Below are 144,179 nucleotides of genomic sequence, written 5' to 3' on the forward strand. Positions count from 1 at the left end.
TGCATTTTAGATTGTTTTCAGTTGGTTAGACCTCTATTTTCATGAAAATTTTGAAGTTTTTGGATTTTTTTTGCCCCTTGATTTTTCAGACCAATTTTGAAGAGGAGGGGGGGGGGTGTGGCCCATATTCATACCTACAACTTTGCCCAAGACACCAAATCGATCAAAAAATTCCTTCAAAAGATACAGATATTTTGAGTTCAGGTCTCGGTTCAGGTACTACAACCACAAAAATGGTTATACAAGAGAGAATACTTTTTGGTTATACACTCAAACCCCGATGGTTTGACACCAACTTTTACAAGGAGTTTACACACACTACCAAAGGTTTGTTTTGATAGTGTGCGTGAGCGCCGTGTACAAAGTGACAGTTCGTCACTTTTTAGTTTGACTTTGTCCAACCAACGGGGTACGAACTAAAAAAGGTGTCAAACGAAAAAGTTACCCAACCACCGGGGGTTGAGTGTAGTTCTCGAACTAGTTTTCAAAAGGATGTAAGAGCTATTGGTAAATAAAGCCTTTTTTTGCTTCGGTATTCGATCTTCTTACGAAAAACCATATTCAAATATGCTTGAGATTGTTCATCCATCATCCATGGAGTTTTTTTTGAAAAGGTCCAATAAACCAAATTTCCGGTTTTTGCTTTTTGGGTGTTTTTGAAACCGCCTTGAGTCAGGGGTATTGAAAAACAGCCAAAAAGCAAAATCTGAAAATTTGGTTTAAACTCCAGATCTACAATGTCCTTCAAGTGCCCTTTAACTAAAAACAAATGGAACATTTTTCAATTTGAAGAAAAATAAAACTTAGTGTCGGAGAGCAAGGTGGCTCTTACGGATTTTTGAAAACTCACCACAGAGTTGTTTAAAAATTATGATAAAAAAAATCTACGCTACAAAAAAATTAAGATTTTCAACATTCGCCATTACCAAACATTCCGCGAGCGATTTCCCCCAGAAACTGCAGTACCAGAATCTCTTCCCTTCAACCTTCCTACCCCCCTTGGTGCTGCCAAATCAACACCGCACGAAACCAGGTGGAAACGTCAAAACCGCGATAGGTAGCATCAGCAAAACGAAGAAAAACTCTCATCGTCCGTTTTTGATTACGCGTCGCGCGCGTGTTATTTTCCCTTAAAAGTGCGTAAATTTCGTCGGAAACCGCTCGAAAAGTGTGCGAAAGTGAAGTTCGCGATCGCGATTGTAGAAAAATATTCGAGTTTGGTGGAAATTCGCGCGAAATGACGCGGAAAAGTTGATTTGAAAAAAGTTATCACGGGGCTTCGATTTTTCTTGCTTGGGTGAGGGAGAAGAAGAAGAACAACGATTTTGAGTGGGTGAGAGTGTGGGTGCGTGTGTGTTTTGGTGGGTTGTTTTGACAGAATAATAAAAACAAACCTCGTTGAGGGAAGGTAACTTTTTGAGATTTTTGTTGAGATTTTTTTTGTTAAAACGATTTTTTCTCGCAGATGTCGGAGCGTTACACGCACCAGCTGCTGAAGGTGGTGGTGGCGCAGGTGTGCCAGACCATCGGGTGGCACTCGATCCAGTCGACGCCGCTGGAGCTGTTGATTGACATTCTGGACCAGTACCTGCGGGACATAACGCGGTTGACGCATCGCTACTCGGAGTTGTACAACCGAACGGATCCGAACCTGGACGATGTGGCGCTGGCGTTCCGCGAGATCGGGATGAATTTGGGGGAGCTGCAGGAGTACCTGCAGTTTGTGGACCCGATCGAGCGGCCGTTTGAGGTGCCGCGGTATCCGCTGCCGAAGGAGAGTCATTTGAATTTTTTGAAGCCGGGGAGTAAGGAGGTGCTGACGCGGCCGGTTCACATCCCGGAGCACATGCCGCCGATGCTGGTGGACTCGGAGGAGGAGCAGGAGGAGGCGCGGCGGAGGTTGTTGCGGTTGAGGAGTGAAGTGCGGGGGGAGGTGGAGGATGGTGGGGAGGTGCAGGAGGAGGCGGACTTTGGCGGGATGGTGGTGGAGAAGATGGAGGAGGTTGGGGCGGAGGAGGTGGCGCTGATGGAGACGAGTCAGAGCGAGGAGGTTGTTACGTTTAAGCGGCCACCGGAGGTGGTGGTGAAGAACGAGGAGGGGAGACCGACGCGGGAGATTAGCAGCGTGATTATGACGACGTCGGGGTTTATATCGCCGGCGCGTGAGGGGAAGCTGCCGGACTCGAAGATTCCGGAGATTCCGGAGGAGAAGCCGAAGTTGCCTCCGCCGCCACCGCCGGCGCCGGCGCTGCCGGTGGCCAAAATGGACGAAAAGTTCGGCGGGAAGAAGGGCAAGAAGCGACCGGCTGAGAAGGAGAAGAAAAAGGACAAGAAAGGGGACAAGAAGAAGGAAGGGGGTGGCGAGTCGAGACCGGCGAGCCGGCCGGCTACGCCGAGCAGCGTCACGGAGGACATTAAACCGCTGGTGGAGGCGGTGCCGGAGGAGATACCGCAAGAAGTGGCTCCGGTTCTGGATGTGAAACCTCCGCCGGAGACTTTGGTGCCGCCGGCACCGGAGGTGCCACCTCCGGTGATTCCACCGCCACTTCCCGAAACACCAAGCAAGATTAAAAAGGAGAAGCCTAAGCGGAAGAAGCCGCCGTTGAAGTCCCCTCAACCACCCCCGCACATGATGATGAACAGTCCGTTGATGGACGTGGGACTGTTCCCGCCGCAGATGCCGTTCCAGCAGTCTGCGCCACCCCCGCTGATTCCTCCGATGGCCCTCATGAACCAGATTACGCCGCCGAAACCGCCCAAGCCGAAGCGACCCAAGTTCACCAAGAAGCAGTTGATGCAGCAGCAACAGCAGCAGTTCCAACCGCCGCTCAACGCGCAAAACATCCTGGACATCATGACCGGCAACTCCGGCGCCAAAATGCCCCCGAATCTGTTCTCCCCGACGGCGCAACCGCCGTCCCTCTTCCCCCCACAGCAGCAGCAGCAGCAATCCCAACTCAACGCGGCCCAAACCCAGCTGGACATCCTCCAAAAGTTACACCCCAGCCTGGAGATCACTCCGGCCCCAGGCCCACCCTCCCCCGAGAAACACAAACTCAACGTGTTCAAAAAGGTCGCCAAAACAAAAACAAGCCCCAACCCGCCGCCGCCGCTGACCAGCTCCGGCCCGATCATCGTCATCGACGACGACAAGAGTCCGCCCCACCAGCCCCAATTCCCCGTCACGCCGATGGCCAAGAAGCGCACCAACACCAAGAACACCCCCTCGACGGGGGGCTTCCAGTTCCAGGACGCGCTCTCCTCCCCGGACTTTGGCCTCAACCCGGAGCAGCACGGGCCGACTTCATCCTCGTCCTTCCGCGAGTTCTCCCCGCCCAAGACGCCCTCAAACATGCCCAAAACGCCGGACATCAAGCTGCAGTCCAGCTCCAGCTCGTCCACCTCCTGGATGAGCGACTCCGGCAAGCTGGGCGGCGGCCCAGGCCCACTCTTCGGCGACTTCCCGCCCAACTTCGGCCTCGGCGGAATGCCCGTCCCGAAGGAGGAAAAGAAGAAAAAACCACGTCAACGCCCCGTCAAGGACGTCGCGTCCAAAAAGTCCAAAAGCGCCCAACTCATGGACGACATGCTGCAGCAGTTCCAGCAACAGCAGCAACAACACCCCCTCCCCCCGGTTCTCCCCGGCCTGGACAAGAAGCAACTCTCCGAGTACAGCAAACTCCTCAACCAAGCCATGCCCCCCGGCGCGGCCGCCCTCTTCAACAACCCCGCCGTCCGCAACCCCATGTTCGGCATGTTCCCCCTCCCCTCCGGCCCCGGCCTCATCCCCGACAACCCCCTCTTCGGAACCTTCCCCGGCCAACCCTCGTTCCTCCCGTCCGGCCCCTTCGGCCTCCCCACCATCCCACCCCGCTTCGACCTCAACATGCTCCGCTACCCCCGACCCCCCAAACCAACCCCCCCAGAGTCCTTCGACAACCTCGACCCGGAAACCAAACTCGCCCACACCCCGCTCGACCTCCAGAAAAGCACCTGCAACGTCGCCCCCCTCGTCCCGCCCTCCCTCCAAATCGACCAACCTCCCCCCCAAGAGCAATCCCTAAATCTCTCCACCAAACCCTCGGTCATCACCCCGAACCCAACCCACGAACCAGTTCAGCCGGTTCAGCAACAGCAGCTGGCAGCCCCCGCCCCGAACGTGCCCCCGATCGCGCCCGGCGAAACGATCGTCATCGGGTCCGACTCGGACACCAACTCGCAGTCGGAGCAGATTCCGATGGGGGGTGGCGGCACCGGCGGCGATGGTGGGTTGGATGAGCAAGGGGAAGGAACGATGGCGGGTTCTGCCGGCGGGAAGAAGGACAAGTCCGAGAAGCGGAAGAACAAGGAGCACAAAAAGGATCGGAAGCTGAAGGAGGGCAAGATTAAGAAGAAGAAGGACAAAAAGGATAAGAACCGGAGCAAGGAGCGCGACCGGGAGAGGCCAAAGTGAGTAGGGGTTTTGGGTTTTTGTTGTTATGTTTTTTTTAATAAACTTTTCTACATCTAAGGGCATCTGCAGCGCTGGGGTGCAAATCAAATTTGCACCCGGCTTATGAATACCGAGATCAAATTTGCCACCTTGAAAAAAATCCGTCATCCCCATCGCTGGGTTTTTATCATATTTTTTTGCTCTCGTTTACCTTCAAAATCAATAATTATGTGTTGATTCATGCCTAGAAATGTTAAATGTTTATTAAACTTTTTAATCCTATTGAAAATTTCAAGGAATTTCATTTTTCGAAAATGTCGAAAGTTAAACGCGCGTAGGAAAACAGGTATCAAATTTGAAGAAAAATATGTGGCGGTACCTGTCGGGTACTCATTTTCAGGGTTGCTACGGACGGCGCGGATCGCGCGGATCTGGCGCGGATTTGCTGGCTAATTGTGTTCAGGCGCGGATTTCGCGCGGATAGCAATTTTCATAAATAAAATAATTGAGAACGATAGAATTTCTTCAAGTTACAAAGGAAAATATTATAAGCAATTAAATAAATTCAATCTTTTTCTTTGAGTGCAAAAACATCAATTTCTAAGAAGTTGTCAATGAAGAAAATTTTCTTCTGAAAATTATTCATTGTTTTTTTCTTAATACGAATCTTCAAAATAATCGTCAAGGAGCGTTTATTTTTCAAAATGTATTGAGATTTCTTATATAAATTTTACATAACATTACAACTCATATTTTTTGTTAGCTTACCTGGTTTAAATATTTTTTTTATAATTATTCACATGATACATTTAAATTTTATCTTCTGACTCATATTTTAAACTTTTTCCAAAGATTTAGACATAAGGATGTACATAAATGATTGAGGTTTGGTTGAGCTTTTTAGCAGAATGCATTACTGTGAATACAAAGAGACGAGTTGTTCCTTTTAATTCCGCTATATATTTTTAATATCTTGACAGATACGTATTTCGTCTACTACTTGCAGACTTCATCAGTGTTCTGTTCTCGACTAAATGATTCTTAGGGTATGTTCCGGATGGGATTTAACCCTTAGATTATTTTTTTTATCGATACAGGGTTCCAAAGTTTCCTAGGCATTTTTTAATATAGCATACAATAAATATTGAGCGTATTTTATATTATATTTCTATTTTATATTAATATGCTAATAACAATTTCAAAATTACAAAATTCGAAAAATTACAGAATTTCAAAAAGCTTTAGATCTTTTTAAATTTTTTAAGTTTTTTCAATCTGAAATTTAAATTTTGAAATTTGTGGTATATTAAAAATTGAAAGATTTTGTTGCCACTCTGATTTGGGTAGAATTGGTTCTACTCCCAATTATCAAAACATGACGAAATCCACTTAGCAATCTGCTAAAATCTCCGTCTAAAATTGAAAATTTCAGAATTTACATATTCAATTAAACAAAAAAAATTACCATGGATTTTTTTAGTTCTTATTTTTTTAATTTTTTAAGAAAGTTCTTATTAAATTATTAAATGATTCAATTATTAAATTATTTAAATTATTAAATTATTAAATTATTAAATTATTAAATTATTAAATTATTAAATTATTAAATTATTAAATTATTAAATTATTAAATTATTAAATTATTAAATTATTAAATCATTAAATTATTAAATTATTAAATTATTATATTATTAAATTATTAAATTATTAAATTATTAAATTATTAAATTATTAAATTATTAAATTATTAAATTATTAAATTATTAAATTATTAAATTAATTATTTAATTATTTAATTATTCAATCATTGAATTATTTAATTATTTGGTTATTTAATTATTTTATTATTTGATCATTAAATTATTAAATAATTGTTTTTTTGCCATTTTCTTAGTTCGAATCATTTTCGGAGTCATATTTAAGTTTAGAGAAAGTTAGAGAAGAAAATTTGGTGAAAATTATCAAGCCCCTAGATTTTATAATTTGGTAATTTATTTTAGGGTTTTAATTTTTTTAAATGTTTGAATTTATTTTTTTTCCTAAATTTGTTTTTAAAGCAACGATATTTAAAGTGTTACAAAAAATGCTAATATTGTTTCAGAAATGGCAGAAAAGGTTCCACTTGGTGCAGGTGGGATATGAATCCACAACTGATCAACGGATCAGTAATGCTTTCTGTATTATTCTTTTTTCGTTTAAAATTTTATTCATTATGTTACTCTCTTCTATGTTTGTCGCGATTTTTTTTTATATGGCGCGGATTTCGCGCGGTTTGGGTTTTGGGGTCGGCGCGGATCTGGCGCGGATTTTTTTTCGACTTTTTCGTAACAACCCTGTTTTCTAATACCCTACAAGTACCGACAAACCGGGGGCAAAATTCAAAAATTTCAAAATTCAAAAACTTAAAAATTCAAAAAAATCAAAATTTCAAAAATTCCATAATTTAAATATTCAAAAATTAAAAAAATAAAAAAATTAAAAATTCAAAAATTCAAAAACTCTAAAATTTAAACATTTAAAAATTCCAAGAATTCAAAAATTCTAAAATTCCAAAAATCCTAAAATTCAAAACTTCAAAAATTCTAACATTCTAAAATTCAAAACATCAAAAATTCTGAAATTCTAAAATTCTAAAATTCTAAAATTAAAAAAATTAAAAAAATCAAACATTACGAAATTCGAAAATTTTTGAATTCTAAAATTCTAGAATCATGAAATTCCAAAATTCTAAAATTCTAACATTCCAAAATTCTAAAATTTAAAAAATTAAAAATTTTAAAATTCAAAAAATCCAAAATTCAAAAACTCGAAAATTTAAAATTCAAACATTTAAAAATTCTCAAATTCTAAAATTCAAAAATCCTAAAATTTTAAAATTCTAACATTATAGAATTCTAAAATTCAACAAAATAAAAATTCAAACATTAAAAAATTCAAAAGTTTTAGAATTCTAAAATTCTAGAATTCAAAAATTCCAAAATTTTAAAATTCTAAAATTTCAAAATTCAAAACTTCAAAAATTCTAAAATTCTGAAATTCTAAAATTTTAAAATTCTAACACTCTAAAATTCAAATATTCAAACATTTAAACATTTCAAAATTCTAAAATTCTAAAATTTTAAAATTTTTAGATTTGAAAATTATAAAATTTTAAACTTCTAAAATTCTAAAATTCTAAAATTCTAAAATTCTAAAATTCTAAAATTCTGAAATTCTAAAACAACTGGACAGGAAAAAAACTTAAAATTCTAAAATTCTAAAATCCTAAAATCTTAAAATTGCAAAGTTGCAAAATTCAAAAATACAAAAATTGAAAAATTAAATAAAAAAACTAAAATTTAAAAAAAAAATTAGTTTCAAAATTCTTAAATAAAAAAATACAAAAAATCCAAAATTTAAAAATACAAAAATTTATAAACAAAAAATGGGTTTAAAACTTATTTTTTTGATTTTCTTTTTTTTATTATTTTTGATTTTTTTTTTTTATTTTTTTGTAATAAAAAAAAATGTATTTTTTCGATTATTTTATTTTTTTTTATTTTTTCCATTAAATTCTTTTTTATTTATTTTTATTTTTTTCAATTTTTCAATAAAAAAAATGATTTTTAATTTGTTTTTGTTTTAAGGCCGTTGCAAATATTTTTTGAAGTTTATGTCCCTTCACTTTGATTAAAGCCGAGGGGGTCAAAAAATAAAAAAAGCTAAAAAATGAAATTACAGGCCATGGTGCCAATATTTGAATGAAAAAAGTGTTTTAAAATACATCATACACCTGTCCAGTTGTTTTGCAATCATTGATTTCCATAATTTCTAAATACTGACGAAAATTTTATTTTTGCGAGAAAAAAAAGTTTTTGCGGTGCTGTTCATTGAAATTTCATAAAAATTCAAAATATTTTTAAACGAGTCCAAATATGTTAAATATGATTATCAATGCAAAAAAAGAAATTTAAAATTGTTCTCAGTTTGCAACGGCCTAAGTTAAAAAAAAAACAATTATTTTAGTTTTTTTATTTTTTTTTATTTTTCTTTATTTTTTTAAAATTTTTGAAATTTCATTTCATGTTTTTCTTTTTTTAATGTTTAGAGTTAAAAAAAAAAATAAAATATTTTAAATTTCATTTTTGATTTTTTTTTAATTTTTTTACATATTTTACAATTTAAAAAATGTTTAATAAAAATGATGGCCAAATCCATCATGCGACCCATCGTTGGATGGGTAATCAGGAGACCTTTCCAACAAACCCAATTTTTTGAAGATCTGACAACTCTATCAATAGTTCTAAGCACTCGAGTGATATTTTAGACTTTTTTGAGGCCGTGTGTTCACTTTATGAATGTGAGGAAGGCACCATCCATCTGAAGGTGGATTAAGTAACGTATTTTTGCAATTTGAAGTAAAAAAGAAATTCAAAGTTTAAAAAAACTCCAAAGAATTACAATTTTTTTTAAATAAATTTGAATGATAAAATTGAGAAATTGATCCGGATGAAATTGCACATGTTTTGATTTAATAAAACTCAATTTATTTTTTATTTTTTGCTTTTTTTTAGTGGTATAAATCTCAACTTACCCTTATTTTCAAACTACCCAGATTACGTTAAAGCTGAAACTACTCAGTAATGAGTAATTGGAATAACTGTAAGATTCTGGTTTATCACTTTATTTTAAATTATGAGTAACATTCACTCAAATCTGCCATCAGCCTCATTTACTCATTTTTGAGTAAGATCGATCAAGAATTTAAGATTTTTTCAAGAGTTTCAAAACCTTATGATGAATATTTTTTGATAAATTAAAGAAATGAGAATTTGAAGATTTAAGAACTTTATGAATTTTAAGGATTTTAAGAATTTAAAGTACTAAAACTTATTTAAAATTTTGAGGCATTTAGAAATTTAGCGTTGTTTTTTTAGTTTGCAAATATTTTAAATTAAAAAATAACTTTCAAATATTAAAATAGGTATTACATTTGAGATTATTCAAATCCTGATATAAAGTTTAGAACTTGGCACAAAACAAAAACATAAAAGCTGTCAAAAATCCAAAATTTTATAAAAAGTTGAGTAATACTAATTATTTTATTGTTATCGTCAGGACGATATTTTTCTATCGGCGATAATGTTATCGCCGATAATGGACGATAACTCTTTTTTTAAATCTTTCTAAAATCGACCAAACCATGTGATGTTAAATTTTCAATGCTCAATACGATATTTTGTGAAAATTTTAGCTTTAAAAAAACTACTAAAGTGAAAGAGCATGCAAAATTTCGCTTCGTTTGATATTTTGAAAATTTGAGTATTTTCGAAAAAAATACGGTATTTTGTGAAAATGTTAGTATTTTTCAAAAAAAAAAAATCTAATAAAGTAAAAAGCATACCAAATTTCGCTTCGTTCGATACCCATATTTCAAATTTTGAAAATTTGAGTACTTTCGAAAAAATACTGTATTTTGTGAAAACTTTAGCTTTCAACAAAAAAACCCTAATAAAGTTTAAAAGCATGCAAAATGTAGCTAAGCTTGATACCCATATTGCAAATTTTGAAAATGTGAGTATTTTCGAAAAAATACCGTATTTTTGAAAATTTCAGTATTTTCCAAAACAACATTCATAGGGTGAAAAATCATGCAAAAACTCGCTTCATTTGCAAAAAATACCGTATTTTTTAGAAAGTACTCAAATTTGTGAAATTTGTGTAGTTGTTTGATACCCATGATGCAAATTTTGATAATTTGAGTATTTTCGAAAAAAGTACGGTATTTTGTGAAAATTTTAGTTTTAAACAAAAAAAAAACTTTTTAAAACAAAATAGCATACACAATTTCGCTTCGTTTGATAAGGCTGGTACAAATTTTATTTATAGTTTTTGTCTCATTCTTCTGCGTGTAGAAACATTTTTAGCTTGGCTGGGTTGATTTAAAAATATTTTGAAATGTTCGATGTTTACTATCGCAATTATTATTTTTTTTGCAAAAAAAAAAAATGTTTTCGTCAAATTTTACTTTTTTTGAAAACTGATGATTGCAAAACATCTGAACTATGGCTTGTTATTTTAATATTTATATTTTTTTCACGTATTTTGAATTTTACTTAATTGAATTAAGTCGATAATAAAACAAATTTTAAATGTTTAAAAAGTTTTAATTTACACAAAAGCGAACAAACTTAAAATGTTTAATCAGTGATTAACATTTTTTTGTATTAGTTTTTTGTTTACATTTTTTAAAAGTATTTTTTAATTTCTCATTTTTTTCATGATCTAGAAGTTTAAAATTTGCTTGATTTTTTTCAAATTTGTTGATGTAGACTTTTAAAATGTATTTAATTTGGTTGAATTTAAAATTTTATATTCAATATTTCGAATCACGAATCTTGTTTCAAACATCAAATTCTAGTCGATTGCCTATGAGATATCCTAAAAGGCCTTTTTTCAACATTTCGTCCCCGCCATATTGGCCGCCATCTTGGATTTAAAAATGCAAAATCACTTTATTGTAGTTTAGCTCAACAATAAAAAAAAGACAGCGAAAAAAATTTTTTGACGAAGAACTTCGTCTTAGGGCTCTATACAGGGTAGCAATCCAAAATTTCGCGAAGTGAAATGAAACCGAAAAATGAAACGCCTTCCCCAAGCAGAGGGGAAAATCACAGAAGCAGCGCGGCCGACGGTTTTGATATAAATATAAACGCCACCCCCTCCACAGCATTAGTTTAGTCGGTGGTCTACCACCGAAGCGAGAGGAGCTCAGCTCTTCTCGCGAGCGCCAGCCTTCTCTCTTCCCTACAAAACCACGGGAAATTTGAAGGCTGGCTTCAGTCGGTGGTCTACCACCGAAGCGAGAGGAGCTCAGCTCCTCTCGCAAGCGCTTGGCAGTAGTGGCCACCACCTGGAGGCCCCGGGAATGTTCCGATAAGGGGACATTTGCGGAACCATAAGAGTTGGGGCAATATGGGTATCAAACTTAAGGGATTTTGATACTGGACATGAAATTTGACATTTTGGCAGTAGTGGCCACCACCTGGAGTGGCCGTAGGCCCCGGGGATGTTCCGATAAGGGGACATTTGCGGAACCATAAAAGTTGGGGCAATATAAGTATCAAACTTCAGGGTTTTTGATACTGGACATGAAATTTGAAATTGGCGGAACCATAAGAGTTGGGGCAATAAAGGTATCAAAATGTAGCTGCTCCTCTGTGATGTTGCTGCACGGTTACGCAAAACGGAAATGAAATTAAATCCAGCCTCGGAATAGAGTTATCTACGTGCGTATGTATTGCGTGTACGTACACGAAAAAGATTGAGGTTAAATTTTGTACAGTCCAGCAAAACAAATGGCGTGCTAGTGTGCGTGAGAGCGGGCTTAGATAACTCTATCAGAATCACCTCGAAATTTACGAGCGATTACATATGTGTGTGTGTGAGTGTAAGCGCGTGCAGTCCAAAAATCTCAGCCTGCTGCGCCCCACTTCAGCTCATAATTTTTGGATCGTCGTCGAGGCCACATCAGCTGCAGCAGAAGAGGGCGCAGAAGGCGAAAATTTCCCTAGGCAGCCCAACGGACAAACAACGAAGAACAACCACTGCACCGCAGGAGAAGCAAACCACAGGCCAAGGTTCCGAAGGAGAGAGGAAACCGGCCAAGCCCGCGGCCCGTCCGCTGGTTGACGAAACGAATCTGGTCGCCATCACCCCGAAGGATCGGAACTTCGGAACGAATCGCCACTGCAGACCATCGGGAAAGAAGAAGAGCAGCTCCTCCACCATCGCAAGTGTAACGGACAACGGTTGACCCAGACCAAAGCCATGGACATCTTCCTCAACGTTGACCGGAGAAGCGGCTCGAATGAAGCACTACACCTCGCGGAAGATTTGATAAACAAACGGCCCTTTTCAGGGCCACCAAATATCTCACGAAAGAGTTGTTCCTTCAAAATTTCCCTCTAAGAATGTTCCCTAAAAATTTAAAAAAAGATCGAATAAAAATCATTTCACCTTTCCTCATTTGCTGACGCGTCGTCCCTTCCTCGTTGAAAGTCGAGAGTGAAATGATTGCGAAAATGACAAATCGACCTATATTTATAGATTTTTGTTTTGGCATATCGCGGAACGATCAAATCTTGGTGGCGAATGCAGTAGGAAGGCAGAGAGAATGCAGTAGGAACGGCAAAATGAGGAAAAAATCTTGCGTGCTTGTGAAAAGAGGGGAAGTAATAGCGAAGTAGAAGTATAAAAATGCGTTCTACCCTTTCCACTCCACTTAGTTGCCACCGAGATGCTGAACAAGTCGGGTCGGCTCATAATATCTGAGCCGCAGACGGGTGAAGCAGCAGCAGCAGGGAGAGAGAGAGCCCCAAATTCTCTCTTCCGGAGAAGGATTTCTTCTGAAAAATTACCTTTATTTTCTAGAGAGAGAGAGAGAGAATCGGAGAGCAGCACCGAAGAGGGCAAATTGTGTGCGAATGCCGTAGAATGACACACCATACATACACACTCCCGTTTCATGGTACACGCTGATTGGGTTCGATGCGTCGAGTTTCCCTTCCACGGATGTTCGATTGATGTATCTAAATTCGTCACCTGAAAAGGCCATCAAAGACTGCGACCAACTACAGATACACCCGGGGACGAGCAAAACCGCCAGCGGAGGCAACTTTTAGGCAGTGGAGTAAAATCGTTTAACCTAGTAGACTGTGTGAAAATTGTTGTAGCCCTGTTGTATGGGTTAGTACAACGAATCTACTACGAGCTCGTGTAATTAGTCACGGCCCCGGGATGCACAGCCGGGTCAGCCAGGAAGCTTCCCCCAATTCGTTCAAAGATTTTGTTTACGCCAGTGGTGGCCAAAACCTGGAGTGGCCGGTGCCCTCAAAGAAGGTTCCCCCGGGGCCTGGGGGGACATTTACAGAACCATACGAGTTTTGGCAATATGGGTATCAAAATTTATGGTTTTTGATACTGAACATAATAATGGCCATTTCGGCAGTGGTGGCTAAAACCTGGAGTGGCCGGTGCCCTCAAAGAAGGTTCCCCCGGGGCCCGGAGGGCCTTTTACAGAACCATACGAGTTTTGGCAATATGGGTATCAAAATTCATGGTTTTTGATACTGAACATGGAAATGGCCATTTCGGCAGTAGTGGCCACAACCTGTACTTGCTGGTGCCCTCGAAGCAGGTTCTCCCGGGGCCCGGGGGACATTTACAGAACCATATGAGTTGTGGCAATATGGGTATCAAAATTCATGGTTTTTGATACTGAACTAAAATTGACATTTCGACAGTAGTGGCCACAACCTTAACCGAAACATACGGGTTGTTGCAATATGGGTATCAAAATTCGTTGTTTTGATATTGAACCTGCAAATGGCCATTTCGACAGTAGTGGCCACAACCTGGAGTTGCCGGTGCCCTCATGGAAAGTTCACCTTGGGGGAACATTTAGGACAATTTTGCCGACAAATCTATGAAACAAAATACAATAATCTTATCCCAGATTTCACTAGCAATCCAAAAACTCATTCAAAATGTTTGGTCCTATGTCTTTCGGTTATGTCTCTGACATACCATCTTGAACTTTTTGGCAATATGAGTAATAAATCGCTGGGGGTAATAAATCGATAATTGCGAAATTATTGAAATTGAGAATAACTCTTTCGTAATCAATTTGAGCCCTAAAAAGGGCTTTTTAATGCTTGCTGTTGAAATTTACTTGGCTGTCGCCGATGGCTGGCAAGAGCCTTGCCAAAACATTTCCCCATCGCGAACAACATTGAACCCTTCCAGGTTCGGTCTGCCCCTTCGCCGCGATGCTTCTCCGCCTTCAGCTATCTTTGTTGCCGCTGTGTCGTCCTTTCCTCGTAGACTGTCGAGAGTGATTTGAGTACGCAAATGAAATAGATTTTCGTTTTGGGATTTCGTGGAACGAAGAAATCTAGGTGGCGAATGCCGTAGGAAGGCAGAGAGAACGCCGTAGAAACGTCAAAACGAGAAAAAAGTCTTGTAATGTGTGGGAACAAATCGTTTAATGTGATTCAAATTTGTTGTGACGCAAAGAAAATCTTTAACACATGGTTCAGACTGGCTCTCTGTAATGAATTGGAGTCCTGATAATGGCTTTTTATTATTTCAAAATATTTCTAAAAAATTGTTCAATGCCAAAAGTTTAATTGATGAAATGATTTCAAATCAACTGGCACGAAAATCTTGACATTACGATTAGCTGTGAAGCGTTTCAAAACTTTAGACGTTATCCAACGTCAAAATACCATAAGATCTTAGAGCAGAAATAAATAGATCTTAAGAAATAACCGTTTCGTGATTGATTTTGTGGCCAAGAAACGCAAATAATAAAACTATAAAAAAAATCATTAACTTTTGTGTCCGAAGTTCTTCGTCATGATGGTTATGCCTGTTGCATTACCACTGCACCTTTTTTTTGTTACACGATTATCCGAAGTGAAATTTTTCCGGGGCCTTCGGGTAATCGAGTCTTTTGTTTATTTTTTTTTTTCGATGTTTGGATTAAAAAAAAAATTCCTAGCAATCTTATCCAGATTTTTAAGCGAAGATGGCGTTCGAATTGTGAACGCCCGAAATGTCAAAAACATGCAGTGGTACCAACATTACGAAAAAAGTGTGCCACGGCATGACAGCCACATTTTTTTTCTAATGTTGGTGCTACTGAGCGATTTTGACATTTCGGACGTTCACAATTCGAACGCCATCTTCGCTTAAAAACCTGGATACAAGGGACCATTAGGGTGACAAGAAAAAGGGAAAATTTAGGAAAATCTTTAGAGAAACTGTGCCAATTTTGAGCGAGGAGAAGAATTTTTTTTCGAAATGTGTCGTTAAATGTGTCGGATTATTTTCAACTGTGAGATCCTATAGTATTTTTTTTGAAAAAAAACTTTGTCGAAGACCGCAAAACGATCCGATTGAACCCTGAAGAGTTATTAGCTACGTTTTTGTATGTCACATTCTTGGTCATTCGCTGTAGTCTATAAATATTAATTGAAAGGTCATATTTTGAGGCAGGGTCAGATCTTCAAACTTTTAGACACGTTGGGATTACGAAAACTTTCTAAAAATATATGGCCAAATACGGTTAAATCTAAATTTAAATTTCTCTTTCTTTCCAGATCCTCCCACTCGTTCCACCTGGACACCCCTGGAAATGTTTCCGATTTCGGCGTTGCCGGTCCCAGCATCGGCACAACCGGCGCCTCCAGCAGCTTCACCTCCCCGGACCATCACTCCCCCCCACCCTCCGCCACCGTCATCCCGGCCGGCTTCCTCATCGATCCGAACGCGACCGGACTTCCGGTCAATCCAACCCCACCGGTGGTCCAACCACCCCCTCCGCCGGCACCCGCGGACCAACCGGACGTGGCCACGCTGGAGGCGATCCGCCGCAAGGAGAAGAAGGAGAAAAAGAAGGAAAAAATGAAGAAGGAGAAGCGCAAGGAGAAGGAACGGGCTGCGGCCGCGGCCGCCGAGTTGGGTGGAATGCTGGGGTCTCCGGTGGTGGTTCCGGTTGGTTCCAGCGGGGGCTCCGACTACACAGACGGATCGCAACCTTCGGCGGTTCCCAAGTTGATGCTGAAGCTTGGGCCGGGTTCGCGCGCTGGAACGCCGGAAGTGCACCAGCAGCATCAGCATCAGGAAGTTGGTGGGGAATCGAAGCGGGAAGCTTCACCGGAACTGGCCCGGATATCGGCGCTGGTGACGCGGCCACCCAAGCTGAAGACGCCGGGCAGCGGCAAGAGTGGCGGGGGCAAGTCGAAGGAGGACGAACCGAAGGTCGGATCGAAATCCGGACTCGAGAGTAAGGCCGCTGGCAAGTTGGACTTTTCCGGAGATGCGGCCAAGCCGCGACCTCGCGGCATCCAGGCGCTCCCGGACACGATCGATCTGTTCTCGGTGACGCCGAGCGTCGCGACCCCCTCCAAGATTTCCCCGCTGGCACCGACCACCATCGTTCCGGGACTTGCACTTCCCACTTCCGGCACCGACCTTACGCCACATTCCTCCAAGAAACCGCCGAAGGAGCCAAAATCGTCCTCGAAATCCGCACCGTCATCCTCGGTGGTCCCGAGTTTGGGGGTGACCATTCCGGCCCCGCTCAGCACCCCAATCACGCAGCTCAAGGATGCCGACGGGAACGTGGTTTGGATTTGTCCGGCGTGTGGTCGCGTCGACGATGGGACGCCCATGATCGGGTGCGACGGGTGTGACGCGTGGTACCATTGGGTTTGCGTCGGCATTCAGGTGCCGCCGGATTCGAACGAGGACTGGTACTGTCGGGTTTGTATCGGGCGGAAGCAGCACGGTGGGGATGTTGAGAGGCAGAAGAAGAGGAAGAAGAAGGATAAGAGGAATCCGAAGGATTAGGCGTTTAGGCATTGATTTGCTGGGTAATAATCACACTTTCATAAAATATTAATTGTTGTAAGAAATTGTGCAGAAGATTTTGAATGTACAGCATTTTCAAACATAAGCATGAAATAAATTAAACGTAATAAAAAACTAAACTTTCGTTTGAGACCATTTTATCACTTATCACTGCCAAAGGTAAGTAGCAAAAAAGGAGTACCATCGACAAATCTTCATTTTTCTTAATTATCTAAAAACTACAATCGAAATTTTACCATCGAGAAATCTAGACAACACTAACATTCGCATTCGTATGGAGATGGTGATTTTAGCGGGTTGCAGACTGGATTTTGTCATGTACGTAGGCTGATACCAAATATAGTGGATATGAAGCTTGGAAGGAACTCTACACTTCATTTTAAAAAACGTTACTTAATCTACCGTAAACCACATGATGCCTTTTGCATGTGGATTATGTTTATATGTGAAGGTGGGTCTAGAGGAGGTCGAATTAAGAGGTTACATACATTTAAAAAATTATAAAATTTCATATTACAGAAAATTCACTAATGAGCAATGCTCTACCAAAACCGGAAATGGATTTTATTTGTATTTTTTGATTTGGCTCAAACTTTGTGGGGGCCTTCCCTATGACCAAATAAGCTATTTTGTGTCATTGGTTCACCCATACAAGTCTCTATACAATTTTAGCAGCTGTCCATACAAAAATGGTATGTAAATATTCAAACAGCTGTAACTTTTGAGTGAATTTTCTGATCAATTTGGTGTCTTCGGCAAAGTTGTAGGTATTGTTGAGGACTTTTGAGAAAAAAATAGGTACACGGAAAATTTTTTTTGCAGATTTTTCAATCAACTTTTTTTTCACTAAAACTCAATTTCCCAAAATACGTATTTTTTGATTTTTTGATATGTTTTAGGGGACAAAAATCCGCAACTTTTGAGCTATAGAGAAACATGGTCAAAAAATCTGCCGCCGAGTTATGAAATTTTAAAAAATAGTGATTTTTGGAAAAAAAATGAAGTTTCATGCAAAAACAAGTTTGACATTACTTTTTAATGCAAAATTAAATTTGCAATCGAAAAGTACTTTACAGATTTTTTGATAAAGGGCTCCGTTTTCAAGATATAGCCACCGAAAGTTTAATTTTAGCGAAATATTTGCAGTTTTTCAATTTTTAAAAATAGTGACCGTGAGTGACCATTTCTAAAAATATCTTTTTTGAAAAGTTCAGAAAATTTGGTATAAAATTGTCTAAGAGACATTGAAGATTGGACCTCTGGTTGCTGAAATACAGCGGCTTAAAGAAAAAGAAACACAAAAATTGAAGTTTTCTAAGTCTCACCCAATCAGCCCACCATTTTCTAATGACGATATCTCAGCAATTAATGGTCCGATTTTTAATGTTAATACATGAAACATTCGTGAAATTTTCCGATCTTTTCGAAAAAAATATTTTGAAATTTTTTAAATCAAGACTAGCATTTTAAATGGGTGTAATATTCAATATTTGGCCCTTTTAAAATGTTAGTCTTGATTTAAAAATTTTCAAAATATTTTTTCCGAAAAGAACGGAAAATTTCACGAATGTTTCATTTATTAACATTGAAAATCGGACCATTATAATTATACTTGCTGAGATATCGTCATTAGAAAAAGGTGGGTTGTTTTGGTGAGATTTAGAAAACTTAAATTTTCGTGTTTCTTTTTCTTAAAGCGGCTCTATCTCAGCAACCCGAGGTCCAATCTTAGACAATTTTATAGGAAATTTTCTGAACCTTTAAAAAAAAAAAATTTAGAAATGGACACTATTTTTAAAAATTGAAAAACTGCTAATATTTCGCTAAAATCAAACTTTCGGTGGCTATATCTTGAAAACGGAGCCCTTTATCAAAAAATCTGTAAAGTACTTTTCGATTGCAAATTTAATTTTGCATTAAAAAGTAATGTCAAACTTGTTTTTGCATGAAACTTAATTTTTTTCCAAAAATCACTATTTTTTCAAAACTTCATAACTCGGCGGCAGATTTTTTGACCATGTTTCTCTATGGCTCAAAAGTTGCGGATTTTTGTCCCCTAAAACATATCAAAAAATCTCGAAAATAAAAAAAATACGTATTTTGGGAAATTGAGTTTTAGTAAAAAAAAGTTGATTAAAAAATCTGCAAAAAAAAATTCCGTGTACCTATTTTTTTCTCAAAAGTCCTCAACAATACCTACAACTTTGCCGAAGACACCAAATTGATCAGAAAATTCACTCAAAAGTTACAGCTGTTTGAATAGTTACATACCATTTTTGTATGGACAGCAGCCAAAATTGCTATGGAGACTTGTATGGGTGAACCAACGACGCAAAATAGCTTATTTGGTCATAGGGAAGGCCCCAACAAAGTTTGAGTCAAATAAAAAAATACAAAAAATAAAATGGTCGAAAAGTTTCATGAAGATATTTCGTGACTAAATTAAGTAAGAGACGATTTAAGTTCACAATGTTGCCATGCGCAAAGCGAACATTCAAACTTGGTAAACGTTTTTCTCTAAACACTGAGTTGATTTACGGGTGCCACGATATCTCGAAATGGAACCAAATTGACTGAAATTTGAGGTGAAGACTCTCAAGACAAAACCCGATTTTGACATTTGAATTTAAAAAAAAATACAAAAATCAAAACCTGACGATTTTTTATTTGAAAAATATAAAAATATTTTTATCTTTTTTTTAAATTATGTTTTTGAAAATCGGTCTTCGTCATGCACACAGGGCCGGTTTAACGAGTCTTCACCAAAATTTTGAGCCGATTTTGTCAAAGCAGTGTTGAGATATCGTGGCATCAGTTTTTTTTTCAAACTGCTAACTTTATTTAGCTAAATCTCGGCAATTATACAACGAAATATCTTCAAATTTGTTTGATAAATTGATAATAATGTATATTTAAAAAAGATTTTTAAAAAAGTTTTGATGTGTTCTCATACCAACCTCTGACATTTTTGACGGTTTACATGTATGTAACCCCATAAGAAGTTTATTTTTCGAGTGATTTTATAGCTTTTCCTCAGCATGGTGAGGAAGGCAAAAAAGCGCTCAAGAAAGAGTCACGAAAAGATTTTCTTGAGCAGCTGAAAACCATTAAATTGTCTGGCAAAGTATAAATCAAATTAAAAAATTGCAGCAAAAATTCAGAGTTTTAGAATTTTTTTTATCATTTTTAAATTTCAATTCATAATTGAGAAATGAAAAAAAAAAAACATTTAAAAATAAAAAAACACACAAAAATAAAATTCAAGGTTTGGAAAAAAACAAAAAAATAAAAAAATAATGTTCTAAAAAAAATAATGTTCTTAAAAAATCTATAATTAAAGATTCAAAAAAAAATGAAAAAATCAAAAATTTAAAATTAAAAAATTAAAAAATTTAAAAGTTTTGAACATCTAAATTTAACATATATAATAATGTTACAACTGAAAAATTCTTAGAAATTATACTTTCAAAAACTAAAACTAAAATATTAAAATTCTTAAATCATGGAATATGTTCCTAACCTTTAATGTGAGTCCAAAAATGTCAGATTTTTTTTACGGCATTAAGAATTTAACAAAAAAATCAACTTTCAAAAATATTTCAAATAGTAGCTAACATGTCAAAATAGCTAGTATAACATGTCAAAATCCGACCGAAAAATCAAATTTTCAATGGAACTGAAATCAATAAAAAAATGTTTGTATGGGACTTTGGATAATCAAATCACTTATTCTTTTTCTTGTTTTAAACACCAAATTCGAGTTCTGTGACATGTTAGTCAAATTTGAATAGTTGATTGCTAATAGAATAATAAAATGCATTTATTCAATATTTCGTCACCGCCATATTGGCCGCCATCTTGAATATAAAAAATCTAACTCACTCTAGCGTAGTTTGGGAGTCATACTTAAGCTCAACAATAAAAAAAATTGAGGCCTTCGAATAATCGAGTCTGAACTCGATTTTTTTCGCAAAAAAAATTGTTCAATCTTTTTTTTGGAAACTGATGATTGCATATTAGGGTGAAAATAAAAAAAAAATACCTCAGGGATACCCTCTGATTTGATTCCTTATAAGGCCTATAGGCGAAAATAAGTAAGTGAGAAATTTTGAGCGAAATCGGTAAAAAAATTACTTACAAAAACGTCTTCTTTTAATCGCTATTGTTTGTCGGTCTTCGACAAAGTTGTTTGTAGAAAAAAAAATACTTGAGAATCACTTGACAATGATCCGACCTATCGTCCAGCCATAAAGTAAAACCTATACCTTTCTTTAGTAAGAAAGGCAAAAATGAATTTTTTAAATTTAAAATGCACACATAAATTCAAATTTAACTAAAATTGGGTCGCAGAACTCGTTTTTTTATGTTACAAATGAAGAAATGAAAAAAATACGATTTTTTATTTGGCTCGATTATCCCAAGTTCCATACAAACCTTCGGATAATCGAGTCTGGACTGTACTTGACTGAACTACATAATTTCAACAAAATGTGTAGTGCAATCAGCTGAAAATAATTTAAAATGCATTCCCCTGCATTTATAATCCGTTTTAACATGTTTAAGTTTGTTGCAATGTATGTTCAACTTATGTGAACCCGCTTGTCGTGATCGGGGACTTTCTTTTATAATAAAAACACAGATATTTTGCAATTAACAAACAACACGTCTTATTCCACACAAATTGACCACGTAACTGATTTGACAATCTTCATTCTCTCTTTCGCCGGCCGCGCGCGCATCTCGTTGTTTTCTTGCTCGTTGTTCTCGCTCGCAGCTCGCTAGCGCGCTCTCGCACTTAATCCGCAATCAGCTAACAAGGCAATATTCATGAAGGTGCGCTCTTTTTGTTGCGCTCTAAACTCTTATTTATGAATTATATCAATCTTATAAAAAATACTCATTTAATAATTTATTACATATTCAATCCTGCAACCCATAATCCCTACACCGCTAAAGTAATTTTTTTGCTAAAATAAAAAAAATCGTCTAAACTTAGATTTTTTTTTTAAACTAGTGATTCCAAATTAACTTTAATAGTGTAAAATGCATTTTCAACATTTTTTTCGCTGAAATGTTGAAATTCTGTTATGTTGATTAAAATTCATGTGAATATTATTCGAATCCAATCAGTTAAAATTATAATGCAGTAAGTATGGTTGAGCATGAGCGTGTAGGATGAAATTTTCCAATTTCAAGAAATTTTATTTTGACGTGTTGTTTTGGAAAGCCAGGTCAGCTGTCAAAGTTCGTCCTTTGATAGTTTGATTACAGCGGTACGTGCTCCTTTCTCCACTCGAACAGCTTCAAGTCATGTCATTTTCCGTTTGTTTCGTTCACCTAGAATAAGTTAAAAGTGCTTTTCCTCTCAAAATCATTTAAAAAAAAAATGGACAACGACGCGCACGACTCCCTGCTCCAGTTCGTGTGGGACCGGGTGGCGGCCGTGTTCGAAGAGTGCGAACGCACGCACGGCCTGCTGGAGGCACTTCCGGCCCGCACACCGGACCGGCTGCGCTTCGTGGCCTCCGTCGTGGAACGGGTCGGTGCGATGGGCCGGCTGGCGGAGCGCGTTCCCGGCGGGAAGGACTGCTTCCGGGCGGCCGAAATGAGAATGGAAGGTAAAGTACACGGTGGTTGGGAAAGAATGAGTTTTGAGTTGGTTTGAGGTTTGTCATTTTATTTTCACTGGGTTAGGCAACAAATTTATGCGCCCGTCTGGTCCTCGCAACCTGCTGGCCGCGGCCGAAGCGTACAATCGTGCGCTGGCGTACGCTCCGGAGGACAGCGGTGAGCTGCGCAAGGCGTACAGCAACCGGTCGGCCGTTTGTTACGCGCTGCGCGAGTATCGGCTCTGTCTGGACAACATCGAGGCTGCGTTGCGGATTAAGGCGCCTGCGCCGGATCCGGCGCTGGAGGAGAAACTGCGCACCAAGCAGCTGGCCTGTCGGAAGTTGCTTGCCGACGAGAGGGTTTGTCATCAGTTTGAGCAGTTTTGCTACGCAAAGTTGAGTTACGGGCCGAACGTGACGAACTCGAGGGTGGTTGATGGGGTTGTGGGTTCTGGGGGGCAGTTGGTGGCCAGGAAGGATTTTGTTGTCGGGGACGTGCTGATGATTGACGAGCCGTACGTGACGGTTATTGACAGGAAAGATCGTTACACGCGTTGCCATCACTGTCTGCGGGATCGATTCCTGGAGTTGCGACCCTGTCCGGACTGCGTGGTGGCCATGTTCTGTTCGAAGCAGTGTGCCCAGCAAGCCCACCAGCGTTATCATCGCTTCGAGTGTCCCGTGCTGCACCGGCTGTTTGAGATTTACCACATTGCGACGCTTGTTCCGTTGCGAATCGTCTGCACCGCGATCGACACGTTCGGTGATGACCTGGACCGTCTTGAAGAGCACATCCAGAAGATCGACCCCGACTTCAACCCCTTTCAGCTAAACTGGAACAAAGTAACCCGTGAACAACTGTACGACGCCATGCATGTTCTGCCCACCAACGAGTCCCAACGCGCCCCAATGTTGAACCTCTTCCTCGCCACGGAATCGATCGTAGTTACGGAAATCATGTTCCGGCACTCGCCGCAACTTCGCCAGCTGGCCAACACCGAAGCCAAGCAGGATCTGATCCGCCAGCTTGTCTACCACCACACGATGACCTCGGCCTTCTCGGCACGCCACATCAACCAGGACAACGGACTGGGCAGCTACCCCCTTCTGGCCGCGGCCAACCACAGCTGCATCCCCAACACCATACGGATCGTGCTACCCGGCGGGAAGAACGCCCTCGTAACCTACAGACCCATCCAGGCCGGCGACCAAATCTTGATCAGCAAGGGGGTCCTCTTCTCCAAAGACCCCAAACAGTTCCGCCAGGACCGCCTCAACTCGCTCTTCCAAATCCAGTGCCGCTGTGAGGCTTGCACCCACGACTACCCGACGGTTTGGCTCGATCACTCCGACTGTCCCCTCGAACCCTCCGACCAGACCCAACTCAACCAGATCGAGCGACTCCTCGATCGCGCCAAACCCCCGGCGGTCAGCTGCCACGCCGTTCGGACCGCCCTCGAAGCCGTCGTGCTGTTGATGCGCAAGTACGTGCCGCTGGTGCCGACGCGCAATCTGCGCCAGCTGACGGAGCTGTTCAGCCGGTGCCACGTGGCGTTGTTTCACGGGGTGCCGGCGAGGCAGCGGTACGCGCAGCAGGGGCTTTGTTGAGAGTGAGAGTTGATTTTATTTCTTGATTGGGGTTTGTTTTGTTATGTTTTTTTGTATGAAATAAAAGTTGGAATTTTTAAAGAACAAACTAGTTCAACTTGTTTATTTTCATTTTTTTTTTAATTTTTCAATTAGTGTTTATTCTAATCTAATCTAATCGAACACAAGCGCAGCCAGTCCGAAGAAAGCATCCTGGAAGAACTTTTGGTTAGATTACGCCCCAAGTCCTTTCTTGTAAATATTAATGATTGCATTACATCCGAGTAACCCCGAACATGTATTGCAAAAATTAAAGCGGCCAGGCCTACTGCGTTGCATTAACCGCAGAGACAGATTCTGAGAACGGATCACATTTCACAGAATCATCAGGGGAGGAAGGATGCGTGGACATACCGTACCAAACGCTCCGAATGAGTTGTGGTTGGGTGTGTAAGTGTTAATTTGGCAAGTAATTATTATTATTTTAGGAGGGGGAAGAGGGGGGTGTGGAATTTGGATTAAGGACATGGAGGATGGGGTGGGGTAGGAAGGATGTTTCATTTGATAAATAGAATATAATATGAATTATCTAGAAAAAAAACGTATGGAAAATCTCACCAAGGTTCTCCAATGCATTCGACAAACCGAATATACATCGAATACGATGCTGTTGCTTCACTTGAGATGCTGTTGCTTCACTAGAACATCATCGAATCCAGGCATCCACGGGTTGTGAACAACTTCTGGCCTTGCCGGAACGGCTGGAACTAAACGGAAATCCTTTCCGTTACGCCACACAAAAAAAATCTCGCAGAGCTTCACTTTTGTCTTCAGCATGTAGATTCACTTACAACACAAACAAACTTTCTTGGAATTTCCCAATGAAAAAAAAAAAATCTAAACCGAAGAAAAACGTCAAATTTTCGGCACCGAACAAATTTCACGTCCGAACTCGCGCATGGCTATTGTTTATTGGAATTTAACAGTTCTGCTCCAGGATGTTACATTTGCAATTCAGAGATTTGGAGAACCTTTCAACTGAGACCAATTCATAAGCCTTTACAGGGAGGGTACATGTTTCTAAGTTTAGATGTTGCTAGCTGCGTGCTCTTTTAGGGAAAATAAATTTTGAGAAAAACCCCTAGATCTATGTTTGGCTTAAGACTAATATCACAGTTGTTGACGGAGGAGTGCTTCGATGAGCGGATTCGTTGACATCCCACAGGAAGTCCTGAAGGTTCTCGTTGCCTATTCGATGCTTGCGTCGATGGTGTCGACGTCGGCCAGCTCGTGTAGATCGTCGGTCGGGTACCACGGGTCCAAGTTGTGCATCATCTTAATTTCTGAGGTTATTTCAGTAAGAAAATAGATAGGGGAAATAAACCCATTTTAAGCCTAATAAGCGGTCTTGTTTGAATGATGCTGGATAATCTGGAGTTTTCCTTGAAATTCAGTAAAACCAAGTACACCAACGAGTAGAGCAACTTTTGTGAACATTTCTGTTTATTTTCACTTTTATTAAAAGTTATGCTATTCCTTTTACAAGCATTTTAAAAAAATATTTCAAAAACGCATTCTAATCAGTCGTGTGCATTGGGCCACGCCCATTTTTCTATTTTCAGCTTAGTTCTTTTTTTCTTCCAACGCTCGTTTGGGTCTGCTTAGTGCTGCCAAAATTGATGAAATTTTGAGCGAACACTCACGAAAAGTGCTGGTGGTGTTGGTGGCCACCCTTTGTTCTTGATTTGCCTTCGCTTCTCGCTCGGTTTTCTTCAGCCTTCGATTAGAATGGATGGTCAAAATTGAAACGTCAAAAGACTTAGCGCGTTTGTTTTTTTGATGGCGCTTGCTAATTATTTACATGTTTCGGGATTATTTTTCAAGTGAGTGACTAAGTAACGGTCAAAAGAACATGTTGCCGGTAGTTGGAAGCAATTTTATATCTTATGCGCTTTGAAATCGTTAGCGCAAGTGAAAAGATATTGATGGCGACTTTCGTTAAGCAGTTAACCTCTGATCTTGCGTGTGGATGTGTGTGCCACCAAAATGATGAGAAATGGTCTAGCAAAATAGAAATTATGATCAAAAGTGCATTAAATTTGATCTTTTTGGCCAGTAAGTGGCATACATTTGCGTGTTTACTCGAGGCGGTGCTGTTGCTGGTAAGTTTACAGCCTAAATAGTATTTTTGGAGCTTTAATCGAGCATCAAACTCTCCATATGACGAAGATAGGTGTTTGATTAGAAAGGGTATATTTCCCCTATTTGTATGATTATTATCAAGTTTATTTTCACTCTGGTTTACTTCATTTTGGTCCCGCCAATGTAGATCAATCGACAATGGACTCATAGTAGGTTGGTACTTTCTAGCAATAGTTGGCGAAATGTGGACCGACAGCTATGAAGACAACTTCTTTCTTTTTACTCCATTTCGACCAAAACACTATAGCACTAAATCTGTCCATTTAATTTCAAAATTCAGCATTTTGAGATGCGGCGGGGATTTTCAATATTATTATAGAGCAATTCTCTACAAATTCGGTCTTTCTTTTGAATTTTTGTATTTTTTATATTATTTTTAAATGATGTATTTTTTTTTGATTGAATTTTTTGATCGATTTGGTGCCTTGTTGTAGTTGTAGGTTTGGATATGGACTACACCTCGGACTACACTGAAAAAAATGAATCACGGTAAAAAAAAAAATTGGTAATTTTTAAATTAACCTTTTGTCACTAAAACTTGGACTGGTCTGTTTGTCTGTGTAAGGAAGAAGTTCGTCGTTCGGCCGGTCCTCGATAATTTTCATTTTCGGCGTGTTTTCAGTGGATTTATTAGTTTCCGTTGTGACGAAACTATTAAAACTGACTTACAGAAGAGAAATTCAATGAAATCTAGTGCAAATTTTAGAGGATTTTTAAGATTTTCATCAATTTAATGCAATTTTTTCTTCTTCCTGTTTGTTTTGTTATTGTGCTTCGTGTAGTTTTTTTTGGCATATTTCGTTTAAACGTCAGTTTTGCTGCGTGGGCAAGTCTGGGCTCTCACGACACTCACCTCTCTCTCGGAAATATGAGTGCTTGTTTTGATTGTGGTACAGTAGAATTAGAATTTTGTCAACGGTTTTCTGGGAACTAAGGCAGTTTTATCTAGATTTATTTAATTTTTCTCTTGTTTTGACAAGGTTTAAATTATCGTCCGCGTTGTATTCGGGAGTTTTCGGGAAATTTAAGATTGCGCTTCCTAGCAAAAGTGAACATATTTCGGTCGTTTCGCGTCGTAGTCGTCGTAGCTTAATAAGCTGTTTCGTTATATGATGGCATATTGTAAATTTGCGTCGCGTACGGAAAATTACGCTGTCGAGCATTACATCTAGGCGAAGGAACGACGCTGGAATTACATTTTTTAATTGGACCTGGACATCATCACCATAGGAGAAAAGGAGAAGGAAAGAAAATAGTGGCAGCTGCTTCGAAAATTTGGTGAGATCAGTCCATATCGGACATTTTGAAAACTGATATATTTTTACTTGCCACTTATTAAATACGCGCTGATCCCTGTTTTGCCTGATGGGATTGGAAGTTTAAAGATAGATCGAGGACCCGTCTGGTTCTTGCTTTATCTTTAGGCGGGGCCAGACAATGCCCAGTGACCTCGGAATTGGACCGCAAGGAGCTCTGTCATTCTGAAATGGGTCACTGGAAGCAGCGCGAGGGCTAACACCACCTAATACCCGGGACTGAGATAAGCTGTATCAGCATAACCAAGTCTGATACAAACTATGCTTTCCCATAATTTCGCTGCCGGCCAGCGGGTATTGGATTGGACCACACACACACACAACCTTTTGTCACTAAAACTTGATTTGCAAAAAAAAACACTATTTTTATTATTTTTAATTTTTTTATATGTTTTAGGGGACATCGAATGCCAACTTTTCAGAAATTTCCAGGCTGTGCAAAAAATCTTTGACCAAGTTATTATCCGCGCACCACTAAACCGAAGTGCGCAACACTTCTGTTGCGCAAAAAAAATCTGTTGCGCCGAACAAAAATGTAGTGGTTTGTCGTTAGCGTGTACATCAGCCTGTGGCGCAACAGCTTTGACTAGGGACCTACATAGGGAAATGAAATGTTCTGGGAGAAATTTCAAACACTCAAAGTCATTCAAATTTAAGGTTGGAAAACTTGTAGTTTTTCTTTGGTGCTGGCACTTTTCTGGTACCGAACAAGCACAAACATAACAAAAACTATCAGATTATTATCAACAACGGTTTTACAATACTTTTGATTGTTATAAGTCACGTTTTTTTGCCAAAATGATTTTAAATTGATTCCCACCTTGTTCTTACATGACCTTGTTGCTCGATTGGAACCCCGATTTGACAGTTCGATTGGAACCCTGAGAGTGACATTTCGCCTCTCCATATAGGCTCTCTAGCTTTGACAGGTTGCGTTCGTATTTTGATTTTTGTCTGCTTTCACAATATGCATTTTTGAATCAAAACTGATTTTTTCAAAAAATCGAAATATTGGTCGCAAAAAAATTTCAACTTCATTTTTTGATGTAAAATCAAATTTGCAATCAAAAAGTACTTTAGAGAAATTTTGATAAAGTGCACCGTTTTCAAGTTAAAGCCAGTTTTAGGAAACTTTTTTGAAAATAGTTGCAGTTTTTAATATTTTTAAATTAGTGCACATGTTTTGCCTTTTTGAACTTTGTTGATATGACTCTTAGTTGCTGAGATATTGCCATGCAAAGGTTTAAAAACAGGAAAATTGATGTTTTCTAAGTTTTACCCAGAAAAAAACCCACCATTTTCTAAAGTCGATATCTCTGCAACTAATGGTCCGATTTACAATGTTAAAATTTGAAACATTCGTGAAATTTTCCGATCTTTTCGAAAACTATATTTTCAAAAAATTTAAATCGAGACTAACATTTCAAAAGAGCGTTATATTGAATGTTTAATCCCTTTCCTTTGGCGTTTTTTGTATGGAGTTTTGCGTTTCTTCCGATCTGCGTATCGCCTTCACTGCCGTTCTACGCATAATTGTCCCATGTCATTTTTGTTCAAAATGTGACTTTTTGTCATTTTTAAGTTCAATTTCACTTATACTTTTTGAAAAACACATAAAATGTAGTACTTTGTTCGGAAACTCATTAAAAACAACACCAAGTCTGTTTGTCCCATCGTTGAACTTCTACGCATAATTGTCCCACCAAATATTTTCTCTCACGAAATCACTAGTTTTACGAAGTTTTATGTATTGTTTACCTGTTGTATAGCAAGAGGATTACTATTAAGAGTGATAAACTACTAGCTGGGATGACTAGGGACGTCTAAGGTGAATTGGGACCCACGGGACAATTATGCGTCAAAACACAAAAAACGGTCGAAAAATTTCAATCGCGTTTTTCTCAGTTGCACTTTTTTGAACATGAGACAATTATGCGTAGAACGGCAGTTTATTGAAAAAATAATTTGAGAAGAAACCCAAGATCTATGATTATTTTCATTTACAAAATCATTTTTTCAAGAAACATCGACCATATCAAGCATCCACCTTGCTACATCAATAGTAAACAGGAGAGCGCCCCCGGTCACCGGCGAGAAATCCACACGAAACGTGCCTCAACGGCAACCGCCCTTCCGGTGCCATTGTGGCACTGTCACAGCAAATCACGAGCAGCTCGCCCGGTCTGCAACTTTCGGTGATGCGTCCTTTTTTTCGCTTCAAGCAGTCGCAGACGACGAGGACATTGAGCTTTTTCAAGTGTTGGCAGATTCCACGGTAAACGGCCTCGCCGGCGGGTCGATACTCTAGGTAAAGTTCCGTCAGGTTCGGGTACAGTTTCATCATGGCTATTAGTGCGTTTTCGGGAAGCTTGTTTTCAACCAGCAAGGAGCGCAGCGCAGTGGATCCATACAAGTCAAAGGTGATTTCCTCTGGTTCGGTGGCGTTTTTCAATAGCGGCTTCAGTTCCAAATCTTTCAGCGTGTTCGACTGGTTGATGGTTCGTAGAATGTCGATCAAATTTTCGAACCAACAATCCAACTGGGCGCTCCTAATATTGGGACAGTGTCGGAAAAAATCGGAAAGAGCTTGGTTCGGCCAGGTGCAATTGACGATTTGAAGACGTTTCAGCTTGGGGAGATCAAATCCGCGCACGGTAGAGTCCTCGAATGCATCGTACACTAGCTGGAGGTTTTCGAGTTTTCGTAGCATGGCTGGTGGAAAGTCGACCACGTGCTTCATCTTGAGACTTCTGAGTTTAGGTAGTAGCTTGTTCATTGTGAGCAAGTCCTGTAAGTAATTAAATTTTGTGACGATCTGTGAAACTCAGAAAGACATTCGTTCACTTACTGCCATTTGAAAGATTTCATTTCTCAACAAATAAAGATGTTCAATACCAGGTTGCGACCGGAGGAACTGTACAATTTCGAAGCTGCAAACGTGTTCGGCATCAAGAGTAAGCTTATCTAGTTTAAGTTCGTCAATCGTTGCCAGCCGCTTCAGGGCATTTTTCGTCGGTATGAATTGCAGCTCCCGTAGCGAGTGTCGTACTTGATTGGCAATGGAAACTGCGGTGTCGCTGAAGTGTTCACTAATATCGTAGGAGCCAAAGTCCGACACAATGTTCAATGTCCTCACCCGAGGGCAGAGCTTGCCTATAAAGTGAAGCACTTCAACACTCGAGTTTCTGCAACAGGAGTGAATGCTAACCTCTTCCAACATGTTGAGACGAAAATCCGTGCAGGCTTCCAGCATCAGCACGTGGTAAGTGTTGGTACAAACCGATCCATAATCGTCATCTTCGTAATACACGAGACACTTCAAATTGGGCGTCCTTCGCAGCAACTCGACCACATCGAAAAATGAAATATAATACTCAAAAATGGTGAGGGCGGTAAGTCCTTCGCCAAAAACGCGCCAGCCTTCCCAGAATTCAGAATAAATCTTCATTTCCAAGAACACGATAGTAGCACGTCTAAATCCGCTGCCGGCTGTGAGCAGTGACTGGAGTTCCGATCGGCCTTCGTTGGAATCAATGACTAATTCTATACAGAACTTGTCCATCAGAGCGCGCGAGTTGGAGACAATGTCGCGCCACGTGGTGCAGGTAAGGCGAACGCGACTCAAACAGAACGGCCCCAGCTGCCGGAAGATTAGCGTCCACAGCTCTGGCGGAAGCCGCGGGAGTTCTGCCGCGTTGGACCGAGCGCCCAACTGATTCTGGAAGAATTTTGCTTTGAATTTTTTGATGTACGTGGTATTTGACTTCGTATACCTGGTGGGATGACTCAAAGGCTCCAGCAGGTTCCGTTAACGGTGAAACAGGATTCATGTTCCGCTTGAGGTCTGTCTTTGAAGTTTGAAGTCTGTTGTTGAATTTAACCAACTGCTGTCAGCTTAGCAAATGGTTGCTGTGTTGGAAACTGCGCGCCAAAAAGTTTGTTTGCTGCGGTTCGACGCCGTGTTGCCATTTACACGGAAAGCCGGGATTAGGCATTAAAGCCTTTTTTAATTCTTTTCCCTGTCAATTGGGTACTATGTAAATTTTTATGATTTTTATGTACAACGGTATAAATCACGGTCAAAAACCATTTCTGATCACTTTTTTTTCCATTTAAGGCCGTTGCAAATATTTTTCTAAGTTTATGTCGACCCCCCCCCCCCCCCCTTCAAAATTGGTCCAAATAAACAGGGGGCAAAAATTAAATTTAAAAAAACTTCAAAATTTTAATGAAAATAAAAGCCAAATCAACTGAAATCAATCTAAAACGCATTTTTCTGCAATATTTTGAATTTTTATGAAATTCCAATGTACAGCACCGCAAAAACTTTATTTTTCTAATCTAATCTAATCAGACCCTAGCGCAGCCAATCTTTCGAAGGGATCCTGGAGAGTGCCTTAGGTTAGATGACGCCTAGCACTCTTCTTGTCATTTATTAACATTTGTAGTGCGCCATTGCATCGGAATGCATTGAAACATCACAAGCGTTAAAGCGGCCAGGCCTACTGCGTAAAGCCGTATCGCAGAGATGACTCGTAATTGGGTTGAGTTTGAGCACTGAGTGTTCGAACAACAACACAATTCTGAATCGACAGGGGAGGAAGAAGCGTGGGGACACACCACCATACGCTCCAAGATTTTTTGGTTGTATTCGTTGGGAGCACCATGCTAAGAAGGTTTGGTACTCCGGGACCCTCTAAGATGGGACATTGTATTTCCACGAATGCCCTGGACACTATTTGCCGTGGTTATAGCGCCACAACTCGCTCTCTGTAACAGTATTCCTAATTCCAGTCCACACTCACCAAGTCGTCATGGCGTAGTGGTTAGCATTTTTGCTTACCAATCCAAAGGACGGGGGATCGAACCCCACCTCGAGCGACTTTGAATTTTCGTTCATATTCATCATTTCAGATTTCTATGTTCTTAACTTTCTCGTTGGGAGCAGATGGGTATCGAACCCAGAACCATTCGCTTATAAAGCGAACACCGTAACCAGTCAGCCACGGCCGCTCCTACACCGCAAAAACTTTATTTTTGGCAAAAAAAATAAGTTTTGTCAAAACTTAGGTACCGTCAGTGGGGGTGACTATGGGTCAAACAACGATACACCTCTCGTATTTTCTTAGTAAAAAAAAAATTAAATAACAGCGAAAATCATTTAACGTAGATTTGTTCTTAGATAGTTTACTAACATTTTCCCAAAATATGGTGGATTTTGATGAACACTACCTTAAATGCCAATAGTTTGAAAATTGACCCAATCTCACCCCTTAGAGGGGGTGACATTGGGTCAAATGAAACTAAAATGATGTTCAAATACAACGATATGGTAAAAACAAGTCATCCAACAGCGTTTCTTGTTCGAGGGAATCGTATTAACACGCTACAATGTTTGAAGTGGAGATTTTCAAACATTTGGGTAGTTTTCGAGCAATTCTAACAAAAATATTAGAAAAATGATTTTTCGAGAGGTCATTTTTGGCCAAAAACGTACCCCAACTTTAGACATCTGCCAGAATAACAGGATTTGTTCTAGGAACGAGATTTTTTCAGCGAAGTCATCTTAAGATGTCCCCTACACAACCCCTTAAACAGAATTCAGTTTCATTGAGAATAACCTGAGAAATAGTAAAATCCGTAAAAAATCACTTTGACCCAATCTCACCCCCCAGACCCAATGTCACCCCCACTGACGGTATTTTGGAAACTAATGATTGCAAAACAACTGGACAGGTGTATAATGCATTTTTAAACACTTTTTTCATTCAAATGTTAAAACCGTGGCTCGTGAATTCAATTTTTATTTTTTTCATTTTAGGACCGAATTCTAAAATTCTATTATTATACAATTTAAAAAAATCGAGATTATAATCTGAGCAAGCCCCATGAAAGTTTTGAATTTCAAATTTTATATTCCATAATTCTAAAATTCTACTAAATTACATAAAATCTATAAAAAAAACGAAGTTGACTTTATAGCTGTCGGCCACCATTGCTAGTGCCAACCACTAGTGTCTTCCTTTTAATCTACAAGGACTTCGCCGCCCTGGGCTCCTAAGTATATGGAAGTATGGCACGGAGCGACGGCGCCGAATACCCATATTTACACAAAGAATTTTAAAGCGCCCGCCGCGGGATTCGAACCGGCGACCTCTGGATTGCCTGGTCGGAAATGGCGGACGCATTTCTGGCGTTCGTCTGGGGGCTTGCGCCAGCCATCTGGCAGAATTTCCCCCAGATTTGCCCCTGATTTCTGCCAAGATTTCTGGCGAATATGACACAAACCGGTCGTGCACGGTTCAACCGATTGAACCGGTTGATTTTGCTGCCAGACAGCTGGCTGAAATTTTGCCCGATTTTCGTCAGATTCATCTGGCGTTACGCAAAACTTGGCTAGAATAAGTGTGCCAAGTGTGTCTGAACTGCACGACAAACGTCCGCCTGCGCCAGACACTCAAATTTACCAGATTATTTTCCGAGTGGGTGTGAGTCCAGTGCGCGGTCCGATTGATCCACACGGGCGGGACAAACATAAAATCAATAATTCTGAAAATAACCAGAATTCTTAAACTTTAAATTTCTTAAAGATACAAAATTTTGAAATTCTAAAATTCTAGAAAAATTTAATCCTTAGATTCTTTTTTTTTTAATCCTTAGATTCTGAAACTCTTAAAAAAAATCTTATTTCTAAATTTCTTAAAGTTAAAAAAAAATCAGAAGTTAAAAAATTTTCTACCTCTTCTATTTTTTTATTTTTAAAATTCTTAAAATTTAAAAATCTGAAATACTGGGAATATAAAATTCTAAATTTCTAAAAATTCATAATTCTAAAATCCTATGTTTATAAAACTCTAAGATTTCGAAATTATAATTTGCGAAATAGGGTTCCAAAGCATTTGGAAAATTTTAAAATTCACAAATTTAAAATTTAAATATTCAAGAATTCTACTTTTATTATAAAAGATCTAAAATTCTGAAAACACTAGAATTCTGAAACTTAAAATTTCTTAAAGATAAAAATACTAAAATTCTAAAATTTTATAATCCTAAAATGTTGTTTTTCCAAATCCTCAGACCCTAAAATTCTATGATTTCAAAATTCTGCATTCAAAAATAAAGTTCTAAAGCCCAAAGTAAATAAAAAATACACAAATTCTGAAATTCTAATATTCTTAAATTTTACAAATTCCAAAATTTTCTAATAATGATATGCAATAAAATTTAAAAAAATCTGAATTCTAAGATTTTGAAATTAAAATTGATAGTAAAATACTGGGTGCTGAATAGTGGTTCGCAAAACAGCCTCAATTTTGAACTGTCAAAGTGGAACCAATTTACTTTTCGCCAAAAGTAGAGAGTATTGCTATCGATCATTAACATTTTTTTTTTGCTGGAATGAGAAATGTGTGTTTTGAGGACCTAGAGTTGAAGTCAAAAAATCCTAAGAAAGTTGAAGGCGAGATCATAATTTTTCATAATTATGAATGGAAGTTGTTTATGGAGTCGATGCGGTTGTATCCATCCAGAAGTTGTCTTTATTGTTTGATTCTGTTTGAAAACCTGGTTTAGTGAAAATCTCTGTTTGTCGTATCAGCTTCGCTAGAATTAGCAATGTTTTTTTTCGCTGGACCAGGAAGAGCTGCATGATTCCAAAATCAGTCAGGGAATATATCTACGATATCGCAGAATTACAATCTCGCCGCAGTTCTTGCTCAACCGTAAAAAAGAAAATCTCTTCTAACCGACCGAAAAGCGACCATTTTCCAGCAAAAAATGTCAAAAATTAGACAAATAAAACACATACTACCGTAATCTGGGGTGAATCGGGACTACAGTCTGAATAGGGACAGCAGTTTTTAGAGCACTTAAAGCTTTTAAATTTGGAAATGGATGTACACATTTTGTTGGCCTGAGTCTGCTCTAACCGAAACCAACCAGAAAAATCAAAATATTGTGCTCTAACATGGTAAAAACTGCTGTCCCAATTCGCCCCATGTGTCCCGATTGACCCCAGTTTACGGTACTGATTATAAAACAGCTCATTTACCAGTAAGGAAAAAGTCATGCTTGTGCTTGAACAGCCTCCTACTTTGTAGATGTAAACAAAGTGGGACCATTCGAAAATCACGTTACGCATTCTCTCTATTCATCACCCAGGTAAAATAGTAAAGTAAAGAAAATAAATTGAGAAATAGGGTTCTAAAGACCCATGAAAAATTTAAAAATTGCGAATTCTAAAATTTAATATTCAAGGATTCTAAAATTCTACCAATTCCAAAATTTAAAAAAAAAACTAAAATTCTTAAATTTAAAAATTCTGAAATTTTGGAAACCGTTTTGGAGCATAATGTCCTTAGCAGATACACGATATAAATATCAGGTTTTTTTTTTATCTTAGTTCCCTAAGTTGCAAAAAAACAGTTGCCGTCTTAAGCGGTGTATGCACATCGGAAGGAACCGGTCAAGAAAAATTTCAAATGGGCAGTAGCGGCAGCGAAAGCAAGCCAGAGAGGGTGAAGAAAAGCCCCAAGAAAATGCTCCCTCTCCTTTGTTCTGCTGTTCGTAAAGCTGTTTCTTGACCCCTTTCCTTCCGATCTCCATACTAGCCTTTACCCCCAAGAGGAGAAAGGATTGAAATCAAAGTTATTTTAAATTAATAAAAAATACCTAAAGACAAGTAAATTTTAAAGATACCAAGTGCTATCATCTGTATGAAGAAGTACTTAAACTAGGATCTGTACTAGGTTGGAGGTTAAAATAATGATTTATTTTGATTTTACATGAGTTTTTACCTTAGAGTGGCCGTCTTACCCCATATCAACATATCTAGAGTTTTTCAAAAAGTCCTATAAGCTATTGTGTTTCCTATGTTTATGGGACCTTAAAAAACTGTAGATATTTTTGATAAAACCAAATTTCCAAGGACATGTCATCATTAAGCAGCAATGTCATAATCTAGATTTTTAACTTTATTTTCAACACAACGCAACAATGATTAAGTGGGATCGGAAACACTGTTGTTTACACTTGTTTTTTTTCCTGTCAAACTGCGCTTGGTTTGAGATTTTAACCTTGCGCACCTAAAACAGGGGGAGGGAGAGGTTTGCTTTTACTCGTAGTCTCTAGAGTGGAGGTTCCGTCCAGTTCTCGTATCTTTTCTCTTCGTCGGTTTGGTTTTTCATTTCGGAAAATAATAAATAGTTTTAAAATGTACAAAATAAATTAATATAAAATCCTACACAGTTTTTGAGTTACAGCTTTAACACTATGCAGTGAGGTTAAACCGGGATTGAACAGAAAGCCTGGTTAAGGTGAAACAATAGTCAACAATTAAAATTTTGGTCACAATCTTAGCTTCTCGTTACTCCCCGACACTCGCGCTCTCGCTTTTATATAAATATTAGTTTTGCTTTGCTCATTTGTTGTTCAATAAATAGGAAAATAAATATTACAAATCTAGTGTTTTTTTTTTCTCTGTGTGTGTTTCGTGTCGTCGCACTTGTGTTAACCATTTTGTTTATCTCGTTTTTAAAGCCACCTCGAGAACCTCTTGCTCTCTCGTTCTCTTAATTAGTCTAGTTTTTTTAATTGTTAATGTTGTTTCTGTCTGTGTTAATTGTTTTGTTTGTTTCTTTCTCTCTCGTAATTTGTTTTGTCTCAATTCAATTCGCATCATTCATAAGTTTCTTTTTCGTCTTCTTAATTTGTGTTTCTTTTGGTGTTTACGCTCGCTCGTAGAATAACACGTAGGCACTAGATGTCACCAGACTGCGTTCGGAAGTTTCGCTAACGCTAAAAGGGGAACAAAATTGCAGGTTATTAATAAAAACTGTCACAAATCAGAACCATTTTGGTTTGCGTACAAGTTATCGTTGAATTCGTTCCATTCCTTGCTGATCGGATGCTTGCAAACAGCGATGTAGTGACCACCGGCGGTAGATCCTTTGAAAAATTGGGCAGAAATTTAATTTTTGAGTACATTTTTACACCAAACTGAGCAATCTTCAGCGAGAGTGTATTTGTTTACGTTGAACTGTCAGTTTTTTTTACAGCGGTACCAACCCATTCGTTAAGGTAATTTCACACCAATCCGGACCCATTTCAGAAAACACTTACCCATATGGTTCGAAATCCCGTACAGCGAGTAATTGACCGGTCCCTGGTGGTCCTCGGACGCGTACTGTTGCAGGTTCAGCTCCCGCTCACCCGTGGGGAACTCGATGACGTTGGTCAGTTTGCTCCACCGCGTTTCCGAGAAGCGTTTCAGGTCTAAGGTGACAATCAAAATATTTTCTTTCTTTCTCAAGAAATCAAGCAAATTATGATGGACTCACGTATCACCAGGTATTTGGGGAACCGCTCGATCGCCATGCTCTTGGTGCACCGCCGGCGGGCCTTGCACTTGGAGCAGTACACCTGGTCCAGCCCGTCCATGACCTCCTCGCGCACGAACTCGTCCATGCAGTCGAGCAGTTTGCCGCGCGAATTCGTCGACGGAAGGGGTAGACTGAGAATTATTCGATAGGTGAGTCTCGAAGAATTTGATAACAATCTGTTGAGGGCCCTAAGTTACCTCAGATCCCAGAACGGATCGAACGTGACGCTGGCGTTGTTACAGGCCGAGCACCGCAGCGTACTGCGCAGCATTCCCACAAACAGGTCCTTAATCATGGAGTTCTCCACCCTGGGCGGTATTGGAAGAGAAATATTAAAATTGTAGTCTTCGGTTTTTTCTAACTGGAATCTTTTAAAACTTCGAAGATTCATAATTTTGCATTTTTTTCTATTCATAAAAAAACTTATTCTTGCAAGCCTTTAAAAGTCTTGTATTTTAAAGAGGCCTTATTCATGTAAAAATCACATCTGAAATACTGAAAGACTATCGAGTCTCAAAATCTTAAAGATCTTCAAATCTTGCAAGTCTCCAAATTTGGAAAGTCTCTAAATCTTATTAATTGAAGACTCAAATCAAATGTTAACATACTTCGTTTTGCAAGTCTCCAAATTTTTAAATTTTAAATCTTGCAAGTCTCCAATTTAGGCGTGTTTGCAAAACTTACAAGCTTACCAGCATTAAAACTATAGAATATTCAATCCTATTCAAGTCTCTAAATCTAGCGAATATTAAAATTTTAGAAATTGTTCAAGTCTAATAAATGGAACCTGAACAGTCTTCATCTTGCCAGTCCCAAAATGATACCAATATTTAAATCTTGCAAGTCTCCCAATATAGAAACCGAATCCGAATTTTGCAAGTCTCCAAATCATGTGTTTCTTCTAATTTAGCATGTTTACAAATCACAAACAAGTCATGAAATCTTCCAAGTTTTAAAAATGGATCAATTTTTGGAAGTCTCCAAATCCCACAAACCTCCAAAAATAGTTGAAGTCTAAATTTGAAAAATAAATCAAATCTCCATTGATTTCTATCCTATTTTCCTAATCATACAAGTTTCCACAATTTGTAAAAGCCCAATCAAATCCTACAGGGTTCAAGTCTCCAATCCTTGCGAACTTTTTGAATCCATGTTTCCAGATCTTGCATATATCAAGTTTCCAATTCCAACAAGTCTCAACATCTTTCAAGAATTAATATGAAACTATTTTTAGAACTCTCCAAATCCTACAAACCTCCAAAAATTGTTGAAGTCTAAATTTGAAAAATTAATCAAATCTGAATAGTCTTTATCATGCTAGTCTCCAAACATCCAAATCTTTAAGTTTTGCAAGTCTCCATTCATTTCTAATCTAATCATGCAAGTCTCCAAACTTGTAAGGGCTCATTCAAATTTGAAAAGCTAAATTAGCATTTTTCCTTGCGAATTTTAGTTCATGTTTCCAGATCCTATAAAAGCCTCCAAAATCTTGCAACTAATGGAATCTTGAAAAATTTAAAAGTCTCCAAATTTAGCATGTTTCCAAAGCTTGCCTGTCTTAAAATCATAAAATATATATAAATTATATCATAGGATATTCAAAGCTAGCAAGCCGCCAAATTAAAATAAAATCGAATCTTAATAGTCTTCATCTTCATCTTTTTCAGGTAACTAAATTAAGTAAATTTGAAAACCTGTGAGAATTCAAACATTGAAAGTTTTAAAAGTATCTAAATTTAGTATGTTTTCAAATCCTACAACCTTGTATAGAGGGTGACGAATCTCGAGATTTTCAATTTCCCGGGAATCGAGAGTTGAATTTGGCAATTTCCCGGGAATTCCCGGGACCCGGTTGTTTTTTTTACTATGCCAATAGTGGCAAAATTTAAAAAGAAAAGTATTAAATTCGTTATTTATTCGTTAAATTAAGTATCCTCATAATTTTGAGGAACTATATAGTTTACTATAATTGTTTTAAAATGTTTACGAATCATAATTCGCAATGAGTGACTTTTCAAATGTTTCACAAACTTGTTCCATGAACTTCTTATTATTCAATTTTTGTGAAGTAAAAACATAACTAATATATAATTTCCCAGTATCGAGATTTTTGCAATATGATAAATAACGACTCAAAACAACAATTTAATTTTTTTCATCCTTTTTAAGGTCAACTGTAAATTTTAATTGAAGATGTATTCACAGTTATCAGGAAAACTGGAGTATTCACAATTGGCGAACCTTAACATTGCAAAGATTACCGCTCCAGAGTTTAATATTGAGGTTGACGTGAAACATAAAATGACATCGCTTTGACATCAAAAAAAGAAATTACCTTGAAAATTAACTTAGGTACTTAGAATTAAAAAAAAATGGATTGCTATGCTCGAGAGAAGATTGGAACTTATCTTGAAAAAGCTTTTACCTCTTAAAAATAAAAAATAAAAATAATATTTCTAGAGTTTTTTTCACAACGCCCTATAAACACTCTGGATTTATAAAAAGAAAACATTAAATTTCATTTCTAGGGTGTAACTGCAGAGTATGTTTTAAGGTAAATTTTGGGGTCCACATTTTTTTGGCTTCTCTCGATTATAGTTATTGGAATTTTTGACAAGTTAAAATTAAAAAAAAAATATGAATAGGAAGATTAGAGAAGCATTGGTTTATTTGAATTTGAACATCGAATATTAGACATCCAATGTTCCAAACAATTTTGAATTTTTCAAATAATTCTTGATTATTTGATATAATTTTGCTTCAATATTTATAAGTTTAAAATTTCCCGGGAGTCTCGACCGAATTTCCCGGGAATCGAGAGGTCTAAAAATGGTCGATTTCCCGGGAAATTTTTCCCGGGAATTCCCGCTCGTCACCCTCTACGTAGAACCGTTAGTACAAGTCTCCAAAAATTGAGTCTCCAAGTCTTGCAAAATTTAAAAGATTGAATCTTGCAAAAACCAATTGTGATAAGTCTTGAATCTTGCGAGTCTACAATTTTAAGAATTCTTCAAATCTTGCTTTAAAAAATGCAAGGTTAAAAATCTTATTATTTGTCATTTGAATTCGTTAGTACTCAATTTGTGAAAACTCCAGAATTCACAGATTTGCTGACATCCCTTCGAGTCCGGATGTTCGTATATCAAAAAATTCAAACCTTCAAGACCGCCAACCTTGATTTAAACAAAAATGTCTCCAAATCGTGAAAAGTTCTGAATCTCCAAAGTCTTTGAATCTTTTGAGTTTTTGTCAGTCTCCAATTAATATAAGTCTCCAAATCTTACAAGTCTCCAAGTTTTACTTGCAAGTCTCCACATCATGAAATCATGAAACTCGATACCTACCGTGAGTACCAGTCCCACATCATGGCCGATTTGACGCGATTCCTAAAAAAAAGTGAAAAAAAAAACACATTTCAGCACAACTCTACACAAAATACCGCCCTCGCTCATCCTCACGGCATATCGTCGTCCTCGATTTCCTTCGAGATGGGTTCCCGCTTGACGGACACGTTCAGCCCGCCGTGCAGCGAGTCGATGAAGAAGCGCAGAAACTCCTGCGCGTCCTGCTGGGCCGACCCCGAGTACATGCGGTGCTTGCTCGAGAACGCGTTCTTCATCTCGGACGGGTTGACGCTGCGCGTCGTGCCGCTCCACATGTCTTTGATCAGCTTGGTGTACTCTGGAAGAATGGAGTTGTGAAAAAATATCAACCTAGAAGAAACTTCGACGAAGACTCACCGGCCAGAATCTTGTGGTCCTTGCTGGTGCCTCGCTCCGTCGTCGGCTGGTTCCGCAGGTAGTTGGTCAACTCCCGGGTGTGACTCAGGCACTGTATCACAGAGTTCATAAAGCACGTGTTACCAATGTTCCACAAGCCGCACAGTCCTGCGAAGGAGAGAAATGAGCATAAGTCTCCATATGATGAAAACATTCCAATTTGAAGTCTCCAAACTTTATTGAAAAAAACCTTTAGTTTTGCAAATCCCAAAATCTTTAAAAATCTAAATTTTAAAAGTCTACACTACTCTACAAACTGACAAACGTCACTCACCCTCCTTCCGGCTGCCGCCGCTCCTCGGTGAGTCCTCCTCCTGGCCATAGCCGGACTTGAGGCCGGACCGGTATCCGCTGCTGCTGGTGCCGTTGTTGCTGGAACTGGTGGAGGTGATGCCAGAGTCCCAGTCGCGCCCGCTGCGATATCCGACCGGGCTGGTCGAGTGGATGCTCTTGGAGGCGGTTCCGGTCCGGAGCTGTATCGAGGGAAGGGAGGGCGAACGGATGAACGGATGAACGAATGAAGGTGATTGAAGGTGTGGAGAGGTTTGTTTGCCTTTTGCGGACTTGAGAGGGTTTAGACAAGGGGAACTAACTATTGAAAAGGGGAACGGGTGCGGGTGATTGTGTACCATTTCCGGGAAGAATATTTTACATAATTAATCGATTTTGAAAGTAGGATTTATTTCGAGACTGAACGATCTGTCAAACTGGCAGCGCTGCCAAGGTGATTTGCTTACAGCGGTACGAGTGTGATTTTGCGGTTCCAACTAAACCGAAATGTCAAACATAAGTTGTCAAATTTCTAGCAAATGTTTTTGCAATCAATTTGCAGTAACAAACTCATCTAAAACAACCAGTTTTGAAGAATTTTACAAAAGCAACACTGTAATTTGATAATTTTGGTAAGTTTTCCTAAGCAAAGATTAGTTGTGTCAGCATGTCCAGGTCTAAATTAGAAGTTTACTAATTTAGACTTAGCAAGGAACTGGACGCTGAAAAGAGTGACGGTGTGGATTTGTCGTGAGCAAAAGGATCGCTACACCGCCATTCCTGTCAAAAATGATAAATATTATGATCGAATTACTAGACGAAAAAAAAAATCTTGAAAGTTTAATATTATGCGAGAACTTTTGAAAGAACTGCCAAACTAGCAGCGCTGCCAAGGTGATTTGCTTACAGCGGTACGAATGTGATTTTGCGGTTTCAACTGAACCGAAATGTCAAAAAATTGTTGATCGGCGCGTGTTTTTTTTGGTAAGTAGATAAAGAAATCGTCTAAAATGACCTAGTTTTGAAGAATTTAACAAACATTTGCGGAATTTGGCAAGTTTCCCGCGACCGGAACAAGTAAACGAAAGAGTCAACACGCAAAGATCGCTCCAGCCGTGCAAGTCGCCCAGTCACCAAGTCTTACCGCGATCGCTTTCGACGACGCCAACAAGTTAATCCGTACCGCTGTAGGAAACACCCCCGGGATCACGCTCATCCCGGCGCGTAATGGTACACAATCGGTGCAGTTGACCTGTGCAGCAGCCCAAGCAGGTGTTGGTGGCGGCAACAAGCGCTCAGGTTATACGTTACGAGTGCACATGATACACACATACAGTACAGAAATAGAGGGTGCAAGACGCACTTAAAGGAATTCGCCCGACACCCAAGCCAAGAAGGATCGATTAAGTAATACGGACGACGAGCGGGGTGGTTGTTGTTGTTGCGGGTTACGAAAGCCGATTATCTCGATCGAACAAATCTACAGGTCTACACGGGGAAGGAGCTTGGTTAATGCAATTAGTCGCGACGAAGACGACGGGCAGGGGCTCATTGTTCGAGCGGGTGTGCGTGCGTGTGTGTGTCTTGGGGGTAGGGGAGAGAAAACTTGCAGAAATAGCTAGCGAGCGCGCGCGAAGGTCATTACCGCAGAAGAAGGCTGAGTTGTTGTGTGAAGCTATACTTACGTAAGAACCTTTCTCTTCGTCGGCGGCCGCAGGCTGCCGCTTCGAATCTTTGTCTACCTCTTGCTTATCATCGTCGGCATCGTCCGACTCCGACTGCCCTCCATCATCCTCGTTATTGTTATTGTTGCCATTGCTTTTGGCACCGTTTCCGTTCCGGTAGCGTGCGTCTTGCTCGTCACTACTACTGTTTCCGCTGCTGCTGCTAGTTCCACCAGCGTCGATTCCGTTGTTATTGTTATTGCTACTACTACTTGTGCTGTTGTGCTGACTTATGCTAGGCTTTGGTTTGAGTCGGATCGTGGCCGTTACGTGCAGATCTTCTGCGGGGGCGGCCGCCGGCGTGGCCGTCGCTATGAACTTGGCCGTCGTGGACGTGCCACCACCGTTCGTGAGCGCCGCCGTTCCGTTCAGCGACGGGCGCAGCTTGATCGTGGCCTGCGTGATGGATTCCTCCAGTTCGGAGGTGATGTGCAGCGATTTCATGGCGGCGACGGAACGAGAATTGGTTGGAGTTGGATAAGTACAAGATTCGGTACGGGTTGATGCTGAACTTGGTGGCTGATAGGAAGCGATTGTTGATGTTAGCGACTCTGAAGCCATTGTAGTCGGTTTTGTAGTTGTAGTCGGTGTTGTTGTAGTTGTAGTTGTTGTTGTCGAGCATGAGGTTGATGGTTTGAAAAGAAAGGTATCATTTTTTTGAGTAACAGGTTCGAAACAGTTCGCTGATGCAGAAGAAGAAGTAGAAGCGCACGCCGGTTGTCTATTGTCTATTGGTTTTAGTTCGGCTGCGGCGTTGTTTTGTACAGCGGCACCGGTGGCGGTGGACGGCAACGGCGATGGAGTTTGGTGTGGAATGCTTGTGGTGGCCGTCAACTGGTGGCCATTGTAGTGGTGGTGGTGTGGTTTGGGGTGAGAATGGTGATGCGATTGCTGCTTGTCATCATCCTCATGATCTTTGGGCTGCGGCAGCCGTACCGGCGGTAGGAACTGCTTGACCTTGGGCGGCAGCGGTGCCGCTGTAACCGACGAAGTCGTCGTCGTCGTCTTCCGGAATGCAAGTTCTGTGGCACTTTTGCTCAGTTCGCGCTTGACCAGGTCGCACTCGTGCTTGAGAAAGTTCTGGTTGCGGTACGTGGACAGTTTGGGCGGTACGGCCGGCGGTCGTAGCAGCTTGGCCAGCGGCTGGAATGTGGCGGCGGTCCGTCGGACCCGTCCTGCGGTGGAGTCGTGCAGCGCCGAAGATGATGACGATGATGACAGTGGTGTTGTGGTTGTAGTGGTGGTAGTGGTAGTGTGAGTTATTGTATTGCAACTGCTAGCGGCACAAGTCTCGGAGCGGACACTGCTGAAGCATGCTGCCGTCGATGCGCTAGCCGGTTTGACGCCGGGTTTGCTACTGCTGACGCTGCCAGCCGCAGACGGACTACTGTTAGTAGCGTCTAGTAATGGATTAACAACACTGCTGCTAGTGTTTGTGAGAGTATTGGTGCCATTGCTGGTGTTAGTAGGGTTATTGTTCTGGGCGCTGACGTTGATGCAGTTACTATTTCTATCTTTAGCGGGAATGGTCTTTACCTTGGAGCTGTCCAACGCCGCGGAAGCTGACGCAATGCTCACAACCGGCTGCGGCTTCTCCACCGGTCGCGAAGCCGCTATCCGCTCGTAGATGCTCGGCCGGCTGCTAAACGTAGACACGCTGTACTTCTGGTAGATGTCGGCACCGCTCAGCGCCGTATTCCTCAAACTAGACGCGTAGCTGGACGACGATCCCGCCCCTCCAACGGCACAATAACAGTTGTTTTCACGATCCTTCAGCGACGACCTCCCACCGTCAGACGACCTCGAACTAATCCGGCTCCCGTAGGTTCCGTACGCCGACGAGTACCGGCTTGGTCTCGACGCTTCCTTGCTTCCGTTACTCGTGGAGCTTCCAACTTCGGACGCACTAGATGTCGCTAGCGTCGACAACGAGTTTGACAGTTCAGTGTCAGCGGCACGATCACTCGCTGCGGTACTGCGGTACGACGACGACGACGATGAGTAGGCCGACGACGAGGACGGCAGATCATAGCGGTACGAACTCCGCCGGTAGAAGCTGCTGCCTGTGGTGCCGCTGCTGCTTGTGATGCTTGTCGCGTAACTCCGCCGGTCGGACAGGCTCGACTTGTAGCGGTACGACGACGGAGAGATGTAACTACTGCTGCTCGAGTACGCTGATATTACCGGCATATTCGCCTAGTTCCGGTCAACGTGGGCTGGGAGGATTCTGGAAAAAAAAACAAGAAAAAACCCAAATCAGTCCCAAGAGAGCAAACTAAGACGCAATAGCGTACTTCTTCCTATCAATCTGAGTTATGTTATGATTGCAAAACGCGAGCAATCGGGGCTTTTTTTGTTGGTCGTGGCGAAATTATTGATTCAACATAAAATCAAAGTGACGACTCGGGTTTGGAAGGGGGGGCAAACAGCTGTGTGTGCCAACCGAGGAGGACGACGTCACTGAATACGGCGAAGAACGACCGACCAACCGACCACGCTGCTGGTTCGGCGATACTAAACTGGCTGACGGGCTGATGGTAAAGAGTAAGGAGAGGCCTTGGTTGTTGTTGTGGGGCTGATGCGACTGGATATACAAAATACAAAATAACAACGACGGAGCGGAGTTTAGGGGTGATTGGTGTAGGAGAAGGATAATTGGGTACTAAAGCCCTATGTAAATTTTTATGTACAACGGTAAAAAACACGATTAAAAACCATTTCTGATCACTTTTTTTCATTTAAATGCAAAAAAAAAATGACAAGACAACATTTTTTCGATGGACAAACTATGGTCCCCTTGGAACGAGCTGTCAAGTAGGAGCTTTTCTGTCAAGAAGGACCGCGAGGATAATTTTTCAAAATTTATTTAAAAATCCATTTTAAACTCTTTGTGGTCGTACAAAAGGGTCATTGTACTCAGAAAAATCAGCTTTATCGCTGTAAACAATAACATCAGCAATCTAAGCTTCATTTTAGGACCCAATTGGGGAAGTTTTTGAACAGAAAGGATTTTACAATGAAAATTTAAGTATCTCAATAATAGCATGAACAGTTAAAACATAGAAAGAACTCCGAAAAAGATAAAGAAGCACAAATTTGACAAAGAAGACGCGTTTTCAGACATCTGCGAATGATGAATTAGTTTCTAAAGAGAGAATGACGTCTATAGATAGCATTGACGAGCAGACAGAAGATATGAGGTATCACGAGGCAACTCGTACAATACAATACCATATTTCAGTTGATTTTTTTTGTTTACTGTTACAGTAGAGGAGAATATTGAAAATTGAAATACTTTTCATGATTATAAAATGTATAATTCAATAAGAAAAAGACAGGCTATCAAGCTATTCAGAATAATAGACATTAAAGAATTGAAATATTCTCTTGCCAGCCACAAAAACGTTCAAAGGGTCATTCTTATGCAAAATTTGCTGAACATTCAGACAAAAAACTACCTGTAAAAGCACACGAATGAGTTCTTTATATGTAGAGAAAAGAACTTTCCGGGTTGTAGCAGATTCAAAAAGTCAAAATTTGTCATAAAATCACATGTCTCTTGATTTTCGACAGTTGAGTAACGGGAAATTAACAGCGTTTTAAAAACAATTTTTTATTTTTTATTCCATAAAAAGCATACGTTTTTCGACATTTTTAGTACACAGAAAAAAATGGTGCTAACATTCATCAGGGAATTGTGACAGATTTTGTATCAAGAAAAAGTGTAATAATACATCAGGAATTGATGAATTTTCATCAGGGTTACACAAAAGATAATATTCAAACCAATATTTCAACCTTCCAATAAATAATAAAACTTTTTTTTCTGTGTACGCCATCAAATCGGGAGTCCAATTTTACACAAAAGTCCTTTTGACAACAAATTAAAAAAAAAAAAAAAAAACAAAAAACTCAAAAAATATGAAATTCATGAAATTAATAAAATTAAAGAATTTCAACAAATTCTACACTTTCAAAAAATTTACAAATTTAAGAATTTTATGAAATTTTAAATATGTAAGAGATTAAACATTAAAAAAAGATCAAGAAATGCTAAGAATTAAAGAAAATCAGAAATTTCAATAAAATCAAGTGACTTAAAAAATAAAACAATCAAGAAATTCCAGATATTCAAGAATTTATATTTGAACAAAATTAAGAAAATGGTACATTGAAGAAAATCAAGAAATTAAAGAAATTCAGGTACAGTTTAGATTCAATTACACGATGGTTTGTTTGAAACTTCAAATAATCGATTCAAGAAAAAAACTTTTTTTTATTTTCTTCTGCGATCCAAAAAAAATAACAAAACGTGATTTTTCAACTTTTCATCGAAATTCAAGAAGTTCCAAAAAATATAAAGTTCAACAAATTCAATAAATTTTGGTAATAAATTAAATTCAAGAAAAATTTACCTTTTTTGTAAATAAAAAAAAAATACTATTCAAGATGATTAAGAAATTCAAGAAATGCAAGTAATTAAAGAAAAATAAGATAATCAAGTATTTTAAAGAAATCAAGAAACTATTTTTTTTAAACTGGAAATTCGTTCAATTTACAATTTCAAGAAATTCAAGTTATTCAAGTTATTTAAGGAAGTTAAAAAAATCAAGAAATTTGAAGAAATTTAAGAAATTCAAAAAAATTAAAGAAATTTAAGAAATTCAAAAAATTTAAGAAATTCAAGAAATTTAAGAAATTTAGGAAATTCAAGAAATTCAAGAAATTTAAGAAATTCAAGAAATTAAAAAAAATAAGAAATTCAAGAAATTTAAGAAATTCAAGAAATTCAAGAAATTCAAGAAATTCACGAAATTCACGAAATTCAAGAAATTCAAGAAATTCATGAGATTCAACAGATTCAAGAAATTCAAAAAATTCAAGAAATTTAAGAAATTTAAGAAATTCAGGAAATTCAAAATTAAAAAAAAAACTCTGCAAATTCTAGAAATTTTTAGAAATATTTGAATCTTAAAAATTCTAGAAATTACATTACAATTTATTTGCAATTAAGGAAATTTAAAAATAAGAAACTTTTGAAATATAACAAATTTAACATATTTAAAAATTTCTAGAAATTCATGAATTTTAAGATTCAAAGAGTTAAAAAACATTAAGAAATTTAATGAATTTAAAAAATTTAAGTAACTCTAAAATAAAAAATTAAAAACCATAAAATTGAAGAATTTTATAAATTTCAAGAAATTCCAGAAATTGAAGAAATTATAAAAAATCAAAATGTTTAAGAAATTCAAGAAAATTAAAGTAAATAAAATCAAGAAAAACAAGAATTTCAAATTATTTTAGAAACTTCACAAACAAGAAATTCAAGAAATTTTGAGAAATTCAATAATTTAATTTCAGCAAATTTTACAATTTCCAGAAATTCAAATATTAAAAAAAGTGAGAAAATTAAAAAAATATTTATAAAAAAAGGAAATTGAAGGATTTAAGGAATTTGTGAAATTTAAGGAACACAATAAAATTGAAATATTCAAGCAATTCAATAATTTTAAGAAATTAAAAAAAATTAGAAATTCAAGAAATTACACAAGTTTAAGAAAGTTATGAAACAAAAAAAAAACACAGTTCAAGAACACAGAAAAAAATGATGGTAATATTCATCAGGAAATGGTGACAGATTGTGCGTAAAAATTGTAATAATGGTGAATTTGCATCAGTTTCTGATAAATTTTCATGAGGTTAATATTTTTACACATTTTTAAAGGTAAAATTACTCAAAAAGAGGTAATATTCAACCAACCAACCTTTCAAAATTCAACTTTTTTTCTGTGAAAATAAAGAATTTTAAGAAACTCAACAAAAAAAATCAAGGAAATCAAGAAATTTATAATATTTATATAGATATTAAAGAAATTTTAGATTAAAGAAATATTTTTTTTAGAAAAACAAAGCAAAAGAAAGTCGAATAAGGAATATAAAAATAAAATAAAATAAGTATTCCTGAAAAAAAAATCAGGAAATTCAAGAAACACAAAAAAATAAAACCAAAAAATTCTAAAAATTATAAGAATTAGAAAAAAAAAGAAATTTAAGACATTTGAAAAAGTTTAAGAATCATAAAATTACAAAAAAAAATCAAGAAAAAAAACTAAATATTCGGGAAATAAAAAAAAACAAAAAAAAAACAAAAAAAACTTCGGCAATATCCAGGGTTTGGCCAGTTACCTAAATAATGTCCATCTTCAATGTTTAGGTGTAGAACAATAAATAGTCCATCATTTATATAAAAAAAATCATCTGATCTGATTTTGATTGAGAAAGACATTAATAGGCGCTTCTTGTTCATTTGAGAAGGGTACCAGTAAAACGAAAAAGTTCCGATTTTCGCCTCAAGTGTTCTAATTTATACGTTAAATTACACCAAATCTCGATCGATTCTCCGCCAACTCCCCGTAATTTTCCAACTTCCACACACTGACTGCGGTGCGGCTCCACGTCAGACAAACAACATAACCAGCGGATGGAAGATAGATATATCGCACTTGTCGCTGCTGGGTGCAATTGCGTCATTCAGGTGTCAACAATCGGGAATGGTTGCCATCTATCTACTATTTGTACACGATATTCGCACGTTTCTCGTTATATTTTTTTTCTTTTTGATTTGGTGTAAATATAAGTATGATCGCTTTTTTCGCAGCGATTTTTTTTTTGCGAAATTGTTGGAATTTGGTTCCCTCCGTGTCTGATAATTTTGTCGAGCAGCGGTCGCGAGAATTTCGGACGATTTATCTCACAACACACTGTGGCTGGCTGGCTGGCTGGCTAATCGAGACACGGTTATTGCTGCTAAATTGCTCACGGCCATGAACGCGAATGAAATGAAGCGAATAGAAAAGAAAATAGGGGAAATATACCCTTTCTAATCAAACACCTATCTTCGTCATATGGAGAGTTTGATGCTCGATTAAAGCTCCAAAAATACTATTTAGGCTGTAAACTTACCAGCAACAGCACCGCCTCGAGTAAGCACGCAAATGTATGCCACTTACTGGCCAAAAAGATCAAATTTAATGCACTTTTGATCATAATTTCTATTTTGCGAGACCATTTCTCATCATTTTGGTGGCACACACATCCACACGCAAGATCAGAGGTTAACTGCTTAACGAAAGTCGCCATCAATATCCTTTCACTTGCGCTAACGATTTCAAAGCGCTTAAGATATAAAATTGCTTCCAACTACCGGCAACATGTTCTTTTGACCGTTACTTAGTCACTCACTTGAAAAATAATCCCGAAACATGTAAATAATTAGCAAGCGCCATCAAAAAAACAAACCCGCCAAGTCTTTTGACGTTTCAATCTTGATGACCCATTCCAAGCGAAGCCTGAAGAAAACCGAGTGAGAGGCAAAGGCAAATAAAGAACAAAGGGTGGCCACCAACACCACCAGCAGCGCTTGTGGTGTTGCCAGGAAACTTTCTCTATAAATGCTACTTTTCGTGAGTGTTCGCTCAAAATTTCATCAATTTTGGCAGCACGAAGCAGACCCAAACGAACGTTGGAAGAAAAAAAGAACTAAGCTGAAAATAGAAAAATGGGCGTGGCCCAATGCACACGACTGATTAGAATGCGTTTTTGAAATATTTTTTTAAAATGCTTGTAAAAAAAATAGCATAACTTTTAATAAAAGTGAAAATAAACAGAAATGTTCACAAAAAGTTGCTCTACTCGTTGGTGTACTTGGTTTTACTGAATTTCAAGGAACACTCCAGATTATCCAACATCATTCACACAAGACCGCTTATTAGGCTTAAAATGGGTTTATTTCCCCTAATGAAAAGGGAAAGAAAAGGAACAAAAAAAAAAGATAGTAGTAAAACACAGTCACAGTCACTAAGCACCACACCAGCGTAGTAGACTGTGAGAAAACGAAAGAAGATTTAGAGAGAGAGAGTTTTTAGTAGTAGGCTTAGTAGTGGTAGTGGCAGTAGTCAGTAACATAGATATTATCCTGCCTTGACTCGTCTCTGTTTTTCTTATTTCGACTGGCCTGCTATTTATAGTCGGTTGACGGTTTTTTATTGAACCGATTTGAATGAGAGTTAGCGAGGTTATAATTGTCCTAGGGTAAAAATAACAACAAAGGGTGAAGTAAACAAGACTAGAAAGAAATCGTTTTAAAGAAAACCATAATTTTTAAATTTTATGAACAACCTAAATCGAAAATAGATCACTCAACCCTTAGCTCATGGAAGAACAAAACATCCCCCCGAAAAACACCCAAAACACAAAAAAAAAGAAAACATTCAAAACAACACACGGTCAAAATCACACTCACAACTAAACACCCCAAAATAAAATAAAAACGAGGTTCGAAGAAGAGCAAGGGCGAACGAGGGAATTCCCTTTTGCCCTTGGACGAGAATCGATTTTTTTGGGGGGAGCTAAGGGTGTTGGTGGAAAAGTGGGTCTTTACGATGATCGCAGCGCCGTTTTTCGGGTGAATTATTTTATCAGCATTTGTCGTCGTCGTCATCGACGAAACCTTGCATTCGTGCCACATAAGAGAAACATTCTCGTAATCAATGTCACGAGGAATGCTTTGGTGGAAAAAGTTAGGTCGAGGAAAGGTTGGATCGGGGTAGAGTTTTCAAACGTTTTTGTTTTGTTATGTTGTTGATAATAATTATTACTAAACTTTCCCAAAAAAGCAGTATTTTGACGTTTAGAAACACCATCTAAAAAGCACTTTCAACAGAAATTGAATTGTAAATGGCTCAGTAAGAAGTATATCAAGTAATCTAGGAAATCTTCAACATTTCCATAACTAGCCTATAATTTTCGTATTGCCAAAAGAATCATTTTCTAATCATTAACTAACAAAATATTTTTTTGTAAATTCAATCCTGAAAACACATACAAATTTCCCGATTTAAAGACATAAAATCTTATCTCATTGTTTAAACCTCGGCACTGTAATTTACGTATTTAAAGCATTTTAACCCTTTGCTGGCCACCATTTTTTTTTTTTTTTTTTTTTTTTTTTTTTTTTTTTTTTTTTTTTTTTTTTTTACTTAGGGTGACTTGTGAATTGTGGACCGGTTCGGATGCCGGCGGATTTTCCGACGACGTAATTCCGGGTTGGTACGAAATTCCAAAGAAAAATTTATTTTATCGATACAACTACCCCCAAAACGTCGTCCCACTCCAAAATGTTTATTTAGCAATTCTATGGTAATATATTGACATTTAGTTGAATTAAAAGTTTGCAAAATTAAGTTAAGATAAGTTTTATATAGAATTTCCAGGGTTATATAAACTTTTATACTAAGTAATTAGTAGACTTTATATTCAATACACATTATTTTTTCAATCAGTCAAGGATGCCTGTTTGGAGTTCAGAGACTGGATTAATGGTGATTTGTTAACAAAAAACTTTATTTATGTTAATTTTTCGAAAGGTGTACAAACTTTTTTGCACCTATTTCGATTTTTGAAATAGTATTTGTTATATAACTTTTTATAGAAATCATCTTTTCATGAGCTTTTTGTAGCAAAATATTCGGTATGAGTTTCTAAACAAAACGTTTTACTAGGTTTCTGTCAAACTTTAAATTGTTTACATGTTTTATCACAAAATGTGCTTAGTGCCCAAGGGGTGTAAATACTTTTTTTTACCTACTGTACGTTACAATCTTTTAAAAATATATAAAATCACATATGAAATATTTAAAGCGCTTTTTAAACAGTTTTCCCTAATAAATAATGCTGATTTATGCCGAATACAATTTATAATGCTTTAAAATTGTTATCGATTATGAGGTATTTAACTTTTCATCTATTTCCACAACCAAATCCGAATTTCCAGACCAAAATTTGTTTTTTTTTAAATTTCGGGAATTCCCGGGACAAATTATAAAATTCTCGGGATTCGGGAATTCCCGGTTTTGGAAAAATCCCGGGAATTTTGTCCCGGGAATTCCGGGGATGGACGCACTAGCCTCTACGCATTTTTTTACAATTCAAATGATAGTGGTGCCATTCTATAGCAGAAAATGTGAAAAACAAGCAACAAATTTAAAATGTGACCTTAGAACGTGAACAAATTAGATAGGCAAAATGTAATTATATTAGGTTGTAGAATAGGCCAAATTATACCAAAAACAAACATAAACTTAACAAGATAAATGCAAATTAAAATACTTGAAATAAAACAAGAAAAACATAAAACAAGAGAGGTGTAGTTTTTTTTGTAGAACAAAAGTTGCTCAAAATAACCTCCTGAACACGGGAAAAATAAAAATAAAACGAAAAAAAATTGGGCAGTAGAGGGTTAACTATAATAATAGAAAAAAATGATACATTGGATGATTTCAATACTTTCAAAGTGTCATGTTTTTAAGTAAAAAAAACTTTATGAAAGCATCAATTCAATGTTTTGATTAGCCGATTATAGAAATGGGCTGAGAACACATAATCACATAAAAAGAAGGAAATATTAGATCAAACACGGGCAACTTTTCCCTCACCTCTTTTAAAAGTCACCTGAAACGATTAAAATCAACAAACTCAAGATTTCCTAAAAATTCAAAGTTATCCTTACAAATGCAAATTTTAAGTATTTTAATTTAGTTTTTTTTTGTATTTTTGTCTCTTGTATTGATGTATTTTTACATTTTTTATAATTTTGCGTTGCTGAAATTTATAATATGTACTTTCGAATTCAAGTTTTTTTTTAATAATATATATTTTTTAATTTAATTTTGGATTTCAGTTTTTTTTTTGTATTATTGTATTGCTGTATTTCTATATTTTAGCATCTATTATGTTTTTGTAATATCGCATTTTTTTGCATATTTTATTAAAATGTTTGTCTGTTTTTGTATTTCTGCATTTTTTATGTTTTGTTAACCCACCAGGAATCGCGTATGTGTACTTTGTACTCACTTTGTAAGCACAGTTGTAATCACGGTTACCAGGTCTAATAAAAAAAAAATCTGACAAAAAAATCTGGGAAATTCTGGCAAGCCACACATTTTTTTCAAATTGTACTTAAATAATTCTGACATTGCCAGATTTATCTAGTAACCTGGCAACCCTGCTTGTAAGAGGCGCAAAAAAAACGGAACTGCTGTTGGGTAAAAACTGAAAAAACTGTTGAAACAGTTGAAAAACGAGTTGGACAAACCAAATAAACGGCCAAAAATTGCAAAGCCAAACGGATGGGTAAAAATGACCGGCTTTCAAAACTGACAGCATTTTCCAGCCTAAAAATAAGAAGAATCAACAAACCTTTTAGCTAGATTTTCCAGATTTAGGAACTGGTTCGAAATGTCAACTTCAAAATTGTAGGTTGGAAAAATAACTAGTTTTATCATACCTTCAAAATCACATTGTAAATCATGAATATAATATATGGTCGTATCGAATTAATGTATTTTGTTTAATATTCTGGAGCAACATTTGAAAAGGGCGCATAAGCATTTTGACAGCTGGAACTATTTTGCAAATTCGGGGCGAAAAAGTGACTATTCAACAAAACTGCAGTGCTAACAATTAGCTGGGAAGACCAGCTTTTGTTTCACATGTCGAGTTTGAGAACAAGTTACCTGATGGCTCGGAATTTGCAAAATAGTTCAAGCTGTCAAAATGCCTATCCACCCTTTTCTCGTGTTGCTCCAGTATTTATCTTTTTAAAATGTAACATTTTTATTGAACGACCAAAGCTATTTTACACAGAAAAAAAAGTGATATTACATTTGAGAATGTCGACCGATTTTGTGTCCAAAAAAAGTGTAATTTTGCATCAGGAACTGGTAAAATTTTCATCAGTTTCTGTCAGCGATGGAAGAATCATCATCAAAAGAAAATCTTTGAACGTTCATCAAGAGAAATAATCCAAAGAGAACATGGCTCTCCTCTTTCGCGCACGAATGACTGGTAAAAAAAATCAAAAAAAATCACCATCTAGATTATTCGGCGGAACATCTTTTTTACTACTACACTTGCAGGTTTAACGTCAAACGTCGAAAAATGACCTGTCACTATTTGTAGATGGGCAATGTGTGTAAACAAAGCGAAATAAATAATTTTAAGTAGTGCTGACAAGGAAATTCACATAATATCTTCAACAGATTGATTTTCATGGAAAAGTTCGGGAGCGATTTTCTTTTGCGTGATTTGCCATCTCTCTCTTTCGCGGGTGAAGAAAGCTCGCAAACGATTTTTTTTGCGGTTTTTTGTTAAATTTAAATTACAGTGGACTCTACGTTGAGGACTGTCGAGAGCGGGAGGTATCAAATCATCAAGGGACTGGACTGACAGCTGGAGCAATATTGATATCGAGAAGATCGACAGCCAGAGAGTCAACTGTATTAAACTTTTTTTTAGGTAGAATTACTCAAAAAAGAGGTTATATTCAACCAACCAAAATTTCAACAATTTAAAATTCAATATCCTCCCTAAAACTTAAGGAAATTAAGAATATCAAATTTATTTGGTTGGTGCCAAAAACGAAAAGAAAATGTTGACAAAACCGGAATGGCAGTCCTGACTTATTTAAGTAATTAAAGCAACATTTATTGTATTTTTGTAGTTTTTTTCCTTTTTATATCGTTGTAACCGGTATGTTTAAACGGGAAACAATTGGGTCCACTCAAAAGCGTCAACAAATTATTCTCTCGGCTTGATGCCATTATTCTCTCGGACGAGTGCTGCCCAGATTTGGGGTTAGAAATACATTCAGACAAAAAAGAAATTGAGAGTCCAATCACAGTCCATGATTTCATAGCTCAAACATTAAAATTTAACTTGTTTAAATGGGCTGGTTTTTCCAACGCAGGATTGTTGCATGCAGGGTTACCGGGTCTGAACAGAAAAAAAATCTGGCAAAAAATCTGGAGAAAACCTGGCAAGCCACTTTTCCCAAAGTAATGAGCAATATTGTGTTCAAAAATGGTGTATTTTCACTTTTTATGCATTATAGCATCATAAAATAAACATCATACATCAATTTAAGAAAGTCTGGAAGAAAAAAAAACATTTTCAAATTGTCACTCAAAAAATCTAGCAATGCCAGATTTATCTGGCAACCTGGCATCCCTGGTTGCAGAAATACAAGCTTATTTACAGATTAACAAAAACTATGATAATAATTATGCTCGAACAAATGTCTCCATGCAATGATTTTGTATAAATTCTAATTCAGCCTAATTAACTTCTATGTAGAACCTGCCATAAATTCATGCCATATTTGCATGGCAATCATGTAATCTTGAGCTTGTTATAGCCTCCTTAACATTATGCAAAGCAGTTATGGTACACCTCATAACTAAGTCACAACTTAATTCCACTCTCCTTCTTTCACCCTTCAACTTCCTCCCCCATCCGACCTGGCCTTCACCCCGATTCCAGCCAAACTGGCAACCCTGCGGGTGCGTGGGTGTTATCTCACCACACTGTTGGTGTACCGCTGCTGCGGCAAATTCGTCGTCGTTTTGTTGGAAAGTGAAACGAGAAGAAGGCAAAACATTCTCCCGCACACACATTCACATCTTAAACCTGTGTGTTTTCAGTACACACTTCAATTATTGTACCCGCGCTGGTCGCGCGCAAAAAATAAAGCCCGCTCTAATTGGCGCTTCGTTTTTACCCCCAAATATGACTCGACTGAAAGATGAGAAATTAATGGTGCGAAAAATTTGCCCACCCCCTCGCAAAAAAAGCAGTAAAACTGGCAACCGAAATTTTCGCACATTTCACTGCTCTCATCATAGCGCGAATCGTCATTTTTCGTCGCGGCACGATCACGCGAAAATCGATAAAATTAGAGGAGGCGACGACTTGGGTCGTAGTACACCTGGTACAAAGAAGTTCGGTCAGAAGGTGACACGCACACACACAAACACAAACACACTCACGACATCGTGAATCAATACACGAATTTTGCACCTGCGAAAATTGTGCCGCACAACTCGTCACGGGTACCAACCTGTCTGAATTTAGAACGATCATAGTACACACAGGAGCCGACGCCGACTTGGATGTGCTGTGCTGTGTGACGAGACTGCAAGAATGTGGCCAAAAAGTTGTACGTGTTTTCTCCGCGCGGGCACGCTGTGCGAAGTAGGCCTTGAGGAGACGTAGTTCGTAGACAACTGTCAACCGCTGAACTCTCGCGGCGCAAGACGCTAAGACGAGGGATCTTCTTCTAATCACGCACCAGACTCGACTCGACTGTCGGTTTCCCACAGCCTACTTGGCTCTGCGAAGGACGACCGTACGGCTCTGCTCCGCTGTTCACGAGACACGTTCACGTAATTCACTCACTCTCGATGTTCACGAGACGTCGACGACGATTGCTGCGATCTCTAACCAGCAAAGCTTCCACACCACTAGATGTGTGAAAATTTGAACTTGAAAAAAAGATGTCGACCACTTTTTTGTCGTCGTCGTCGTGATTCACGAACTGCGGCGTTGATCGGCTAGCTAGCCCCACAATGGTTACCGAACCAAATCAGCAAAACCAATACGCAAAGGTGTCGTTCACCGTGTCCGATTCGCAGGGGTTGGCACTCACGCAAATATGCAAATATTGTTCAACTCGATTGGATACCCAACCCCCCTTCTTTACTTCGTCTTCTTCTCGAACTTTTTTTTCTTCCTCCTTCGAAAATTCCAAAGCCGCGACTACTGCGATGACTCACGCGGAACTCCCCACCCCTTTCGCTTACGCGTAACGACTCCGACTCCGTAAAAAAGGATTCCTCCGGAATCCGGCGCGACCAAAAGTTACGGAAAACCCGTCGAAGCGTCGACGACGGTGACGGTGTGTGCACACGGATCGGACCCTGCCTCACGACTGCCAAAATAAGGAATAAAATGGAAAATGTCAAAAATTAGCCATCGCCAAGCAAACTGGGGCGAATTTTGCACACACGAGCGCTGTGTTGGTGTGACAGGTGCGAATAGTAGGCGGTGGAGCACCATCACACGCTGACAGCTGGGTGAGCGTACCTCTCGCGCTTCTTTACAGCGGTTGGGTGTTTTGTTTTTGTTTTGAGCGTGACGGTTAGAATCTTTGCGAATGACGCGCGGGAGTTACGCGGTTCAGGCGAGTTTCTTGACCCGTTTTGGTAGTCGGCGCGGTTACAAAGTAGTCGGCGGTGATAAATAACAACAAAGGTGGTGTTTAGCGGTGGAAGGTCAACGATTAACCGAGCTCTTTGTTTATGTTTGTTTCGTTTCAGGTTGCAGGAGGAATAGCTCGTGGAGAGAGTTGAACTGGGAACAATTGCAACTAGAAGTAACAAACTGTTGTTCCAGTATTTCGCACGTGGAGGGACTGAAGCTGTAGAACAACTGCAACTAGAAGTAACAAACTATCGTTTCAGTTCCTGAATGACTGCTTAGTAGACAATTCGGAAGAAACAGCACGTGAGAGGACTGGATGTTGTGGAGACCAACTGCAACTAGTTACCTGAATGACTGCGACGCCGGAAAACCGGATTGATCGATGACAACAGCGGCCAATAGAAACTGTTTCCTCTGATTAAGGCCGTAAAAGTCAGCTGATTCGAGGCAGCAGCTAGTCAATCGGAACCCGTTATCGAGATGACGAATCAGAAGAGATATGTGAAGAGTGTTGCTCGTTAAAGTATGACTTCACCAGTAAAGAAGCCTGTTCAAGATGCAAGAAAGGACGTGAAATCTTCACGAACATGTGAGAGATAATGGAATACACATAGTCCACTCTGTTTGAATTTGGTGAGCTTACCGATTCAAACCACAGACAAAAACAACTCAAGTGGGTGCACCTCGAGCGAACATGTCAAAACAGAAGCCACCGTCCATTCCCCCGTTCGGCGGCCAGCTGTCAAACTCGTACGTTCCACCACAGAATCGAAAAGAAAAACATTGCACTACTAGCTGGCTGTGAATCGCATCGCACACGTTCGACCAAAGCACAGAGCGAGCAAACCCCGCGAATGTGAACCAATTTCATGGCAAATTAGCAAAACAAACACAGTGTCGAGCGCGCGAGGATCGGGAAGGATGCTGTCGTCCAGGTTGCTGCCACTGTTGCTGCTGGTGTCCGCCAGCATCTGTTACCACAACACCGAGGCCAGTACGCACTGGTTGCTGAACACCAATGGTCAAATCATACCGCAGGTAGGCAGTTCGAACTCGCGATCAACCGAAAATCGATCATATAACTCTCGCAACCTTCTCGTCTCGTACCCGCAGCTCACCTCGCCCTTCTACCTGCGCCGCTCGTACGATCTGATCGCGTTCCTCAATCAGAATGTGTACAAGCAGAAAATAGATCTGATCATCGCGGAGCTGCTGCAAATCAAGTCGAATCTCACCGCCAAGATGAACAACTTGGACGCGTACACGAACGAGCTGACGAACAAGATCGGCTGCATTCCGAACTTTTACCTGGACGAGTCGGACATCCTGAGCACGATCATCAACATGAACTACATCAACCGGATCACGGTGCCGGACAAGACGTCGACGACGACGGTGTCCGCCAGCGTAGGAAACTCCCGTGCCGTAGCGTCCAAGGGCAAGAACCCGTCGCCCAAGTGCGCCGACTACCTGAAGCTGGACTTTAGCGTGGCCAGCTTCGACCATCTGGACGGACTGCACAACCGAACCCAGCTCAAGATGGCCCCGGAAGACATGTTCAAGTCGCTCGAGTACTACATCCCCTCCGTCAAGTCGCCCCAAGCGCTAGCCGACGATCTGCGCAAGCATCCGACCTCCTGGAAGTACCACACGATAGCTTCCTACTACTGGCGCAAAAAGGGCAACGCCCGCGAGGCGATCGAATGTGCCCGCCGAGCGGTCATCCTAGCCCCCCGCAAACACAAGGACATCCCGCTGCTCAGCATGGGCACCATTCTGCAGCGATCCCAGTACCTGAACGACTCGCTCGTGGTTCTGCGGGCCGCCGTCGACCACGAGCCGAGCGAGCCCGAGAACCAGATGGCCCTCGGCAACACGTACATGCTGCTGTCCGAGTTTAACCGGTCCTTCGAGGCGTACAAGGCGGCCGAAAGTTTGGACTCGGTGTACTCGGAGCACAACGACTACATCAAGAAGTCGATCAACTGCTTCAAGGATCTCAAGATCAACCTGCTGACGATGGAGAGGTGAGTGAAGGCGTTTGCGTTTTTCTCTTTCTGGAAACGTCAACTGACCGTAGATCTTGAAATTTTCCAACCATAGGTCAGATTCATTTCCATTGATTCAAATTCCTAAGCTATGTACAATTTTCAAAGCTAAGTGATTGTAGATTGGCTATAACGATTCCACGACCTAGTGTTTTGTCTTCCTCATCTCACTGAGAAAAGGCCATAAAATCACTCGAAAAATGAAATTCTCAATTCGACCTCCTAGATCCACCTTCACGTAAACATATCGACTCAGAATTAAATTGCGTGTGTCCAAATGTGAGGCTGTACACCGTAAAAAATGCACTCGATTATCCCCGGAACCGATTTGGACCGTTTTGGTCTCATTCAATCCGCCTTGGGGTCTCACAAGACCCTAGTTAATACTATGTAGTTTAGAAAAGTACTTCAAAAGTTTTGCTAAGAAAAAGATTTTTGCTTAATTTCGAAAGATTTAAAATGGTAGTTTTTGTAATAAGAAAATATATATGTTTAGAAAGGTATTTCAAAGATCTTTCCAATGAGCCCAGAAGATTGAATATCTGACAACTCAATCAAAAGTTATGAGTATAGTATATGAAGACATGTTTAATTTACATAAACAAATTTATATTGATGTGAGGAAGACACCAACCACCTTAAGGTGGATTATGTAACGTTTTTTTTTTTAAATTTATATCACTAAAGGTTGAATTCCCGAAAAAAATATTTTTTAAATTTTGATTTTATTTTAAATATGTTTAAGCCTAAAACATTTAGGACTTTTAGGAGACTTGAAAAGGCATAGGTTCCGAAGACGTGTTTTTTTTAAATGTGATTTTTTTTTGGAAAATTAGCTAAATATTGTCAAATTATATCTCTTTTTTTAAGATGCAATATTTTGAATCGAAAATTACTATAAACATTTTTTGACTTAGAAAAACGGTTTTCTCGATATAGGCATTTTTTTTCAATTTTAAAAACATTATGAAGGAAAAACAGCTCAACAAAAAATAGTTTCGAAAAACTGCGAAAATTTTCTAAAATCTTTATTTTTTTTCATTTTGTTGATCCGACTCAGGTATATAAAAAAAAAAAAAATCTGTAAACATATGAAAAGTAACTTTTCTTAAAGTAACGAGCAAAAATGTGTTAAAGTTGTGTATTTTCTTTTTTTAAACATTAGAATTTCACAAAATAAAGCATCTAAATGAAATAAGGTTTAGTTGGAATGAAGTATAGAAGTAAGTATTTTATTTTTTCGGAATGTCGCTAAAAAATCTTACACTGCCAGTTTTATCTTGCAACCTGGAAACCCTGTGTGTGTGTGTGTGTGTGTGTGTGTGTGTGTGTGTGGTCCAATCCAATACCCGCTGGCCGGCAGCGAAATTATGGGAAAGAATAATTTGTATCAGACTTGGGTAATGCTGATACAGCTTATCTCAGTCCCGGGTATTAGGTGGTGATAGCCCTCGCGCTGCTTCCAACGACCCATTTCAGAATGGCAGAGATCCTAGCGGCCCAATTCCGAGGTCATTGGGCATTGTCTGGCCCCGCCTAAACATAGAACAAGAACCAGACGGATCCTCGAACTATCTTTAAACTTCCAATCCCATCAGGCAAAACAGGGATCAGCGCGTATATAATGATAAATAAGTGGCATTTGGGTAAAAACACTTTTTCTTCCTCTTTTCCCGCGTGAAATAACGACGCAGGCCAAACACGATTGAAGCAGGCTTTGCCTCGCAAAGAGCAACGGCGAGACTCTTATCTTGCAACCTGGAAACCCTGAATCGAAATGCTTGTTGCTGGTCTCTGTTTTTCTCAATTCCTTATAATTTTTATATTCAAACTGTGAAAAACTGACCATTAGTTTGTGAGATACAGCCTCACTAAGGATTGTCAGCTCTTTTGTTAAACCCACGACATCTCGGAAACTATTGATTCAATTTTCCTTGTTAGATATGTACATTTGTTAAATTTTCTGCTCAATAATTATCAATTCTGATTTTAAAAATTGTGTCGGACCGAGTGTCCGAGCGGGATAACTGTGATATTATGCACTGGCTTAAGATAACACTTGCACTTTGATTTTAACTGCTTTTTATTTATTACATTGACATGAGTACTGACTGACACAAGCACAATCACAAACCCAAGCACAAGACTATTGGCTGCACAACAGAGCACAAGCATAAGAAACACTGACTATTGACTGCACAATACAAAAAAGACCCCGTCAGTACACTACAACACAAGAAGCACAAGCATAAGAAGGCCCCCGACTGAACAAGCTCAGGCCGTTAAATACTAAGATCACTGAACTGTGATCTACCAGTGCCCTAGGTCGTGGTCGAAAAATGTTATACAAAACATCAGGTGTCAAGCGTTACCGCTACCTGAATGTTTTGTATAACACACCGCGTGTGCTAGACCATTTACCGTTGTCGTGAACTTGACATTGTTCATGACAAACAATAACTGTAGTCTATGTATAGTAGGTAAGTGACTTAGGGTCGCTACAAAATAAAAACTAACCTTTCCAATGGGCTAAAAAACTGATTTTGGTCATTTTAAAATTTTGGGATGATTTTATAATTTCAACATTATTTTTATGGAAAAGAACAGACGATTTCACAAAAGTTTCATTTTTCAACATTGTGAATCGAATCAATAGTTTCTGAAATATCGAAAGCTGAAAAAATTTAAGGCGTTAAGCAAAAACTAATTTTTGACAAAATTTATACTTTAAGGTGAAAAACAAATGATTTGCATCATATGCCATTTTTTTAACATTCATTTAAAAATTTAAAAATTATAAATAAATGTCTTTACAATTTGTTTTCTCAATTCTATAAAATTGCATTTTTGATAATTATTTACTTACTTTACTATACTTCAAGTGCTTTTGTTAAAAAAATCCATCCATCCATAAAGTTTGAAGAGCTGAGTTTTTTTTTATTTTGTTGTGTAACTCTTCAAAGTGCCAACATAATTTTAAAATGTTTTTGATCGTTAATGTGCACCTAAATCAACCGTTTAGTTAAGCAATTGGGTCCTAAAATGAAGCTTAGATTGCTGATATTATTGTTTACAGCGATAAAGCTTATTATTCTGAGTACAAAGACCCTTTGTACGACCACAAAGAGTTTAAAATTGACTTTTAATCAATTTTAAAAATTAACCTCGCGGTCCTTCTTGACAGAAAAAATCCTACTTGACAGCTCGTTCCAAGGGGCCATAGTTGATCCATCGAAAAAATGTTGTCTTGTCAATATTTTTTTTTTTGCATTAAAATAAAAAAGTGATCAGAAATGGTTTTTAATCGTGTATTTAACCGTTGTACATAAAATGTGACATAGGGCTTTAGTACCCAATTAGTTTAAAGTAATTGTAATTTAAAATAATAAACAATGTTATCCTACAGGTAATTTAGCACTATTTCTCAAAATTAAGTTCTTCTCAAAATCGTCCGATGTCATGAATATTAATATGGATATATATTTTTAAATTGGCTATAACTTTGTCAGCTAAAAAAAATAATAAATTCTGCAAAAATAATATGATTACCATTTTTCACAAATTGGGTACTAAAGCCCTAGGTAAATTTTTATGTACAACGGTAAAAAACACGATTAAAAACCATTTCTGATCACTTTTTTTTTTTCATTTTAATGAAAAAAAAAATTAATAAGACAACATTTTTTCGATGGATCAACTATGGTCCCCTTGAAACGAGCTGTCAAGTAGAAGCTTTTCTGTCAAGAAGGACCGCGAGGTAAATTTTTCAAAATAGATTTAAAAATCCATTTTAAATTCTTTGTGGTCGTACAAAGGGTCATTATACTCAGAAAAATAAGCTTTATCGCTGTAAACAATAATATCATCAATCTAAGCTTCATTTTATGACCCAATTCACAAATTGACATGTTTTATAGGACTAAAAACACATATTTAGAGCTAAGCAAAAGGAGGATTAAGTATTTTGTTAATTAATCATTTGAAAATATTTCACAATCAAGCTTAACATTAAATGTTAAGCCCTTTTCAAAAGGGCTACAAAGACAAATGATAGAACTTTTAAATTGCTGTGCTTGATTAAGAAATTTTAAAAATATTTAAATTCGAAATTTACACAAATATTGATTTTTTAAGCATTGAAAATTAGACAATAGGAGCCGAGATATCGTGAGTTGAAATGTGAAGCTTTATTATGAAACAAACAAATTTTCATAATTTCATATTTTCGCATTGCTCTAAAGAGCGGACTCATTAATTCGAATTTCGCTACTTCTAATGTCTGCCCAGTCACTACATTCTATCAGGATTCTAGAAGATTTCTAACAGAGCTGAAAATTATAACAGAATTCTAGCAAAAATGTTCCACCATTCTAGCAGAATGCTCGAATTTGAACTAAATTAAAAAGCACTCATACGCCAAAATTGATATGTCAAATCAATGTTTACATTTCGACGACTTTGTTCGTCGATTTCCGAGCACGTGGTTTCGTGCTTTTGACAGCTGTCAGTCGTTCCAATTAGCGAATTTAGATTCGCTGACTATTTGTCAGATTTTCAAAGATCAAAAAAGAAAATTATAGAGAATAATTGAAAAATATTTGCAGAAATGAGCAACGAACCGATTTTGTCTGGTTTATCTGACACAATACGATTAGTGAAGCAGTGTTGATATAATAAAACAAAAATGTCAAAATTTCATGTGGGACAAGTATGAGATTTTGGGCAGAACAGTACATTTGAAAAATTAAGAAAAAGAAAGAAAATTGCTTTTCAAAAAATGGGAAACACTTCCGGTTACGTAGAATCGATAATGTTCCTTGTACCGGTGAGTTGTAGAGACAATATCTGGATAATTCCACGATGTTCGAAGTGCCGCTTGACCATTTTGAATGATTCTAAAAAATGGCCCCACGGGAACTGATATCGGATTAATAAAATCCGTCGATAGACAAATTTTAATCGAGGATCGAAAAATATCGGTCGACTCTTTCCGATCCGTGAATACACTACTTTTTTTTCTTGTTCTTGTTTTCTTAAGGTTTCAAGGAAATGTGATATTATTGATAGTTCCCTTGGGTACTCTCTTTTTGGATATATCTTCATAGTTTCACTAATACAAATTACATAATTTCTTGCTTTCCCCACAGACTTCTCCAGGACATCATTCCGGGCCTGGAACGGTACGGTTCGCTTCAGAAGGAGTTTGACGAGTACCACGAAAAGCTCGACCGGGAGCAGGTAAGTCCCCCTCTCCCAAGGGATCATTTAGTTTGATTAAATCGTTACGTAATTTTTTCAGGCTCCCCTCAAAACTCGCGTGTTCGACGAGGCGTACAGCAAGCAGGTGGACTTTCTGATCCAGCGCAGCCAAATCTGCACGACGCGCATGACCAAGGAGAAGAGCGAACCGATCCTGTCCTGCGACTTCATCTCCGACGTCCAGATGCTGATGGAGGACTTTGCCGTGGAGATACTCAACAATTACGTCGACCTGAAGAAGGAGCTGATCAACACGTACAAAATAAATTCGCTCGGAATTTACAAGAAGATCTTCGTGGAGCATTTCTGAGAGTCACTCTCTCCCTCCTTAACGGACTTTCGTTTTTAATTAAGTGTCTCCACCTTCCGCAACGGAAATGAGGTGGGTTTTTTGTACAAATAAAGAAGATTTTAACATTTGAAGCACAACTCCCGGACTGCCCCTCTCCCTCGTGATTCTAATGAGATTATCCCTCCCCCTCCCCTCTCAGGTTGTCCTTGAAGGGTTTCGAACTTGTGGTGATTCGCTCGTTAGGGTTACGTCGTCGGCGGTGACCTCCACTCGGGTAGGGTTTCCAACCATCGTATCTAGAGCGTCCAATTTCCCGGGGTTTCAAAATTCCCGGGAAACGGGAAATTTTCAACAAATTTCCCGGGAAATCCCGGGAATTCCCGGGAAATTTGAAATTCAACGAAAATTATTCTGATCCTGTTTCTGATTATTATTTCGCAACAGAACAACAACAACTTTAATGGTCAAAATGAGTCCAAAAAAAATGAGTGTGAGGATCAATTAATTAATGGCTTGACTGCTTGTAAAAAATCATCCAACTTTGAGAAAATATGTAAATTTTCTATTTTTTATGCTGTCTATCAAATCATACCAAACCAAAAAAAATATTATTAGTATTTCTAGTATTTTTTCATTGCAAATAACTTAACAGAACAAGTATTTTCAACTCGTGAATAAAAAGATCATTGAATTTGTCTTAAAAATCTAAAAAAATGCATTTAAACTCAAAACTCAAAGTTTTCAAATATTTGTAGCGAGTTTTTAAAATATGGTTGCATTCATTGGGTTAATTTCATATGATACGAAGTTGTTTCTAAATTATTTTTTCATGGTTCCATGTATGGTATGATTCAAGTTATATGGCTATATGACCTAATAAATTAATTAGATTAAAATCATTTTCATGGTGTAAAAGTGGTTGAAATAAAAACGATATTTTATTCATATTTAACCCTCTTTTGCCCTTGATAGCTCACGTGCTTCATTAATTTATAATAAACAGTAAACAAATTCTTCTCGAACAACCCTTTTTGAAAAATTTAATTATATAAATTCAAATTTCATCCAATTTGGTCAAGGTAAACAAAAATGTTAAACAAATCTCAATGTTGATTTTGGCCGGAAGAAGTGATTATTTTAGTTTCAAATGATATAACAAAACATTTTGGCAAAATTGGTTGTCGAAAATAAAATAGTTGATATTCATTACATAATAGCCTACATATAAGCAAACAATATTCCTAGATGTGAATGCTTCAAAAAAAAAAAAAAAATTATCTGAATTAAACCTTGACATGTAATTTACAGACAAGCTGATCGGTATATGAACAGTAGATTGAAATATATAAAATCAAATCAGGTTCTCTAATTATTATTTTTTGTATAATTTCAAAACATTGGTGCCAAAAAGGTAGGAAAATGTATACTTCCGTATGTATTTCGGGAATTCCCGGGAAATTTACAAATTTCCCGGGAAACGGGAAATATTTTTTTCCGGGAAATCCCGGGAATTCCCGGGAATTTTTTTCCCGGGACGGGAAATTGGACGCTCTAATCGTATCGCATCGGTGGAGGTATTTATGTCTCGTGACTTGGCAGGTGTTCGGCAAGGGCTGGCTTTTTTCCATAACGTAACCGCCTTCTAATAACTGGAAACATCCAATTACCCATCGTGATTATCGGGAGGTTTTTGGAGGTAACATTGTTTGCTGAAACTCAGTTTGATTTGAATGTTTTTCGCCGATGCGATCATTTGCTATGAAAAATGAAATTTTGAAATTTCCTACGAAATGAGCCTTTTTATTTATTTTTTGCCACGAGGAAGCCCGCATTACTTATTAGGGTATATGTATCTTTTGAAGGAATTTGTAGATCGATTTGATGTCTTCAGTAAAGTTGTAAGTATGGATGACGACTACAGAAAAAAATGATACATGGAAAAAAAGTTTCACTGATTTTTTCAATATTTTTTTTGTTACTAATTTATTTTCCAAAAAAAAACACTAATTATTTTTTTTGATATTTTTTATGGAACATAAAATGTCATCTTTTCCGAACATTAAAAAAAGGGCAAAACAACATCTTTGACCAAGCCAATATTTAAAAAAATATATATTTAGGGAAATAAAAAAAAAATCCAGCAAATTTGTTCAGTTGACTTTGAAATGATGAATGGAAGTGTTATTTTATAACGTAACCCCTCCCCCCTCCTGCCTGTATGAAGCCTGTAACCCTCCCCACCATCCATAACTACTTTACATAATAAAAGAACGCTCCTTTCACCCAAATTTGCAATCACAAAGTATTTCAGTAAAAGTTTGATAAAGTGCACCTTTATACTGCCGTTCTACGCATAATTGGATCCCATGTCATTTTTTGTCGATTCTGACTTTTTGTCATTTCTAGGTTTAGTTTGACGTTTACTTTTCGAAAAACACATTAAACCAAGTACTTTGTTCGTAAACTCATTGAAAACAACATTGTTTGTCCCATCGTTATACTTCTACGCATAATGTCCACCAAGTATTTTCTTTCACGGAATTACCAGTTTTACGACGTATTGTGTCTTGTTTACCTATTGTATAGCAAGAGGATTACAAATAAGAGTGATAAACTGCTAACTCGGATGACTTATGGGGTGAATAGGGACCCACGGGACAATTATGCGTAGAAACACAAAAAAACGGTCGAAAATTTTCAAAAGCGTTTTTCTCAGTTGCACTTTTTTGAACATGGGACAATTATGCGTAGAACGGCAGTATACACATATGAAACATAATAGCTTATAGGACCCTTAAAACAAGAGCTCTAGAGTTGTAACAAAAGTAGTAAAAGGGTATTTTATTTAAAAAAACAAATTTGAAAAAAAAAATCGAATAGCCGGGAAAATCCCTACATCTAGATTTTTTAACGTTGTCGATACGGCAAAGATAAAAAAAACAGGAAAAATGAAATTTTGTCAGTGTTGCCCAATTAACCGATACTTTGGGAAATGATGGTCCATTTTTCAATGTTAAGAAGGATTTTTTTTATGAAATTATCTGCTTCTTCATTAAACATAAATTCGAAATTTTTTAATTAAGAATAAAATTTTTTAATGAGTAAAATACTTATTTTTGAATATTACACGCAAAAAAATGTTTTGTAGAATCAGCCTGTACGAGGTTTGAATCAACAAAATTTTTGTTGGTTATAATCAACAAAAAATTGCGTTGAAACAAATCTTGATTTTCTCAATTCCACAAAAGCCTTTTGTTGTTTTGAAAAAGCTGCTTTGACGTTTAGCGTTGATTCAACAAAATTCGTGATTTTCAAATCAACAAAACGATTTGTTGATTCAAATATTCCTTATTTTTCTGCGTGTAGGACTGGTTGAAAATTTCGGAATAATTTTTATTGAAAAACGTAGAAAATTTCACAAAATTTTAATACATTTAACATTGAAAATAGGATTTATTACTTCCCGAGGAATCAGCGATAAAAAATGAGGGCTAATTGGGCAACATTGAGAAAATCTCTTTTTTCCTTGTTTTTCCTATCTTTGCATGGCCATATCTCAGCAACAAAAGGCCGTATGAATAAAGTTTGAAAATAATACTGTAGGGAATTTTCTCAGCACTTATTTTGAATTTGTTTTCCAAATTGGGCAAAAATTTACACTATGTTAAAAAGAGTTTCATCAATAGGATTCCGAGGTATACATATTTTTTTAATGAAAAATCTGTGTTTTCGACGCGCCGCAAACTGGCATATTTTTTTTTAAACTAAGGTTTGAGATCGAGGAGGAAATCGAGGAGGAGAAGGAGGAGTACTTTCAGTAAAAATCTAGATTATTTGTTATTTAAAATTAGACCATTTGGTTCGTACTATTGATTTTGTCGAAACATTGTCAAGTGTATGTAAAATTTTACGTCAAACAACTATGTCGAAGACCGCAAAACGATTCGAGTTTACCTAGGAAAAATGTTGGCGATTCAATAGCGATTTTTTTTCCATAAAAATATTGTTTGTACAAACATTGACGCTCAGCAGTCACCCCTAAAATTTTGGCTCGATTTGGCTCATACTTAGCAGAAATACTTCGAGCAATGTTGTGTATGAGTAATTTTTTGTTGCCACCCTAAAGAATAATCATTAGTTTCTGCATTCTAATTATGAAAATGATTATTTTAATTTTTTAAAGATCATATAAATAAACTATTGGATTCCCTAAGTTAATAGGGCCATTTTAAAAGTATTTTTTTAAAGATTAAATTCGCTGAAGCTTTTGCTATGTAAATGCTAAAGCCTTAAAATTTTCTTACATTACATTTAAAGTGCAAATTTGCATTTTTTTTTTTGTAAAGGTTCAGTAAACCAAAATTAATGTTTTTGATTTTTATGTTATTTGATATTTGAAAACACCCACAAAGCTTAACTTAATAATTTTGTTTCTTGGACTTTTGAAAAAATGATAATTTGACACTTTTACCCAATTCGAAGGTAAGATTCAGATTCATCGTAAAAAATTACATGGAAAAACATGAGTTGGACAATTTTCGGATTCCGTTAGGGTGGTCCCATACACTTTTCCCTTGAAAATAAAACATTTTATAATTTTGATATTTCCAGTATGAGGAATTGTTACTAGCCATGCACTTAGTTGATTATACTACCACATAACCGCTATAACGACGTAAACGCCACAGGACACTAGATTGAATGGTGCTTGTTCAGATCCTTTGTTTTTTTTTATAACATTTGGAAAGCAAAAAAATAAGCATCCAAAATTAGTTTTTTAAACCCGAAAATGTTTGTATTTTAGTGCTGAGGGATGCGGGATATTTCGCCGAATGGACATTTCGCCGAATTAAAAAAACGGGTTGAGAATACTTCTGTGAGTTTTTGCATTCTTTCAAACATGAATCGTTCTTTTTTCTAGCTTTTGGTAATTTTCGTGTTTTTATATTTTTGTTTACCTTTAATTTTAATCTTTTTTTTTAGTTCGGCGAAATGTCCATTCGGCGAAACGTACCAGATCTTGGATTGGCATGTTCATCAACTTTCTAGAAGAGACAAAAAATCTTGAAAATATTCATGGAAAGCTGTATTTTTAAAAACACCATAATCGTGAGCCACCCTAATTTTTAACCAAGCCCTATTTTGCCCTTACTATTTGCAACACTTCTTCTGGAAGCGCTCCAAAACTTGTCTCATTTTTCGGGAAATCCATTTTCTACTTAATTTAGCGATCTGGACCATTGACGATCTGTGTCTCCTGCAAGTTTCATGTTGCTCGTGGTTGCATTTGAACGGTAATTTTCTATAATTTGACCACACATATTAATATCAGGGCCCGGTGACCTTCCGGATCCCAAAGTCCGGAACATCCAAAAAGTTATTTTTTTACTTTTTTTCATGTATATGCGATCGTTGAAATTGACCCATAAAACTTACCTCAAACATAAAATACGTTTGCCAAAATCACTCAGGAGTGTTAGTGGGTAGTTCCGGGTAGTCTGGAACCGGTTCCCGGATTCCCGATGAACAACCCTTGACTTTTTTTTTATGAAACTCTTTCATGTTGGTAATCAAATTTCATAAGATTGAAAGATGTGATAATCCATGGTAGTGCCGTTGTTCGCTGACCCATCCTGGCCACTCTGGAACCGGTTACCGGTGGCCCCTTGGGGACACTTCCAGAAGTAGCAAGAAACCATATCGTCCGACATATCAAACTTCATGAAACTGAAAGACATGACAATTGACGGTTATGCCGTTGTTTGCTGAAAATTTAAATTGCAAACAGTTAAAAATACACAGTAAAAAAATCATGGTAATATTACATCTGCGAAGGGGTACATTTTTTATGTCAGAAAAAATGTGTAATTTTACCTCTGAAAATGTGTAACTTTACCACTTTTCTGGTGTAATGTCACTTTTTCAGTCTAAATTGATGTAAAATTACATCATAAAAGATGTAATATTCAACCTTCCAAAATCACACAATTTTTTACTTTCAAAATAGTTTTTTTTAAATACTTAAATGAGAGCTCAATTTCAACAATGTGTCAAAAACTATTAGTTTCACTCTAAGCCTTCAACGGATCATTAAAAATTCAACCACTCAAGTGGTTTGCCACGTGGCTTGTTCAAAATCGTAACCGAACCGACATTGGTGGCGTGCACCAACTGGAGCTTTCCCACACGTGTTATTCAAATATGAATTTGTTATCACGTGTAACTCTTTCTTCTTTTTGTAAATATTTAATTTTGGTAAGATTTCTTCAAAACTCTTTGTTAAGGTTTTCTTTTTGTCTATTTTATTATTTTTAATTCACTTTTTTCCGAAACTTTTATTTAAAAAAAAAACTGGTTGATTTGGAATGCCCACAATAGCCGTTGTCACACGCACAAGAGTCATAATCTAATCTTGTGCAGTGGTCAGCAGCTGCAATGAGATTCAGGACTGTTTGCGTAGATCGAACTCCACGCACGTCCATCCTGCCAAGTCGCGTTCCGGCCATCAAATGGGCGTCCCCGCGTCCGAACTCCTGTGCTGGTCGAACCCCGTCATAATTGAATTATTGATACCGGGAAGAAAGCACATCTGCGTGAATCGATCCGAATGACCTGGATCCCTTTCTTCGGCGTTGGTTTTTTAAATATGCAAAATAACCGCCGACGAGGTGACTCCTCCTCACACTACTTGGCACTACGGGGGGGCCACCACAAACAAACTTTGCTAATAGACACTCTTGTTCCGCACACCGTTCAAGTCTTCAATTTTTAAACAAGTTTCCTTTCCATGACGAGAGTCCTCCTTCCTTTGTTCGGCGTCCTTCCGACGCAACGGTTCCCGGTAGAATGACACCGGCTGCAGGCAGGTCGTCGAGGTTGCCACAGGCCCCTTCAACCCGGGGACACGTCCGAACCTCCACTGGGTATTCAAATCCCGTGGTAGCTTCTTTTTATAATTGCATGCAGGGAAAACATACAAAGTTTTGTTTCTCCCCCAGCGCGGGAGTCCTTCCTTCCGTCCTGCTCGTTTTCGTCTATTGCATTCTAGAACACACACCTGAGGAAGCCCCCAAAAAGCTGACGCGCTCGGACATATGATCCGTAACCTGGGGGGGAAAACAGAGACAGGACGTTAAAGTCGGAACCGAACGTGAAAATTAGACAACACACACACACGGACCGACGATCGATGGAAACCCTTAATTTAATATCGGTAATACGCGGGTGTCTTCTACGTGGAGTCCAAGAAAAAGGGAGGGGAAAGGTGAGGACTGTTGGCTTTTTTAATGTTTCAAACTGGAATAGTGATGGTGGTGGGGGTGGTGGAAATTAGGGTGACCAGCATAAAAGTTTCAATAAAACAAATTATACTTTCTCATAATTTCGCTACCTGCCAGTGGGTATTTGGTTGATAGCACACGCACAAACATTTGGTTGAAAACATTTATTTTTGCATTTTTTAAGATAAAAAACAGTTACACAAAATTTCTCCTTTTTGACTTAAAAAAAATTGATTGCATTTTTTTATATCTCATCACAAGTTTTTCAAAATTTATTTGGAATTGTTGCCAGTCTTCAAAAAAAAACATGAAAAAAATCCAAATAATCATTCTGATTTGATTTCCAGATGTAAAATCAAATTTGCAATCCAAAAGTAATTAACACAAATTTCAATCGAAAACATAAGAAAATGTCCTAAAAATTGGCCAAAAATAAATGCTTTTGAGACTTTTAAAATGTTTGGGTTGACCTTGAAAAAAAAAAAAAAATTGTGAATGTATGACAAAAGGTCGAAAGACATCATATTTAAAAAAATTGACAAATTCACAAAAACATTACGACAGTCAAAAATAAGTTGTTTGAAAAAAAACACTTCAAAAAATATTAGAAGTCGTTTTTAAATAGAAATACTCATATTTGAAAAAAATGGAAAACTCTCAAAAATATTACGACAGTCAAGAATAGGTTGCTTTTGCAACATTTTTTTTTTGAGAATTCGCCTTTTTTAAAAACTGCAAATGTTTGAAGGAAAGGGATAACTCACAGCATCATTACAAAGTATTATTACAAGCACTAATATTTTTTTAGGGAATGGAAAACATTTCCAAAATGGTTTGGAAGTTATTCTGTTTACTTGAAAAAAAAAAAAAAACAAAAAACAAAAAATCATTTCTAGAAGGATGGATAAACTCACAAAAAAAAAAACGGATTTGTTTGTAAGAAAATATATTTTTCAAGAATGTTTTAGAAGTTTATTATTATTATTATCATTTTTTCACATTCGATCTCTTGTCTTTTCGACCCTATGTCCTTCGACCTTTTGTCGCACATCCATTTTTATAGTGACTAAAAAATTCATGTCTTTTTCGAGATGTAAAGAAAACCTCGTTTTTATTGCGTATTTTTTTTTCGGAGGCCATTGGTCTAATCTTCATTTTTTTAGCAAATTAATATGAATTTTTTTTTTAAAATTTGATTTTAGAGCGAAAAATAATGTCAACGAACTTTAATTTTTTTTAGATAATGATTTTTTTGAAAAAATGGCAGCACTGCCAAATGAATTTTGTCTAGCTTATGCCATAATTCATAAGATTACATTTTTATCATAAAAAAAAAACATTTTAAAAATCAATTTTCATAAATGGTTATGAAAAGTTAAATAAAAACATGACTTTTAAAGTGTAGCTATTTTTTCTGAGAGGCCCTAAGCAATACCTGTAACTTTGCCCAAGACACAAAATCGATCAGAAAATCCGTTCTCAAAATACAGATTTTTGAAAAAAATTGCATTTAAAGCATGTTTAATTCTTTAATTTAAAATACTTGAATAAAATTTCAAAAAAATGCTCGTTCTTGGGAGAATTGCTCACCTCGTTTCTATTACAGGTAAAACGGGGTGACTTTGATAGCCGGGGTGACTTTGATAGGTTCGCGATTTTTCCACAATATAGACAGTACAATTAAAACACTTACGGAATGGTTTTGAATCATACTGACTGTGGTAGAGAAGTGTTCAAAGTACCTTAAGAAGAACTTTTCATAAAATTTTGAAAATTTCAAAAGGTTAGTTAACTATAGTTAAGAAAATGTTGATGAAAGTCATTATTTTAAACTTCTCAAAGTGTCATGATTTTCTCAATGAACATGATTTTGAATCGGAAAACGGAATGAATTTTCGGATTCTTTGGACAATTTTCTACTAGGTTAAAGAAGGTTAAATAAAATCTCCAAGTTTATAAGCAATTTCAGTTGAACAAAATTCATGTCAAATGTGAAAACTTGTGATTCGTGCTTCAAATTCAGTATAAAATGCAATATAAATCGATAGTTTTAGAAAAAAAAACTAGTTTAACAAATTTCAGGCGAAATTCCGACTTTTTAACAATTTTACCTGAAATTTATATGTATTTTGTTAAACAGCTTATAAACATAGTTAACTAAATAGAAACATTGATTTTTTTCTTAAAAACTTTATCAGCTACTTTAGTGATGGTAAATTTAACGTACAAATAAAGTTTGAAAGTGGAAAATATTCCAAAAACAAACTGAAATCCTATCAAAGTCACCCCGTTTGCGCCAGGATTGCATCATTTCAACAAAATTATGAAGTGAAATGAAGAAGCCACTAAGAATTTCATGCTAGTTTTGTGCATAGAATTATTAATTTTAATGTATATAACTTTTATAACTTTGACTAACTTTATGTCTTTAGATTAAAAAAAAAAAATGTTTTAGTGAAGCGAAAGTGCCAACTATTAAATTAAAGTTTTTATTTCGGCCAACATGAATTTCTGAAAAAAATTAAAGAGCACTAATTTTTGATTGCTACATTGAATTTGAAATCGAAAAGTATTTTTGTGAAATATTCATTAATTGCACCGTTATCAAGTTCTAACAATTTTCAGGTATTATTTTTCGGAAAATTAAGAATTTTTAATCGTTTTACAAATTTACAAACACAGAATGTTTAAAAAACCAATCGTTACGTTAGAAGCATAATAAGGGGAGCGTGGGGGGACTTGATCCCCTTTTTTTGTATCACACATAACTCTCTCAATTTCTCACAAAGCTATGAACTATTTTCATGAATTGAAAGCGTAAACATTCAACTATGTTTGGCTGACAAGGGTATTTAATCAGATGAACAACAAGGAAAAATATTTTTAACCGGCATTTTCAAAATGTTTGGGGTAACTTGACCACCATTTCAACATTTTGAAGAAATCTTAAGCAAAATGTTTTTTTTTATCAATCCAAACTTTTGATTTTCTATACGTTAAAGCAATTTCACATAAAACCTGTACGTTTGTATTCAAAATATAACAGTAAATGTTTAGTATGTAAATTATTTAAAAACTTCAAATATTCTTTTTAAGACCAAAATTGAGCATGTTTACAAAATCTGGCATTTTTTGTAACAAAACAAATTTTTTGAATGGTTCAAACTGCAGTAAAACATCTACAACTAAAGTAAAAAATCCATGCACGAAAAATCAAACAAATTGAGGCTAAATTTAGTGACTGTAAAAATGCAGGGATCAAGTTTCCTAAACGCAATTTTTTTTTAAATTGATTATTATATGACGATAAATTTAACTACAAATGCGTATGAGTTTTTTAGTTAATAAGAGTATCGAACAATTCATGCACACATATTGTTTGAATAAATTTTAAGTGTTTTCTATAAATATCAAAATTAAGAAAAAAGTTTTGATAGATTTGTGAGATATTTGAAATATATGACTCTTTGATTACTTATTTGAAAAACAATCTTCGTTTCTCGAGTGATCTTACAAGTTTACATTTTGACATTCAGATCAACGCAGTAATTGACAATTCAATTTTAATTATTATTAAATTCCAACCCAAAAATTGCATACAACCCTCACCCTCACCCATCTAATCAACCAAATCAATTTCGAAAAAAACGCTCTTCGTCATCAAGCTATTTATTCCCATCACCTAAATCACCTGTTTTCCCTTGAGACATCGCATGTCCTTTTTTGTTTCCTTTAGTGCACTTATCCCATATGAGTAGGAAAACGGTGACGCGACGACTAAATGAAACTCGATAGTCCTTCTCGGTTTCAAAATCGGTTCTCGAGGAGAAAGCTGGCTTCCCCTCACGTTAAGGTGCAACCCACCACCAGGTAACCGCGCTCATTTTTTTTAACAGGCTCGTGCCACTTTAACACAAACTAGTGGGATTTCTTCCGTTTTTCTTTCCTTTCTTTCCTTCAGAAGTTCTTGTCCGTCATGACGATGACATCGATACTGGAGGGTTCTCGGGTTCCCAACTACCGTGTGTGGAGGGGTCCGGTTTGATGACTTGATGAGCTAGGCAGGACACTTTTGATTTTAGGAAGTTACATTTTGGACTGAGGGATTGCGTACTAGTATTTTAGACTGTTCAATTTACAATATAACAATTTAGGCCGATGCAAACATTTTTCAAAGTTTTTGTCCCTTTAAATAAAATTTGTACCAGCCTTAATTTATACAGATATCAAATTATCACAAAATGTTGGAAACGTTGTTGAGGTCAAGCTGCTATCAAAAGTTTTCTTCTTTAAAGCCCTTAAAACATTTTTTTAAAGATTAATTTAGTTGCGTTCTGCTTTAAAAAAAGATAAACGGTAAAAAAATGAGAAATTTTCTCTGAAACATTTTCAAAACAAATCAAATTCTCGAAAAACAACTCTGAAAAAATTAAGTTTTTTTTCCAAGTCCTTGAAATGTACTGAAAAGCATAACAAATAATTTTGTTGAAGTACAAAAATAAACAAATTTTCAAAACAGTCGAAGAAATAAGAATGTGGGGCAACTTTCGAAAAGGGCCCAATAGCATTTTGACAGTTGGAACAATTTTGCAAATTCCCAGGCACTAAGTATATTATAAGAAAGTTAGTTTTTAAAAAAGTTCCTTTCAATAGTAAAGTAAAAATAGTTTCGGTTCGACTTTAATAATTATTGTGTTTCTTAAAAAGTTTAGCCCAAAAGTGTGCAAATTGATCATAAGTAACCATAAGTTACCTTGAATTTTTTATTTGAGAAAAATACAACAGCATGTTTGTAAGTTTAAAATAAAAGTTATACAAAATTGAGCTTTAATATATAAAATATTCCAAGTTTAATTACAATTCATTAGAAATTGTTTAATTTTTTCATTAAAATATAAAAATAATGTCATTTTGGTTATTTTTTCCAAATTTACGAAGAAACTTGTTTTACTAGAAATGCCCTAAAACTTGAAGATATTTTTTAAATCTGTTTCAATAGAACTTGAAACTTGTAACTAAGAAACTAATAAAAGCTGTTGTTAGTGTGGAATTGTCTATAGAATGAGTTAATACCGTTCGTTTTTAGAGTCGAACTAATTTTTATCGAGAAAAACATTACACTATGCGAGTATTTAAATTATCAACCATGAAAAGTTTTATTAAAAAAAAATTCAGGTTCCTTTATGGGGAAAGGGCATAGCCATAATTAATTCTGAAAAAATACAGCGGCCTTAAAAAGCATTCAAAAAATAGTTGAATGAAATATTAGGCTGCCAAGTTTACAGGTTATTAATGTTTGTAAAAGTGTTTTGAATTTTGCATTTTTTTCAAAACGATTTTCTTGTCTTTGCAATACTATCACTAATAATTTTTTTCTACCAGATTTTGTTTTCAAATCAATTGTTAAGAGTTTGAATGCTTTTATTAAAATTTGGACATTTTCTGACGTATTCAAATTCGTTGATTTTAAAAGTATTTTGTCCACATTTTTCAGTAGCCAATTGCAGATCTTATTTTAAATTATCTTCATTTAAATAGTTTTTTTAAGCAAATAATTTATTAAAATGTCGATAAATTGTTAAAATTTTTTTAACATGTTGATAAGGCCGTTGCAAATATTTTTCAAAGTTTATGTCGCCTTCCCCCCCCCCCCCCCCTTCAAAATTGGTCTGAAAAATCGGGGGAAAAAATATTTTTCCAAAAAACTTAAAAATTTCCATGAAAATAGAAATCTAATCAACTGAAAACAATCCAAAATGCATTTTTATGCATTGATAATCATATTTATCATTTAAGCTTGTTTAAAAATGTTTTGAATTTTTTATGAAATTCTAATGTACAGCACCTCAAAAATTTTAATTTTCGCAAAAAATAAAATATTCGTGAATACTTAGATATTTTGGAATCTAATGATGGCAAAACAACTGGACAGGTGTATAATGCATTTTAAAACACTTTTTTTTATTTAAATGTTGAAACCATGGCTCGTAGTTTCAATTTTTATAATTTTTTTTTTTTTTTTGGCCCCCCCCCCCCCCCCCCTCGACTTAGGTCTGAGTCGAGGGACATAAACTTCAAAAAATATTTGCAACGGCCTAAATTGTTAAAGATCAAAAACATCATGGTTATGGAAGAGATTTTTATAGAGATTTTAATATAAAATATTTTGCCTAATATCTATAAAGGAAATATCTAAACATAAAAAAGTTGATAATTTACGATTAAATTTTAAAAGGGTCCTATCTGCATAGGAAATCCATGACTCATAGGTTGTTTTTAAAATTTACTCTAGCATTAAAATAAACTTTGTTTTTAATTAAGCGCAAATCACTAAACTATTTCCATTAACTTTCCTGCACTTCTTCCCATCCTAATCACACCAACTTTACGTAACTTCCCATTTCTTCCCTGACGTCACGGCTTTCCAAAACAGGGTTACCAGAACACGCACTCGCACCAATCCCAACCACGTTCCACTCTACACTGCAACTGCACTCGGCGACGATCGCCCTGTCCTCTCCGTGACGTCATCGGAAATTGGGTCAACTCGGCGCTGCACAACTCCGCCATCTAACAAGTGGTTTTTGTTCCAAATTTGCCATTAATTTCACAAACACACACACACACACGCTTCGTACGTCACGCGGCGCGGCCTCCTTTGTTGCACACACGCACAAAGGTTGCAGCGGGTGACGTCACCGTCATTTGCGGAAAATAAGGTCAATCCCCCCTTTTGAGTTTGCCGAAAAAAAGAAGTTGGCCAAATGCATTGACGTCACTGCGAAAACGATTTTTTTGACAGTTGAACTGCGGGGGGGCTTTGTTTTGATTGCGCGCTGACGTCAAAAAAGGAACTCCGGCAGCGGGAACCGCTGGAGATGCACTGGCCGGATGCAGATCGCCGGAAGCTGGGATGGGGGAGAGCGCGGAGGCAAGTCTCGTCCGTTTCGGGGAGGGAGAGAGGGCTCGGTTTGCGCACGACTGCTCCGTCACCGTCGGAGGAGCAGGAGCGGGAAGTTCGGTCGGGGTTGCGCGGAAGAGGACTCCCGCCGCAGGAGGGTATTATTATTGCGAATGACGTCATCGGGGGCGAACTGCGCCGATAGGGGGCCAGCAGCACCAACCCGTATCGAATAGTTGCGGTCAAGCCGTCGAAGTAGGTCATGGGGCTTGGGCGCTGCGCGCCAACGGGCAAAGGGTGACGTTTACGGGCTTAAGCTGTCAAGGACTGCTGGGATGAAGTTGGCGACGAACTTCGCTTTGAGGAGGCTTCGATTTCAATTAGGGCGCGCTATTTTTAGCGGACCGTAATTTAAAATAAAATGTCTTTGGAGCTATTTTTAGAACTGGTGAGCGAGAGAGGACTAACGAGCGAAGAATTTTCCACAAGATCCTTGGGTTCTGAACGGGTGGGAGGGAGAAGGAGGAGCAGGGTGGGGAAACATTTGGGGGCACGGGCCCACCACTACACACGAATCGCTATAGCAACGTCGTCGTTGACGACGACGACGACGATGAAAAGCTCTCGATGACGTCAAAGCCTGGAATGACGTAGATTGCGCGAATCAGCTTGGAGGGGTTTGCTGCTACTTTGTTTGGAAACAGGATTTTTCTATGAAAAGTTTGATTCGGTAACGATTTCTGGCCACAGGAAGGTGACCCGATGGCCAAGCACTGACTTACCTGTGCGAGCTTATCCTTGTCCGCGAGCGATCATGGCCTGCTGCACTTGGCGATGCACGGTCTACTGATCCAACAGAACTGTCACTTGGCTAATGAGTCTAATCAAGGGGAAGCACACACACACACTCACAGGGCAAACCACTTCTTCGCCACAACGGTTCTTCCTGAACACACACGGTTCCGGACGGACGGAACGTTGCGTGCAGTCCAACGTCCACCGAAGAACTGATGCTGTGCTGTTGTCTAACTTTAGGCGATATCTTCGCCAGCCAGTGGGCACTCACACGAGTGCGACGGAACTCAGCGCCGTGTTCACAGCGCTCCGGCTGTGGTGGTGCGCGGATGAACTCCTCTTCGACCATGTGCTTCTCGACTTCTGGAGGCCATGTGTGGGGCTTGGCACGTGGGGCGCCCGGACATGCGCAGCGGTCTGCGGCAGGAATAAATTTTTGAATGGAAACGCGCTTCCTGGTGTGTTGCTGTTGCTTCCTCTCTCTCTCTCTTGTCGCCAATGTTTTCAGAATTGGTCGTTAACATCCAGCGATGACGTCATCGATAGTTTGTCAATCGGTCCCAATTACCCCCAGAACATCCAATAGATCCTCCGGATCTCCAAAAGTGGTTCAACTTCCTAACCTCCAACTCCCCAGAAAACTTCGAATCATCCAACTCCCCGGAAAACCAGAAAACGCAGCTTCCCGCTGCGGTAGGTCAATAAACCTTCAGCAGGACCTTCTCTCAATCCGCTTGTGTCCTTGCTCGCGCTCTCTCATTCCCGCTCCGGAGAGCTTCCGTCATCAGGACCGATTCCGTGGTGACGACGGCGCACGTTTCGTCATCTCGCCCACGCAACTTTGGCTCAGCGTCGTCGAGGCCGTTGCTGGTGGAGGGTGTGTACGAGGACATCTCGGTCAAAACAAGCGACGGTTGAGCGTGGGCGGTTCGGCGCGGCGAATGTAGGTCACCGGGCTTCTAGGGCTTTGGGTTAGTGGGATGGACCGGCGCGGACGGGCTTTGGGGCCAATGCACCCCGGGGGGAGATGCAGTTTGGATTGGGGTTTTGGAGATTTTTGTTTTGTTTGTAGATTTTAACAATTTGATCCTTTATTTAAAAAAAAACATTAATTTCAATTAAAAGTAAGGACACTTGTAAAAAAACCAGAGCTGCAAATCTTACTCAAGCTACTGAAGATTCTGCAGAAAGGCTAGCCCGTATCCTACTGGTTCCCGGTAAATCCAGAAAACCGGAGGGACCTAGTGCTGGACAAAGTGGTTACCTATTTGACTAAGTGGTGTACAATGCATGGAAAGGAGATTTATCGCGAAACTTACAGAAAATTATTAAAAAGTCCTAATTTTTTTTAACTCACATTTTTTAAGTTTAAAATTCCATTAATTTAACGGTACTAAAACTAGGTAAGTAAGTAGATTCTGCTAAATTACCAGCTGAGAAAATACTGTCAGTTTTGTAAACTCGTAATTTTTACCTAGCCTTTTGACTGGATTAGCTTGTTTTTCGGTTAATAATGCTAGTTATTTTTTTTAGTTAAACTAGTTTTTCGAAAATTTCTACAGATGCTATTTTACAGAAATATTAAAAGAAGTATAGGATTTACTGTACCATCTTCTTTCTTAATCATTTGCCTTTATGGTTTTTTAAAATATTTTTCCAGTCTACTTTTTTAGGAATATAATTTAAATCGTTGTCTGGGAAAATTGAAAAATTTATTGCAATTTTTACTTAAAATATAGAAAATGTAAGTAAAAAGAGTAAACCAAAATTGACCCCTGAAAAAAAATTTTTTTTAGAAACATTGACAAAGTCACTTAAAACTAGTGAAATTCCAAACCTAATATTGTTTTAAAATTTTAAGATTTCTTCTTTCCAAAGCTTTTTAAATGTCAAAAATCGGTTGAAAGATTTTTTTACATTGAAGCTTGCCTAGAGATACTAAAAATACTAACGATACTAATACTAAAATACCTAAAATTATTTTAAATACTAAAAAAACTGAAAACACTAAAATATAAAAATACTTAAGGGTGCACAGCAACGAAGGAAGTTGTTATCTTCTTATTCTAAAATTGTCAAACTTACGGACCCAATCCTGCAATTACGGGACTGTAAAATTAATCAAACTTTGTTGTAAATTACTTTGTGGACAGTACTTTAGGGGATGAATAAAAAATTATTTTGATAGTACCCGTAGTTTTGAAGATACTAAAATGTCTGTAACATAAATCTGGGTGCAAAAGCTCTCGTTGATGTGCACCGTTAAATACTAAAATACTAAAAAAATAAAAAAAACTTAAAAATACTAAAAATACTAAAAGTACCGTAAAACGGGGTGACTCTGATAGCCTCGGGGAGATTTTGATAGGTTTGAGATTTTTCCGCAAAATGAAGAGTACAAATTAAATACGTACGGAATGCTATGGAATCATACTGACCATGATAGAGAAGTGTTCAAAGTATTTCAAGAAAAAGGTTTCATAACATTTTCAAAAGTTTAAATAAATAGTTAACTATAATAAAGAAAATAAAAAAATTAAAGACATTGTCAGTAGAACAAATTTCATATAAAACGTGAAAACTTTTGATTCGTGTTTCGAATTCAGTTCAAAATGCAATATGAATCGATAATTTTATAAACAAAACTAGTTTTATCGAATTTCAGGCAAAATTGTGACTTTTTAACAATTATACCTAAAATTTATATGTGTTTTATTAAAAAGCTTATAAACTAAGTTAACTAAATATAAATATTGTTTTTTTTTTTAAACGATATTAGCGACCTAAGCGATGGTAAATTTCACGTAAAAATATTTGTTTTAACCTTAAATCTGATTTGAACAAGAAAAACTAAGACTATGAAAGTCACCCGGAAATTCAAAATAAAAAATTTCAACGCAACTATGTTTTAAAGCACTATCGAAAAAAACTTTTTTTTGCAAAAATAGTGCATGGACCTTGTGTGGCCTACCCTAGTACATGTTTTAAAAATAATAATCTTGAGAAAAACCTTAACACTTGGAAAATATTCCAAAAATAAATTGAAATCCTATCAATGTCACCCCGGTTTACGGTACTAAAAATACTAGAAATACCAAAAAAAAATAAAAATCCTAAAAATACTAAAAATCTAAATTACTAAAAAAATCTTAAAAATACTTAAAAAAAACTAAAAATCTAAATTACTAAAAATACTAAAAATACTAAAAATACTAAAAATACTAAAAATACTAAAAATACTAAAAATACTAAAAATACTAAAAATACTAAAAATACTAAAAATACTAAAAATACAAAAAATACAAAAAATACAAAAAATACAAAAAATACAAAAAATACAAAAAATACTAAAAATACTAAAAATACTAAAAATACTAAACATACTAAAAATACTAAAAATGCTAAAAATACTAAACATACTAAAAATACTAAAAATACTAAAAATAATAGAAATACTAAAAATACTAAAAATATAAAAAAACTTAAAAATACTCAAAATACTAAAAATACTACAAATACTAAAAATAATAAAAATACTTAAAAATATTAAAAATTCTGAAAATATTAAGATTACAGCTGTCCCTACAAAAATGGTAAGAAAATGATATAAAATCTGTATTTCTGTAGAATTTTTGATCTTGGTGTCTTCGGTAATCTTTCAGGTATTGATGAATTCTATTCAGAAAAAATAGCTATACAGGAATAACTATTACCGTATTTAAATTACTTATATTTTCAAAAAAGGAAACAATTCTCAATATTCGAGTGAAATTTATTGATATTTTTTAAGGGTCGAAAACCCATAATTTTTGAGTCATACAATTTTAAGGTTTTTTCCAGCATTTTGTGGTACTTTGTGCTTAAGTTTTTTGCTAATTTGGTTTGAAACTGGAAATTTATTTATATTTTTTAAATGTTTCTATTATTTATTAAATAGATAAAGCTACATAAAGCTTGATTGCAACATTTGTTTTCAATTTTTATAAACTGTTTTCATGAGTGTAAATTTCCAGCAATATTTTTTTTCGATAAGATTAGAAAATTTGCTACAAATTTATCTAAGAAACATTAAAGTTTGGACCTTTGTGGATAAGAAAAAAAACATGAAAATTGAAGTCTCACCCTCATTACAGTCACCCATTTTCTAATGCAAAAACAGGCCAGACTCAATTATCAAAAGCCTCGATTTTCCGAAGTTTCGATTATCCGAAGTGCGATTATCCAAAGGTATCGTAGTACTATTTTTTCGTATTTTTTTATTTTCTTCCTTTTTACATCAAATTTGAATTCTGCGACCCCATTTCAGATTTGAGTTGTTGATTGACTATTAGCATACCAAATATATTTTCTCAGTACTTCAAGACCGTCATTTTGGCCGCCATCTGGGATTTAAAAATTCTAAATTACTTTAGAGCATGTTTAAAGCTCAACAATCAAAATCAAGACAAAGAAAAAAAAATTTTTCGTGATTCGATTATCCGAAGTGATTTCTTTCCGAGGTCTTCGGATTATTAAGTCTGGACTGTATCTCATCAGTTTATGGTCCAATTTACAATGTGGAAATAATTGTGAAATTTTGTGATTCTTTATAAAAATTATTTTAGAAATTTTAAAATCAAGGCTTAAACGATATAACTCAAAAACTCAATATCACGCCCTTTTGAAATGTTAGTCTTGATTTAAAAATTTCCAAAGTATTTTTTTCGAGCTAAAATTTACCTGTTTGTCAGGCAGGCTAAGAATAAATCCGCTACATACTTTGATATCAAATGGACCTTGGCAGCGTAAAAATACATAACGAGAAAAGTGCACCTGCAAGGCTCATTTCCATCTCCGTCCTCGTCAGCATCATCATCATCGCAGCAGTTAAAAATCATTAAAGCAGCTGGGAGTGCGAATGACTAGGAAAAATATCAATTTAAATTAGATTACAATCATAAATGTGTGTCATTAAACTTGTTAATTTGTTGAAAAATATATATTCGCCATCTTTAAGAATAACTTATTTAAATATTTATCTATTCGAAAAAATAATAATTTTTATCTGCTCGTGCATTTCCCATAACCAACTAACCAACAAAACTAACTATATGATGATCGTCTCTACTGTTTTATCTGCTGCAGCAGGTGGGAAAGCAAACTCAACGATCTTCAGCTTCACAAATACAGCTACACCAAACCACCAAGTGGGTGTTGAACGAGTGGGTGGATCATCATCATCATCATCGTCATCAGCCGTCATCGAGGAAAATCCGCGGAAAAGAAGAAAAATTTTCCCTTCTTTCATTTCAAACTTACACAAGTGCACACGCCAAAGTCAGGAATCGAGTCTGGGGCAGAAGCAAGCAACTCTACCGACTTGGACTAGTGTGTGTTGACTGTTAAAACACCGCGCACCAAGGAGCTATTTTTAGCGGCAGTCATCACACCCGACCACCTTCGCGCGCGCCTTCCCAAAACCAGTGTGGAAAACATTTTCCTTTTCTCTCTTTGGACTCGATTATGATATGCACACGTCGCGACGACTAGTTGAAGTTGACTATTTTAGTTGCTTTGAGTTTAAACATTAAGTTTATCAGCTTTACTGTGATTTTAAGAGAATAAAATCTAAAATTGGAATAATTGTTCCATTATTTTGTAGACTTAAACATTGTGTGGACGTCTTATTACTGATTTGATGTTATTATGAATTTGAATTTATCTGTGCAATTTTTGGTCTGATTTTCAATGTAAAAACGTTACTTAATCCACCCTTTGGTGGTTGGTGCCTTCCTCACATTCATAAAGTAAATACACTACATAGCCTCACAAAAGTGTATAAAGTGTGTCGAATAAAGAAGTTCATTTTTCGAGTGATTTTATAGCCTTTCCTCAATGAGGTGAGGAAGGCAAAAAATCATAATTGAAAATATGTTCAAAATTTTAAAACCAAGCCTAATTTGGCAGCCGTTCACACAAAAAAGGTATTGCAGACTCGATTACCCGAATTTCGATTATCCGAAGGTTTGTATGGAATTTCGGATAATCGAATCACGAACAAATTTTTTTTTTGTTTTTTCTTGTTTTAAACATTAAAATCAAGCTCTTCGACCCCATTTTAGTCAAAGTTAAATAGTTGATTGCCTATTACATTAAATAATAAAATGCATTTTTTCAATATTTCGGCAGCTTCATATTGGCCGCCATCTTGGATTTTTTTTAAAATTACTTTGGCGTAGTTTATTGGTCATACTAAAGATGGACAATCAAAAATCAGACAAAGAAAAAAAAAATTCTTGATTCGATTATCCGAAGTGAATTGGAAAATCGAATCTGGACTGTACAATGTTCAAAAATCTGAATGTTGTAGATATTGCTTAGGACCTATTAGAAATTTTTTTTTTGTAGAAATCTAAAAAAAATTACCCATTTCTATCAATCCAATTTTTTACACAAGATATTGAATTGTAAAAAATAACAACTGGTAGTGTTGCCCAATTTTCTAAAAATCATAATTTTTGAAAAACGAGATGTAAAATAAAATTTACAATCAAAAAGTTTCCTACGCAAAAATACGCACATCGTTATTGTTATTGGTTTAGCTACTTTTTAGTTGAAACGTGACTTTTGTTTATCTGTAGAAGTCATGATTAAGCTTGACCAGATTGGTGCGCTGGAAGTGGGGACGCGAAGTCGTGATTATTCAGGTTAATTTTTTGGTGTGCTTTAGTGTCGCTATTCGCGTGGGGTGAGTGATTGTGGTAATCGAATAATAGCATCATTGGTGCGCTGGAAGTGGGGACGCGAAGTCGTGATTATTCAGGTTAATTTTTTGGTGTGCTTTTGTGTCGCTATTCGCGTGGGGTGAGTGATTGTGGTAATCGAATAATAGCATCATTGGTGCGCTGGAAGTGGGGACGCGAAATCGTGATTATTCAGGTTATTTTTTGGTGTGCTTTTGTGTCGCTATTCGTATGGGGTGAGTGATTGTGGTAATCGAATAATAACATGACTTACTGAATAGTTTGTGTCTTGAGCGTAATTTTCGTTGAGTAATTGGTGTTTTTTGTGATTTTTTTTTTGTGATCTTAATTAATTGTTTTGTGATTTGCAAAGCCCTTCCTATATCATCGTTGATCGGAAGGCACGGCGTCGGGTTTTTTTTCGAATAAGGTTTTATTTTTTATGGTGAACTAGCCATTTCTATATAATGATCGAAAGACGCACTGACATTTTGGATTAATTAATAGTGGAGTGAAATAATTGTGTGTGAGTGACTTTGTTTGTTAACCAGAAAGACCTTCCCATAGCATCGTTGCTCGGAAGGCTCGCCGACGGATTTGTTATGAAAGTCCTCCCCATAGCATCGTAGCTCGGGAGGCATCGAAAAGCCAATACCTTATCCTACTAACCCAAAAAAATAATAATCATGTGATGCTTGAAGGAGATGCTGTGGATTCAACGGTCTCAAGCGGTATCAACAAGTATATAGCGAAAAACTGTGTGCTTGATGAGTCTGCAACTTCAACTATCGGACTAACATTCCTCCCTTTCGTTGAACTGCAGGCTTCTTGGGAGGGCGCCGGTATTGACTAATAAAGCAAGGATCTTCAGAGGTTAAACAGTGAACGGATGGTTGGCTCCCACTGATCATTTTTGATTCATTGTTTAACTTCAGCTGATCTGTCAATAACGGAGTAGCAGCTCATTGGCAGTCAACCATGCTCATGCTCATGCTCATGCTCAGAAGTCATGATTAAGCTTGACCATCTCTGATAACAAAATTCGAATGGATCAGAAAATTTCCTACAAAATTTCTCATAGGACATTGAAGATTGGCCAATGGTTGCTGAGATGCAATCTTTGAAAGAAAAGCAAAAAAGGAAAATAGCGTCAATTTTTTAAGTGACCATAACTCAGCGAATATACGTCCAATTTTGAATGTTAAAAAATGAAACTATCAAACATAAACAATTTTTCGCACTTCCTAAAAAAAAAATTTGTTCAAAATTTTCCAATAATATTTGGGTTGATAATTATTTTTGACCAACAAAGTTTTTTTTAAATATTTTTTAAAAGTTTAAACCCTTATAATCATCTATTATATGTATTTTTGTTAATGTTATGTGACTAAGAAGCCAATTTTTGAGCCGCAGAGAAGCATGGACAAAATGTTTACATCTAATTTTAAGAAAAAATCATGATTTTTGAATAATATTGGAAATGTAGTCTTGGGATCATCTATAAACCACGTGGACCCTTTTTAAATCTCAGCCACCCCCCCCCCCCCCCATCTAAGGTGACCACGTGGTTTATGGATGGTCCCCTTAAAAAAAACAGAAGTATTTTTTTAAATTTAACCCTCTACTGCCCAAATTTTTGTTCGAAATTTTTTATTTTTTCCTTGTTCAGGAGGTCATTTTGAGCAACTTTTGTTCTACGAAAAACTTTACTTCTCTTGTTTTATGTTTTTCTTGTTTTATTTTTAGTATTTTAATTTGCATTTATCTTGTTTAGTTTATGTTTGTTTTTGGTAGTATTTGGCCTATTCTACCACCTAATATAATTACATTTTGCCTATCTAATTTTTTCACGTTTTTACAGCGCCTTTTTCAATTTTTTGCATGTTTTTCACATTTTCTGCTATAGAATGGCATCATCATCATTTAAATTGCAAAAAAGTGCGTAGAGGCATAGTCTGGGACACTACAAAAACTACTGCATACTTCTTTTTACTGAAAATATGGGAAATTTTAGTAATAAACACAGCCAAAGTTGACCCCTAAAAAAATGACATTTTTAAAAACATTGGCAAAGTCACATAAAACAAGTTAAACTTTCAACCCTGGAATTTTCTAAAATTTTAAGAGTTCTTCTTTCCAATTCTTTTTCAAGATCAAAAATTTGGTTGAAAAATTTATTTTTGGAGATTTTTTAGATCGAAGCCCGTCTAAAGGCGGGGTTAGGTTGTAGAGGGTTAAGCTTTAATTTTTCAACTGACGACAGCTCGGCAACTATTTGCAATGCTTTAACGTGAAATCTTTGACAAATTTTACAATCTTTTGAGTTAAATAATATTAGCAAAAGAGAGACAAAAACTTTAATTAAAATTTGTACCAGCCTAATCATGCATAAAATTCCAAAAGTTTATATTTTTAAACTGTTTTTTTGGGAATCAAGCTTTTAGTGAAAAAAGAACATTGCTGAAGACATCTTATCGATCTGAAAATCCCATCTAAAGATAATGTTTTTCGAATATTTGCATGCCATTTGTGTGCGAGCTAAAATTTTATCGACTAACCAATGATGCGAAACGTCTTTTTTTTTTGTCATAAAGAAGCCCCACCAAAAATTTTGCCAAATACAAAATTCATAAATAAATTAGAGTTTGTATCGCCTTTACAAAAATGACTTTACTTTAAAACTGGTAAAAAAATCCCTAAGATTTAACAGTTATCAATATTTAAAATCTATTTTATAAGCCTCATGAAATTAATATTCATGGAATGTTGAGTATGTATGAAGAAAAAAAAACAAAATCAATAGGCATATGCCTCAAAGTGGCAGCCGATAATTTAATTGTGTCTTGGCGATAAAAATTGTATGAATTTTTGTTGGACTTTGTATTGAAAAGAAAATAAACTACTTCCAAATAGTATTGTATTTAATTTTTACATTTACATTTTTTCTTAATGTTATTAATTGATCTAATCTTGAGAGTTAAAATTTCTTTTTCTTGAATTATACAAAAAAAAAAAAATGAGAAAATTGTGTCCAATCACTTATTTATTTCATTAGTAATAAAAACTAACTTCTCAGCAAAGCGGATAGTAATCCAATAAGAACAAAACTACGAGTTTACCAAAATTGATGTTGAGAAAAAATCCCCAAAACAGCTAAAACATATTTCACTAAACTTTCGCTTGCAAAGCAACCCAGTTTCTATGCAGCTTTTCCGAGAGCCTCCTCGTCCATGATGATGCAACATAATTAAACCTTCGGCGTATCGTTTATCAATCGGTTTTTGTTTAAAAATAGCATCTCTCCCACAGGTTTGCGTTCGTCCCCCCCCGTAAATCCTTGCACAATTTCCCAACACCTCTCCTCTTCCCCGTGTCCCACAAATTCACAGTGATGACGTCAAAATGAAAATTTTCAAGCTGCATATGCGCGCGCTCTCTCTCTTTCGATCCTCTCGTTTTCTCTTCGAAGTAACAATTTTCCACCTGCCGTTTTCCCCACACTTGATCCTCTGACGAGAGGAGATTTACTGGCGAGTGCACACTGCAGTTACTGTTGCCACCCTACGCCTCTCTCTATGGTTGGGGACCACCCTCACCCCACCTGATTGATGTCATAGCTGATGCGGGGAAAAGTGCATCAAGATCGCTGAGAAAGGTGGTGATTTGAATTTTTCATCAATCCTCTTGTCATTAGAGGAACAAAATTAACTTTAATTTTAACAGTTTTTTAAATTCAAAGACTCGTAATTCTATGGTTAGGCCATATAAATTTTGAATCCTTGAAACATTTTAAAGATTTTTGATTAGTGAATAACTTCAATAATTTAAAATGTCTATGCCCTGCTAAAATTATTTAATTTAAAATTTAACCTGATTGTTTCAACCTTTATTACAGTATCTTGCCCATAAACCTGCTGCATACGCACGAAACTCGACTGACGTCATTGCTGGTGTCCTCCCAGTTCCCACCTCCCCCCTCCCCCCTCAATGCATCCTGAAACCAGTCCACCAGGATTCACTGCACTTCTGCAGCTTACCTTCGTCATCGTTGAAAGTTCACCGCGAGTGAAAACAGAACTAAACTCTGCAGCAACTCCAGGAAAAGGTCATCGCCGTTACATAAAGAACCTCAACCGGGTTGACGCGATGTTCTGGACTAGCTACTGGCGTCATTTGTGGGGTTCTGCAGGATGCAACACCTTTACCGATGACGTCCTTAAGTTCTTGGAGGGAAGCTGCGCTGCTGAGGCTGTTGTGTTACGAGTTCTAGGTCAACGGGGATGACGTAGAGGTTGACATTTTCGGTGTAATTTTAAGGATATTACACAGCAAAAAATAATGTAAATTTGGAAGCTGTAAATTTGGAAGGTTGAATATTACCTCTTTTATGATGTAATATTACCTCATTTTAGACTGAAAAAGTGACATTACACCAGAAAAGTGGTAAAATTACACATTTCCAGAGGTAAAATTACACCTTTTTTCTGACATAAAAGATGTACTCCTTCCCAGATGTAATATTACCATGATTTTTTTTTCTGTGTAGTTAGGGCTAGAAAAATATTTGCAACGGCCTAAGGGTTTAATAACAGTTTATATTGGTTGATAGCCAAAACAACTTTGGAATAACATTTTTTGTTATGGAAGAATACCTCCAACTGTTGTTGGGATGATCGAATTAGTTGTAAAATTGAGGTGAAAAGTCATCGATTGTGATTGGACACTCAATAATATTTTAACTGAATGGATGTACATGGAAAAGAAAATCTGAATAAATATAAATTAGAAAAAAATCGAATTAGTTGTTAAAATAACAAAAAATAATAACAAAGATTTGTTCGAAGAATAATTAAAAGTGTTATTAGTCTGTTATTATAATAACAATCCAATAAAAAAAATAATAACGACGAATAACAAATCTTGTTATAAATAACATGTTATTGGCCTAGTATTTTCAAATATTTAAAAAAAATATTCCGAAGTTATTTCCGTCTGCTCGGCTTGTGTAAGGGGATTCAAAAACATCCAAAAATCAAATACTAAATCAAAATTTTGTTTATTGTACCATTAAAAAACTCCAGAATCCCATTCATGCTGTTCCTTTTATTCAATTAAGAGTAAATTGATACTCTAACAATTGGTTTTGCAGGACAAGGAAAAATTACTCAAATAATAACCATCGAAAAAACAAAAAATTTAGGTGTTAATTATGGTAATATTACATCTGGGAAGGGGTACATCTTTTATGTCAGAAAAAAGGTGTAATTTTACTTCTGAAAATGTGTAATTTTACCACTTTTCTGGTTTAATGTCACTTTTTCAGTCTAAATTGAGGTAAAATTACAAAATAAAAGAGGTAATATTCAACCTTCCAAAATTACAGCTTCCAAATTTACACATTTTTTTTACTGTGTACACATAAAAAAATTGTGTAAATTTGGAGGATTTAAGTTTGGAAGGTTTAATATTACCCCTTTTATGATATAATTTTACCTCAATTTAGACTGAAAAAGTGACTTTACATCAGAAAAATGGTAACAATACACATTTTCAGAGGTAAAATTACACATTTTTCTGACATAAAAGATTAACCCCTTCCTACCATGATTTTTTAATGTGTATAAAGAGATGTAATTTTCAAAATCCCTTCGATAGATTTTAATGTCAAACTAAATAAGAATTTTACTTAAAAATTGGGCAAAATTACATCTTTTCATGTGTAAGCCATCGAGACTAGGATGCTTGGAAATAAATCTTTAAAGTAATCAAATTAGTAATATAACTATTAGATAGCAATTCAATTTTTTCCGTTTAGTTTATAATTTTTTGATTTGGATAAAACTTTGTTCATCAATTTTTTTATATCCTAGTTCCAAAAACACGAAATAACATATTTTAAGCCCTTTTGAAACGCTAGTTGTGATTTTGAAATTCGGGTCTCGTATTTAGGCTCATTGGGCAGCCTTAGAAATATGTATTTTTCTTAATTTTTATTCTTTGAAAGTGGTTGCTGAAAACCAAAAGTCGAATCAACAATGTAGAGATTTTTCTCAGTTTTTTTTTTCAAATGTATTTATTTCAGGATTGCACAAAAATGGACAACATAATTAAAAAATTGAAAGTAATGCTTGTTTTATAAAAAAAAAATTATAGAAATGGTTATGACTTTAATACGGTTCACTTTATTAAAATTTCACTGAAGAACTTTCTATTGCAAATTCAATTTTACAATTTTTACAAATATTTTCTTTTTTAAAAAAAATCATATACTTGGCGAAATAAATACGTTCGTCATGCACTCAGTTGCTAGAAAGTTGACCATTCTCGGTTCACTTAAAAAATAAATAAATAGAAAACGAAAGGGATTTGATGGTTAAAATCGAGTTTTATTCATAAAATTTATTTAAAAACAATGAGAGTTGTATTTTTTTTTTCTCAACAGTGCTAATCATAACCTACAATTTTGCCGAACATACCAAATCGATCAGTAAATCACTTGTCAAGATACGGGTTTTCAAACGTTGTATGGACAAATTTGTATGGAGCAAAAAATTATGCAAAATGGCTTATTTATCCATAAGGAATGGATGGACATAATTTCATCCTAATAAAATAAATACAATAAGGGTCGATTTGCAAAAAACGTACATAATTGTTAATTCGGAGAGTTTTTTAAAGAAATTTATTTGAAAAAAAAAGTTTTCTTCTTATACTTGTCTTAATAACCTTTAACACCTAAACTCCCAAGCTCGAGAAAAAGGGGGAATTTGTATGGAAATTCCCCCTTTTTCGAGCTTGGGAGTTTAGGTGTTAATAACCTACAAAAGTCACTTAAAATTTAAGGGATTCATATTGTTTCTCAGTAAATACTGTTTTCAAGAGATTTCACATGAAATGTTTATCTATATTTGTTTTTGGATTTCTGTGAACAATTCGTTACCCAACTTTTCTCAAAAAAGCTCCCAAAAGTAATAAAAATGATTCCCAGAAACTTGTCAAAAGTCCCTTACAAGCAAACGGCACGCATTCCCTTTCCCGGGAAATCCCTCAAAGGGGTTCAAACTTCAGTGTCATTTCTTCGAAGTGACCAACCAACCAAAAACCACCTTCACCGTCAGTTGGAAGGAAGCTTTCCCGCGCCAAAAAATTCATTCATCACAATTCTGGCGCCGTTTTCATTCACTGTGCGGAGCTGAGGTTTCGATTTTGGAATTTTCCATTCCCGAAAAAACCGAGCCTTCCCCAAAGCAAAGAAAAAGCTCCAAGAGTACTTTTTTTTTCCAGCCCCAAGTGCCAATAACGAGCAAAAGCAGCAGCACTGGCCAAGCCCAAGAAGACAATGACCTTCGTGCCTTCCCTCTCACACTCCCTTTTTCTCTCTCGCTCTCCCAGTTCGGGTTCATTCACTCTTCTTCAAAGGAACACAAGGACTTCTGCCTGCCTCCTCCCGAATGTTTACTGCCGAAATTTTGTCCTGCCCCAACTCCCCCTCTCTCTTTCCATTTTCCACCCTCATCTCAGGGTCGTTGCTGACGTCAGAACAACTCCCAGTTTCTATTTTTAGACACACGCAAAACTGGGAATATTTAAGGAGCAGCAAAGGGGTGGGGGGAAGGATGCGATACGCATGTTTTTTTGGAGGGCTGGTTTTTGGGATAAAGTAAAAGGAAAATTAGATGGAAAATTCAGTTTATAGAAAAAAATCATCGAAACTAAACAATGTTACAAAAAAATACATTAAATATGAGCATAGCTAAAGTTATAAGAAAAGACAATGTAATTTCAAATAAAAAACAGAAAAATTAAAAAAAACAACGGGAAATTTATAAAAATAAATTGATGAAAAAACCAAAATCCTAATACTAAAAAACATCCCCAAATTTGAATAAATAAAATCAAACATAATTATTATCAAACAATCATTCCCATCCCCACAACAACAAAAATTGCTTTTACTTCTCAAGGTCTTTTGCTTTATCCAGAAATATCGAGCTTATGCGCAAAGTATCCTGTTTTGGCCTTGCTGAGCTACACTGGCTGCCAGTTTAAAAAGTTTGAAACAGATCGAAAAAAATACTTCAAAATTTTGAAAAATAATAAATTTAGCTTTTTTAACAATTTTAGCAATTTTAGCAATTTTCGCAATTGTAGCAATTTTAGCATTTTAGCAATCTCAACAATCTCAGCAATTTTAGCAATTTCAGCAATTTCACAAATTTTAGCAATTTTAAGCAATTTTAAGCAATTTTAAACAATTTTATTTTATCAATTTTATCAATTTTAGCAATTTTAATAATTTTAGCAATTTTAGAAATTTTAGCAATTTTAGCAATATTAGCAATTTTAGCAATCTTAGCAATTTTAGCAATTTTAGCAATTTTAGCAATTTTAGCAATTATATCAATTTTAGCATTTTCAGAAATTTTAGCAGTTTTAAGCAATTTTAGCAATTTTATCAATTTTTAGCTATTTTAGCAAGTTTAGCAATTTTAGCAATTTTAGGAATTTTAGCCATTTTAAAAATTGTAGCATTTTTTTTCTTCAATTTTATCATTTTTTGCAATTTTATCAATTTTAGCATTTTTAGCATTTTTAACATTTTTATCAATTTTAGCAATATTTGCAATTTTAGCAATTTTAACAATTTTAATAATTTTAGCAATTTGATTAATTTTAGTAATTTTAGCAATTTTATCAATTTTAGTAATTTTGGCAATTGTAGCAATTTTAGCAACTTCAGCAATTTTAGCAATTTTGTCAATTTGAACAATTTTAGCAATTGTAGCAATTTTAGCAATTTTAGCAATCTTATCATTTTTAGCAATTTTAGCATTTTTGCAATTGTATCAATTTTATCAATTTTAGTAATGTTGGCAATTTTAGCAATTTAAGCAACTTCAGCAATTTTAGCAATTTTAGCAATTTTAGCAATTATAGCAATTTTAGCAATTTTAGAAATTTTAGCAATTTTAAGCAATTTAACAGTTTTAAGCAATTTTAGCAATTTTATCAATTTTTAGCTATTTTAGCAAGTTTAGCAATTTTAGGAATTTTAGCCATTTTAAAAATTGTTGCATTTTTTTTCTTCAATTTTATCATTTTTTGCATTTTTTGCAATTTTATCAATTTTAGCATTTTTAGCATTTTTAACATTTTTATCAATTTTAGCAATATTTGCAATTTTAGCAATTTTAACAATTTTAATAATTTTAGCAATTTGATTAATTTTAGCAATTTTAACAATTTTAGCAATTTTAGCAATTTCAGCAATTTCAGCAATTTTAGCACTTTCAGCGATTTTAGCAATTTTAACAATTGTAACAATTTTAGCAATTTTAGCAATTTAAGCAATTTTAGCAATTTTAGCAATTTTAATTAATTTTTGGCAATTTTAGCAATTTTAGCATTTTTAGCAATTTTAGAAATTTAAACAATTTTAGCAATTTTAGCAATTCTAGCACTTTTAGCGATTTTAGCTATTTTAACAATTGTAGCAATTTTAGCAATTTTAGCAATTTTAGCAATTTGAGCAACTTTAGCAATTTTAGCAATTTTAAGTAATTTTTGGCAATTTTAGCAATTTTAGCAATTTAAACAATTTCAGCAATTTTAGCAATTTCAGCAATTTAAACAATTTCAGCAATTTTAGCAATTTTATCAATTTTAGCATTTTTAGCAATTTTAAAAAATTAAACAATTTTAGCAATTGTAGCACTTTCAGCAATTTCAGCAATTTTAGCAATTTTAGCAGTTAAGCAATTTTAGCAATTTTAAGTATTTTTTGGCAATTTTAGCATTTTTAGCAATTTTAGCAATTTAAACAATTTCAGCAATTTTAGCAATTTAAGTAATTTTGGCAATTTTAGTAATTTTGTCAAATTTAGCAATTTTAGCAATTTTAGCATTTTTAGCAATTTTAGAAATTTAAACAATTTTAGCAATTTTAGCAATTGTAGCACTTTCAGCAATTTTAGCAATTTTATCAATTTTAGCAATTTTAGCAATTTTAAGTAATTTTTGGCAATTTTAGCATGTTTAGCCATTTTAGCAATTTTAGCAATTTCAGCAATTTTAGGAATTTTAACAATTTTAGCTATTTAAGCAATTTTAGCAATTTAAGCAATTTTAGCAATTTAAGCAATTTTAGCAATTTTAGCAATTTTAAGAAATTTTTGGCATTTTAGCATGTTTAGCCATTTTAGCAATTTTAGCAATTTAAACAATTTCAGCAATTTTAGCAAATTTAGCAATTTTAGCCATTTTAGCAATTTTAGGAATTTTTAACAATTTTAGCAATTTTATCAATTTTAGCAATTTTAGGAATTTTAGAAATTTTAGGAATTTTAACAATTTTAGCTAATTAAGCAATTTAAGCAATTTTAGCAATTTAAGCAATTTTAGCAATTTTAGCAATTTTAGCAATTTTAGCAATTTTAGCAATTTTAGCAATGTAAACAATTTTAGCAATTTTAGGAATTTTAACAATTTTAGCTATTTAAGCAATTTTAGCAATTTTTAGCAGATTTAAGCAAATTTAAGCAAGTTTTGCAATTTTAGCAATTTTAACAATTTCAGAATTTTTAGCGATTTTAGCAAATTTCAGCAATTTTAGCATTTCCATAAATCTTAGCAATTTTAGAATTTCAGGACAGTGTTCAACTTCCTTTTCCTTCAGGAGAACTGACTACATTGCACACAGAGGCTAATGTTTGCCTTTCCACTGCGCAGGGAAGGGGAAGCAAAGATTGGCCTCCAACTTTCAGAAAACACGGCCGAGGTGTGGTGGCCAGCCATCCAGTATGTGGCCAAAAATAAAAAACACAGCCCCATCGTCGATGTCGTCGTCGTTGGTGGAAGGCCCCAAAGTCGTGCCTCCTCGTTTGCTGCTGCATATTTCCTGTGCCTCGTACTCCTCGGAGGTCGTGGAAATTGGGAGGCTCGGTTTTGTGACGCACGTACCCACCGTGGCGGGATTAGGGTGGTTCCTTTTTGTGAGTATTAAGTATAAAGAAAACTGTGATAAAAAATGCAAAAATACAAAAATACCAATATACTTAAATATTAAAATACTAAAATACTAAAATACTAAAATACTAAAATACTAAAATACTAAAATACTAAAATACTAAAATACTAAAATACTAAAATACTAAAATACTAAAATACTAAAATACTAAAATACTAAAATACTAAAATACTAAAATACTAAAATACTAAAATACTAAAATACTAAAATACTAAAAAACTAAAATACTAAAATACTAAAATACTAAAATACTAAAATACTAAAATACTAAAATACTAAAATACTAAAATACTAAAATAGTAAAATACTAAAATACTAAAATACTAAAATACTAAAATACTAAAATACTAAAATACTAAAATACTAAAATACTAAAATACTAAAATACTAAAATACTAAAATACTAAAATACTAAAATACTAAAATACTAAAATACTAAAATACTAAAATACTAAAATACTAAAATACTAAAATACTAAAGTACTAAAATACTAAAATACTAAAATACTAAAATACTAAAATACTAAAATACTAAAATACTAAAATACTAAAATACTAAAATACTAAAATACTAAAATACTAAAATACTAAAATACTAAAATACTAAAATACTAAAATACTAAAATACTAAAATACTAAAATACTAAAATACTAAAATACTAAAATACTAAAATACTAAAATACTAAAATACTAAAATACTAAAATACTAAAATACTAAAATACTAAAATACTAAAATACTAAAATACTAAAATACTAAAATACTAAAATACTAAAATACTAAAATACTAAAATACTAAAATACTAAAATACTAAAATACTAAAATACTAAAATACTAAAATACTAAAATACTAAAACACTAAAATACTAAAATACTAAAATACTAAAATACTAAAATACTAAAATACTAAAATACTAAAATACTAAAATACTAAAACACTAAAATACTAAAAAAAAATACTAAAATCTAGATTAAATTTTCCAAAAATTTTCAAAACAACCTATCCCTCATGGGTTTCCTATGCAGATAGGGCCTTTTGAAAATTTAATCGAGAGACAAAAATGACAAAAAAGACAAAAAAGACAAAAAAGACAAAAATGACAAAAATGACAAAAATGACAAAAAATACAAAAATGACAAAAAAGACAAAAAAGACAAAAATGACAAAAATGACAAAAATGACAAAAATGACAAAAATGACAAAAATGACAAAAATGACAAAAATGACAAAAATGACAAAAAAGACAAAAAAGACAAAAATGACAAAAATGACAAAAATGACAAAAATGACAAAAATGACAAAAATGACAAAAATGACAAAAATGACAAAAATGACAAAAATGACAAAAATGACAAAAATGACAAAAATGACAAAAATGACAAAAATGACAAAAATTACAAAAATTACAAAAATGACAAAAATGACAAAAGCATGAGCATGAGCATGAGAGACCACCCATGGTTGTCCTTCTCCGTTGCTGAACAGGACCGTAATATTCTATCAATACAACCGGTCATACGCTTCAATGATCTAATGGTGTTTCCCTTATCAACAGCATGTATGAATGCGCTGAAAAGATAAAACATCAAGATCATCAAAACTAGATCTGGAGCAAATAGGTAACAGTCGTTGGCCACCAACGGCGCCCGCCATGTCAGTTTGTAGATCTCGGGGGATTGGGACGGGAATGTTAGTTAGCACAGGTTGCTACCAAGGGTGGGTTCTATACGATATCCACACCCCCACGTGTGCCGGAAAACTACTTCTACTTGGGATTTTGTTAGTGGGTAAAGGTAATGGCCAGGATTCATCATAGAGGATGATGATGCGACCCAATAATCAATAAATTTTGTTTAATAGTGTGATGGATTATGAATTCTCAAGGCAAACAGTCGGATGATGCGGATGAGACTATTCCCGGTTATTTGGTGTTTTAGATTTAGATTAAATAATTCAATCTTAGACAGCCGGCTGTGGAAAGATAAAACCAAATAATATTCGAAAAAGCGAAAACGCAAAACCGTCCGGATAGAAAAACAAACGCAATCGGGGGGACAACAAAGACGGAAACGGCAACGAAATTCTGGCGCGATGACCGCGACCCACACCGTTCAACTTCCCGAACGCAACTTTCAAACTCCGCGAAACCGCCCGGATAGAAAAACAAACGCAATCGGGGGGACAACGAAGACGGAAACGGCAACGAAATTCTGGCGCGATGACCGCGACCCACACCGTTCAACTTCCCGAACGCAACTCGACAAAAATGACAAAAATGACAGAAAAGACAAAAAAAGACAAAAAATGACAAAAATGACAAAAAAGAACAAAAAAGACAAAAATGACAAAAATGACAAAAATGACAAAAATGACAAAAATGACAAAAATGACAAAAATGACAAAAATGACAAAAATGAAAAAAATGACAAAAATGACAAAAATGACAAAAATGACAAAAATGACAAAAATGACAAAAATGACAAAAATGACAAAAATGACAAAATGACAAAAATGACAAAATGACAAAATGACAAAAATGACAAAAATGACAAAAATGACAAAAATGACAAAAATGACAAAAATGACAAAAATGGCAAAGATGGCAAAAATGGCCAAAATGACAAAAATGACAAAAATGACAAAACTGACAAAAATTACAAAAATGACAAAAATGAAAAAAATGACAAAAATGACAAAAATGACAAAAATGACAAAAATGACAAAAATTACAAAAATTACAAAAATTACAAAAATTACAAAAATTACAAAAATTACAAAAATTACAAAAATTACAAAAATTACAAAAATTACAAAAATTACAAAAATTACAAAAATTACAAAAATTACAAAAATTACAAAAATTACAAAAATTACAAAAATTACAAAAATTACAAAAATTACAACAATTACAAAAATTACAAAAATGACAAAAATGACAAAAATTACAAAAAATACAAAAAATACAAAAATTACAAAAAATACAAAAGTTACAAAAAATACAAAAATTACAAAAATTACAAAAATTACAAAAATTACAAAAATTACAAAAATTACAAAAATTACAAAAATTACAAAAATTACAAAAATTACAAAAATTACAAAAATTACAAAAATTACAAAAATTACAAAAATTACAAAAATTACAAAAATTACAAAAATTTCAAAAATTACAAAAATTACAAAAATTACAAAAATTACAAAAATTACAAAAATTACAAAAATTACAAAAATTACAAAAATTACAAAAATTACAAAAATTACAAAAATTACAAAAATTACAAAAATTACAAAAATTACAAAAATTACAAAAATTACAAAAATTACAAAAATTACAAAAATTACAAAAATTACAAAAATTACAAAAATTACAAAAAATACAAAAAATACAAAAATTACAAAAAATACAAAAATTACAAAAATTACAAAAATTACAAAAATTACAAAAATTACAAAAATTACAAAAATTACAAAAATTACAAAAATTACAAAAATTACAAAAATTACAAAAATTACAAAAATTACAAAAATTACAAAAATGACAAAAATGACAAAAATGACAAAAATTACAACAATTACAAAAATGTCAAAAATGACAAAGATGACAAAACTGACAAAAATTACACAAAAATGACAAAGATGTCAAAAATGACAAAGATGACAAAGATGACAAAAATGACAAAAATGACAAAAATGACAAAAATGACAAAAATTACAAGAAAACATAAAATTAAAAAAATTACAAAAATTACAAAAATTACAAAAATTACAAAAATTACAAAAATTACAAAAATTACAAAAATTACAAAAACTACAAAAAATACAAAAATTACAAAAATACAAACAAAAAAATCATTCGACCGACGTGCCTTCCAAGCGGCAATGTTATGCGAAGGACTTGTTGGTGCGATGAGAATAGGCAAGACATCGAGGTGAATCAAATATTCAAGTTGCTTCTAAATCACCCTAACCTCACCTCCATTCCCGAATATCCCCCCATAAACGACGACGACGACGACGACTGCAAACCCGACTTCTCCGACTGACCTAGTTTTCGGCCTCGGTCGGTCGGTTTTCCCATCTGATGGGTGATGTTTCTGTTTCTGCTTTTGCCTTTGCTGGGAGGAAAATCGTTGTACTGCTGTGCGCTGTGCGGTTTATGTTTCAAACCAGCCTTCGGTTCGTCATCTTCTTCGGCAGTTTGGGTGTGCGTAATCGGAGGGGGGATGGGGAAGCAGGACCTTGGGAAAATCGGGAGAACGTTGGGGGGGAAGAACCGTATCCCGATGACGTCAATGACTGTTTCAGCGGCGCACGGGAGCAAAACTCTCCCAAAGTGGAGTTCGAAAAAAAAGGAGCAGCAGCCATTACCTTCTTCAACACTTTGGTCCAAGTGTGGTGAAGAAGAGAGGGGGAGTCAATGTTGATGTTGTGATGGTGCTGTTCCGAGGGCCCTCAAGGAAGGAGTTTGGGTATGAGTGGGGAGAAGTAGGAAGTGAGATCATGAAGGCTTCACGTGAATACGGCATGACTTGCCCTAACTGCCTTCCCAAGACTGACTGCCGCAACACACTGACTGGTTTTCTATAGAAAGAAGTGTGATGTGAGATTTTCAAACGGGATAACGGGGCAGACGAGGACAGTGCTGCCATGTTTAGCTCGCCGCTTTGCAATAAAAAGTATTTTTATACTGGAAAATTATTACATTTTTAAAATCATATCTCTAAATTTTGTTCATGAATTTTCTTTTTGCTTAAAAACTCAACTAAAAAAACTTGTTTTTTTTGCGAAACCCGATGAAAAATGTAAATTTTAATGTAAATGTTTCGACTAGAACCACCCTAATATTCGAGCAAAACAAATACAGGTCGAATTATGTTGGCAATGAAACTCTCATGAAAAATTTCTTTCTTGGCAATATAAATCAATGATTGTTTGACACCCGAGTAAAGCAGCCAGGCCTTCCGCGATGTATTAACCGCAGAGACGGCTTCTGTTAACAAATCACAGAATCAATATGAGAAGAAGGATGCGTGGACATACCGTGCCAAGCGCTTTGAATCAGATATTATGTGGTGTGAAATTGTGCATATAAATCAATTTTTAGGAAAAAAATGGGGAATGGAAAAGGGTTTTTTTGGAGTATGAATTATAAAAAAAAGACAACAGTTCAAAATAGGTTTGCATTACAGTGTTTTGTTGATAAATGACAAACTTTACTAACGAATAACAATAGCCAAAAGAAATCCTTAAATGTTTGGTCCAAAAAATGTTGCCTGCCTTATGTTTAACAGTATCAAGAAAACAGTAAAATAATAAGGCCTTTGTAAATATTATTCAAAGTTTATGTCCCCCCCCCCCCCTTTAAAATTAATTCGAAAAATCAGGGGGCAAAAAAAAATATTTTTTTGAAAACCCTAAAAATTTTAATGAAAATAGAAGTGAAACAAGAAGTGAAATCAACTGAAAACAACCTAGAATGCCTTTTTCCTGCATTGATAATCAAATTTATCTTATTTGGGCTCGTTTAAAAATGTTTTGAACTTTTATGAAATTAAATTACAATGTTCAGCACCGCATAGCCTATTTTTCAAAAAAAAAAATTTTTTTTTCGTCTTTACTTAGAAATTTTGGAAACTTATGATTGCAAAACAATTAATTTATTAAAGACACTTTTGCAATCGAAAAAAATCAACAAAACTTTCTATTTATTAATCATTTAAAAAAAAAAAAAACAAAATTTGTATTGGCCGTATAACGTCTAAAAAAAATTAGATAGTTTCTGTTGAGAAAAAAATAATTAAAAATTTATTTTTCATTTGTTTGTGAGCAGTTTCTCGGTTTTTTTATTGCAGAAATTAGATTTAAATTGTTCTAAACATATATCCCAGATGACAGATTTTGAGAAATAGAAAAAAAATTGTTTTAGCCTCAAAAAGTGTCTACATTGAATCATTTTTTACCTAAATGAATGAATGCTCAGATTTTTTAGAGTTTCAAATTAACGTTGTTTATGGACACCCTCTGACTTAGTCTCAATTATTTTTTCTATGGAAAATTCTTAAAAAATCTTTTTAAATATTGTTTGAAACATATTTTAGAAAGGTTTCTGATTTATTCAAAAATACATACTTTTTAACGGAAAACTGGCCCGGCAAAATCCAACATTCGATGTGATAATTCCTTAACCCTCTACTGCCGAATTTTTTTTTTCGAAAATATTTATTTTTCCCGTGTTTAGGAGGTCATTTTGAGCATCTTTTGTTCTACGAAAAACTTTACTTCTCTTGTTTTTTGTTTTTCTTGTTTTATTTTTAGTATTTTAATGTGCATTTATCTTGTTAAGTTTACACTAAATCCCCCGTGTGCGCTCTTTTGGGGGGGGGGGGGGGGGCACACACCGGGGGCGAGCGCAATTCGGGGGAGCGTTATTTCGGGGTTTGAGCGCAAATCGGGGGAGCGTTATTGCGGGGTTTTGGCGTAAAATGGGGTTTTCTTTTTAAATGTACTTTATTTTCATATAAATGAAATAATTATATAAGGGGTCATCCACAAACCCGGGTAAGGGACCATCTACAAATCTGGGTATCCAAGAACTCCCGGAAGTCATGCCCTAGATATCTACTTGATCAACGGGGGTCTATATGGGTGAACTAACCATCGGTATAGCTTCAGGTAGCTTCAGTGAACCACGATGGATACTCTTCGCCATGTTGGATTGTTATGGGTCCTCCAGGAACTCCCGGAAGTTATGACCTGATGATCTACCTGATCAACGGGGGTCTGTATGGGTGTATTAACCATCGGTATAGCTTCAGGTAGCTTCAGTGAACCACAATGGATATTCTGGGTTACGTTGGATTGTTATGTGTCCTCCAGGAACTCCCGGGAGTTATGACCTGATGATCTACCTGATCAACGGGGGTCTGTATGGGTGTATTAACCATCGGTATAGCTTCAGGTAGCTTCAGTGAACCACGATGGATACGCTTCGCCATGTTGGATTGTTATGGGTCCTCCAGGAACTCCCGGGAGTTATGACCTGATGATCTACCTGATCAACGGGGGTCTATATGGGTGTATTAACCATCGGTATAGCTTCAGGTAGCTTCAGTGAACCACGATGGATACCCTTCACCATGTTGGATTGTTATGGGTCCTCCAGGAACTCCCGGAAGTTATGACCTGATGATCTACCTGATCAACGGGGGTCTATATGGGTGTATTAACCATCGGTATAGCTTCAGGTAGCTTCAGTGAACCACAATGGATATTCTGGGTTACGTTGGATTGTTATGTGTCCTCCAGGAACTCCCGGGAGTTATGACCTGATGATCTACCTGATCAACGCGGGTCTGTATGGGTGTATTAACCATCGGTATAGCTTCAGGTAGCTTCAGTGAACCACGATGGATACGCTTCGCCATGTTGGATTGTTATGGATCCTCCAGGAACTCCCGGGAGTTATGACCTGATGATCTACCTGATCAACGGGGGTCTGTATGGGTGTATTAACCATCGGTATAGCTTCAGGTAGCTTCAGTGAACCACAATGGATATTCTGGGTTACGTTGGATTGTTATGGGTCCTCCAGGAACTCCCGGGAGTTATGACCTGATGATCTACCTGATCAACGGGGGTCTATATGGGTGTATTAACCATCGGTATAGCTTCAGGTAGCTTCAGTGAACCACGATGGATACGCTTCGCCATGTTGGATTGTTATGGGTCCTCCAGGAACTCCCGGGAGTTATGACCTGATGATCTACCTGATCAACGGGGGTCTATATGGGTGTATTAACCATCGGTATAGCTTCAGGTAGCTTCAGTGAACCACGATGGATACCCTTCGCCATGTTGGATTGTTATGGGTCCTCCAGGAACTCCCGGGAGTTATGACCTGATGATCTACCTGATCAACGGGGGTCTATATGGGTGTATTAACCATCGGTATAGCTTCAGGTAGCTTCAGTGAACCACGATGGATACCCTTCGCCATGTTGGATTGTTATGGGTCCTCCAGGAACTCCCGGGAGTTATGACCTGATGATCTACCTGATCAACGGGGGTCTATATGGGTATATTAACCATCGGTATAGCTTCCGGTAACTTCAGTGAACCACGATGGATATTCTGGGGTACGTTGGATTGTTATGGGTCCTCCAGGAACTCCCGGGAGTTATGACCTGATGATCTACCTGATCAACGGGGGTCTATATGGGTGTATTAATCATCGGTATAGCTTCAGGTAGCTTCACTGAACCACGATGGATGCTCTGGAGTTCGTTGGATTGTTATAGGTCATCCAGGAACTCCTGGAAGTGATGACCAGATGATCTACCTGATCGACGGGGGTCTACATGGGTGTATTACCATCGGTATAGCTTAAGGTAACTTTAGTGGACAACGATGTATACTCTGCAGCTTGTTGGAATGTTTAGGGTTTTCCAGAAATTCAGGAAGTCATGGCCTGGGTGTCTACTTAAACCAGGCCATGACTTAAGGGAGTTCCTGGATGACCTAGAACAATCCAACATGGCAACATGGTCCATCGTGGTTCACTGAAGCTACCTGAAGCTATACCGATGATTAATTTATTCATATAAACCTCCGTTGATCTGGTAGATATCCAGGTCATGACTTCCAGGAGTTCCTGGACGACCTATAACAATCCAACGTACCTCAGAGTATCCTTCGTGGTTCAGTGAAGCTACCTGAAGCTATACCGATGGTTAATACACCCATATAGACCCCCGTTGATCAGGTAGATCATCAGGTCATCACTTTCGGGAGTTCTTGGATGACTCATAACAATCCAACGTACCCCAGAGTATCCATCGTGGTTCACTGAAGCTACCTGAAGCTATACCGATGGTTAATACACCCATATAGACCCCCGTTGATCAGGTAGATCATCAGGTCATAACTCCTGGGAGTTCCTGGAGGACCCATAACAATCCAACGTAACCCAGAATATCCATCGTGGTTCACTGAAGCTAGCGGAAGCTATACCGATGGTTAATACACCCATATAGACCCCCATCGAAAAGGTAGATCACCAGGTCATAACTCTCTGGAGTTCCTGGAGGACCCATAACAATCCAACATGGCGAAGAGAATCCATCGTGGTTCACTGAAGCTACCTGAAGCTATACCGATGGTTAATACACCCATATAGACCCCCGTTGATCAGGTAGATCATCAGGTCATAACTCCCGGGAGTTCCTGGAGGACACATAACAATCCAACGTAACCCAGAATATCCATCGTGTTTCACTAAAGCTACCAGAAGCTATACCGATGGTTAATACACCCATATAGACCCCCGTTGATCAGGTAGATCATCAGGTCATAACTTCCGGGAGTTCCTGGAGGACCCATAACAATCCAACATGGCGAAGGGTATCCATCGTGGTTCACTGAAGCTATACCGATGGTTAATACACCCATATAGACCCCCAATGATCAGGTAGATATCTAGGGCATGACTTGCGGGAGTTCTTGGATACCCAGATTTGTGGATGGCCCCTTATCCGTGTTTTGTGGATGACCCCTTATACAAAGGTTTCATTTATATGTAAATAAAGTACATTTAAAAAGAAAACCCCACTTTACGCCAAAACCCCGCAATAACGCTCCCCCCATTTGCGCTAATTAGAGCGTTATTTGGGGGGAGCGTTATTTCGGGGTTTGAGCGCAATTCGGGGGGCGCAAAACGGGGGAGGCGCAATCGGGGAGAGCGTATTTAGGAGATTTAGTGTATGTTTGTTTTTGGTAGTATTTGGCCTATTCTACCACCTTATATAATTACGTTTTGCCTATCTAATTTTTTTCACGTGTTTAAATTTTTTAAATTTTTTGCATGTTTTTCACATTTTCTGCTATAAAATGGCACCATCATCATTTAAATTGCAAAAAAATGCGTAGAGGCATAGTCTGGGACACTACAAAAATTACTGCATACTTCTTTTTACTGAAAATATAGGAAATGTTCGTAAAAACACAGCCAAAGTTAGCCCCTAAAAGAATGACATTTTTTAAAAACATTGGCAAAGTCACATTAAACAAGTCAAACTTCCAACCCTGAAATTTTCTAAAATTTGAAGAGTTCTTCTTTCCAATGCTTTTTAAAGATCAAAAATCGGTTGGAAAATTGATTTTTGGCGATTTTTTAGATCGAAGCCCGTCTAAAGGCGGTTGTAGGTTGTAGAGGGTTAATGAGCAATTCTCTACGAATTCTGCCGATTTCAACCATTTTTATTATTTGTATTTTTTAATTTGGCTCAAACTTCAAATTTTCAATGTCGAAAAATTAAACATTTGTAAAATTTTATGATCTTCTAAAAAAACATTTTTTTTTTGGAATCTAGACAAACATTTCAAATGGGCGCAATATTGAATTTTTGGCCCTTTTCAAATGTTAGTATTGATTATTTTTTCGAAAGGTTCTAAAATCCCACAAATGTTTAATTTTTCAATGTTGAAAAATGAAACATTTGAGCAATTCTCTACAAAATCGGCCGATTTCGACCATTTTTATTTTTTGTATTTTTTGATTTGGCTCAATCTATATGGGGGCCTTCCCTATGAACAAAGAAGCTATTTTGTGTCATTGGTTCACCCATACAAGTCTCCATACAATGTTGGCAGCTGTCCATACAAAAATGGTACGTAAATATTTAAAATTCTGTAACTTTTGAGTGAATTTTCTGATCAATTTGGTGTCTTCGGCAAAGTTGTAGGTATTGTTGAGGACTTTTGAGAAAAAATAGGCACACGGAAAAATAATTGCTGATTTAGAGGTCCAATCTTCAATGTCTTTTTTACAAATTTCAATGTTTTTTACAAATTTTGAATTTTGGGAACACAGATCTAAAAGATTATAACACTATGAACAATAAATGTATTTTGCGACAGTTTTTTTTAATCAAGAAACAGTAAACAAGAAACAAGAAACAAGAAACAAGAAACAAGAAACAAGAAACAAGAAACAAGAAACAAGAAACAAGAAACAAGAAACAAGAAACAAGAAACAAGAAACAAGAAACAAGAAACAAGAAACAAGAAACAAGAAACAAGAAACAAGAAACAAGAAACAAGAAACAAGAAACAAGAAACAAGAAACAAGAAACAAGAAACAAGAAACAAGAAACAAGAAACAAGAAACAAGAAACAAGAAACAAGAAACAAGAAACAAGATAAAAGAAACAAGAAACAAGAAACAAGAAACAAGAAACAAGAAACAAGAAACAAGAAACAAGAAACAAGAAACAAGAAACAAGAAACAAGAAACAAGAAACAAGAAACAAGAAACAAGAAACAAGAAACAAGAAACGGAGAAAATTTCAATTTTCTACAGAAAATGCTAAATTAAACGTTTTAAAGTGCACATTTAGTGCTATTTTAATGCCAACTTTTTCAAACAAATCTACCAACACTTCTACCTTCTTTCGATATGACGTAGGTATCGCCAACAAACGCGCGCGCTATTTTGCATCACTTTCAGGGGGTAGGATCTCTGGATAACTAAAGCAAGGAAGGGGAGGAGGTCCTGCTCCTGTGTGTCCCCCCTCCCCTTGCGATGCCGAGGTCAGTAGATGCGGCACCAAGGGGGGTTGCGAGGGGAAGGGGCTGGAGTATGCGGTAAAATTTATGGGGACTCTACGTGCGTCAGCAACGTCCTCGTCGTCGTCGTCGGTCGATTGATGGGATCCTGCGGGATGAGGACGGGATTTGATCCTGTTTGTATTTTTTTTTTTTCAATTAGATATTCCAAAATTTTCCTTATTTTATCAAAAACTACTTCAGAAAAGCTTAATTTACTGAAATTTTCACACAAAAAGCAAACTTGGAGGCCAGTCGGCCAGCCAGAACCGACGCCACGAGCACGGAGAAAGGTTGGAGGCCCGCGGACGTGGCACGACAAGGCGATGCTAAAAATAGAACTCCGTTTGTGGACGGAGGGTGGGTGCGTGCGAGGTGAGCCGTTTATAAATATAACCGAAGCCGAAGTCCCGGCACTCACGAGCGCGAGCACATGGTCCGAAGTCCTGAAGGACGTCCGCGTGAGTTCCCGACCACTCAACCAACACAGCTTAAGGGACGGACACGCGATGAACCTGGTTCGTTCAGGACTTTGGTGGTTGATTTTATGAATAAAGCATTCATAAAAACGGCACTAACAGCGCGAGAGAGCGCGACTTCACAGGTGGAGGGAGAGAGTCCTTCGAGTCCTGTTTCGAACGAGAGAGAAGGACTCTGAGGGGGAGAGGGGGAAGGTGGCAGTCCCCATTCATGACTTGATATCTTCTCCCGAGTTTTCTTCCTGACTGGCTGGCTGAAGCACGTGGCTTCGGGGCGCCAACTTGTTCATTGACAACAGCAAGAAGGATCTTCGCGAGAGAGAGAACGAGAGAGAGTGTGAGAGAGAATTGCATTTTGTGAATCGACGGGACACGAGATCGACGTGGTTTTGTTCCAGTTCAAGTAGGCGCCGATTATTTGGGAGGGAAAGTAAAGGGGGGTAGGGAAAAACGATATTTACCTCCTTTCTTGCAGCATGTGGCAATGCCGGAATGAAACGTTGACCTATATCGGGTGGAAGGTGTGTTGGAAGTGCCTGATTGACGTTGAAGCACAACCTGGAAATGTCTCATTTCACTGTTTTTTAGTTTGACAAACAAACCAATATTAAGTAGTATTCAATAAAACTCAAATAAAGCAAAAAAATATTGCAATCGATATTAATAATAAACAATTCAAGCTCAAAACTGTTTTTTTTTATTTTCTATAAAATAAATCAGAGAAACAAATTCATTTTCTATGTGAAATTACAATAGCTAAAATCGACTAAATCTCATGCAAAATCAAGATTTTCTTAAAAATTAGATAAAAAATTTACAACAAAATGTTCCTAAATTAACATGATTTACCACAGCTGAATTAAACTGGAAAAAGGGTATATATATCCTGACATAAAAGCCATAAATCATGTAAATTTAGGAGCGTTTTTATCTAATCTTAGGGAAAATGTTGACATCACATGAGACTGACCTATAAAAATTTACAAAAATGACAGCGCAGGCTCAACTAAAAAGGAAGCATGATCTAGACAAAGCCGAATGGTTTTTCTCCAAAGTTTTTTGAGAGAGTTAGGGCGGCTCGTCACATTCCAAAAATTGCATGCAATATGCAGAGCTAACCACATTAATTATCCATTTTATTTTTTAACAAAATACCTGTTTGCACCAGTTGCAAAAAGATGACTTTTCAGCACGAGTCGTGCATTTATCCAACTAGATTTAAATACGAAGAGTATCTTTTATATATATTCTTTATTTTAATCAATTATTTTATATGTTTTTATTTTCTCTTAGTTTTATTGAAGTTTTTTTTTTTAATTTCGTGCAATCTTGTTAATTTTTTTCAATTATTTTTAATTTCTTTAATTTTTCAGTTTCTCTCAAAACTTAAAAGTTTCTCTCAATTTGTTTCGATTTCTTTCAATTTATTTCAATGTTTTTCAATTTCTTTTAATTTCTTTCAATTGATTTAAATTTCTTTCAATTTCTTTAAAATCCTTTTAAATTCTTAAATTTTCTTTAAATATCTTTAAATTTCGTTTAATATCTTTAGATTTCTTTAAATTTCTTTGAATTTCTTTAAATTTCTTTAATTTTTTTTTGAATTTCTGTAAAATCCTTTTAAATTCTTCAGTTTTCTTTAAATTTCTTTAAATATCTTTAATTTTCTTTAAATTTCTTTAAATTTCTTAAAACTTCTTATAATTTTTTTAAATTTCTTTGAATTTCTTTTTTTTTAATTTCTTTAAATTTCTTTAAATTTCTTTAAATTTCTTTAAATTTTTTTAAATTTCTTTAAATTTTTTTAAATTTCTTTAAATTTCTTTAAATTTCTTTAAATTTCTTTAAATTTCTTTAAATTTCTTTAAATTTCTTTAAATTTCTTTAAATTTCTTTAAATTTCTTTAAATTTCTTTAAATTTCTTTAAATTTCTTTAAATTTCTTTAAATTTCTTTAAATTTCTTTAAATTTCTTTAAATTTCTTTAAATTTCTTTAAATTTCTTTAAATTTCTTTAAATTTCTTTAAATTTCTTTAAATTTCTTTAAATTTCTTTAAATTTCTTTAAATTTCTTTAAATTTCTTTAAATTTCTTTAAATTTCTTTAAATTTCTTTAAATTTCTTTAAATTTCTTTACATTTCTTTAAATTTCTTTAAATTTCTTTAAATTTCTTTAAATTTCTTTAAATTTCTTTAAATTTCTTTAAATTTCTTTAAATTTCTTTAAATTTCTTTAAATTTCTTTAAATTTCTTTAAATTTCTTTAAATTTCTTTAAATTTCTTTAAATTTCTTTAAATTTCTTTAAATTTCTTTAAATTTCTTTAAATTTCTTTAAATTTCTTTAAATTTCTTTAAATTTCTTTAAATTTCTTTAAATTTCTTTAAATTTCTTTAAATTTCTTTAAATTTCTTTAAATTTTTTTAAATTTTTTTAAATTTCTAAAAAATTTCTTTAAAGTTCTTTAAATTTCCTTAATTTTTTTTTAAATTCTTTAAATTTCTTTAAATTCTTTTAAATTTGTTTATTTTTTTTAAATTTCTTTTAATTTCTCGAATTTTTTTTAAATTTCTTTAATTTTACTAAATTAATTTAAATTTCTTTAAATTTCTATCAATTTCATTCAATTATTTTAAATTAAAAAGTTTCTCCCAATTTCTTATAATTTCTTTAAATTTTGTTCAATTATTTTTGATTTCTTTATGTTTTCAGTTTCTCTCAAAACTAAAAAGTTTCTCTCAATTTGTTTAAGTTTCTTTCAATTTATTTCAGTGTTATTCATTTTCTTTATTTTTTTTAATTTCTTTGATTTTCTTCAGTCTTTAGTCAGTCTTCCTTATTTTTTTATTTTTTTTATTTTCTTTGATATTCTTTAATTTGGTTTAATTCTCTTTAATTTTCATAATTTTTTTAAATTTTCTTTCACTTTCTTTTTTAAATTTCTTAATGTTTTCAGTTTCTCTCAAAACTAAAATTTTTCTCTCAATTTGTTTCAGTTTCTTTCAATTTATTTATACAATTTCTTGTAATTGTTTTCAATATCAATTTCTTTTTCAATTTCTTTAAATTTCTGTATTTTTTTCGTTTTCTTTAATTTTCTTTATTTTTTTTTTCTTTGATTTTCTTCTTTCTTTATGTATTCTTTATTCATTCTTTGTAAATTTAGTTTATTTTCTTCAATATTCTTTAATTTTGCTTTATTCTCTTTATGTTTTCAGTTTCTCTCAAAACTAAAAAGTTTCTCTCAATTTGTTTCAGTTTCTTTCAATTTTTTTTTTCAATTTCTTTTGATTGTTTTGAATATCTTTTGATTGTTTTGAATATCTTTGAATTTTTTTCAATTTCTTTAAATTTCTGTTTTTTTTAATTTTTTTTATTCTTTATTCATTCTTCATTCATCCTTTCTTAATTTTGTTTATTTTCTTTAATATCCTTTTTTCTATTTTCTTTTTTTTAATAATTTTAGTTCTTTAAAATTATTTTTAATTTTCTACTTTTCTTTAATTTTTATTAATTATCTTTAAATTTCGTCAATTTTTTTTTACTTTTTCCTAAATTTTCTTTAGTTTTCTTTAATTTTATTTTATTTTCTTTAATTTTTTTGAATTTTCTTGAATTTTCTTTAATTTTATTTAATTTTCTTTAATTTTCTTTAATTTTCATTAATTTAATTTAATTTTCGTTATTTTTTTTAATTTTCTTTAATTTTTTTTATTTTCTTTAATTTTCTTTAATTTTCTTAATTTTTTTTTATTTTCTTTAATTTTCTTTAGTTTTTTTTTTGGTCGCTGTTCGAGTGCATGGGGTGATTGGTCATTATAATTAAATAATGGCATCAGTAGTGCGGTGCCTGTGTGGACGCGCAGTCTTGTTTTTTCGTGTTATTTTCCGTCTCTTTTGTGTCGCTGTTCGAGTGCATGGGGTGATTGGTCATTATAATTAAATAATAGCATCATTAGTGTGGTGCTTTTCGGGACGCGCAGTTCTGTTTTTGTTTACCTTCTTCTTTTTTCATTGTTTTTTTTCACTCGCGTTCGTTGACCGATGAGTTTTTTTTGTGTTGTTCTCTTTTTATAGTTTTCTATAAAAACGTACCTATTTTTTTGAGACTAGCAAGTCGTATTGCTGGATTAAGCCCTTTCTATATCATCGATGATTGGCCTTCGAAATTTTTTTAAGGCTTATGATATAAAATTATTTTAATTAATGAAGCCCTTCCTACATCACCGTTGATCGGAAGGCACGCCGACGGAGAATTTCTGGAGAATCGCGGTCGAATTAATACTATATTTAAATCCCTAGATAGCTATCTTTCCGCAGCCGGCTGCCTAAGATTTTTAAAAAATTTCAACCGATAAACAAATTGCTTATGGTCGCATCACTTACCACAGTGAATCCTGACCTCATACCCATCTTACTAACCCCTCAAAACTCATGTGATACTTTGTCGGAGACGCAGCTGATTTAGCGGTCCCATCACTCAAGTATTTTTTTTAAATTTCTTTAAATTTCTTTGAATTTCTTTAAATTTCTTTAAATTTCTTTAAATTTCTTTAAATTTCTTTAAATTTCTTTAAATTTCTTTAAATTTCTTTAAATTTCTTTAAATTTCTTTAAATTTCTTTAAATTTCTTTAAATTTCTTTAAATTTCTTTAAATTTCTTTAAATTTCTTTAAATTTCTTTAAATTTCTTTAAATTTCTTTAAATTTCTTTAAATTTCTTTAAATTTCTTTAAATTTCTTTAATTTTTTTTAATTTTTTTTAAATTTCTTTAAATTTCTTTAAATTTCTTTAAATTTCTTTAAATTTCTTTGAATTTCTTTAAATTTCTTTAAATTTCTTTAAATTTCTTTGAATTTCTTTAAATTTCTTTAAATTTCTTTAAATTTCTTTAAATTTCTTTGAATTTCTTTAAATTTCTTTAAATTTCTTTAAATTTCTTTAAATTTCTTTAAATTTCTTTAAATTTCTTTAAATTTCTTTAAATTTCTTTAAATTTCTTTAAATTTCTTTAAATTTCTTTAAATTTCTTTAAATTTCATTAAATTTCGTTTAATTTCTTTAAATTTCTTTAAATTTCTTTAAATTTCTTTAAATTTCTTTAAATTTCTTTAAATTTCTTTAAATTTCTTTAAATTTCTTTAAATTTCTTTAAATTTCTTTAAATTTCTTTAAATTTCTTTAATTTTTTTTAATTTTTTTTAAATTTCTTTAAATTTCTTTAAATTTCTTTAAATTTCTTTAAATTTCTTTAAATTTCTTTGAATTTCTTTAAATTTCTTTAAATTTCTTTAAATTTCTTTGAATTTCTTTAAATTTCTTTAAATTTCTTTAAATTTCTTTAAATTTCTTTAAATTTCTTTAAATTTCTTTAAATTTCTTTAAATTTCTTTGAATTTCTTTAAAATCCTTTTAAATTCTTCAATTTTCTGTAAATTTCATCAAATATCTTTAAATTTCTTCAAATTTTTTTAAATTTCATTAAATTTTTTTAAATTTCTTTATTTTTTAAATTTCTTTAAATTTCTCTAAATTTCTTTAAATTTACTAAATGAATTTAAATTTCTATCAATTTCTTTAAATTTCGTTCAATAATCTTCTTCTATATCTATATCTATATATATAAAAAATTTCGACGGTTTTGTTCGAACGCGAATCAATTCAACACGGAACGTCGGATCGAGTTGCTCTTTGTTGCGTTGGGTTCGGAAAAGTCCAAGGAAGGTTCTTACGCCAAAAAGTTATAACTTTGGCCACTCTGGAACCGATTCCGGAAAATCTGCAGATTGTGTGGGAAAAGTTACGTAAAATAAAATTTTGATCACAGGAGGCTGAATAAGCAATAAAGTTAAAAACGTCAACAAACGAAAAAAAAAAATGGCAGAACGAAGTTTGTCGGGTAAGGCTTGCTGTAAATAAAAAAGTTTCTCCCAATTTCTTTAAATTTTGTTCAATTATTTTTAATTTCTTTATGTTTTCAGTTTCTCTCAAAACTAAAAAGTTTCTCTCAATTTGTTTAAGTTTCTTTCAATTTATTTCAGTGTTATTCATTTTCTTTATTTTTTTATTTTCTTCATTCTTTAGTCATTCTTCCTTGTGTTTTTTAATTTTTTTATTTTCTTTAATATTCTTTAAATTGGTTTAATTCTCTTTAATTTATATATATTTTTTTAATTTTCCTTCACTTTTTTTTAAATTTCTTTATGTTTTCAGTTTCTCTAAAAACTTAAAAGTTTCTTTCAATTTGTTTCAGTTTCTTTCAATTTATCTATATAAATAAATTGATTTTAATTGTTGTCAATATCTTTCAATTTCTTTTATTTTTTCATTTTCTTAATTCTTTACTCATTCTTCATTCATTTTTTCCTTAATTTTGTTTGTTTTCTCATTCTTTATTCTTTATTCTTTTTATAAATTATTTTTAGTTCTTTTAAATTATTTTTAATTTTCTAATTTCTTTAATTTTTATTGATTATCTTTAAATAACCAATTTTTTTGATTTTCTTAAATTTTCTTATTTTTTTTTACTTTTTCTTAAATTTTCTTTAGTTTTTTTTAGTTTTTTTCTTTTATTTTCTTTAATTTTCTTTAGCTTATTATTTTATTTTCCTTAGATTTTTTAAATTTTCTTTAATTTGCTTTAATTTTCTTAAATTTTCGTTAATTTTTTTAATTTTCTTCAATTTTCTTGAATTTTCTTTAATTTTCTTTAATTTTTTTATTTTTCTTTATTTTTCTTTAATTTTCTTTAACTTTCTTTAATTTTTTTTTTAATTTTTTCTCGAATCTTGTTTAAATTCTTTTAATTTTCTTTTTTTTCAATTTTCTTTAAATGTTCAGTTTTTCTAAAAAAAAATTTGTTATTTGCAATAGAAAGTAGGTTTTATCATTCGGTAATTTAAGGAAGGCCTTTCTATATCATCGTTGATCGGAAGGCACGCCGATGTTTTGGTGCAATAGAAATGCATTGGAGAATTGTTACAAATTAATTTTTGTTTTTTCTTAATTGTTTGTTTTAAACGTACCGATAAGAATGAGTAAATAAAACAAGTTGCTCAGATTAAAAATTCGCAAAATAAATTCGTATCACTACATAATTGGGGTTTTCAGTTTGCAACGAAATATTCTAATTAACGCAAGGCAAAAACCTAAAATGTGACAAATCTCTTCCTTCTTTTTTAAACCAGCAAAATTATTTCTGATCGTTCCCAGTTGCACACATCTTGCAACACCACCCGGGATGCATCAGGCCGCGGCACAGTTGGCCAAAGCGGTTCGGGGAACCGAACGCAAATCGGAACAATCGGCTGGGGTTCGTGGGAAGAGGTCCGAGACGGGGGGTTTTGGGGAGGATGGAAAATTTTATTTAATGAATGACGTCATTGCAACATAGTTTGGTGATCAAAGGGGAGGAGGTAAATTGAGTAAGGCAGCACAAAAAAAAAAATAATAACCAGTTCAAAACTGTTGTAGTGAGCTAAAAATAGTTTTCGGGACGTCGGTCGGTCGCCTGGCCTGGCGTTCAATCAGAGTGTTGGGAGGTCCTTGCGGATGTCGTATACGTTGGTATTGTGGTGGTGGTGGCCTATTAAAATGTTTTATTCTCTTTTTTTGCAAACTCAAAAAAAAAATCCAACATAAACAAATTAGGTTGCGACACACAACCGTTGACAAACATACACGTTTGAGACGGGCTGTCAATCTTGAAAACTTCGAAGATCTTGACGAGAGTTCGAGTCCGTGAAAATCGCTGGCGTTTTGGGTGCCAGATTTCGTCGCAGTTCGGGTGAAAAGTATGTTAAGGTTTCGAACCCAGATGAGATTCAGAACGTGTGAAGGTGTGTGTATGTGAGTATTTCAATGCTTTTCTTCTTCTTTGCAGGTGACTCTGCAGTTGCTCACGGGAAAATGATGACGTCAAAGAATTTTTTGAGTCGAATTCGACTTCCTGTTTTTCGATAGTTCTGCTTAATAGCTATGGTTTGGCTATGTTAAGCTTTGATTAAAATTATATGCTTCAGATTTAATTTCTAAAGATACGTTTTTCCTGAAATACGTCGAATGATACAAAAAACTAAAGAAAACGTAGTAATAAAGAATCTATGACATTTCCCCGAAACCCACATTCCCGAAGAGACATTTCCCCGAATGCCACATCTCCGAAAAGACACTTTCCCGAAATGTCATTTACCCGAAAATCATTTCCCCGAACAATACATTTCCCCGAACGGCCACATCCCCGAATGGCGACTTCCCCTAAAAACCATTTTCCCGAATGGCCACTTCCCCTAATTTTCCACATCCCTAAAAATCATTTTCCCGAATGACCATATCCCCGAACGGCCATTTCCCCGAACACCACATCTCCGAACCCGGTCAGGCGGGTATGGCCGTTGCCCAGAACCGCGCGCGCGGTTCTGGTCAACGGCCATACCCGCCTGACCGGGTTCGGGGAAGTAGCGATCAATAAAGTATCATGTCCACAATTGCGTTCAAAAAATTCCGAGCTTCACTTTTTTTTCTAATTCATTTTATTTACCGAAATAACAATTTAACAACTTGTGTGAATGGCTGGTTCATAGAGATTTGGTGTTCCTTGCAACTATTTCCTTTTCAATAACCGTTTGGTAACAGAAGGTTCTTCAAATGCAATTAAACAAAAACTAGGGAAAATTTGGCCAAAAAAAACCTAGTGAGATCGAAACTTGGGGTTTCTTAAAACTAATATCACAGACGAGTGGTGGGGTTGAGTTCCGCTTCATTGAAGGGGAAGGATAGCTTCAATCAGTGGGTTGTCCGACATCTGGCAGCTGGTCCGGAACTTCTGGAACAAGCGATCGATAAACTGATCGATCGTCTCCAGTTCGGCAAGCTGGTGGAGATCATCGGTGGGTGCCACGGATCGAGGTTGTAGATCATCTTCAGCTATTTGTTCTGCATCCTTTGTAGCTTTTTGCGGTGGGTAGCTGCGCAGGTTTTCCACGTTGGGGATCCGTACGTCAAGACTGCACGGAAAACGCACTTGTACAGCAACAGCTTGTTGTGGTGTTGTAATCGGGAGCGTCGGTTCACCAGCGAGTAGAGAGCCTTCGTTAGGTTTTTGCACTTTTTGAGCGTCTGGTCGATGTGCTTGTCGTAGCGAAGCCCGGTGTCTAGGACAAAGCCTATATACTTGGCCTCTTTGGACCAGTCCACCTCCAAGCCGCAGACTTTGACCTTGGAACTCGGAAGGTATTTGGGCACTCTTCGGCACGTAAAGAAGATGGCTTGCGTCTTGGAAGGGTTGATTTTGATCCTCCACTTTTGCTGAAACTCCTCCAGACGGTTCTGAGCAGCTTGAAGTTTGATTGTGACGATTTTCGGATCGTTGTCTGTTGCAAAGAAGCCAGTATCGTCAGCAAAGAACGCATACGACACTCCGTCAATCATCAGAACATCAGCAGCGAAGATGTTGTACAGCGTTGGGCTTAGAACCGAACCACACGGTATTCCGTGGATGGCCAACAGTGCACCGTTGACGTTCACTTGAAAAAATCCGAGCTTCACTTGAATTTTGAATATTCAAATTGATGTAAGTGCGACAACTGGCCAAAGGGATTTCAGGTCAGAACGTGTTTGACACACGTTCAGGCCCGACTACCGCAAAAATTTGTAATTGTTACTCGGGACCTTGGCAATCAAAACCAGCTGTCGAGATTAAGTATAGCCCCTAAACTACTTTAAAGTGATTTAGTAATTTTAAATCTAAAATGGCGGTGATGAAATATTCAAAAAATGCATTTCGTAATTCAATAATTAACTATTTATATTTGATTAAAAAGGTTGGCCGCAAAACTCGAATTGGACGTAAAAAAATAAAAAAAAAATTATTCAAAGCCTTCATCCAGCCAAAATTGATTAAGACAAATCAGTTCAGTTAAACAAAATCTAGAACAAACTAAATCCTGCGCATCGTTTCGTCGCATATAGCTATCGTTGCTGTTCAATCCTTACCACGTAGATACCATTTTGGAACATTGTCCTTTACTGAAAATTGCCGCTACAAAAAAAACCTTTTTTTTATGGAACGTGGATGATCTCAATACCCCGCACTCTTGAAGCGTCCGCGTGGTTTATGGATGGCCTTCTACGGTTATTTGTTTTTTTTTTTAATCTTAAAAAACATATCTTAACGTCTTACTTTAAAAAAAATCCCCTAAATAACAATCAAGTTTATATCTAGGTTATCATTCGGGAAAATTGATTTTTTGGTGAAGTAGCCATTCGGGTATATGTAAATTCGGGAAAACGACAGTTCGGTAAAATTGCCATTCAGGTAAACGACATTCGGGGATATGGAATTTTCGGGAAAATGATTTTCGGGGATGTGGAATTTTCGGGAAAATGATTTTCGGGGATGTGGAATTTTCGGGAAAATGATTTTCGGGGAAGTGGCACTTTCGGGGAAATGATTTTCGGGGATGTGGAATTTTCGGGGAAATGATTTTCGGGGATATGGGATTCGGGAAAGTGGGATTCGGGGATAAGGGATAAAACCGTAATAAATTATCCAAAATTAGCATATATAATTGCATATTATCAAGGGGCTTTTGACAAACAAGACAAATAAAATTTTGAGAAAATCAAAAAATAAACTTTTTGATTAAAATTTAAAAAAAAAAGATTATTTACTAAATTCAATTCCGTTTTAATTGTGAATGATCATCATCATGATATAATAATTTATTTATGAGTACAATTTAGAGTATTGAAGGAACATTGATCTGAATTTTTCCATAACTCATGTTGGAATTTTTTGAAAACCTTATCTAAAAGTTAGGACAGTTCCTACAACAAAATTTTATTTTTTTTCAATACTCCATAGCACGTTGAAAAATTTAAATTTAAATTAAAAAAAAAGTGATTTTATAAAAAAAACTATTATTATCATTGAAAACTTTGGATTATAAGGAAATTATTAAACACAGGAATAAACTTGAAAATACTAGTTTGAAAAAAGTCTGTGGAATATCAGTAAAATTGATTAATTTAGAAAAAAAAATCATCTTTTTTCACTAAAAATCTTATTTCCAAAAACCGTATAGTTTATGATTGATTTGTTTTAGAACAACCAATTTTCACGGAGATTTTTAGATTTTTTTTTTAGAAAAAAAAACGCACATTCGCAATTGAAAAGAACATGTAAGGAGTTTTTTTTTTAAAGGTCCAATAAGACCGATGCAAATAGTTTTCAAAGTTTTTGTCCCTCAGCTCCGGTCGGGTTTCAGCTGATTGCACTTCATTTCCATTAAAATTTTGAAGCATTTTTGAGAAAATATTTTTTTTCGCCCCCTGATTTTTTGAGCCAACTTTGAAGGGGGGGGGGGGGAAATATAAATAAAATTTGACCCAAGGCGGTTTCAAAAACACTCAAAAAGCAAAATAAAATGTTTTTATGAAAAATTTTATATGCATTTTGATTAGGACAAATTAGGCCGCTGCAAATATTTTTCAAAGTTTATATCGCCCCCCCCCCCCTTTCAAAATTGGTCTGAAAAATCAGGGGTTAATAAAAAATTTCCATGAAAATAGAACACAGCAAACAATCCGATGGTAAAATCGCATGCAAAAGGCATTGATCCGACAATTTTCATAGCGGCGAGATAGCCCAGTGGGTTGGGGCGCGGACTTGGGAATCTGAATATGACTCTCACCGGATTGATGTTATTTTTGGGGTGAGCAGACCTAATTTTTTCTTCGTACATGCTTTTTGTGTACACGTTTTCTCATACAATATTACATGCTTTTTCTCACAAAGGTGATGTGCATGCTTTTGCATGCGATTTTACACAGAAATATTTTGCTGTGAAGTCTAATCAATCAAAAAAAATCAAAAATGCATTTTTCTGCATTGATAATCATATTCAGCATGTTTGGACTTGTTTAAAAATGTTTTGAATTTTTATAAAATTCCAATGTACAGCACCGCAAAAAAAAAATATTTTTCGCAAATATAAAATTTTGGTCAATAATTAGATATTTTGGAAAAAAATTATGGCAAAACAATTGGACAGGTGTAAAATGCTTTTTAAAACACTTTGTTTTTATTAAAATGTTGAAACCATGGCTCGTTATTTAAATTTTTATATTTTTTTTATTTTTTTACCGCTTTACCATATTTTTCAAAAAATATTCAAATTTTCAAATTTAAAAAAAATTTAAGACGCAAAATGTTGATGCTCACAACATTGTAGTTTTTTTTTGAAAATACAATTTTTTTTTCTCAAAATACCTTTTATCCCGGAAAATACAATTTTTTTAATAATTCGCAATTCTTTTGTCAAATGCAATTTTTTTATGATTTTCAGGACATTAGAGTTTTAAATGTAAAATTAAAAAAAATCATAAGATACCGTATTTTTTCAAGTGCCTATTTTTTTATGTTTTTCACCTATTAAAAAAAGTATTAAAAAAAACGCGAATTTTTGAATATTTTTCTCCAGAGCGAGTTGTGGCGCTATAACCACGGCAAATAGTGTCCAGGGCATTTGTGGAAATACAATGTCCCATCCCCGAGGGTCCCGGAGCACCAAAACTTCTTAGCATGGTGCTCCCAACGATAAATTGCCTAAACAAACAGGAACGTGAGCGGGGGATCCCCACGTTTCTTCCTCCCCTGTCGATTCAGAACTGTATTGATGTTTGAACATTCGTGCTCAAACTCAATCCAATTCAACGAATCATCTTTGCGGTAAACTTTACGCAGTTGGCCTGGCCGCTTTAACATTTGTGATGTTTCAAAGCAATTTGTTGCATTGGGGCACTGCAATTGTTAATAATGACAAGAGGATGCTAGGCGTTAATCAACCTAAGGCATTTTCCAGGATGCCCTCGAAAGACTGGCTGCGCTAGGGTTAGATTAGATTAGATTAGATTAGATTAGAATTTTTGAATATTTTTCTCCGTAATTGCTGTAATTCATATATTAATCCATTGTGAAAATTTGAGCACTCATTTATATAAAAGCCGTCATTTGTTCTAAAAACCTAATCCGGTCTATTAAAAAAAATCCATATTGAAATTAAAAAAATATATAATAAAGGCGCTATGCTAAAAATTTTGGAAGCTTACACTTTTTACTAACCAGAATTTAAAAAAAAAAATTGTTTGGTTAAAAACTTTCAAAGGTTGAGAAAATTTTGTTTAAAAAAATCCTTTTAAGAATAATTTAAATGAGTTACCGTCTGTAATCGGTACACATTTTTTCTGGATCTAATCTATAACACAAACGCAGCCAGTCCGATAAAAGCATGCTGGAAAGTCTTGTGATTAGATAAAGCCCCAAGCACATTTCTTGTCATTATTAAAAATTGCAGTACATCCGAGAACATTCTAAAATGCATTGCAAAAATTAAAACGGCCAGCCCTACTACGTTGTGTTTACCGCAGAGAGGATTCTTTGAACGGACCACATTTCACAGAATCAACAGGGGAGGAAGGATGCGTGGACATACCGTACCAAACGCTCCAGTAGACAGTTTGATATGTGTTTTGTAGGATGTGTTGAGTGTAAAATATAGTGTTGTTGTATAATCAATTAAATAAAATAATGCATTATAATGATCCCTCCAACTATTTTATGCAAATTATATTTAAAGTTTCTGTCCCTCGGCTTTGGTCGAGATCAAGGAAGAGGAGAAAGCAAAAAAATAAAGAAAAAACCTGATTTAAAATTTCTTGGGAACATAAACTTGGAATAAAATTTGCTATGGCCTAATTGAAAAAAACAATAATATAAAATTGTTAATTTCGGATGAGCGTGTTCTCATTTGTCCTATGCACTTGATGGAGACGCCTGGCGTTCTACCAAATCCCTGTCATCTTCGCCCGGTGATGATGTCTGCCAGAAACGTTAGTTGACATTCCATCACCTTTTTGCTTGCTTCAGGGGAAACACATCCCATTTAATTGTACCCCTTCGCTGACTCAACATTGCAAAACTTGATTTATTAAAAACCACAAATTTCACGCAGCAATTTACAATGTACACGAATGCGGCAGGAAAAAAAAATCGAAAATCTTAATTTTAGATCAAATTTGAATTTGTATTGGTACCAAACCAGCAGAAAAAAAAACAACAACCTTCATGGTATTTGTGTCTGTGCGCAGGCAAAAAGTCAATTGACTATTTAGCAATGCGCGCGCGACTCCGCTTCAACAGTTTTCCCGACATTTGCTCGGGAAAATTTAGTCCAACCAGTTGGAAATCGCGGAGAAAAGGGAAAAAAAGAACATGGAGACGCACTGTGGATCATAAATTTTCGGAGCAAATCGAGCGTGGGCGGATGACTGCGATTTCGACTTGGACTGAGACCGAAAAACGTTTTCGAATTCGCCTACTTGTTTGATTGTTTTTGAGGCAATTTATTTTACTTATTTTTTTATATCTTTCCAATTTGTCAAATTTGCTAAAATTTTTCACTTTTTTCAAAATGACACAAACAATCGCCTGTTTTTAATTTTTCTCGACTTTAGTAAATATTTCTCTTCTCAGTTTGAGAAATTTTTCCCCCCATTTATTAGCGAGAGATGGTACAAAATATTTGTGTTGGCCGTTTATTTTTGGGGTCGGACGGATTTTGACGGTGAGAAATCGTATTTTTAGCCAAATCCACACGCGAAGGAATGGTCCAACCAGCCAACCCCCGTTTTTGAGCATGTATCTGTGGCGGCATTAAATAAACAATCTTTATATTTTGTGAAACGATCTCGATTTTCTTCAATTTCTCGAGTTAGTTTTTCGCTGCTTTCGGGGGCAGCATTGGAGTGTAATAAGGCCTCTCTGCCGGTGGCTTGCGTTGCCTAATAAACCGTCAGCGGATTAGGCCTTTCGGCAGACTAGTCGGTACAATTGGTGAAAAGTAAGATTTTTTTGTGATACATAAAGTGTTTCAGAGGCGTGCAGGTGGGAGCAAGTTATGACTACTGTGTATTGGATAATATCAGAGTGTAGGAAGTGTGAAGCAGAATGAACTGATCAAATATTGTTCGCCAATTTAAAAAAAAAAGTTTCAATTTATCCCTGATCGCGGAGTTACAAGATTGCTGAATTTGTAATCGGCCCATTAAAAGATGAAATTTAATCACGGGCGGAGTTGTAAAAAAACATCCGAGGTATTCATGCAAAAATGATGATGATTTTTTCACTCAAATGAGAGATGCGGAAGTGTTGAAAATAATATCGAAACATGATGAACACTTGTAGCTCCAAGAGAGTTCAAAAGTTGGAAATGCAACCTTAAATATCTGTATCTCGGATAAGTCAATAACCGATTCCGATACTTCTGCTGCATTTTAGCCTAATCTACACCTCAACAATTTTTTAAAACATTCAATTTATTTCGTTGTTTTCTCACTACTATTTAAAAGCTTATTAATTCAAAAAAGGCCGAATAGAATTCAACTGAAGGAAAAAAGTAACAAAATAATTCTCAAAATATCGGAAAAAGGGCAACTCTCTACGAATTCGGTAATTTTTTTTATCTTTAATTTTTTGTATTTTTTAATCCGGATGAAACTTTTTTGGTGCCTTCGGTATGCCCAAAGAAGCCATTTTGCATCATTAGTTTGTCCATATAATTTTCCATACAAATTTGGCAAATGCCCATACAAAAATGATGTATGAAAATTCAAAAATCTGTATCTTTTGAAGGAATTTTTTGATCGATTTGGTGTCTTCGGCAAAGTTGTTTGTATGGATAAGGACTACACTGAAAAAAAAAAATGATGAACGATAAATTTTTTTTTGTAATTTTTAATTTAACTTTTTGTCACTAAAACTTGATTTGCAAAAAAAAACATTATTATTATTTTTTTTATTTTTTGATATGTTTTAGGAGACATCAAATGCCAACATTTCAGAAAATCCCAGGTTATGCAAAAATTCTTTGACCGAGTTATATTTTTTTAATCAATATTGATTTTTTCAAAAAATCGAAATATTTGTGGCAAAAAATTTTCAACTTCATTTTTTGATGTAAAATTGAATTTGCAATCAAAAAGTACTTTAGTGAAATTTTGAAAATTTGCACCGTTTTCAAGTTAAAGCCATTTTTAGGTAACTTTTTTGAAAATAGTCGCAGTTTTTCATTTTTTTTAATTAGTTCACATGTTTGCCACAGTCTTATACCTCCTTAACAATCAGCTTAGTCTATGAAGGAAAATATCGACGGAAATATTTAAAAGACATCATGAGCAATTCCAGCTCTAATCTGGAATTTCTTTGGTACTTTTGTACCCGACCCTCTCTGATTTCAATGAAACTTTGTAGACATATTATCCTAGGTTTATAAAAGCCATTTTTTGTAAATGTAGCCAACTGCACTCGAAAATAACATTTAAGAAGCGCGTAAGTTATTTACATATTTTTGTATTTCGTAACTTAAAAATTACTGTATCTCCAAGCCGTTGCATCGCATTAGCATTAGCATTGGTGTCTACCCGTAGTTGCTACTCTGTTATTGACCAGGACCTCCAAGAATAGGGGGATGGCGTCGCTATTTTTAAACCACGTTTTCCACTTTTTCTCATCGAAACCGACTACTTTATCGATTTCATTTTGCTGGACGAGATAGGACGCCGTCTATTATTAGACGATGACTCAGCACTTTTCCAATCTTGCACTTAAAAAAACCAGATGGCAGCACGATGTAACGCCACGTCCCTATTGCTCCGTGGACCACAGATGAAGAGTAGGAACCAATCATCACCACTTCGCAACTTTCAAATGTCCCTATCATGCTAGCCAATCACAGCGCCGGCCACGACCAGTGGTAAGACACGGGGAAGTGGATAGGAATTTTAGTCCGATACTTGAGTGATGAAGACCGCTAAATCGGCTGCGTCTTCGACAAAGTATCACGTGAGGTTTGAGGGTGTTAGTAAGATGGGTGTGAAGCCAGGATTCACCGTGGTAAGTGATGCGGCCGGTCAAATCTATTTATAGTCCTTAATTCTTCGTATGTTCATGGATTCATTTTTGGAAGCTTTCCAATTCGGTTCACCAAGCTTTTTGTGGTGAATTCTGGTCGTGTTGAAAGTTCAATATTCGCCTAACAATTATGCAACCAGTGTCCTTGAATTCAACTTGCATTCAATATTGCATTTTCCTGTTCTTAGGTTCACACAGATTCCAATCAAGTTTCTTGGATTCTTATAGCTTTCTTAATCCTTCTAGACAACTAAGCCTCGATGGTCTGGTGGTTAGCATTTTTGTCTGCTGACCCAAAGGACGGGGGATCGAACCCCGCCGCGAGCTGATGAATTTTTCGTTCATATTCAAGTGTTCAGAATTCCTTCTTTCCATAATTTCTCGATAGGAGCAGATGGGAATCGAACCCAGAACCTTCCGCTTACAAAGCGAACAGCGTAACCATTCAGCCACGCCTACCCCCCACAACTTTAAATGAGGTTATTTTGCACAAAAATTCAGAAAAATCATGTCAAAAACATACCCTACCTTTTAAACGTAAATTGTGTTTATATTTTCCATCAAAAAAATAATCAGGTTCTTTCCATTTTATGCATTCAGTTTTTGTACTTTTTTTACAGTGCGCAGTTGATTTGTTTTGGTTCCGGAATGAACAGCTGTTCTTTTGTTCTGGTGCCGTTAATGACAGCTCTCTTTCGTTCTGGCCTTGATTTGGTGCCGTAATAGACAGCTTGTGATGGCTGCGCTCGAGCTACCTGTAGTGAGATATAGATGTCACCCCTGGTTTGTTTGCAGAAACGTCAGCCGGCATACATTCGAAGATTTCGAAAAAGTGTCCACGTGGTTTCCAATCAAGTTTGCGAGTTTGGCAAACAGTCAAACATAAAAAGTGCGATTTTGCTTGTTTGTTTGCCATAGTCTTATACCTCCTTTAGCTAACCAGCAGAATAACGGGGAACAAAGTGAAATCTCGAAGAACTGAAAGTGGGTTTACTACAAAAGATGTTACCTTTTACAACATATTCTGCAGCAAGCTCGTATATCAAATTTGCCCTTGTGTAAAAATGTCAGCGATCTGACACCAATACTAGCTGCTGATCAGAAAGAAGAATATGTTTGTGCAATGGCTTTCTCATATCATCAAGCACTCAATGGCAACTAAGAAGTGGATGGATCAATACTCGCTCTGATTAGATTTTTTTTTCCTTCAATACAATCGGTCGGTAAAGTCGATAATTGTCGGTAACGGGCAAAACTGTACCCCTTCTCAGATGTAATATTTTCATGTTTTTTTTACTGTGTATATCGACACTTTTCATGCAAATTCTGATACTCTTTATTATGCGAGCACCGTTTGGGTGTAGATAGCTGCCAAAATGTCAGGATTTGTTCAAGGAACGTGTTCTTTTTCAGCAAAGTATCCGTAAGATTCCCCCTACACAACCCTTGGAACAGATCTGGTTTTTTTAAAAAGGTCCAATAAACCAAATTTCCAGATTTTGCTTTTTGGGTGTTTTTGAAACCGCCTTGAATCAGGGGTATTAAAAACTAAAAATTTGGTTTATTGGACCTTTTCAAAAAAAAAAAAAAAACTCCAGAGATTTAAGTTTCATTGAGTAGAACCTGTAAAATTGCAAAATCTGTAAAAATCACTTTGACCCATTGTCACACCGACTGACGGTAATTCTTATTGTTGTTGCTGTTGATTTTATTAGGGGAACTTTATCCCTATGGGTCATTCGCTGCTGTAGTAATTCTAATTAGTTTTAGGTAATTTCAAGTAATCCCCGGTAGATCAAAGCAGGCCTGTGGAGTTGGGTAGCTCTTGCAGCGACTTCAACTCCGACCCAAATGGATTGAACTCCACCGACTCCAACAACAAATTCCATACAAACTAGTAGACTTCGATCCCGGTTCTCAGTCATTCTAGGAAATTGAAAGTAAACCGTGACAGAATTCCGATGATCCTGGTTGTTGGGGAGCCGGAATAAAAACCTTAGCCTTCGACAGCTCTGGTGGCTCCCAGCATCGACCGGATCGGATTGGGCTGGCTGGTCCGGTCCTGGTTCGTTGGCCGTGGGTAGTCCGTGCGTAGGGTGGCTTCCGGAATTTACGGATTTCACAATTAAAACAACACGAAATCACAGTAAAACACAATTCTTTAATTTAAACACAATTTTTACTTAAATACACGAACTAAAAAGGACTACATTTATTGAAAAATACGCTAACAGATATAAATTGCCTGATGGGCGCAGAATCGACCGTTTCGATCTGCAGGTACGAGGGTTCTAAATCTTAAAACTAAAAATCGCAGCAGGTCAGCTGCTCCCGTCGTTCGTTGAGGCAGGTCAGGTCATCAACCCGGCCCGGCGGTCATCGACCCCGGAAAAGTGCATCCTGCTGTTGGTGTTGGTCCTATCAGCGATCACGATCGTCCATCTCGCGAGAGGATCACCGCGATCACCAATACCGCGATCAGCTGCTGTAGGTCGCGTGCAGCCGTGATAAGAGTGGTCACTCGCGTTGGATGGTCACAGTTGACCCGACAGTGGTGACCCGACAGTAGATGCAGGGTTGTTAATCATGACCACTCCAACATCTCACCCACCCAGAAATGACCAGTTTCTGAAAAGATACAAAAAAATACCTCTTCGGGGATGTGGGAATAGGGATAGGAAGTTAGGATTGGGTTTGAAGATCTGCATCCGTTGATTCCATGGCGTCGCTGTACTCCGGAAGTGGCAGTATGCACAGTTTCTCCACCGGACGTTTGAGATAGCCGTCGGCGGTTTTCAGCGTTACTACCCTAACCACTCCGTCTTCGCCTGGGTGTACCTCGAAAATTCTTCCCATCTTCCATCGCATTGGTGGTGAGTTCTCGTCTTTGATGACCACAAGCTTACCAGCCTCGATCTGTATTGGTGGTTTCCAGCGCTTGACCCGTCCCTGTAGCTGGCACAAATACTCCCTCCGCCATCGAGTCCAGAAATCTTGCAGCATGCGCTGCATCGTCTGGAATTTGTTTAGCCGGTTCATCGGAATTGCTGATAAATCAGCATCGGGAACTGTTTGCAGCGATGACTGCACGAGAAAATGTGCCGGTGTTAATGGTTCCAGGTCATTAGGGTCATCGGACATCGGAGTTAGCGGCCTAGAGTTGAGGCAGCCTTCCACCTGGACCAGCAACGTGTTGAGATCCTCTGCGGTAACGGGTGTTTCGCCGATTGTTTTTAATAAAAGCTTTTTTGTAGATCGTACCGCGGCCTCCCAGAGGCCTCCGAAGTGTGGTGCGCTGGGCGGATTGAAGTGCCACTTGATCCCCTGATTTGAGCATTCCTTGGAGACGATGTCGCGATGTTTACGGTCCTTGAGCAGTAACAGGAGTTCAACCATTTTATTACGAGCGCCAACGAAGTTCGTTCCGTTATCGGAATAAATGTCGTCACAGATTCCCCGCCTGGCTACGAATCGTCGAAGTGCCTGGATGAAACGCTCTGTGGATAGGTCTGTTACCAATTCCAAATGGACAGCCTTGGTGCAGAGGCAGATAAAGAGTGCCACGTAAACCTTAACTGCAGGTCGTCTTGGGGCTGGGCGCACATAAAGTGGTCCAAAGTAGTCCACACCTGTCCGCGCGAACGGTCGCGAGGTGGTAACCCGAGCAGAAGGCAATTCTCCCATGAACTGCTGAACAGCCACGGGTTTCGACCGGAAACACTCCTTGCAGTGATGGATCACCTCTCTGATCACACTTCTGCCCCCAAGTGGCCAAAAGCGTAATCGAACGACTCCCAACACCAGCTGTGGACCAGCGTGAAGCAATTTCTCGTGGAAATGTCGGAAAAGAAGTCGTGTGAGTTGATGCCTAGCCGGAAGTACGATGGGATGTTTCGTGTCCTCGGATTCCAATGAATGACGTAAGCGTCCTCCCACTCTAATGAGCTGTTCATCGGAAATGTACGGGTTGAACCACCGCAGTGGTGAACTGTTCGCAACTGGTTTTCCCTTGGTTAGTTTGTTCCATTCATCAGCGAAAACTTGCTTCTGAACGAGCCTTATTAATGCGAACTCTGCTTCTTTCAGCTCCGCAACCGTCAACAAGTCCGATTTGAACCGCTTTTCCTTGGGCAAGTGAAGTAAATCCTTCAAGCGTAGCCAATACGCCGTACGCCTGACCAGATCGGGATACGAAGAGAAGTGAGAGATGAACCAAACGTTGAACTCAGCCGTAGTTGCTGCAGCTACCGATGCCGCAGTGTTTCTTCGCTCTTCTTCTGCTTCTTCCGTCGTCACGATCTTCGGTTGTGGTTGGCGTTGCTCATTCGTCTTTTTCACCCAGCCTGGCTTCCAGAATGGTACCAAATCGATGAGATCTGCTGGCATGACTCCACGTGACAGGAAATCTGCGGGGTTTTCAACTCCAGGCACGTGTCCCCAGACACAGCCTTCCGTGAGAGTTTGAATCTTGGCCACCCTGTTGGCGACGAAAGTGACCCATGTTGATGGTGGTGATCAGGGGCGCCGACTAGTCCAAAATGTTGGGGGGGCACGGTTGTTTTCCGAAATCGATAGGTAAGAGTGGCGATTAGATGTTAAAGTTTCTTGTATATCACGAATTTTAATTTTTTTATTACGACGTGATACGATTTTTTTTCATCTGGAATCATTTTTTTTTTAAGAGAAAGATTATTTATTAAAACGTGATTAGAATGTTAATTGGGGGGATTTTTTTATATGTTTGGAAGGCGAATTCCTTCTCATTGGCATATTCTCACTTATTTTCTAGAAGTAACAGTCAATAATAAAAATAATCAGATATTTAGAAATTTAACAATACAAATATTCTAAAAATAAAAACAAAAGAAAAAGCGCAAAAATTTAGAACTTCAGAAATTTAAAAATACAAATACACATTAAAAAAATTCAATTTTTCAAATCTGCAATTTAGAAAAAAATAACAGATACACAAAATTCAATATTCCAAAATTTAAAAAAAAAAAATAGAATAAAAATATTCTAGGGTTAAAAAAATGTTAAGAAATCAAAAGCAGAAATCCAGACATTTAAACAATCAGAAATTTAGAAATAACAATAAAATTCAATGTTTAAAAAAATCGAAAATTTAAAAATCATTACAAGAATTAATTTTTTAAGAATTTAAGAATTTAAGAATTTAAGAATTTAAGAATTTAAGAATTTAAGAATTTAAGAATTTAAGAATTTAAGAATTTAAGAATTTAAGAATTTAAGAATTTAAGAATTTAAGAATTTAAGAACTTAAGAATTTAAGAATTTAAGAATTTAAGAATTTAAGAATTTAAGAATTTAAGAATTTAAGAATTTAAGAATTTAAGAATTTAAGAATTTAAGAATTTAAGAATTTAAGAATTTAAGAATTTAAGAATTTAAGAATTTAAGAATTTTAGAATTTAAGAATTTAAGAATTTAAGAATTTAAGAATTTAAGAATTTAAGAATTTAAGAATTTAAGAATTTAAGAATTTAAGAATTTAAGAATTTAAGAATTTAAGAATTTAAGAATTTAAGAATTTAAGAATTTAAGAATTTAAGAATTTAAGAATTTAAGAATTTAAGAATTTAAGAATTTAAGAATTTAAGAATTTAAGAATTTAAGAATTTAAGAATTTAAGAATTTAAGAATTTAAGAATTTAAGAATTTAAGAATTTAAGAATTTAAGAATTTAAGAATTTAAGAATTTAAGAATTTAAGAATTTAAGAATTTAAGAATTTAAGAATTTAAGAATTTAAGAATTTAAGAATTTAAGAATTTAAGAATTTAAGAATTTAAGAATTTAAGAATTTAAGAATTTAAGAATTTAAGAATTTAAGAATTTAAGAATTTAAGAATTTAAGAATTTAAGAATTTAAGAATTTAAGAATTTAAGAATTTAAGAATTTAAGAATTTAAGAATTTAAGAATTTAAGAATTTAAGAATTTAAGAATTTAAGAATTTAAGAATTTAAGAATTTAAGAATTTAAGAATTTAAGAATTTAAGAATTTAAGAATTTAAGAATTTAAGAATTTAAGAATTTAAGAATTTAAGAATTTAAGAATTTAAGAATTTAAGAATTTAAGAATTTAAGAATTTAAGAATTTAAGAATTTAAGAATTTAAGAATTTAAGAATTTAAGAATTTAAGAATTTAAGAATTTAAGAATTTAAGAATTTAAGAATTTAAGAATTTAAGAATTTAAGAATTTAAGAATTTAAGAATTTAAGAATTTAAGAATTTAAGAATTTAAGAATTTAGAATTTAAGAATTTAAGAATTTAAGAATTTAAGAATTTAAGAATTTAAGAATTTAAGAATTTAAGAATTTAAGAATTTAAGAATTTAAGAATTTAAGAATTTTAGAATTTAAGAATTTTAGAATTTAAGAATTTAAGAATTTAAGAATTTAAGAATTTAAGAATTTAAGAATTTAAGAATTTAAGAATTTAAGAATTTAAGAATTTAAGAATTTAAGAATTTAAGAATTTAAGAATTTAAGAATTTAAGAATTTTAGAATTTAAGAATTTAAGAATTTAAGAATTTAAGAATTTAAGAATTTAAGAATTTTAGAATTTTAGAATTTAAGAATTTAAGAATTTTAGAATTTTAGAATTTTAGAATTTTAGAATTTTAGAATTTTAGAATTTTAGAATTTTAGAATTTTAGAATTTTAGAATTTTCGAATTTTAGAATTTTAGAATTTTAGAATTTTAGAATTTTAGAATTTTAGAATTTTATAATTTTAGAATTTTAGAATTTTAGAATTTTAGAATTTTCGAGTTTTAGAATTTTAGAATTTTAGTATTTTAGAATTTAAGAATACGACCAAAAACGTTTTAAATTGGATTTCCAATACTCAATAATGCTGATTTCCTGAAATTGTTCTATTTTTAGTATTATTCTCTACTCCCTGATTTTTGGCATATTTTTTGAGCGTGCAGTTTAAATTTCTGCAGCCTTTTAATTTTTTTTAAATCAATCATAAATTGCTTGTTTTTTAAGATTATAATGTGGAATTGTCTCAGATAAGGTTTTAATTTGTCGGATTCTCATAAAGCGGTGCGCTAGTTTTCAAAAATTTACTGTTTTGAAACAACTGTATTTTTCGGCTAAAATTGGTAAAGACAGTTAACGGTTATCAAATGTATTTGAAATCTTTTCAAATCCTTTCTAAAATTACCCAAAAAATTATCGAATAAATCAGCATTTTTGTAAATGTAAAGCAGTCAACAAATTACCACTTTGAAAAGTGTTTCAGCTTATATTCGCTAAATCCTGATGTAGATCAGGATGAAAAATTGCAGAATGTTGCGTTTGAAAACTTGATGATTGTTTTCGCAAGAGTTTGCGTAAGTTTGATTGTAGATGAAGTGCTTTGGGAAAAGTACATTGGTTTTGTTTTTGGAACAACATGCACAGATAGAAATCTTATGAGCAAATCCGTAAAATCCGACATCTCTCAAATCATTCACCGATGCCTCTGTGCTCTTGTACTAAGCTTACTGATTTTCCTAGAAAGCACAGTGATATAGATAAAACGTTGTCGATTTAGAAAAATAATGCATCTAAATCCAGAAAATTGTAAACGATTTTGTTCAAAAATTTCAGCGATTTCGAAAACAACAAATGTTTTTGAACTATTTTACGGATTCGCTAACAAAAATTCTATCCGTGTGGACAAACAATGTTCCATTTAAGTTTTAGATATTATTTTCAATTATTTCCTTTTTTATTTTTGATAAAAGTATATTTTTCTTCCAAAATTTCTGGGGGGGGCACAATGTATGGGCTGCCCCCCCAGCCAAATTTTAGGGGGGGCAAAAAGTACCGTGCCCCCCCAGAGTCGGCGCCCCTGGTGGTGATTGTAGCCAGTACAACACGCACATGGCGTCGACCCAGAAAAAGGTTGGAATTTTGATCTTCAGCGATTGTAGAATTTGCACGTAGAGTTCCGCAGACAAAACGCCACCGCGTAGTTCCAATCTTGGCATCGCTTGGCTCTTCAACGGTGCCACCTTGGTTTTGGATGTGAGCAAGTTCACGAATATCCTGCCCTTTGGATCTTCGCTTTTCAAATACGCACCGCTTCCAAAGGCCTTCTCAGATGCGTCAGAAAAGAAGTGCAATTCCATCTTGAACACTTCAGGGCAGATGACGCAACGAGTGATGCGAAGTTCATTGAGCAAAGCGAGCTGTGAATGAAATCTCCTCCAGACCTCACCCACCATTTCAGGTACCGCCTCATCCCAATCCAAACGTTCTCCGTTCGGGTTCAGCAACGTCCACAGAGATTGCATGAAAATCTTGGCCGTTACGATGACCGGTCCTAGCAGTCCAAGCGGGTCAAAAAGAAGGGCAATTGTTGACAAAATGAAGCGTTTGGTGAGCTCAGGCACTTTGTCCAAATCGGGAATGTTGAACTGGAACTTTAGCGTGTCCGTTTTCGGCATCCATGTGAGACCAAGAGTTTTCACTCCAGGGTCCGTGTCAAGGTTGATTTCCTCCATGCTAATCGCTAGGTTTTCCTCAGCAATCCCAGCTAGCACTTCCTGTCGATTTGATGCCCATTTCCTAAGCTTGAAACCGCCTCGTAGCATCATCTCGTCTAGCTGCTTCCGAAGTTCGATTGCTGACTGGACGTCCTCAGCTCCGGTGATGACGTCATCCATGTAGGTGTCTTGGTTGACTGCCCGTGCAGCAAGCGGAAATCGAGGTCCATCATCCGTCGCTAGTTGTTTTAGCGTTCTGGTTGCGAGGAATGGAGCGGGCTTGGTGCCGTAAGTGACGGTTTTCAGCTCGTAGATGCCAACTTCCTCGTCCGGAGAAAAACGCCACAGAATGGATTGCAATGGCCGTTCCTCTGGGTGGACCATGATCTGACGGAACATCTTCTCTACGTCAGACACAAGCATAACCGGCTTGATCCGACTCCGCAGAATGATAGAGCGCAAATCTTCTTGGATTACCGGCCCTGCCAGCAACACATCGTTCAGTGCGACTCCAGAAGATGTTTTGCAAGAAGCGTCGAAAACAACTCTGCATTTGGTGGTGGTACTGGCCTCCTTGACCACCGGATGGTGCGGTAGAAAACACCGGTTGACCTGGGTTGGAGTTGTTTCCGCGACCTTGGACATGTGACCCAGTTCCAGATATTCGTTCATGAAATCTGTATACTGTTTCCGCAAATTGGCGTCCCTTGCCAGTCTGCGCTCGGTTGCGTGCAACCGTCGCAACGCAATTTCCTTGGATTCGCCCAATCTGGAGATTCCACCTTCGACCTTGGGCATGGAAACGGAATACCGACCGTCGGATAACCGTTGAACCGTGTGTTGGAAGCTCTCTTCGCAGCGCCTTTCAGCGGGAGAGAACGCGTCGTCCAAACCGACGTCTTCAGCCGACCAGAACCGTGCCATCAGAGTTTCCATCTTCTCTGAGGTTGACACGTTGCACTTCACCTGCGTGGAGTTGCATGGAACCGAGAGACCACCAGATACCACCCAGCCGAACACCGACTCGTTCAGCGCTGGTAGATTGTCTCCCAGGGGAATTCTTCGACCAGTTTCAAAGAACTCGAAAAAACATTCAATGCCAAGGACGATGTCCACCTTCTTGGACTGGAAGAATGCTGGATCTGCCAATTCAATTCCGTCCGGAATCGACCATCCATTTGTTGCGATTGTTGTTGTTGGCAGATTGACCGTAACCTTGGAGAGCACCAAGAAGTTCATGTCTCGCTCGAAGTTGGATAACCGAGACCGCACCGTTGCGTGAATCTTGTGCTTAACCTTTGTGCCAGATTGACCGATTCCTAGCACGGAAATGTCCACCTTTTCTCGCGTGACCTTCATCAGCTGCGCCAGTCGCTCTGATATGAAGTTACTCTCCGACCCCGAGTCGAGGAGTGCGCGAGCAGGGTACCGATTGCCATCGTCGTCCTCGACAATGACCACTGCTGTAGCCAACAGCACTTGGGATGCAGCTTGGGTTGCTGCGCCTGATACGGATGGGTTCGTAGCTGCCATGTTTGCCACGTGGGATGTTGTCGGACCTTGGGTTTCCTTGGAGTTGGAAGGGTTGTTGCTCCCTGCAACCGCGAGTGCCGTCACCGCGTTGTCCCTTTCCGGTTGTTGTTGAAAACATACCAAAGTATGGTGTCGACCCTTGCAGTTCCTGCAACTGTACTTGGACGTACAGTTTTTGGCTTGGTGACCAGTTCTGAAGCAGTTGCGACAGAGGGAATGCGTCTTGAGTAATGCGTCCCTCTCCGACACCGCCAACCGTTGGAATGCAGAACACTGGTAGAGTAAGTGGTTGTCCTTACAAGCCACGCACGAAAAACCAGCATGTTGCACCGTACTGTAGCTAACCTTCTTTGCCTTGGATTTGGGAACGTACTGTTGTTGTTGGTGTTGAACAGCCCGACTGTTCACAGTTTTCGGTGGCAAACTCTCCAGAACTCGAATGCGTCGGTTTAGGAAATCGCACAAGTCCTTCAACGTGTCCTTCGTCGTGTCGTTAGCAGATTCCTCCCTTGAATCATCTGCAAAATCACCTAGCGAATCTCTAACCAAATCTTTCGCCGTAGATACTTCCTCCCATGCGCGACGCGTAACAGGATCCAGACGCGTAACGAGTAAATTAACCAGCAGAAGATCCTTGTAGTCAACGGGTGAGACCACCTGATCGAGGGTGTTCAGAACACGCTCGAACTCGTCAACGAGGGAATGCAGATCGGTGGCAGATTCCTCGGCGAGGGTTGGAAGGGTAAACAACGATTGCACCAGTCGCTGCTTAAGTACCTTGTGGTTGTTGTAGTACCTCTGCAAACGATCCCATGCCAGCTTGTAGTTGACCGACGTGGTTGAAAGTCCACTAATGATCCTCTTGGGTTTGTCGTCAAGACAATTCTTTAGGTAGTGGAACTTTTCCACATCCGGTAGGTCAGACTTCCAGTGGATGAGTGAGAGGAACAAGTCACGAAAACTCAGCCACTCGTCGATGTTCCCCTTGAACATAGGAAGCTTGATCTGAGGCAAACGGGCGTGATCAGTCCCCCCAACAATCGTGTCGTTGTGGGTCGGTTCACAAGGAACTTCCTGTCGTTCCTTCAGCTTGTCCAGTAGGAGGGATTTTACTCGGTAGTAGCCTTCAGTCAACGTTTCGCGGTCCTTTTTGTAGGTAGGGTCATCCTCAGGGTTGTAGTCTTTGTGGGATTTGATTTCCACCAAGGTAGTGCACAAAACATCCCACAGCTTGTTGAGACTTTCCAAGCGCACACTCACCTGGGAAGCGGTTGTTTCCGCCTTAAATTTATCAGCAAATTTGAAGATGTCATTGAGCGCTGCTTGTAACTCTTGGTATTTAACGGTCAACGCCTTCAGCGTCGGTCCTAACAAGGACTTCCGGGGTGCCATGACGTCAGAGAATGTAAAGCGAAAAAATGTGGTGCTGTAGTATTCCGTTTCGTCCTGGCTTCGGCAAGAACATATACTGCTGTAGCAAATTACTTACTTTTAGCAGTAACTGATCGTACCCAAAGCAGTTGGGAGTTCAATCAGAACCGGAAGCACCAGGTAACTCGAGACGTCAAATCAAAATGTCCTTAGCGGTCAAGTGGGCAGCTCAAATTGAATGCGTGGGTGTGCGAAGAAGAGGTGGAAAACGGCATGTAGTATCAACGGTGCCTTGGCTTCGGCAAGCCATATACTTTGCTAGTGTATCTCACCTGGAGAAACAGTAGCAGCGACCAAAAAACAACGTGAACCAGATCGTAAATCAATCAGTGGATGGGATGACCTCAGGGATGCGTGGTGTAAGCGAAGAGGATACAAACTCGATTTAAAATGGTGTATTTCTGTCGTCTTAGCTTCGGCAATATACTATTCATTAGCACTCACCGGTAGAAACGAACAGTTGCGCAGCCTCTTCAGTCCACGTGGCGATCCGTCTTGGCACGTGTCAGTCACGTTGATGTCGTCCTTCTCGGGTGGTCTGAACGGTAGCAAACGGTTGTGGCCACCGTTAGATGTCCTCTTGGAGTCGTGCAGATCGTCGTGTAGATCTCCAGCGACCTCGGAGTCGCCGCGTGTCGGCTTGGAGTCGTGCAGATAGTCAGCGACCTCCACGTGGTCACAGCACGTACAATCACCGGCGTCCAGCCGGTTCGGGCGTTGTAAAGAGTTGTGTGGTCGAAAAATGGTGTTAGTTTCACGGTAGCGACTCGCTTCGGCTGACATACACTGTGCTTAGAATATTTTACCTGGGCAAAAGGTGTCCTTTCTGGAACAGTGTATCAACGCAGCAGTCGGATGGCTCCGGCAGCAACGCAGCAATCGGATGGTCCAGGAAATGGCTGACCGGATGTCCCAGAAAATGGCTGACCGTGACCGGAGACGCGCTCTCGCCGCGCAGCGCGTAGCAGATGGCTCGCTCGATCCAATGGGACGCACGCAGCGGTTCGCTCCAGCGGAATGTGCACAGCGTAGATGTGGATGGGAGGTGTGTCAGTACCGGGAATGTCTGAACGCTTCGGCGGACATATACGTAGTGGTTCCACTTACCAAACGCAACACGTTGGCGCGTAGATGTCCAAGCGCGAAGTTCGTTGTCCGGGTTGAGGGTACAATGTCCTATTGTCCCAGGGATGAATGGCCAAACCGTTGGCGCGCTTTGATTGTTCCCAGCAGCGATGGCGAACCGTGCCACGCCGCAGTCCAATGGCGACGAACCTCGTCCACAAACGGCAATGTAGCGTCCAACCGTCCTTCCTCCCGCGAACCAGGATCCGTCCGATCCGGTTCGAAGGACCAGAATGTTGGGGAGCCGGAATAAAAACCTTAGCCTTCGACAGCTCTGGTGGCTCCCAGCATCGACCGGATCGGATTGGGCTGGCTGGTCCGGTCCTGGTTCGTTGGCCGTGGGTAGTCCGTGCGTAGGGTGGCTTCCGGAATTTACGGATTTCACAATTAAAACAACACGAAATCACAGTAAAACACAATTCTTTAATTTAAACACAATTTTTACTTAAATACACGAACTAAAAAGGACTACATTTATTTAAAATAACGCTAACACACGAAAATTGCCTTATGGGCGCAGAATCGACCGTTTCGATCTGCTGGTTGTAGGATTCTAAAACTTAAAAACTAAAAATCGCAGCAGGTCAGCTGCTCCCGTCGTTCGTTGAGGCAGGTCAGGTCATCAACCCGGCCCGGCGGTCATCGACCCCGCAAAAGTGCATCCTGCTGTTGGTGTTGGTCCTATCAGCGATCACGATCGTCCATCTCGCGAGAGGATCACCGCGATCACCAATACCGCGATCAGCTGCTGTAGGTCGCGTGCAGCCGTGATAAGAGTGGTCACTCGCGTTGGATGGTCACAGTTGACCCGACAGTGGTGACCCGACAGTAGATGCAGGGTTGTTAATCATGACCACTCCAACACTGGTAATTCTATTCAGACTGATCAGTAATCCGTGATTACGATTACACACATTTTCATCTAAGTTTGTATGGAACGTGACCAAAACTAGCGTTATCCAGAGTCACAGAAAATTTAAGTATTCTCATTACACTTTAGAACACCGCACAAACCACCTGCCCAATGTTGACATTTGCTCGCGCGATCACTTCCCCCCTAGGGTAGTCCTCCTCGGTCGCCGTCAATTTCAAATCCAAAGTCCTCAACCTCGCAAAAATAAAAAGGATGCATCGCCTACTACTCCAACATGCCACTGTCATTCTCAGCTCAGGCGCCTTCGACCGATTCCAAGTCCGCGCTCGCGTGTGTGACTTAATCACGGATGATTTCATTCATCAACACGACGACGACGGCGGTGCGCTATTTTTGGGACATTGGCCGCGCGCGGACGCCACTGTCCACTCCACCACACACAGCATCGTCCGTGTAGTTGTGCGGCCCGTGCGTGTGCGAGTGAGTGGGATGGCCTCTCTCTGGCGGCGTAGGCGAGCGAGATCGACGATCTTCGGGCCGCGTTCGGGTGTCCCCCGGACGGCGGCGACGACGACAACACAACCCGGGTCCGGGGGCCCCCGTGATCGGGCCAGAAATTGTTGCAGTGAAAATAGTCAGCCTTTATTCTTCGGATTGATCAGTATTCTTTCCGAGATCCGAGAATTTGTGTGCGATTCAATCTCTTTTTTTCTGTAGTTTTGAGGTAAGGTTCTGGACACCGAGGTGGAACCCGGGGAATTCCGTGTGCACTGATCCTGGCGGGGGTTTGATCCTGTTGCTGTTGCAGCTGTTTGCTTTGGAAAACCGGAGAAAACTGATCGGATCCTGGAGCGGGACTCGCAGTGACACTTCAGAGGAAACGATTGGCGGCCATTTTGTGCGAATTACTTCCATAAAAGGAAGCGCCATTTTGTGGTGTGAGTGCAGTGAAGAAAAACTTAAAATGGGGAACAAAAGTGCGAATTACATCACACACTGTGCGATGTTTTGCGATGTTTTCTTTCTGACGTTTCGAAACTTTGGATAAACGAGTAACAATGTCACGGCAACGAGTGATGGAGCCCAAGATGGCCTCCAGGAACAATCCAGCAGTCGCCGCCTACTGTGCGCTTAAGGTGCAAGTGAACATGGTGTTAAGAGCAATTGCGCACAGCCACCTAGCGGCTAAAAGCGGAACTTATCAGTGGTGACTCAGTGGTGCAAAAATTCCGCTCTCATTACGCGCTACGCAACGCAATCCAACCGTGTTACAGTCTGTGTCTGCGAATGATATAATTTCAAAAATAGCTCACCCCCGACAAAACCAAACTGTGCGCGAGCCTCGATTTCTGTCTCTTTTTACGGTCCGGTGTCGCTTCTTCGAGTTGAGAAAAACCGACGACGACGGGGTAAAAATAGAGTTTTCCGACGAATCTCGTGTGAAAATCCGTCTGCGCAGTAGGCGTGCGCGCGCACCCTTGCACACGCACACACTGAAAAAAAAAACGCTTCGACCGTTTTTTTTATGTTTGTTTGTGTGCCGCGAACGAACGGAGTAATTTTAGACTTTCGGAAAATTTGCCAATCTAGATGGCGGCGGCGACTGTTGCCACACGAACAAAAAAAAACGCACGTGTGTGCGTGCGCGACAGATGACAGTTGTGCCCACCCACACACGCTCCCCACATGTTCCCGTGTGGAAAACTGCCACTTGTTTTTCTTCGTTTTCGCCTGGTGGGGCAATGTGGTGCGATAAAAAAGTGAAAGTTACGAAAAAAGATTAATTTTCTGTCGTCGGGAAATTAAGTCGCGCTCCAAGTAGGCCACCTGCGTGGGTGTGCGTTGCGCAGCGACGGTAGTAGTGGTGAAACGCACCGTTTCCTGGAAAGGAAGTGAGTCATTTTAAACGAGCGATTTGGAATGGAAAATTTTCGCGAAAATGACAATTTCAGCGTGGAAAAGGATTGATTGGAACCACTAAGGAAACTCGATTTCCTTCTAAAAGCAATTTATTTTAAGGAACCCTCGTGAAGGGTTATCGATGATCGAAACGTCGATTTAAAAAAAAACAAGGTTTTCATTTCAAATAATCCTTGAAATTCGTTTCTGCCATAAAAGATACAATTTATTTTTATCATCATTTATATCAAATCTGACCAAAAAACTGACAACAACATTGGCCACTTTTCGACTGTTTCAATTTTACTTTAGCAGGTTGCTCAATTTAAATTATGGCTACAGGCCAGGTTTTCAAAACTGACTGTGAAAATGCAAAAATCTTGCCAGATCTTGTTACGGAAATTCTAGCAGTTGAACCTTGGACCTTAAATGAGTTATAAAGTGCATCGTTTGAAAACATCAATTACGCCACAAATTTTACTCCCGAGAAACGTCACTTTGCCATAAAATGGCAGTTTATAGCGATACTAATTAAATAGTGCAGTATAAATCACTCAATTTGAGTTTCCTACTAGAATTGGTTTAAATTCTACATTTACTTGGCTCTTTTTGCACGTAG

At 36.4% G+C, this 144,179-nt stretch overlaps 7 protein-coding genes across 23 annotated transcripts in view; 4 read left to right on the plus strand and 3 right to left on the minus strand.

Annotated features, from left to right (window-relative positions):
* The first annotated feature begins 1,067 nt into the window (after positions 1–1,067).
* On the plus strand, positions 1,068–16,968 carry LOC120420164 (titin-like). The gene is made up of 3 exons (XM_039583130.2): positions 1,068–1,408; positions 1,466–4,449; positions 15,577–16,968. Exons 2-3 carry the CDS (start codon positions 1,466–1,468, stop codon positions 16,826–16,828), a joined length of 4,236 nt encoding a protein of 1,411 aa, XP_039439064.1. The 5' UTR covers positions 1,068–1,408; the 3' UTR covers positions 16,829–16,968.
* A 5,152-nt stretch (positions 16,969–22,120) lies between these two features.
* On the plus strand, positions 22,121–24,113 carry LOC120420169 (SET and MYND domain-containing protein 4-like). Its single transcript, XM_039583135.2, has 2 exons — positions 22,121–22,467; positions 22,544–24,113. Exons 1-2 carry the CDS (start codon positions 22,236–22,238, stop codon positions 24,064–24,066), a joined length of 1,755 nt encoding a protein of 584 aa, XP_039439069.1. The 5' UTR covers positions 22,121–22,235; the 3' UTR covers positions 24,067–24,113.
* Positions 24,114–29,248: 5,135 nt separating this feature from the next.
* On the minus strand, positions 29,249–31,494 carry LOC120420193 (uncharacterized). Of its 2 annotated transcripts, none has more exons than XM_052706843.1 (3): positions 31,337–31,484; positions 30,412–31,275; positions 29,249–30,351 (listed from the first exon to the last, which is right to left on the minus strand). In XM_052706843.1, the coding sequence occupies exons 1-3, from the start codon at positions 31,391–31,393 to the stop codon at positions 29,620–29,622; spliced, it is 1,653 nt and encodes a 550-aa protein (XP_052562803.1). In that variant the 5' UTR covers positions 31,394–31,484; the 3' UTR covers positions 29,249–29,619. The 2 variants fall into 2 exon arrangements, with proteins under 2 accessions (XP_052562803.1, XP_039439113.2); XM_039583179.2 differs by having other exon boundaries at positions 29,250–30,351; positions 30,412–31,281; positions 31,337–31,494.
* Positions 31,495–36,522: 5,028 nt separating this feature from the next.
* On the minus strand, positions 36,523–58,454 carry LOC120420185 (ubiquitin carboxyl-terminal hydrolase Usp2). 6 transcript variants are annotated; one of them, XM_039583164.2, is made up of 12 exons: positions 57,673–58,454; positions 45,252–45,942; positions 43,677–44,111; positions 41,996–42,194; positions 41,683–41,829; positions 41,401–41,623; positions 41,287–41,328; positions 38,140–38,250; positions 37,901–38,073; positions 37,683–37,835; positions 37,430–37,508; positions 36,523–37,358 (listed from the first exon to the last, which is right to left on the minus strand). In XM_039583164.2, exons 2-12 carry the CDS (start codon positions 45,903–45,905, stop codon positions 37,289–37,291), a joined length of 2,286 nt encoding a protein of 761 aa, XP_039439098.1. In that variant the 5' UTR covers positions 45,906–45,942; positions 57,673–58,454; the 3' UTR covers positions 36,523–37,288. The 6 variants fall into 6 exon arrangements, with proteins under 6 accessions (XP_039439098.1, XP_039439097.1, XP_052562799.1 ...); XM_039583163.2 differs by having other exon boundaries at positions 43,677–44,126; XM_052706839.1 differs by lacking the exon at positions 57,673–58,454 and adding an exon at positions 46,010–46,153 and having other exon boundaries at positions 43,677–44,126.
* Positions 58,455–59,413: 959 nt separating this feature from the next.
* On the plus strand, positions 59,414–66,550 carry LOC120420186 (tetratricopeptide repeat protein 17). Its single transcript, XM_039583168.2, has 4 exons — positions 59,414–59,852; positions 59,928–60,841; positions 66,010–66,100; positions 66,162–66,550. The coding sequence occupies exons 1-4, from the start codon at positions 59,736–59,738 to the stop codon at positions 66,429–66,431; spliced, it is 1,392 nt and encodes a 463-aa protein (XP_039439102.1). The 5' UTR covers positions 59,414–59,735; the 3' UTR covers positions 66,432–66,550.
* Positions 66,551–125,975: 59,425 nt separating this feature from the next.
* LOC120420188 (troponin I) overlaps positions 125,976–144,179 on the plus strand; it is a 30,368-nt gene continuing 12,164 nt past the window's right edge. For 5 of the 11 annotated variants that reach the window (XM_052706849.1, XM_052706845.1, XM_039583175.2 and 2 more), the window contains exon 1: positions 142,244–142,385. The gene's annotated coding sequence lies outside the window, so the exon portion shown is untranslated. Of the gene's footprint in view, positions 126,123–142,241; positions 142,386–144,179 lie in introns of those variants that run through there. The other 6 variants (XM_039583173.2, XM_039583174.2, XM_039583171.2 and 3 more) reach the window with 5 other exon arrangements.
* LOC120420194 (uncharacterized) lies at positions 130,874–139,623 on the minus strand. Its single transcript, XM_039583180.1, has 2 exons — positions 136,094–139,623; positions 130,874–132,668 (listed from the first exon to the last, which is right to left on the minus strand). Exons 1-2 carry the CDS (start codon positions 139,621–139,623, stop codon positions 130,874–130,876), a joined length of 5,325 nt encoding a protein of 1,774 aa, XP_039439114.1.

This window comes from Culex pipiens, chromosome 1 (genome assembly GCF_016801865.2).
Source record: "Culex pipiens pallens isolate TS chromosome 1, TS_CPP_V2, whole genome shotgun sequence".
Lineage (NCBI taxonomy): Eukaryota > Metazoa > Arthropoda > Insecta > Diptera > Culicidae > Culex > Culex pipiens.

What these genes read in the sequence shown, in the direction of transcription:
- LOC120420193 (XM_039583179.2), bottom strand. Translation starts at nt 31,393, where the DNA reads ATGAATCCTGTTTCACCGTTAACGGAACCTGCTGGAGCCTTTGAGTCA. An exon ending in CCTTTGAGTCATCCCACCAG is followed by an intron (nt 31,282 to 31,336) that starts GTATACGAAGTC and finishes AAATTCTTCCAG; the next exon opens with AATCAGTTGGGCGCTCGGTC. An exon ending in ATGAAATCTTTCAAATGGCA is followed by an intron (nt 30,352 to 30,411) that starts GTAAGTGAACGA and finishes AATTACTTACAG; the next exon opens with GACTTGCTCACAATGAACAA.
- LOC120420164 (XM_039583130.2), top strand. Translation starts at nt 1,466, where the DNA reads ATGTCGGAGCGTTACACGCACCAGCTGCTGAAGGTGGTGGTGGCGCAG. An exon ending in CGCGACCGGGAGAGGCCAAA is followed by an intron (nt 4,450 to 15,576) that starts GTGAGTAGGGGT and finishes CTTTCTTTCCAG; the next exon opens with ATCCTCCCACTCGTTCCACC.
- LOC120420186 (XM_039583168.2), top strand. Translation starts at nt 59,736, where the DNA reads ATGCTGTCGTCCAGGTTGCTGCCACTGTTGCTGCTGGTGTCCGCCAGC. An exon ending in ATGGTCAAATCATACCGCAG is followed by an intron (nt 59,853 to 59,927) that starts GTAGGCAGTTCG and finishes TCGTACCCGCAG; the next exon opens with CTCACCTCGCCCTTCTACCT. An exon ending in AACCTGCTGACGATGGAGAG is followed by an intron (nt 60,842 to 66,009) that starts GTGAGTGAAGGC and finishes CTTTCCCCACAG; the next exon opens with ACTTCTCCAGGACATCATTC.
- LOC120420185 (XM_039583163.2), bottom strand. Translation starts at nt 45,905, where the DNA reads ATGCCGGTAATATCAGCGTACTCGAGCAGCAGTAGTTACATCTCTCCG. An exon ending in ACGAAGAGAAAGGTTCTTAC is followed by an intron (nt 42,195 to 43,676) that starts GTAAGTATAGCT and finishes CCCTCGATACAG; the next exon opens with CTCCGGACCGGAACCGCCTC. An exon ending in CGGCGGCAGCCGGAAGGAGG is followed by an intron (nt 41,830 to 41,995) that starts GTGAGTGACGTT and finishes TCTCCTTCGCAG; the next exon opens with GACTGTGCGGCTTGTGGAAC.
- LOC120420169 (XM_039583135.2), top strand. Translation starts at nt 22,236, where the DNA reads ATGGACAACGACGCGCACGACTCCCTGCTCCAGTTCGTGTGGGACCGG. An exon ending in GGCCGAAATGAGAATGGAAG is followed by an intron (nt 22,468 to 22,543) that starts GTAAAGTACACG and finishes TCACTGGGTTAG; the next exon opens with GCAACAAATTTATGCGCCCG.
- LOC120420194 (XM_039583180.1), bottom strand. Translation starts at nt 139,623, where the DNA reads ATGGCACCCCGGAAGTCCTTGTTAGGACCGACGCTGAAGGCGTTGACC. An exon ending in TTTTTCTGGGTCGACGCCAT is followed by an intron (nt 132,669 to 136,093) that starts GTGCGTGTTGTA and finishes CGTCGCCAACAG; the next exon opens with GGTGGCCAAGATTCAAACTC.